Genomic DNA, 144,179 nt, shown 5'->3' with positions numbered 1-144,179 from the left:
TTCTTGTCTCAGTGAGGTTAATGGAAAGTGACTTTATGCTCTTTTACAAAAGCTTTTTCATCTGGAAGCTCTGGTTTTATATATTTTTGTTCTGTGGTATTTAAAACAGACATCTAGAACAATTTGAGGCATTGTAGATTTCACAGCCAGCAATACGTCAGCAATTCTTGCTCATGTACCTACTTCTGCATGAATGCAATCTGCTAAGCTGGAGATATTCCCCCCATCTCAACAGGCAGTGAGCAGTGGGGAGCAGAGCCTCTGGCTCTGGTTCAACCAAGAAAAGGCTGAAGTTCCACTGACGGGAAGAGCAAAAGAACAACAGGGTTGCTGCTGATTCTTTCCTTCCATGGGAAGGTATCTTCTCTGTTGAAGTAATACTGGACAGAGGTCCTGTTTCTGCAAATCTAGGACCAAGCCAAGAGAGTGGGACCTCTTCCTTCAGCTGCAGCCATGCTGATTGCAGTGTAAGCTGGAAAAGACCTAAAGGGAATCTTTGTTTATTTAAAAGAGGTTGTTACACACTTAAAAAATAGAACAGATCTTCCCATAATGAGAGAGAGAAGGGCAAAAAATTAACCCAGAAAGAGGGTTATAGCAATCGCAATAGCAGACAAAGAGTGTCTGGCAAGTTGGGTTAGTACTTGAGTTAGAAACCTGTTTGGGTTTTTTATTTTTAGAGACACACAGAGGGACTACTTTAAATGGGATTATGGCAATACTAATGATAAAATGGCGGAAATACTTAATCTCCACTTGACTTACCTCTTGTTGACATTGAACTAGCACTCTATGAAGAAGTGAATGAAATATAGTGGTCGAAGTAAGATTAAATGAACCAAAGGAAAAAATAACACTACACACTTAAAAGTGGATAGAGTATCAAGTGTGCCCTTTAAAAATGAAAGCAAAAACCCCACTCCTTTAAGAAAGAGCAAGAATACTTTGTTGTGTTTTTAATATGTGAGCCACAATAGTTTCTAAAATGATGTTTCAATTAGCTGTAATTTGTTTTCTGCTGTTACGCACTTTCCTTTTCCACGATTGTTGTGCTTTATCCTACAATTGCATTCTAATGTTATTTTAGCCTGGGTTTTGAGTCTTCAGCTCTGCTGTAGCTTCCCACCTGTAGTGAGAATGACACTGCAAGGCCATGGAGAGTGTTCTGATTGATCTCTGAGATCCTTTCTGAATGAGTTACTTTGGTCTTGAGAAGGCTATTTGTGAGATGAAGTTAAAGGGAGCAGTTCTCCATAAGATCTTTCTTGTCTTTTAAGGAAGACCTTTACAGCTGGTTTTCCCCTTGTTTCCTATCAACATTTTTTCATGGAGAAGTTAAACTGGGGTGCTGCCCACCACCTTCTCCTCTTAACTCTCATAAATGAGCAGGAACAGGCATTGCAGTTCCAGCTGGCCAGTAAATGGAGTGTGAAAAAAACTTTACCTATTTTAAAACAGAACAGAGCTTTAAACTGCTGTACATAGAGAGATTATGGGCATTGAAACAGTAAAATAGCATATATCCTGTGTAGCAGATGATGGAGGATTAATATTTCAGCCTTTAGCAATTTTTACTTCATTTTCCTCAAGTGTTTTATATAGCTCCATTGAGACACCTTAATTGCTATAGGATACCCTCTCAGCAAAGATTTCCAAGAGCATTGCCAGTTTGCAATACAGGGAAAGACAATACTTAAGCAAAAGCTACATCCTTAAAACAGCCCCTCTTTCCATTTAGGAGTCCGAGTGTACTCTGGTAGAGGAACGAAGTTAGAGTATGGTGAGACGGTTTTGAAATTATACACTTTGGGCATAAGTAACGCTGCAGACTCCTGTCAGGCATCTGTTAGTATCAACTGAAAGTACTTGTTGGTTCAAATTGCATGGAGAAGCTTCAGTTCAGCAAGTGGAAAGGTGGAGAACAGCAAGGGAAATGGGAGCAGGAATAGCTGCACTCAGTTCCGAATTTATTAGTTAGAATGTATTAGTAACTCCAGACTGATACTTCCAACCCCTGTCGACAAACCACTGGCAGGCTTGTGATAATACCACACCTGCCCCAGGTGTGACTAAATAAGCATTCGAGGATGCAAACTTGGGTTTTGGGAACCCTCAGAAGCTCCTGGAGTAGGAAAAGGGACCTCTTTCCAATGGGTGGTTGAGCAGAGTTTTTCTGCTTCTATTAAGAAGAAAGCACTGTAAAAATCTGACATGCAGATCTTTCAGTTAATGAGTATACAGAGGATATAGTTTTGGCCAAGAGCTAATTCAAATCCTGTTGTGATCACTATGAAATATTGGGCAGGCCCTGTATGAAAGTGGAACAAACTGGAGGTTTTCTGTCAGAACACAAAACAAAGCAGAAAACAAACAAACATAAAAAACCCCAACAAACCCAAGCCAAAACAAAAAAACCAACCAACCAAAAAAAACCCCAACCTAGAAATACCCCTTCAAAATCCAGCAATTCCACCATCTTGTCCTCATTTGTCTGTTTTCTCTTAATCCCTGAGAGAAACCTCTTTAATACCATCAGAAACTCAGTCCACCTCTGTGGTGAGTGACTGCTTAGTCATGGTGTGTTGAAAGGACTTAAGAGAAAGAGAGGAGGAGGTACCATGCATGTCTGTGCAAAAAGAAACTGTAATCTGGAGGCTCCTGCTAATAATTGCAGTAAAAACCTCCAATTCCAACTCCACCATCCTTTCAAAGGTGCATTAGCTGTAAAGAGGAGCTGCACATCTAACTTTCCATCTGGAGGGAGTACGCTGCTGTAAGATGCACATTGTGAGAGGAGATAGAAGCCTACAGCATGAAAGGATCAAAACCCCAGTCGAACCTTCAAAACGGGATATCATGAAACATATAGCTGATTAAATAGCGACATACAGCAGATTATCATTTCAGCTTGAAGTCTGTTAGTAGTCACACTCTTTGTCTTTTATATCCCTGACTACCCTAAAATCTGTTAGAATCACAAATCAATATTATTCATCATAACGCAGGTTCCCCAGTTGTTTTAGCCTGGGTCAGACTCATTTTTTCTGTAGGATTTTTGTTTGTTTGTTTTTTATTAGGAATACAAGTGAATTATTTGCTCATTGTTTCTTTACAATCCTCCTTAATGTGTTTCTGTTGTATTGCTTACGGTTCTGGTTTTACAGGAGATTATGTTCTCCCTTCCCCTCCCTCCCAGGTGTGTACTTGCTGAAGCTGCTGGTGTGTGAGAGCATGGCTTTTCTATCTACAGTGCTGAAGCTTGTGCAGATGTAACCTTTGCTGTAAAACCTATCCCACAGTATTCAGCACAAGTGTGCCATTTCCTCCTCTCAGGCCATGATATGAATGTCGTCTTTCATATGTTACAACTGGAAACATTTGGGAGTTTCAGTAGGATAATTTTTTTATGAAGCTACATGTCCCAGGCAGATGACACTGCTGCAGCACAGGAAACTTTCCATCCCTTCCATTTCCCCTCGTTTCTTCTAATCCACGTGTGACGGCCAGGCAAGGTTGTTTCCTGGCATAATCTTGAACATTAAGAAAGATGCCTGATCAATGCATGTGCACACGCAGCCCTCCTCAGAGATGTGCCCAGTTAACGTTAATGATGCTGTCAGTAATGAGATTTCCGGAGGGCAGGATGCTCAGCTATGCACAGAAGCACAGCACTGGCTATGCCTAGGGACATCCTTGCGGCATTCAGCCTTAAGGCAGGCATGCAAACGGAGTCTGCCTTGCTTTCTATCCTGTAATTTTTTCACGGGAGCTGAGCAAAGTATCATTCATGGGTGTGGATGTTTTGCTTGCTAGTGCACTTGTTTTGGCAGCTGGGAAGACACGTATGCCTGCTCCCATCATAGGTAGCACCCAGGGAGTGCAAGCAGATGCATGATTATGGACTACATGAGGATGCTGGAACAGAGCACATAACCTCTGCGGGGTAACTCCTGCAATGTCATGCAAGAGCCTAAATTTAGGCATCTAATGATAGCTGAGATGTCCCAGAATATCTGAGACATCTGCACAGAGCTGGTAGCAATGATACAGGGACTATAGGTGGTCCATGTCATGCTGGAGGCCAGAGGTCTCCTACACTCGAGTGTCTGAAGTCATGAGAAGCCAAGCAGCTGAGTGGCACCCTTAAGATGGGAGGCTACAATGAAAATACGATTCAGTGCTTGGCAAGTTGTTTTCTGTAGATAATCAGTGTTTGTCAACGGGAACACAATTCAGCCTGAATCAGGCATTATTTAGTATATTTGGTTGCCTTGCTGCATTCTGTTGTGGAAAGAAATATTTCTGCTATGTAGTTATGAGACCCATCAGCTATGAGGCAATATTTGAGCCCACCTCGCAGGCTATGAAGACTACCTCAATGCCTCAGTAACAAGCTAAATGTGGCAAACAAAGGCTTCCTGCAACACCCTGTTTTGAAATAATAGTAATAATAATAATAAGGGCATTTGTCTTGCTGATTTGCAGAAGGACTGTGTTCCCAGGTTGTTTAAAGGATGTGGCTCGTCTTGTTCCCTCAGGCCTTTTGGTGTTTGCTGGGGAAGATGGATGGTCCTGATTCTTCCTTGGTCACGTCGAGAGCTGAGCAAACACACAAAGTCGATAGCCTCTTTCAGGCGGTTCCTTGCCTATGGATCAACACCACTACTCGCGGTCTCTCCTGTTTTCTGCTTCTCAACCCTTTCCCCTCCCTGTGTCCATAAATATGACAAGAGGCACTGAATTATACAATTTTCTACTCTTACAGTGGAAACATCTGTAGCCTGAGTGCTCCTGCAGAAATGTCACTTGGAGGAATTGTTCTTCGTTTTATGAGAGACCTCTCTTTCAAGCCCTCTTAGGGCGCTTGACGTTAGTTCTTTGTTGTTTTTCAGGGATTTTGCAGAAGAATGTTGTGTCTGATTTTGTGGATTGTCAAAATGAAGCCAGATGGCAGTGGATTAAGTGTAATGCTGTTTTGTTGCTCTTGGATTCACAACTGTGCTTCCTCTTGAGCAAGGGAGCCCCCCTTGTGCAGCAGCCCCAGCCCCATGTTCACCATCCACCCTCCCCATGGGCTCCCAGAAATGCTGCCCTGGAGGGGAAAGAAATGAAGCTTTATTTTGGTGAGGACTGCTAATTGGAAACTGCTTACTTGACATCTTTTATGCTCAGATTATTCACCAAGAGCCTGTTTGTTGTGCTCTCCTTTTGACAAAATAAGGGTATTTTGCAATTGCAATAGTCAGTTTCCTTGCTGAAATGAAGTTGCTGGGTGAGCAGTTGAGTCAGTGAAGCCCGGTTTCTTACAGATTTATGTCTGGAATCTGGATTTCCTGATGTTTAGAAAGGCATGAGTTCATTTGAAGTGTTTCCCATGAGGCATTCAAGTATTTCAAGCCTTTTGTTGATTCTTCAGTGTCTAATAAGGGATGTATTTATGCCTCAACCTTCCTCTCAGTGTGAATGCTTATTGGGATCTCTTTCCTCTACCATTCTGCCTTATTTTCTTTATGCATATGGACACATAATATCTTTGAGATTGTTATCATTTGTCAAAGCTAGGGTACTGGAAATAGTCACTGGGCTCTGAAGAAAGTGACACAGAGGGAGACAGTCAGGCACAGACCTAGAAAGGTGTTATTGGCTCAACTTCATTTTCCTTGGAAATTGGGTTAAGGATAAATTAGAGAGAAGGTGAATTTTAAGTTGTGATGTTGAGTGTTTTCTAGTTTCTTAGTTGAAAGTACACAGGCAGACAAATTTCCTCTGAAAAGGCCTGTTCTTCTCTGTACCCTCTCTCCTTGCTGTGCACACCTTTTTCTTTCCAGGGTAGCTTTTGATAGTTTCAGATTACTGAGCACTGTCCTGTCAGTCACCCACAGTCTGGTGAGGGCTGCACAAGCTCTGGTCTTTGTGCTCAGCACCAACAGACCAGTGCAATTGCCTTCAGCTTATGAAAATGCCAGCAAAAGATGCTGTGTATTTTTCCTTCCAGACTGCAGCATCATTTCAGCTGTAAGCTTAATACTTTCCATTGAACTTATTCCTCCATGATCTTTCACTGCAATTTCAGTTTAAAACAGCAAATTTTATTTTGTTACAAATCTGCACTTCTTCATGTAGACCAGCAAAGGTCTGTTCTGAGTTTGTCATCAAGTCCTTGGGCCTGGAAAGCATTCTGACAAAAACCTGCTGCCTTGATAATAGAGGAGAAACCTCAAGCCAGCTCAGTGTTGCTGTTTTGCTGCGCTCTGTCCTGCTCTTCCTTAGGATAGCTTCTCAGCTGCTCAGCAACTGGTTTGAAGGTCAGCTGAGTTTCACAACTCTTGAGGGCTTTTTAGCCTGCTTCAACAAGTCACCATCTTTGTAGAATCAGCCTTTCCAGCACAACTTTCATGTCATACACAAAGCCCTGTACAGATCCGTGTAATGTTGAGTTATTCTGGATTTTCTTGTGCAGACCTGATCTCCTGATCTCAGCTGCTTAGCTTGGAAATTCTTTGATGTGCAGACTTTCTCTTTGGCTTGCACAGTGCAGTCTACCCTGACAGTGTTTAACAACAGAAACTGGGGGAGAAGGAAGAGCTGGAATTAGGGTAATGTCTGCTTCTATGTTATATGTTGTTACAGTGTAGAATGTAGATAGCCTTAAGCTAGTCACTGTCTCCAAAACATAATAAGTCATGACAATTTTATAGTGATCAGCTATTATCAAGATGCTCAGAAAGACTGGGGTTTCCTAATCTTCTGTTCAGTGACTTTAGAGATAAGTTTTTCCTGATTCTTGAGGAGATACCCTGGTGATGTAAAAGGAAATGTTTCAAAGAGTCTGAGTCCTTGTACTCAGCTTCTAACCTCTACTTTTCACCTTCTGCCTTGGTGGTCCAGCAGGGGTGGCCCCAACATCAATTCTTTCATCTTCCTAGTACTACACTGCACAGTCCGGAAGGTATAAATTAGATATATTCAAGTATTCCACTAATGTGCTTAATCTATTTCAAGAAGAAAATTCACGAATTTTATGTTAAGCAGCAGTAAGTTTGGATGTGCTTTTGTTTTTGTTTATTCTCAGAAGTATTTTTCATTTATAGTGTGAGCTTCTCCCCCTCAAATTCTTCTCCTGTTTTTCTTTACTGTATCCTGTTGTAATATTCCCTTTGGAAGGTCTTTTAGAGAGTATTTTTTTACAGATTCTAAAAACTTCCTTCCTGGCATTTGCATTCTCTCTTCAGATGTCAAAATCAAAGATAATGGTCCATTGCTGGTGTCTCGGGAAGGGAGGGGTAGGCAAGGGATTTTGCAGTCTCCACACACTCGGCAAGTTAACGTACTTTACGTGCGGTGTGAGGGACTTAGTGTGTACCAACAGTAGTTCACTGTTAGCCAGTACAAGGAGGAGACATTGAAATTCAAAGCGAGAGTTTTGAAAATTGTCGGTATTTTCTGACCCATTTCCCCGCATACAAAGCGGACAGATCCCCCAAGGAACTTTGTGAACATGGTGCAAATCTAAATACGAATGGCAATTTTGTCTGTGAGGCATGAATATAGACTTGTTTTGTCAGTGGCAGGGATGTGTCTCAGGGATGCTCTGAACAACTGCTTCAGCCTGAAGCCTTTGACAGATAATAGCAACCCTATTCATACATGCTTACTAAGTACCTCATATAGTGTTAAGTCTCAGCACCAGTTCCCTGGCAAAGCAACAAGAGGGAAGGTTGGTAGCATCAGCACAGGCACATCAACCTTTAACCTGTGGAGATTTGGGTTCAACTCCTGCCACCATATCATATACAGAAATAGTTCTGCTGCTTTGCTGTCCCATTCTCAGAATGTTTCAGCGTATGTGGTCCACAGGGGCCTAAAACTACAACAGCAAAATGGTGTTATGTCAGTTATCAATTGTGTGGTTGAAGTGCTTTTAAAAAAGCTTCTGCTTCATATGCTTGGGTCATACCTTTATTTTCATCTTTTTAGCAGTTAAAGATGTTCAGTAGGGATTCTGCAGATAGAGTTGCGCTAGAAAAAGCACACAAAATATTCACCGAAGACATCACCAGGCACTGAAAGCTGAGTTTATGGTTTTGTAATGTTAAGAAAGTCTTATCTTCTCTACTTTGCTAAAGAGCTCTCTGTGGTTTTGCTGCAGGCGACAGTGCACTGAAAGGGGAAGTGCACTAAGACACTGGTCTCAAAACAACAGATCTCAATAATACGAGATTTGTAAGTCAGGTAAGTGGCCTTTCTTAGTTATTTTTAAACAGTTTTGATGGAGTTGCCACTTCTGAGGCATTTTATGGTAAAATGCATAAAAAATAAAAGCTTTCTCAAAGAGTTCTTATTTGAAATGGTACTGAAGTATTCACATTGTGGACTGCAGACAAATTAATTCATAATAATAGTAATAAATGTTTCCATAACTCACTTTCATTCAGCCTTTTGTTGAATTTTACATATATGTATGCATTATGTATAATGTATTATGCTGTTATATATCCGTTTATTATTGTTTTTGAAAACATGCAAGATCTGAAATTTCCAGTGTGGAAAAAAAGTATAGTTAAACAAATAGCTCCAAAGCCAAAAAACCTGTTCTGCTTAGATTCATGAATCCTGTGAGCTCCAAGGGGAGACTTTCCTGCTGTTTGGACATTTAAGATTTCTTTCCCATGCTAGGAATGGGAGCTCTGCAGTTTAATAAGACATTCTGGGTGAGAGTTTCCTCCTGGTTGAAATGCTATCAGCCTTTCATCTCTACCTGAATGCTTACCTGCTTTCACCAAACTAGTTTAATTGCTGTTGAAAGTCTTTTTCGTCTGTCAGAAGTGGTTGAAATTATTCCTTGAGTCCAAAAGCCATTGTGGGGTCTGAGAGACTGACAGGTACACAAGCACAGTTATGTGAGCTGCTGGAAACTTAAAAACGCATTTTCTGTGTTACAGAACAAGGGCAGAAGCCCATGAAAGGCCAGGGCTTGCACTGCATGAGGAAGGTCAGCAAACCAGCTGCTCCTCTATCCACTGTTTTTAGACCTCTGGCTTTTTAAGTAGACCTCTTCAGGATAAAGTAGTACTTACTCATTTGAGTTTTAGGTTACAGCTCTGAGCTAAATGTCTTTGCTTATCTCCATCTCCCGGTTCACAATAAGCATTGATAAAGAGGTTCTCTGTGTGCGACTACAACATGTTATATGCTTCATTTGTCTATATGTAAATCCATTGTGTGTGTGTCCTTACAACTTCTGTTTCTGATGGAATCTATACTCTATGCATTGCTCTCTCATTTAGATAAATGAATTAACAATTGGCACATGTAAGAGGTTGTGCTTAGGATGATGCTCTACTCTTTAGTGAAACAAAGAGAGGTTATTTGCAAGATGTGCATAATTCCCGGTTTGCTGAGCTTGCTGAGTCAGCAATGCTGTGCCTTAATCTCCAAGCAATAACATATTCAGACTGAACTTGCTGGGCTGCTCGGGAACCTGTGTGTTGAAAATATCTCACCTTCTTCAAGGGGAACCCTTCCTGCATACTCTGTCTCACCAGCTGATATATTTTATGGTTTTCTTTGTGAATATACCAGAATTTACAGTGAGTGTGATTAAGGAACCCTTGCATATGTGAAATCACACAATTCTTCCAGATGTAGCAATTAATGTAATAAAAGATACAACCTTTCCAAGCAAGGAGAAGGTCTCTGCGATAAGAGCAGAGTGCCTATAGCATCCTTTGCAAGTTCATATGGTATGCATGGAAGTAACACACTTCATAATACAGGCCCTTGTTTTCTTTAGCTGGATTGCACAGGGTTTCAACACTTTAAGGGACAATCCAGTGTTCAGTGCAGTCAGTGGGGACTTCCCCAGAGCGTTTAGTCCTCTTCTGAAAAGGCAGGTAGCAATGCAGTAAGCAGGTACGTCTGAGATGGCCACGGGCTGTGGTACAGCCCCTGCTTGTTTCCAGAAACGCCCTGCAGAGCTTCATAGTTTGCACTGTGTGGGGAAAAAAAAAGCAGCAACGAGTGGGTAAGGGTCAGACTTGTGCAGGTATTAATGTATTTCTTTCTCTTGTGTATAACACATCTGTGCCTCTTCAGAGAGTTTCCATGACCAGGCCAGCGATGAGTGCTGTGACTGCAAGGTATTGTAAGCATTGCAGCAGACTGCAATTCCTTGATAGGTTGTGCGAGTGTGATCTAAGTGGAGTACTTGCATTGATATTAAAAATTGCATTTGCTGAATTATATTGCAAAGCCACCTGCAAAAACAGGATGCTCCGACGCAGACAGGATGGTGATGAATGCCATTATTTAAATAGTGCTGCAGATACAGTATTCCAGCCAGCCTGTGTCAGCATCCCACGAGTCAGCACAAAATATCTCTGTTGGTTTTGGACTGACTACATACCACAGAGTGAAACCATGTACTGGCTTGTAATATATGCAGTACTAAATAATGGAGAGATTGAATAGGTGTGATGGTGAACAAAAAATCTTGATTATTAGGAACTGCAGTATTTAAAGTAACAACATGCAGAAGGAGGTTAAGAAAGTAAATGTGGTTCAAGTTCACCATTACAGACACAAATTAAATCAGCATGGTAGAGGATCCAAAGAGAAATGCATTTGGAAATGCTTGTGTGCTGAAGCTGGGAGTCCGGGCAATAAGTAAGAGGAACTGGAATTTCTCATTAATCAAGATAAATTTAACCTAATTGTCTCATTAGTTTCAGTGCTAGAGAGACTGATATGACAGACTATTGTATAAGCTGTTTAAACAGACTAAGGGAGATAAAAGAAATTGTGTGAAATGGATGACTTTGTGTTTGACCCAGTGACATAACCTGCCTAATTTGCAACTAGGAAGTGAAGGAACTTAAGAAATGCAGTGCAATAGGCTGATTACTAAAGCTCTAGAGTGAGCAAGGGTTGGCAAAAGTGTTATTATAAGTTACTGAACTGAACCTGAAGACAAGACGAGCTACTGCTGCATGTGGGAAAAGAACTGTGTAATTATGGGGAACTTTACTTTGGAGACTTGCTGCAGATTTCATTTAGCTACCTGTGAAACATCACTAACATAGAATTAAATACTGGATGATAGTTCTAAGAAATAAAAGTTGTCAAACCTGGCATGGAATAATTCTGCTTTTTGGCAGCCTGGTAGTAGATAAAAATTAATTTATCCACTAGACTAGAAATCAGGGGTTCTCTCAGGAAGAAGTGATCATGACATGATTACGTTCAATATACTTGAAGAGAAAACAGTCCCAAACAATAATGTTTATACATACTATTTTGAAAAGGCCAATTTCCCAAAGTCCTTCATAAAACTGACTGGGAAGAGAAAGGTATAAATGGAAACTGCAAGTTTTTCCAAGAAGAGTTTGCTAAACGGGCAGAATATTGTGTGGTAAAAGAAGACAGAAAGTAGAAATGTGCTTACACATGTGCATACAGGTGTTTAAATAGGTATATATTTGTCCACACATATTATATATATATGGAGCTATGTATGTATACATAGCTATAGGTACATATGTGGGCATGAGTATACACAGTAGTTACATATTTAAATTGACTGTGTAGCTCTATACTAGAGAAAAAGTGCTAGAAAAAGGAAAACAGATATCCATTGATATTTGTGTGTTACGAAGTATGGAAATTACTAGCAAAAGCTAAAATGAAATCTACTCTTGGCAATAAAATGGTGTTCTGACGGATTTTTTAATTTACATGAGGAAAAAAAAGCAACAATGGTAGAGGCTGAGCAAGGGTTGAAGGTACTAAGGCTGTTAATAAGAAATGCATAGATGACTGAAATGTTCAGAAAAGACTTATGATTTGTGTTTGCAAAGAAACAAGATGATGTACGTATATCGTGAGGACGATGAATTCTTTTCCAGTCCCTCTGTAATTAAGAGAATGTTTGACAACTCCTACTTTGGGAAGACAGCTTTAAGCAGTCCCCGGTATTACCTGCGGCTATGCCCTCTATAAGTTTATTTTTAGAAACTGTCTGGCCCAATGATGTGAACTCTTAATAATTTTGGGAATATTGGAGAAATTTGACTGAAGCATGCTCATTTTTTTTGACAATGTCCTAATGGCACAAAGAGGATGATTCTGATAATGGCAGGGCAGCTAACCTGCCCTCACTTCCAGGAAAATAATAGAGAAGCTGATATGGGAATTCAAGTAATAAAGAACAGGAATATTATTAATGGCAGCCAATGTTTTCATTGAACATAGGTCTTGTCAGGTAAGCTTGGCTTGCTTTTTTAAGTAAGATACCTGCTTGGCTAATAAAGTAACTCTATAGGCATAATAGACCCTGGAAGTGTTCAGCTCAAGATCCTAACAGAATTTGGTCAAAAATGAAGCATCTTACATTCTTGTGTAAACACATGTCAAGTGGCTAAGAACTGATGTGTCAAGAGCATATGATGCAGAATGACACTAAAAAGGATATTTCTAGTGAAATTCTAGTGCTACATCAGGACTCAATCCACTTCTGCTAATGTTCAAAGGGAACATGCAGTATACCTACAGAAATGGAGAAGATAGCTTAGGAAAAAGATAGAGACTTTGGAGATCTTATTGGACAACCTCAGAATGTAGTCCTAGCCCAATGGCAGGGCAAAATGTCTAGTGTGATCCTTAAGTACACACACGGAACGGAGTCAAGTGAGAGCAAGGATATGATTTTGCCTGTCTTTATAGTACGTATGCATACGGGGAGATTTATATGGAGTAACATCAATCACACTGCAGCCAGTACTTTAAAAGATTACTGAAAATAGGAGAATGCAAAGAATAGCAAAAATCTTACTTAAGGGCTAGGTAATATACCTGCTAGTTGGAGCAGTGCTTTTTGTCTACATACATAGGTATGGTTAGCGCAAGTGTAACTCAGGTAGTGGTACAAAAGATACCAGCTTGGGAAGTTTCCTTCAGCCACCTACAAAATGTGTAATGGAATTGATGACAATAACATGAAGCAATGTCATCAAATTAACAATACAATATCCATGTGTTTTTACAAGTGTGAACAAATAATTCCCAGAACCAGCTACCAGAGAAGCCTCACCTTCTGGTTCATCAAACCAGGGTGGGATGCTTTTCTAGAAAGATTCCTGACAGGGCTAAACCCAGGCAGCAGGGTCTGTAAAGGGAGAGAGCAGGGGACATAGCAGCCTATGACATGCAAGAACTCAGGCAAGGTGACCTCCTTCTCTTGTCTAACCTTGAATTCTAGGAACTGCTCCCAGGATATAAACCTGGCTGTGAAAGTTAATTCACGGATGGGCTGCGCATGTTACGTATTTGTACATACCTTTAGTACAGACATTTTACTCCACGTAAACAATTCCCTTTATTGTGTATAACAAAGTACTGGAGAATTAGCAAGAATTAGGAGCAAGTCACTTAATTTCTGTGCCTCGGTTTGCCCACTTCTAGAGAGTGAACCCAGCTTTCCTCAGTCCCTCCCTACATGCTGGAAAGACAATGCAAACATATTGTTCCAGGAAAGTACAGGATTGACATTTCTAATAGATCAGAAAGTTTCCATCCCTCAGAAGGTATTCTTGTTATGCTGATCAGCAATCAACCCGTACTGTGAACCTTGACAAGATCAACATGATTGCTCTGGGGTTGGTTATGTAACAAGCTCGCTTTGCAATTTAACTAATGAATGCACTGGGAGCCCAGATTAATCTGTTAACTTCAAGAATTTCTCCCTAGAGAAAACATACAGACCCTGGCTATCTGTAATATTATCCTCTCCCAACAGTCAGAGTGATTTGGCCACTTGAATGTTTGCTTTGCTTCTACATGTACAGATCATGTGTTCACAGCTTTTTCTGGAGAAGGTGGAAAGACCTCAAGCTTCGCTTGAGATTGTGCAGCTGGGTCTGTGGGCTTTCCCATTTGGAGCCCTTCCTGATGGATGGCATGCAAGCTCATTGCTGGGATGATTTTCGTTGCTGATATGGCACAAGTTGCTGTTCTGTTTTTTTTTTCCCAATAGGGTCATATTTAATTCTGTGCTCTCTCAGCCTATGAAAGCTGTTCATTTCAGAAAACAGTAGCTGTAAGTCTGGCACTATCATTGGTTCATTAATCGAGAACAAGAATTTATTTTAATCCTGTGGTTTTAGTTTCTTCATTATGCTCCTGTTCTCGTTCTCAGAAATCTTCTAGAAAATGTAAAGGTGCAGAATACAGAAGATATAGTAAATTTTTATGATAAATGAAGCATGACTTCCCAGAGTAACATACACTGTGTAAGATCCTTGCCATCTGTAAATTGCACCAAGTAGGTCAACTTTGGAAATCAACATCCTATTTGAAGTGTCACACTGTGCAGAATTGCTGGTTCAACACTGGTGATTAATGACTGCAGAGTCCATAGTCTCATTTTCAAGCAGACTGTCAGTGGCACTCAGTAGTCCCCAGAGAGTTCATAGTACAAGTGCTTGGCAATCTTTCCTTTTATGTTTTATGGTCCAATTCAGATTGATGATTTTCCATGAAAAAGAAATAGGAGAGGGAACTGACATGAAAACACTGGCCTTCATTCTGCAGTTGCTCCTAAACCTGGTTTCCCCCCACCCCTGAAGTTTGTTCCTCTTCTCCAGTATGTCTCTACAAGCCAAGGTGTATATTTGGCGTGATCCCACATGACAACATTGAATCAAATGCCCATGCCAGATATGGATGTGGCCTGCCACCATGAAGGCTGGGGAAGACAGTTTCATCTCAGGGTACCCCATCTCCTCCTGGCTGGTCCGTACCTACCGCGCTGAGCCATGACCCACAGCTCTTGATGCTCCCTCCTTGGCTTCCTCATCTTGCTGCCGCTCCACCAAGGCAGAGTGCAGCCAGAGTCACCTGCCCTCCATCTCCTTCCTGGTCCCCTGCCCTCCACTTCCTGGTCCCCATCCTGCAATCCATCCATGGGGGTCAGGGACAAAGGTGTATTTTACCACCGAAGGGACATCACAGAAACACTCAACAGCACTGGAGATTCCTTATGTACTTGAAAGGAACAGCATAGCTCAGCCCCCTTCCAAATCTGTGTGGACAGGAACGTAACACACATAGGAGATAGGTCTTTCATTTCCTTTTTCACAAGCAGTCTGCTGTCTGGCCTGGACCAGGTGCTGAAAGAGAGGGGTCAGTGGCAGGCAAAGAGATGAGCTACTCCTTGTCTCATCTGCTCTGTCTTCACAAGAAGATGCAGGGGCCTCTGTGTTTGCAGTACATAGTGATCTTTTCAACCCAACACAGATGGCATCCATTACAAAATTATCACCTAACATTTGATTGTCACAATTTTCCATAATTTGACTTATCTTCCAATTTAGCTTGCACAGTGTGTACTGCCAGTGGTTGCAATATATGCTGAAATCACTTAATTGAAATAAATATATGAGTAAATCTAATACAATACAGATTATGGCATGTTGTCCTCCTGGAAATAATAATCAGCAGTAGTGTAGCACAGGATATCTGCAACCAGCAAGGTCTGTCCTTATACCCATATTTGCATAGGTTGAGACAAACTGTACAAATATGTTTTAAAATTTAACAGAGCTAAATATGTAACTTTTTTTTTTTTGCCTCCATTGTATGGTGCTCTACTAGGGAATTAGAACTTTATCAAGCCAGGTGCATTGTGCCAATCAGATCTATGAGATGCTGCTGTTCATTTTGATGCAAAAGAATGAATCATATTAGGAAAATGTTCTCACTTTTTTGTGCTGTTGTAGAAGAAAATCTGCCAGAGCCTTTAGCCAGCTGAAGGCATAGGAGAGAATCTGTAAATAATGCAGTATAAAGGCTGTGGTTCAGAGGAGATCATAGAATCATAGAATAGTTAGGGTTGGAAAGGACCTTAAGATTAAGAACCTTAGTTCCAACCCCCCTGCCATGGGTAGATCCTCCTATGCTCTCCACAGCAGATGAAAGACAGCTTCAGCACAGGATCTTCCATCAACAGGTACAGCTCGCCAGCTCTTTGGTGCAGAGCCAATAAATAACTCACCTTCTGGGGAAATAATTTGCCTGCTGTGTGTAAAGAAGTATTAATGCCATATTCCAGAGTGAAGAATTTGAACAGTAATGAGTACCCAAGAGGGCTGTTTGGGTGAGCAGGAGAGTGGAGACCTTTTCTCCTGAGCAGACACTTAGAGAGTTTGGATAGGAAGGAAAATAGGAAGACATGTCACAAGATGGGAAAGGCTACATAAGCAATCTGGTAACATTAGCATGAGAACAAATGAGTCTGAACTGGCCCTCAGTCTGGAAAGTGTCCCAGCAGTGGGAGGGGGTGAAAACTTGGCCTGTTTCTAAGATGGAAATTATGTCTGTAACAGTGTCTGATGTGGTCACCTGTGACAGCAGGGCTCTGGGCTTTCTGATCTGGGGCGATCAGCCTCAGAGAGACCTCCCATGCAAGGAAGGATTTAAACACATGCTTTGCTCTGTGGGGATGTATTTTCTAATATCAAAAAAAAAAAAAAAGCTAACATTTAAGCTTTTGCAGCTTAATCGTGTTTTTAAAAGCACATTGCATATGCATAGCTCAATTTTGAAGATGGCTGACGCATGAGGCTTGCATATTTGGCCTTGTGACTGCGGTGGACATCTGGACCTGTGTGAGCTGTGTCTCTTCGTATTACACCCATTGCGGGGGAAGAGCAGCAGTTCAGCGCTGCACAGAGCCCTAGCTCCAGCACAGCACTGCCGGCACACACCTGGATTTTGGGCAGCCGTGCACTGAGCACCGGCAGGCTGGCTTGGCACAGACCCATCCAAGGGTTTCCTCAAGCAACTTGGAGCAGAGGTGCTGTGCTGTCAGGGAAGGAAAGGCCAATGCTACTGCAAACAAGCACTCATCAGGCAAATGACGTGACTATCACATTTCCTGGTAGGACTTGACAGGTCCCACAATGATTCCTTAAAATAAATATTTGACGAAGGATTTTATAATCACAAGTAGCAAGTATGCTTTTGAAATGTTGGTGGGGGGAAACAAACTTGCATAAGAATAAATTGGAGGCCAAGACCTGGTAGCCATAGATGCTCATATCAGAGGTGGGGCTTTCTTTTTCCCTGTTCCGTCATATAGAGCAGTTGCCTGCTTCAAGTCCATCTCCTAGGCTGCCTTGCTTCCTGAATAACCTTTCCTTAGGAGCAAATGCTTATGATGTCTGAAACCAGTGCATTTATTAATGATCCATGTAGTTGGAAGATCAGGATTTCTTTTCCTCCACTGAAAATATTATTTGAAAACAAAAGTTTCTTGCTGGTGCTGCTTTTGCAATTAGCATTCACATTCAGCTGTTGCATTACTGTACAGCAGTACAATACTATCTGCAATACATCTTACCCCTTTCTTATGTACTTTTTAAACCAAAAATTACTGGATAAGAGGGCTCAAAACAATCATTCTTCTCCAATTATCAGAGAATTAGCAGAGCTTGTATTTTCAGCCAGCTGATTCCAGAGTTTACAGATTGCCTGTACATCATTCAAGTCTTCACCACCAACTTCAAGTGTGCAGGAACACAGCTTCCAAAGCATGGACTTTGGGTTAGAGCTTCTGGGCCTCATCTTCCCTTTCCAAGGGGAAAGCCAACATACTCTTCCATCTTGAAGCAATTTTTAAGACGGTCCACTTCATAAAATTTGAACCTTGTTGACTGCAAGAATGAAAGAAGAAAAGAAATACAAGGAAGAGCCAAACTGAAAATGAACTTTGGTATAAGCCAGAAAGAAAACGAAAAGCTTCATATTACACTGTTGTCTGAGCAGCCTGCACATGCTTATCTGCCTGCTGGGAGGGTGTGGTTTTCTAAACCTTAAATTGCTCAGGTTTATGCAATTCAGCTTTTCTTTGTACCTTCTGTCATGCCATAGGCTTCTCTGTCTGATCCAGCTGCCGGCTGCTCTGTGCCTACAGAGACGGGGCTGAAGGCTGAGTGCAGTGCCTGCCTAAACCCAGCGGTTCTACACCTGCAGGACCAGCAGATGAGGAAACGGTGAAGCCAGACACGTGAGTTGAAAGGCTTGTGTTGTGTTTTGTGCTGTTCCCACTTTTACCCTTCAGTTGGGCATGAGCTGTTCCAGAGGAGCAAAGGTGGAAGGAAATGCTCCAGCAAAAAAACCAGCCCCAGTTTGCAGCAGGAGGGAGTGGGTCTGAACCTCAGCCTGCACACTCAGGAGTACCATGCAGCAAGGCAGCCATAAATATTTACTGTGTCTGTCATTAGTGATTTAGTCTCTCCATAATCTAATACAGGGATTATTTTCATAATCTCATATAACCACGTATATAGGCCATATAACGTACCTATACGTTGCTGTGTTTATTGGAAGTCAGTGTTGAAATACTGCTTACGTACATACTACATGCTAGTGTGCAAAAGTGCCATGCTTAGTTCATTACCTTTTCGTTAGCTAGGTATGTTTGGTTTTCTGTCTTCCTTTTGCTAAGAAGGTCTGTTTCTTCAGTAAAGTGTGTTAAAACCCAACTGATGCCATTGTACTGCAGCTGCTTTAGCCCATCATTTTACTAATCCTCTGGAAACCCATTTCTTCCCCTCCCCCAGCCTAAAACCCACAAAGTCTCACTGCAGCTGCAGGAGGTAAATCGAGGCCACATTCACCCCTGCTGTATTTTGCAGCTTGATTTTATGCATATAACTGCTTCCTCTCCTCACTGAGGTGAGAGGAAGAGAACTTGGTTAAGTTTTTCTCTTTAGCTACTGTTCTTAACTTAAGTGCACTTACTTAAACTTACACTCGGTTCTTTAATCATCTTGTAACTCAGTACAGATATATCCAGGGATTGCAAACCTGTGAATATGCATGAATACACAGAAGTCCTTATAAGTTTCATTTCTACCAGTGAGTCTGATTGTTCATGTGAGAACATGCATAATGCAGAGATGTGCCAGCATAGAGCCCAAGACTGCCACGAGGATATGTGGACATCCTTACATATTGAAGTATGTGCTTAAGTACTCAATAGACAAGAGGTCCAAATACATATATCAATAGGACCCATTCAAATATTTAAAGCTAAGAATGTTTTGGAGTGTTTTTAATGACTAGGGATGAACTGCTTGCACCAAGCTCTTGGCCTCCTTGACAACTACCAAGGAAAAACTGTAAAAACCAGGAATAGTGTGCATATCAGACTGGTATTTCATGCTTTCCTTGGGTGCCTGATGACAAGGAGAGAGTTTTGCCAACAGCAGGAAAAACAAGAATTCCCTAGGTGACTGTACTGGGCACTACAGAAGGCACTTGTTTTCCCACAGTCCCCCATAGAAATGGAGCTCCCTGTTTTACCAACTCCAAAGCATTTTTCAGTTGTTCATTTAAGTTCACGCAGAACCATATCAAGGCAGCTCCACAGTTTTATTGAAACAGCACTGTCTATTTTCTGCCATTGTTGGAAAAGATGATCTGTAAGTAAAAGCCAGGATTCACTCTCAGGCATTTGGAAAGCTGCTGCCTTGAGAGGAGATGTATCCTCAGTACTCCCATCCAGTTTCCTGAGTCTGAAAATTCCTCTTAAGGAAGTAATCTGTTACTAATTTGCTATTTTATATTCTTCCATCCCAAACATCAGATTCTATATGTATTTTCCAAAAATATAAATTAAATCAATCTGGGGAAGCTTGTCTCCTTGTTATCTTTTTCTTGCCACCTGAAAATATTCTTTCTCCTGCTCCTAATTTCTCTTACTTGTTTGTGGTCCTGTGTAAGCATCCTCCCCTTCACGCACACAAGTTCTGCTATTTGGAAGGCTGTTCCAAGCCCATTTGTTTGAGCATTAACTGCATCAGGACTTCATTGTAGCACAGAATTGGAAAGGGGAATGTTCCTGGCTCTGGGTTGTGACCGTCTATCAGAAGAGAAAATTGAATTGTCTTTTGGAAGAAGTTTGAAGGTGCTGGCATCTTTCCCCAGCATAGCTTTTCTCCTGCAAGACGCACATAAATCTTGCACGCAGGATGAGTTGATAGATTAGCTTCATTCCACTGCAAACCAGGAAATTGAGCAACATTGTTTCCAGCAGGAAGGTAAATTAGTAAAGATTTTCCAATGCAGGAAGTCTCCTCCAGGCTGGCTGCTGAGGGAAGGAGCCCCTGTTTCTGGAGCTGCTGGAGCTGCCACCTGGCTCCTCTTAGTGCAGCGGCAGATGGAGGCCTGCAGCTGATTCTGAGGGACCCTATGGCCTTTTAGGGAGATAAAGGGACCCCCTTCCTGGTTAAAACGGGCAGACAGTGGTACCATGCAAGGCTGCTTGACTTGGCACTTGTTTGCTGTGCATGCCCAGTTCTTCCACTGGAATTTTTGCTCCTGGGATGCACAAAGATGCTGTTGATCTTTCCAAGGCTTTCCCCAAAGGCTCAGGCTGAAGCTGTAAAGAAGTTCGTTACCTGAATCATGCGATTCTAAGGAACTCAACATGAAAGCAGAAACTTTCACCTTCTAAATGTTCAGGAAATGGCTGGGTGGTCATTTAACTGCACCTGTAACTGCATCAAACTGCATACTGTTGACATCCCTCTGAGTAAACATCAATTATTCCTTTACAAGGAAATCAAGGAGCTAAACACTCTGAAACTTCCCACCTGTGTACTGGCTGCTGGCAACCCTCTCTTTGCTCCTCTATTTTAAATTTAACACACCTACGACATTCTTACTAAAGCAAAGAGCCTTGATAAAATGATGGTTTCCATGTGCTAGTAATTTCTTATTAAGAGTTGATGGCTACTTCTCTGTCTGGAATGATGCATCTTTTCAGAAAGGGCTTATCTGAAGGCAGATAAATTTTGATCTGACTTTGGATGTAATTCTAGTCTGTTGTTTGCTTGTCTTTTCCCTTGTGTTTAGCTTTCCATGCCTACAGCTATGTGACATAGATACTGTTGAGATACTGGTGTCAAAAAATACGGGTGATGCTGTTCATTTATTTACGGCTCTCCTTCAAAGCTGTTTTTTTGTTTGTAGCTCCTTGTACTATATTTAACATCAGTTTACACAGGATTTTGCAAGTGAATTTTGCAATAGAACTTAGTGCTGGAATATATCTTGTAACATAGTTTTGGGTTTTCATAATTTCAGCCTGAGTCGTCATGCTACTGCTGTTTAAGAGAATACTGTAATTTAGATCCAGTCAAAAAGAGTGTGAGGCACTGAAATAGCTGTGACTTGTGTAAGGAATTTCAAAGAATTGAAAAATCCCCTTGCCTGCCTGCATGCAGCAGATCACAACCGACTGTGTGGAAGGTTGCAGGAAGCAGGACGGTTTGAGCACATAATTCCTAATTGGTTTCTCATCAAGGGATTAAGCAGCACAATTGGTCTCCACACCCACAGAACCAGTTCTGGAAGCAGATATTAATTCAGCCACAGACATAACTATCTTTCCCAGGCTGGTGTCTCTCGTGTGTCCTGGCTGACAAAACCTTAGTAAGCCTCTTTGTTGTAAGGAGAATGTTACAAGGCTGTCACCAACACATGCATGTTAAACGTTAATTAGCAATGAACTTTACTGGGGAGTTCCCACAAAGCCCTAGTTAATGGTGAATCAAGTCCAGTGAGTAGTACCGTACTCAGGGATGTTGTTTCCCAGCACTGAGTAGACAAGGGCAGAACCAGGCTCTAGAGGATGTGTTTTGGTAGCTGAGGGCTTGGTCACTATAATAAACAAAATTTATTTGCTGAGACATTTGTTGGACAGGGATCTTAGTCATTATCTTGTTGCGAAAAGATGCCCTGGAAAGAAAACTACTGTGCAGCCCTAGCTAGAAAGCTGCTTCCTTTCCTGCTCAAATACTTTGTGTCTCCCCAGTCCTTTCCATTTGGAAGGCAGTTATAAGCTCTAGCTCATAGCTGGCTCCCAAATAAGCAATAGGGACTATTGGCAGATATAAATGGGCACTGTTAAAGTTACTTCATAAGAGAAATAACTGAGAGAAAAACAGTATACAATTTGTTCAAGACCCAAAAAGTAACCAGCATTAGCACCAGAAAACTAATAGTCAGACCATAGTAGCTGGGCTGCTGGGTTCAGCTGTTTCAGTGTACTACGTGTATCCCTCTGTGAATTTTCCTTAAATGTGAAATTCAACACTTGTCATTGCAAAACGTCTTTAAGCTCATTCAAACTTCCTCCCGTCGCCCCCTGAAATTTCTATGTCCAGCTGCATATTTTGTGTATGTTCGTTATTTAGCAGGCTGTCTCTGGGCTGTACTGCTCTCCTAAGTTGCTGAAATGTACTTGTTGACTACCCTACCTAGGTTTGTGCCCTTCTTTTTCCAGATTCCTGAATGGAACTGAGCCTCTGCAGCTGTCCCGCTGGGACAGGGTGGCACAGAATGATTTCTGGTTGTGTCATTTGAAAGAGCAGAGTGTCACTATTTCATGCAGTTCTTCAATAGGGGCGGATATTTTTTCTGGTTAGAATTCGTTTATTCAGTCATTTTTTGTGGATGCAAGTGGCAGGAGGAGGAAACTGTAAGATACAGATAATTTGTAGGCTGCAGTCCTGCAGTCAAGAGTTTGTGAGGACTTTCCCCCAGATCAGGTCTGAGAGTATCTCTGTGGCCACATTGCAGCACAAGGACTCTTATAATGGATGCTGGGCATCAGTATTATAGGAGCCCGGCCTTGCAGTGTGCGAGCAGCCTGCTGCCTGGTCCTCTGCTCACTTATCCAAGCTGCAAGCTGCTCCTAAAAAAGGTTCCCAGAGGGTGTTGTGAGAACTCATTAAGCAGTTTGTCAAGAGATTCCTGGATCAGAGGAGCAGTTGTAAAGGCACAGCATAATTAAAGCACGGCTTACTATATTATGTGTTATAGCAGGGTTATCATCACATGTTCTGCACTTTGTAGTTATTAAATATTATATCATGGTCACATGTGAGAAGATGCTTCGTGGTCTGAGAGTGGCAGGCAGTATGGCTGTGGGAGGTGTAAGGTGTAAGGCTTCAACTTCCTTTGAGGGAGAAGTCCTCCATGGTGCATTTGCCCCTGCCTTTTCATTCCCTATTCAGCAGCTCTTCCCTCCTGTGATAATGGCAAAGAGGCAGCATCATCTGCCTGCCCCGCTGACCCACTTGGGGCTCTGTGAGAGGATTGCAAAGAGAGATTAAGACCTACTGTGCAGCTTTATTAAGTCAAGATTTTCACATTCCCATGCATTTCACTCTGCCTATTGCATTATTTTCAAGTTAAGTAGGGCAGGCCCACATGGAGGACACCTGGTCTGCATGAATAGTTGTTTGTGCAGATGGTGTAGCTTTTGCAGTGGTTTTGTGTTGTATTTGTATGGAGCGAACATCTAACAGGAAATGTACAGGTGCTTTTGGGTTGTGTTTGCACTGGCAGAGCCACTCGCACATCATGAAGTTGCGAGTGAGTTGGGCAGGTTGCTCTTCACCTTTGCCAACATAAATGACATCCTGCAAAACCACAATGGAGTTTGTCCCACAAAAAAGATAAAAGCTACCTGAAAGCATTTTAGAAGGTGCTGAGGATGGGGTTTGCTTATAAATGTTCTTGGTCCACAGATCAGGAAGTCAACAACATTACTTACCTGCTGTCTGAAGACATAAAATCTTCAGTGTTGTACAAAACATTTTAACCAGGACAAGCAAGTCTTCTCTGAGACTAAATGGGCACCACTGGCAAGCCGGGTGCTACCATCCAGCTGTGCCTTCCATCTACCTAAAGCGTGGTCAACCCCTTTTCTGTGCTCCTCCATACCTCCCGGACCCTTACCCTTTCATATTGGCATCAGCTTGCATTCACACTGAGGGTCATTTTTTTCCCCTGATAGACCAGTATCACAGGGAGTTTTGCTGTGCTCTTTAAGCTAGGCCAGTTCAGAGAACAGCTAAACAATGTATAGTGGAAGAAAGGGGATGTCTAGCTTTTCTCAGAGGCTGGGTACATTTGGCCTTGGGAACATAGTAAAAAGTGTATCCACTCATTAGGAAGCCAGAAAACAAGGGGCATGCCTTGAGACTGTTTTGTTCAGGTATGTACCTCTGTTGACAGTATGGGTCTGTACTGCTGTGCATCATAGAATCATAAAATAGTTAGGGTTGGAAAGGACCTTAAGATCATCTAGTTCCAACCCCCCTGCCATGGGCAGGGGCACCCAACACTAAACCATGCCACCCAAGGCTTTGTCCAACCTGGCCTTGAACACCGCCAGGGATGGAGCATTCACAACATCCCTGGGCAGCCCAATCCAGTGCCTCACCACCCTCTCAGTAAAGAATTTCTTCCTTATATCCAATCTAAACTTCCCCTGTTTAAGTTTTAACCCGTTACTCCTTGTCCTGTCACTACAGTCCCTAGTGAAGAGTCCCTCCCCAGCATCCTTGTAGGCCCCCTTCAGATACTGGAAGGCTGCTATGAGGTCTCCATGCAGCCTTCTCTTCTCCAGGCTGAACAGCCCCAACTTTCTCAGCCTGTCTTCATACGGGAGGTGCTCCAGTCCCCTGATCATCCTCGTGGCCCTCCTCTGGACTTGTTCCAACAGTTCCATGTCCTTTTTATGTTGAGGACACCAGAACTGCACACAATACTCCAAGTGAGGTCTCACAAAGTTAGAAGTGGGGAAGGGAAGGAGAAATGGCTTTCAATGCAGTGGGCAGAAGAATTAGTGAATACTATTTCCCTGTGGCTTTGTCTAATATGATGTAGTTCCAAAATGAGTTTTTCTTGAGGTCCAGCTATGCATAGTTCCTTTTTCCTGCCTGTCTTCACTGATATCCAATATGGTTTGGGTTCACTCTGCAGCCTTGTTTTTTGTGGGAACACTAATTTTTTTCCTACCCAGTCATCTATTCTCATGGTAATTGTGATAATTTCATGAATATGGAGGCTTCTGCCTTTCTGTCAGAGTGGGCTGAAAATGAAAAATGCATCCGAAAGGTAGGAAGCAAAAGAGCAGGGATAAAGAGAATCACGGGGAGAAAGAGTAAGTGCAGAAGTGCCCTCATTCTTTAGGAAACAGGCTAGAAGCAGTGTCATGGAGTTAATATCTGGAGCCAAATTTGTGCTGAGGGTGCAGAGTTACTTTATTTCAAATTAATTTTGTTCCAAGTTTTGCACTTTATGCTGTAGCAGCAAGGCTTCTGTGTATCCTTTCACTATTGTGATGTACGCAGCGCAGGTCCACATTGCCTGGGGGTTAGGTTGTCTAGATTGATGAGCACCTGGCTGGAGCACCCCATAGTTCTGTGGTGGTCTGCAGGCCTGCATTTCCTTGCTCTAAAACACAAGAGGAGCATGGGCAGGTGTGTGTCCCCCATCACTGAATCACACAAGATGCAGCTGGAGCAAGGACCAGGGATGCACTCCCTCATGCTGTTCCCATGGCCTGTTATACCTATTCCTGGCTGTGAGCACGCAGTTTTCCAGCCACACAAACACAGTACTGTCATTTGGCCAAGTGGCTGAAACAAGCTTGTGGTATTTGTGAGGTTGCCAGTCTTGCCACAGTTGAACAGAGCAATCAGCCAAATCAGAGTGGTAATGCACCTTTTGTTACATCACTAGCCATGCAATTTTATAATTTAGCATGTGAAATGCCGATGGCATTTATTATGTCAATTAGGATGAGCACATGTTTAGGAAGCCCTTTGGGAGTCAATCATAATTGCTCACATAGCCTTGCTTTGGCCACATGATTGACTTCCTTTGAGCGTAGACCCTGTGCCTGCCCATTATGCTACAACTCGTCTTTGCATTGGGAGTCTGAGCCTGTAGTTCTGGCATAAGCTGTTGCTCCAAGCCTGGGTTTACTGGGCTTTGAAAAAAACAAGAAACAGAAATTATTACCTCCACCAACATAGTACTTGACAACTAGAGACATGCCAGCAGCGAGTCTTCTCAGAGGTACTGCCTTCTGCTAAGGTGAGTTCATTCATAGAACATGTTTCTTGTGGTGTGGGTAGGTTAACCTGTGGATACATACTGTCTTATGCAAATCTCTTCTTCACTCGAATCTGGTCCAGCTGTTCCTAATGTTCTCAAATTACTTCTGGGCTGAGTTTTTTCATTCTAGCATGCTGAGTAAAGTTTGGTATCCATGAAATTGTCAAAAAGAGCAATTCAGGTTTGTGTGGGTGTGCGAGAGGGAGACAGGCGGAGAATCAGAATATATTTCCATACATTCCTAACAGACATTTCAGATGCATAATTCCACAGCAAAAAACCTTTTCCAGCATTGTTTTTTTCAGTAAATTCCAGAGTGAGCCACAGAGAAAAATGTTGGGTTTTTTCCCAAATAATCTGGTTCTGGTTTTTGAAGTTCTTGTGCGTGCAGGCACAGTGTGACATTTCTGTTAGGTTTCACAGCTTGATTTACAACTCAAAAAGTTGGGGTTATTCACCTACTGTACTGTTAGATTTTTCTATTCTGTTGGAAATGCCTTTCATTACTAAGGCCTCTGCAAAGGGCTTTGACTGTTAGGAGCTTTCAGAAGGACTTTTTGACTAATAATAAATTTGGAAAATCCAGCTGTCTTAAAGCTGGGGCCAGGCAGAGGAGAAGTTTTGGAGCTCCTGTTTGTTGTCTCAGAGACATTCTGTACTCATGTGGTGATATTTTAAATACAATCATTTTCTTCAAAGACCTAGTTCTAATAGTCTTTCCTATAAGCTTAAAAGTCAAGCTGAATTCTTAACTGCTAAAGCGATACCTCTGGGATCCTGAACTTTTCTATAGCTTCTTACTGACTTTTTACTTGGAGGTATGCATTTCACCTCTGCCCGTAGCAAATCTCAACCGGAGATGTCAAGTGGGGTGGAACTAACGACCTTAAGGTCCTTTCCAACACAAACCATTCTGTGATTACACCTCAGGCAGAAAGAAATTGTTGTGACTTTTCTATAGGTAGAACAGATTTAAAAGCAACGGGGAAGGGAAAAAAAAAGAGAAAGATATACATAGGAGGAATGCTGGTCCTAAGGCATCATGATAAGGTTTTAGGCAGCTTAGTGTCTTATAACCTTCCTTCGAACAACATTTCAAATCTAGGCAGGTTGTCTCACCCCTTTGACCTTTAGTACATGAATGCCGAGGTTGATGTAAATTATTATATGATACTTTTAAGCCAGATCTTTGGAAAGTCTTTTTGGATGTAAAATACTGTATAATATGTAGTATTGGAGTATGGGTCACTCTATAATGTTTTCCACAACTGTTTCGTATTCTGAAACAAACAGGCTGCCCAGTGGCCTCCAAAATTAGTGCTACCTTGAACAGCAAAGTCAGCATAATCTATACAGATCTTCATCTGGAGAGAAACAAGGGTATGAAACACAGGAATGGGAAAGCTGGGAGGCCTGCTACAAGGTAAGACAGTTTGATGACAGATAATAAATTAATACAGTGTTAAAATTTCTCTGCCTAATGGCAAATAGTTTTGTATAAGCATTGAATATACCTCATTGTAAACCTCTGAATATGAAATAGGTGGGGTAATATTGCAACCTGGATTCTCACAGGAATAGCAAGAGCTATATTTTCCTGAGTATCATCTCAGCTAACCCTGCATAACCTGAGGGTTTTGTGCTTTAGCTTGAAGGTGAAGGAGGACCTTTGCTTCCTCCTGGTTTTGGCGCACTCTTCTCCCCAGAGTGGGTGAGCCACTAGATGGGGACAGTGCCCAGATCTCCTGACCTGCCGTCTAGCCACTGGCAGCTGGGCTGAGGCTTCATTAAAGAGTTAATCTTGTGACTGTGAAAGGTGCCAAGTCTTCTAGCAATTTTATGTGGATATTTACTAACGTGAACAACATGATGGCAGTCTCTGGGATCTCAGCAATACAAGCTGAGTAGCAAGAAAGATGCTGGTTGTAGCATGCTCACAGCTAATGTAGAAGGAAGATTGGGTAAAAGCATCTCTGGAAGAATAATGAGCTTCTAACTTGGCAGCTGGCAATGCTGCTGTGGTGGAGCAGTTTCCTTACCTGCCTGCAAACCAGCCCCTTTGGCCATACAGTGCAATGCTGAACTGCATGAAGAGATGGCTGTGACTCATCAAGAGATGTACTTCTGTAGGAGATAACAGCCCATGCAGAGGCTGGAGGAAGAATGCAACACGACTTTATCACAGATATAGGATTTGTTATGCACATGCTTAAAATCCCAAAATAAAACAAGAGCATTAATCAAATGCATTACTTACACGGAGACCACCAAACCAACTAATATTTGGTGGTCTTACTGTACTTGGCAAACCATGATAGGACAAGGGGTAATGGGTACAAACTGGAACACAAGAGGTTCCACTTAAACTTGAGAAGAAACTTCTTCTCAGTGAGGGTGACGGAACACTGGAACAGGCTGCCCAGGGAGGTTGTGGAGTCTCCTTCTCTGGAGACATTCAAAACCCACCTGGACACATTCCTGTGTAACCTTATCAGGTGTTCCTGCTCTGGCAGGGGGATTGGACTAGATGATCTTTTGAGGTCCCTTCCAATCTCTAGCATACTGTGATACTGTGATACTATTTAGAATCCATTTCCCTTTCACATACTGACCGCCCTTTCTCTTGACTGAGGATTTTGTTATCCCCAAACCATGCCACTTCAGAGTTACTGGAGCTAAATTCCTCTACCTGTTTTGCAGCTCGTATGTCCCACTCCTCTGTTGTCCAGTGATGCTCATTCACTGGCTTGTGTTCACCACCTGGGATGTAAGATAGTTACTGAACTTCCAGGCTTCATATCACTGTTTCTCTGGCTTTTAGGCATCTATTTTCTCCTTCCTGTGTTAGCTGCTTCCTGTCTTTCATTACTTAATTCTTTCTCTTCTAGCCTTCATTACTTATCTTTTGCTACCTGAAGTTTCTTCCATTTTGTGCTGTGCTACTTCCAAGTGCAGCCTCCTGAAGTGGGTTAATGTTTGAAAGTGTGTCTGGGTGGAGGCACTGGGGCTTTGCCACTTTGCTCAGTGAGACCTTCTCTCAACACACTACCGCCAGTGTAACTGTTACGGTAAGTCAGTATTTAAGCTTAAGGTTGGTTAAATACTTGATTGGGATGGGATGGGATGGGATGGGATAGCTGTGTAAGGAGATGAAAGGCATTTTCTCTACCTTCTCTCCATATTTCCTGCCAATGCTTTTTGTCTGGATTTGGTTTGTTGGGCTTTTAAATGCTTACGGTGGCTGCAAATTCCTAAGCAGTGAAAACCTGTGAGATGCAAAACTCCTTCGAATTGGTGCAGTCTGTTCAGTAACTTTTTTAAGAATATGGCCATGATACTGGCTTTCACTGTGTCACAGCCCTGTAGGTTATTTCATGCCCTGGTGTGACCACTTTCATTCCAGCTTTTGTGGCTGAAAGCTTGGCAATATGGATATTCAGGATGACGATGTTCTTCCTTCATTTGCAACATATTCCTGTGCTTCAGGTCTCTGCCTTGGACTAGAGCTTGATTTACTGTAGTGTTACAATTTTGAAATTCTTAAAAATCAGTGTTTATTTTTGTTTATCTAAGCCAAGCTGTGCTAGGCACTGTACAATTATGCTAAATCCGGGACCTGCGGTATCAGACTTCCTGCACAGCAGCAAAGCAGCAAAGTTGATGTCATCTTCTTGGGAATGGCACCATCACCACCTCTAAAAGCTCCTCCTACCCATCACCCATGCAGCCACCAGTCCCTGTCAGTATGAACCTCACTGTAAGCCAGCATGAGACTGCCAAGGAGACATCCTCTCCCTGCTGTGGTTGCCAGTGGTTTTGACAGTGATTGAAAATAGATGTAGGATTCCTCCCTTATCTTCCTCCTCCTAGCACAGGCCTCAAAGAAGAGAAATTCAACTTGGAAATAATTGCATTTTTTCCACTTATCTGTGGTTTACCGTCTACCTGTACAGGGTTCCTTGCTCAAAGTGCATTTTGTTATTCATAGCTAATAGAACAAGTAGAAATACATGCCAGTTATCAGCAGGTCAATTTTAAATCCCTCTTTCCCTCTCTTGTACATTGTTCAAGAGGAACTGAGGCTTTATGGTTCCTAAAAGGACATGAAATTAATTATGTAGCTGTCCTGGGTTCAGCAGCAGCAGTCAGTTTTTCTCCTTCTTAGTAGCTGGTGCAGCGCTGTGGTTTTGACTTTCGGCCTGGGAATAATACTGATAAAGCCGATGTTTTCAGTTGCTGGTCAGAATGTTTACCCTGACCAAGGACTTTGTGAGTCTCATGCTCTGCCAGGGAGGAGGAGAAGCCAGGAGGAGGGACAGGACACCTGACCCAAACTAGCCAAAGAGGTATTCCATACCACAGCACGTCATGCCCAGGATGTAGAACTGAGAGTTCCCAGAAGGGGCTAGTTCGCTGCAGGGTGGGGGTGAGGTACCAGTCGGTGAGCGGTTGTATTCTCTTACCTTGTTATTTCCTTTATCATTATTATTATTGGTGGTAGCAGTAGTGATTTGTGTTATACCTTAGTTATTAAACTGTTCTTATCTCAACCCGTGGGAGTTGCATTCTTCTGATTCTCCTTCCCATCTCTCGAGAAGCGGAGGGAAGAAAGGTGTGGGGAGGGGGAAGTAGACTGCGTGGTTCTGATTTACCGCCTGGGCTTAAACCACGACAGTAGCTTGTTGTGACAGCACATAAATGTTATAAATGCAAATTACTGCAAACATTACAAACAGTGTCTGGCTCTGACCAAATCTGTGTGACATCTCCATAGCATGCCCTCTGTGCTAACTCCTTTGGTGGTATAATCACCTCCCAAGACAGTTATTGATCATTTCCTTGCTTGATATGTCCAGCAATATAAGAAGTTTTGTTGTGGGTGAACACGGGCCATATTAACCAGAAAAGGCCGATAGATCTCCTCCCTCCCCCCATAATTTCTACTAATATATAGTATAAATTTTCTAAATAGGAGAGGTCATAGGACTTGAATTAAGGCTTCCTAAAAATTCAGTGCCTGTTACTAATTAACATGGATGGCTCTGTTTCCCAGCACTGTAGCAAGTATTTGTAATTCATGTAAACATTGTAAAATTCAGGTACAGTTCGCTGCATCTGCATTTTTCACTAGCAATATGTCATTAGCAACCCGGTTTCATTTGCACATGTGGGAGTGCAGGAGCAGTATATTCATGTTTAGAGCACGAGGCTAGGAAGTCACCATTTGGATGCTTGTGCTCCTCTTCCTGCAGGCTGCTCCTGCCTCAGAGCAGGGCTTTGGGTCCATCTTTCAGCAGGTTTTCTGATGGGAGCCATGTGTTTGGTCTCCTGCCAGCAAGAAACAAGAGTTTCTGTTCTTGGGAACAGTCATGAGGCAACAAAAGATTGGGGTTAACCGTATTCTGGTGCATGGAGACAGCACCTGTGTGGGTCTGTGTGTGCTGGTACAAGAGGATGTGGCAGGAAAGTGAAGAAACAGCATGAAAACAAGCCCACTCCCCTGGTTGTCCTGAGTGCAAGGCATTTCAAAGAATGTAGGAAAGAACAAAGTTCATAAAGCAATGCTATTTTTGTCATGCCTTATTGATTTCTAATTCATTCTATGGCTATTTTTAAAGCCACAATCCCACAAACTCCCAAGCTGCATATTGCCATTCTTGTAAGCAGCCCTGTTGACTTTGGATGGGTTCCCTCCATGAGTAAGGGATGTGGAGATCAGCTGAACGCTCTCCCTCTTATTCTGCAAAACAGAGCTGCTGGTAGATCAAACACCAGCTCACGGCCACCGTACTTCATCAAGAATTTGACTAAGACCTACCTACCAGGAGTTGCTTATGGTACTCAACAGTCCCCACCTCAGCCTCATGATCATCAACATAAAAAGGACATGGAATCATTGGAACAAGTCCAGAGGAGGGCCACGAGGATGATCAGGGGACTGGAGCACCTCCCCTATGAAGAGAGGCCGAGAAAGTTGGGGCTGTTCAGCCTGGAGAAGAGAAGGCTGCGTGGAGACCTCATAGCAGTCTTCCAGTATCTGAAGGGGGCTATTAGGGATGCTGGAGAGGGACTCTTCACTAGGGACTGTAGTGACAGGACAAGGAGTAACGGGTTAAAACTTAAACAGGGGAAGTTTAGATTGGATATAAGGAAGAAATTCTTTACTGAGAGGGTGGTGAGGCACTGGAATGGGTTGCCCAGGGATGTTGTGAATGCTCCATCCCTGGCGGTGTTCAAAGCCAGGTTGGACGAAGCCTTGGGTGGCATGGTTTAGTGTTGGGTGCCCCTGCCTATGGCAGGGGGGTTTGAACTAGATCTTAAGGTCCTTTCCAACCCTAACTGTTCTATGATTCTATGATCATCTTTTCTTTTGTTTCAATTTGCTGTTCACCTTAGTAGAACTAAATAATACAGGTTTTAACTCCTACATTAAGATAGCGGATAGAGCCGTTTTCTGCACTCTAGGAAGATGATCATGTCTTCACAAAGAGCTGTTCATAAAGCTCTGGTGACTATTTTTGCAAAAGAAAACATTTGCTGCAGTACAGAGTATTTTAAATATTTGCAAGAGTTCTAATAGGCGATGATTTTAATTCAGAAGAAGCTAGTGCTAATCAGGAGACGGACCTTATGCAGAACTTAGCCTTGCAAGCAGAAATGTTATTATACAGCCACTTAACATAATTGCCACATAAGAATAGGATCTAGCAAAGCATTAAAGTGAATGTTTGACATTTAAGCATCTGGTTAGAGTTAGTGGGGATATCATTTTACCTTTATGTCAGAAAATCCCTGCCATATTCAAGTTTAATTTCTCAAGCTTAGAGCCCATGAGCTTTGCATAAAAATAAGGGTATATTTTATATGAAAATGTGCTCTGTCATAGCCAGATTTTTTTTGCATTCTTTCCCTCCTTTGCCCTCAGATGTGGGTGTCTGAGGCTGGCACATTGTCTCAGCAAATTAAGTCAAGCTGGAAGTAAGAGTAGAGTGTTGCGGCAGAGCAGCAAATAAGATTTACATTTTCAAGCAAGAGTAGTAATTAGGCCATTGCATATTTTATATCTTCAAGTTTATTTTCAAAGTGGTATATCAAAATAAGCATTGATGTAATGAGATATAAGTGCTCCAATGAGCAGTCAGTGTTCATCAAATAAAAACTACAAATTACTCTTCAGGTTTGCTGCTACCCACAGAGTTTACATCTTTAAAATACCAGGAGGTGGGTGCTCTGGCCAGAGCTAATTAGGCCTGTAGTTAGAGACACACTGGGTTTCTACAACACAAATTATGAACAGAATAAACCCAGTTTTGAGTGATGCAGTATTTGGCATCATGCTGTGGATTTCACTTCAGCACATGGGGTATTTGGTGCTTTGGGAAGTAAAACGAAGTTTTGAACTGGTTGTGTAGGTGCAGATGGTTTTAGCTACTTGAGTCAAGCCATCCAGAGCAGTGCCATGGGGGGGATAAGGAGACAAGCTTGGAATGCAGGGTCCCAGGTGCATTGCTGCTGTGGGATGAGCATAGTCTAGAGGGTGCCAAGACTAAATCCTCATGATCCAACCTGTCCTCCCTCTGGATGAGTGTCTGTATGCTTGTGTGTGTTAGGTGAAGTTGCTGCTCTCCCTTGCTGTGCTGAGCAGGCAGTTTGTGCAGTACCCATTGTTCTTACCTATGTTTCTGTAGGCTCGTAATATTTGCCTACACATGATCCTGCTTTTCCAGCAGAAGTAATGTGACCACAAAATCAGCTGACTGGAATTGCAATTACATGCTAATTTAAGGTTTTCAGCCATTAAATGCCTGCATTATGTCTCTGTATTTTGATAGCTTTCTTTACAATGAGAGTAATTGTGTAAATTGAGCTAGATATAAGAAAAAATAAATCCCTGAAGTTGACTCCTTTTTTTCTGCCCACTTCTTTGCTCCACCCTACCATTCCAAAAAAGCAAACTTTCCTTAATACCTGCTGGAGTAATTCATGTCCAAATGTGTATTGTAAGTACAATAAGAGAAAATAACCCAGAACAACAATCCTTTGGCTTTCTTCCCACAGATCTGATGGCACACAAGCCTTGCTGTGACTCCTATGAATAGAAAACAGGTTGGGTACTTCTGTCTGCCCTCTTTTGAATTGCATCAATTCCACTTATGAGCCAGAAAGAAGAAATGGAGGATAGCTCCCCAGCACTCTGTGTCACCTGCGGCCAAGCACATTTACCGGAAGAAAACCACTTGTACAGCTACACCGAAGCAGTAGATGATGATCTGATATGCCACATTTGCTTACAACCTTTGCTTCAGCCGTTAGACACACTCTGTGGGCACACCTTCTGCACAGCCTGCCTTACAAACTTCCTTGTGGAAAAAGACTTCTGCCCCATGGACCGCAAACTTGTGGTTCTCCAGACGTGCAGGAAGGCCAGCATACTAGTGAATAACCTCCTGGACAAGCTAATGGTTAGCTGCCCTTTCACAGAACACTGCTCAGAGGTCATGCAACGCGGTCACCTTCAACAGCATTTCCAAACCCAGTAAGTTGCTGTCGATAGACATTTTTCTTTTTTCACTCTTTTTATTAGGGAGACAAAAAAATATCGTCAATTAATGCAGATTAAAATATGCAGTTAATGTAAAGAAAAATTTGTTGATTTCACTCCCAATGAATGCCTACAGTATCACTAATTTAGAGTATAATTTAGTCCATCTATATGATGACATCTCACTCTGTTTTTAGAATCAAATGCATTCAAGGTACTTCATGCTATTGTTAGCAGTTCTGGCCAGATACCTTGTGGTTAGCCACATAATGGAAGTGTGTCTTTAGTCATCTGAAAAGATCTGAGAGTTTGGGGAAGCTGAGCTATTATAAATATTTTAATAGCACATTAAGGGTTTTATAATTGCCCTTTCTTCAGTCCTTTTTTGAATCACAAATGACCTATATGAGAAGTAGAGCAGAAAATGTTCTGGTTTGGTATTGGTCTTCAGAGCTGCATGCTCCTTTATTCCAGGTGAGCACCGCACCATGGGGCTCACAGAATGATGTGGTGTGGGAGAGCGCTCTGGCTGGGCTCACCCTCCAGCCTCGCCTCTGCTGGTGGCCAGGACAACCTCTCTCCTGCCTCTGGGAGGCCTCTCCAGGGAGCATTCTGGTTCCTCAGCAAGGATAAAACTGGTGAATAATCCTCTGTTGACCGCATAAAACCATGTGCTGCTACTTTCGTCTTGCATCTTCCACCTTTTGGAAGGAAGGCAGAAGACTAAAGAGATGCATTCAGGGCTGTGATTTCTGATGACAGACAAATGCTTTGGTGTAGTCCAGTATCAGCACCTTGGGTTTGAGAGGAGGCTTGGTCTAAGAGATGCCCTTTCCTTGTGGCCTGTATCTGATGCCCAGTGAAATGACTTCCGCTGTGGTTTGCAGCTGAGTTGTGTTTCTAGGTGTGTGCTTCTGCCTGCGCATTGCAGAGGAAGCCCTTGGCAATCAGTGCAAGGCTCCAGATTGCTGTGGGAGGCACATTCCTGCACAGATGTGGTAATGCTGAGAGTCAGAGCATCCCGGGTGAGCTGGAGCACAGAAGTGTGCTCACATGGCTGCAGGCTTCATGGTTTTGAAGCCTGTAACTGGAAATGGCTCTGCAGCCTGCCAATCAAACATGTCCCCTTTTGAAATGGAGACCTCTTTTCCTGAAGCACCTGGATTCTCATGAGGAATTTATTCACTGAATATATTCACTGAAGTTGTGGTTTAACCAACCAAAAAATGTGACCATTTTACACTACTAAAACTGAAAGAAACCCCAACCAAAACCAAAACCAAACCCCAAACCTCAAAACATTATACAAGGGGTTCTTGACCCTTTGCAAAGGTCAAAAGCCCACTTTCCACATGCTAGGGGCTTTGCTTATGGATTTGGATACCCTTGGCCCTCCCAGTTCTGGACTTGGCCTTCCCTGCTGAGGGTGCTGCTGGCTCATAGCATGTAGGAGGTGGTGAAGGCAGCCTCCAGTTCAGGCCAGTGCTGCTCTGCCAGGTCAGCTATCTGCTGCTAAGGGCAAAATATAACAAAGTTACTTATAATCTTCTGCCTTTGGTGTCAGTAGTTCTCTGACAGGCTTCAAATATTAATTTTGATAGTAATGTAGGTAAAGGGACTGACAGTCTGCTGTGAGCTGTTATCACTGAGATTGTTTCTCTACAGATTCCAACCATAAAATCTTGAGCCCCTAGTGCAAATACCCTTTCCCTTTGCTGTACATATAGCTGATTTTAATGTATTTCAGATCCTCCTTTTTTTCTTAATTTTTTTTTTGAGATAATGGTGCTGTGGCCATAAAACTAGCAAGTAAAAAAAAACAAAAACAAAAACAAAACCAACAAAAAACACCAACAAAACAACCCACACAATAAATAGGCAAATTGTAATATTGTATTTTACACAGATGCCGTACAACTAACACAATTCCTGATTTCCCAGTGTCAGCTGTCCTGGGTGGACACGTGCAAGTCACTCCAGCATCTTGGTTTCCTCTCCTTAAGGTAGTAGTAAAGATACCCTTCACCCACCTACCTTGTAGAAATGCAGTGTTGTAAACCATGATTTGGTCCTGTAAACGCCTGGCAAGTTTTATTCCAGTGCTTATTACGGCATGTCTGTGCCATGGATTTTCCCCTTGGGATCTCCTATGCTTCTGGTTCAGGGGATCCTATCCCTGGCTTGTCCCACAGCCTCTTGCTGTCCCTTCTGCCCTGTGTCAGGCTCCCCCCACCAGGTCCTGGGTTTGCAAGCCCAGGGAGCAGGAAACTGGAGAAACAAAGCAGTGGTCTTCCTTCCTGTCTAGACCTAAAGCCTCTAAGGTAGTGCAGTATGAGGCAGTGCTACACAGGCTGAGTGGCTTCTCTGCCATGCATTGACATGGATTTTGCTTCTGTAGGGTGGTTTGTAGGGCTGAGTTACCTTAAGACCACAGAACAGAGGCATGGGAGTAGGAAATCATAGGAAACCTTTGCTGCTGAAGGTTTCAGCTTTCTAGGATGTGGGTAGCACAGCCTCACTGGCATTCCCACCAGAGGGAAAAATTAGGAGGAAACTTTGAGTGACCCCTAAAGGGGGACTTCTGCAACCTTGTGCATGTAGAAACTGTGCAGTACCTTTATCTTTTTTAAGCACAACAGTAATTATCACTGAAGGCATCTTATGCCTCTGCCTAATTTAATTCTCAAAAATGCAGAATCCTCTCTTTCCATCTCACCTCCAGGTCAGGGCAGGGCAGGACAGAAGAAGGACATTATGCTCTGGTATACTCACGCACATGCTACAGAGTGAGCAAACTGAGCCAACATTGTTCTCTCTAATTTTGATGAATCAATAGAGGGGAGAGAAATATATGACTTTGATAATAAAAAGAAAAAAATAATAATGAGAAAGAACCCACTGCCTGTAGTGAGAACAGCTCCGAGCCCATCTGAAATCTCAACCAAAACGTGATCTGTGTTCTCAGTGAATAAATTAGAGTTGACTCCGCTAGAATCACCAGGGCAGTCAGCCGTCCTCACATTTCTTGCATGATTCAGGCTCAGACCAATCCTGGTTCTCAGAGAGAAAATGAAAGTTTGCCCTGATCAGAGACGAGGTCACTGATGGGACAAGGTGAGTTTGCTGGTTTATGCTTTGTAATCAATGAGAGAACTTTACATTTTATAAATGACAGTTACCGTGGAGTAGTCCATTGAAAACATTCTTATTTAAAATGTTTGCCCATGCATCCTTCAAAAAAAAAAAAAAAATCAACAAAAATAACCCTCTCAGAAGAGACATGTCCTTGGATTATTACATGATTTATGTTTGCACAGAAATATCTGGCTGGATTTGGGGAATTCAGGCTGAGATGCAAACAGCCAGCAGTTGGCTGTGATCTTTCGCAGCGTTTTACTTTAAAAAGGTGTGGTCTTCTGATATCGCCTGCTTCTAAACTCCAGGGGGGCATTTTTTCCCCCCTTGTCAGACAGCTACACCCTTGCGTGATGCAGTTTAGCTCGTAACCCATCTGCTTGTGGGCAGTGATGTAAACGTACCAGCTGCCTCTGAAGAACCACTCTGAATCCTGCAGGAGGCAGGTCTCTTCCCCGAGCATCGCTCTCCTCTGCAGCATAAGTCACTGTCTCGCCAACCACGCTGTGCTGTCCCTAAACCCTCACATCTACCCATCTGAGAGTCAGATCGAGTAATCCTCTTACAGGTCAATGATTTTTGCAGTGTAGCTTCGGTTAAGGGATTTAAGCTCGATTCCTAATGTGCTACCATTGCGTTGAAATGGAAAGGCTTGCTTAGAAGGGGCTTGGCTGGCACAAAAGCTTCACGTTGTGTGTCCCACCAGCACAGAGAGACAGTGAGAAGGAGGAATCCTAGCAGCAGTGCCAGCCCTGCACTGAAAATGAAGGCTCTCCTGTTACTGGTCCTACCTTGGCTAAGTCCTGCAAACTACATAGACAATGTGGGCAACCTGCACTTCTTGTACTCTGAGCTGTGAGTACACACAGTCGCGCCGGTGTCGTGCTCTCTGTCTGTCTGTCTCACCTGAGAGGTGGGAAGGGGCTCACCACAAGCTGTCTGGGGGGTCTGTCTGTCTGCCTGTGTGTTTGTGCCTATGTGTACGTGTGAAGAAAATCCTGCAACGTCTTGCCAACAGCTTCACACCGTGCTGTGAACTAGCTGCTTCCCATCCAGAGAGCTAATAATAGCAGTACGTCCTCATTGCTTTCTGCTTTGGAAGCAACACTCAGACATACTGAGTGAAGCTGCCTTTTTCCTTACCAACTTGCTTTTCTGTGCTGACGTTTTAAGTGCTTGTTGGGTTTGTTTGTTGGTTTGGGATTTTTTTTTTTTTTTTTTTTTGCCATATCTGAATCTATGTTTTTTCTTTATTTTCTACAAATAGCTTTGCAGGGGAGCTGGGCATAGAGAAGGGCATCAGGATAGACACCCCCAGTAGAGCAGTCTCTGTGTGTACATGCATAATGTTCTCTGTGTAAAGCTGCATGCCTGTAGCAAAACGCTGAGAAGCCTTTCACCAGAAATAATTCACTTGAGTCTGGAAAGAAATTTCCTATATTTCTGTTTTTGCCTACAGCAGAATGTTATCTTCTCTGTAACGCAAATTTAAACGTAGCAAGACGTTCGTATATCTTCATGTTTAAAAAAAAAACCCACCTGGAACAGCCCCATAGCTGATCTTTCCAACCCATAAACCAAACAGTCTAGGTTACAATCTGTAAATGATAATAGTTTAATCTGTGCTTGAATGTTATTGTACTAGTTAATAGGGGGGTTATGACTAGAAATAGATGTTTGTTCCAGTGTGTTTTAACTAATTATGTTTTGTTTGTGTTTTAACAAATTGTAAACTCTTCAGATCTTCCTTGAGATTATGGGTGAAATGGCTAATACTGCTCAAAGATGAAAAATTACTGTATTGTGCCTACATGTGGGAATGTTTTAGTAACAGTTGTGATTAGTACCAATGAGACTAATTTCCAAATGATTTTGTCTCTACTGTCAGACAAAAATAGCAGTGCTTTGCAAAAGTCCCCTTTTGAAATTCTTGTGGGATATGTACGGTAACTATTAATAATTTGGTCACGCTGTGTACAAACAGCTCAGGATTTCTGTATGCCGTAGGTGTTTTTAAACATTTAACAAATCTGGTGTTGAGGGTTGAAGCAATGCTCCCATTTTAATTTACTGGCATTTTGTTTAAGAACACTAATTAAAAACCCAAACAAAAAACCCAAACAAACCCCCCACACACAGTTAAGCCAAGCAGGCTACAGGAGCAATCAAGCTCAAAACAGAGCAGATGAACATTTATAATGGAAACAATGGCATCTGGGACATCTATTTTCCAGGAAAACAAACTGATGAGATTAATCAGAGCACAGGCACAGCCTACTTGCTTTTCTTGGGGAATTCAGGTTCACTGATTCTCCCAGGGTAAAGGGCTATGATGTACGGTAGCTGTTCATCTCTTCTTTATTTAGCCTTCTAACCCACAGAGATGTTAGTCTTGCTGGATGTCGGCAGTTGTTCTTAATGGAGTAAGTGTGGGCTGGGGCTTGAACGTGCGTCTTTGGTTGTCAGCAATGGGAGGTGCCCATTCCCTGCCCGGGCCCAGCTCCAGATGCTACCTGTCGTGGGGAACTGGTGCTCAGCACCTCCGGCACTGCTCCATCTCTGTCCAGGGCAGCAGGAAGCAGGATTTGCTGGGGCTGACATAATCCAAAAGGGCATCAGGCAGTTTGAGCTCATTTCAGGAATTTCTCCTCCTTCTCTATGTGTATTTGGTGCTTCTGGCTACTGCTGGATGTCTCTCAAGGCACCGACATACTAATCTGTGGGATGGATTCAAGGTCCTTTCTAACAGCAGCAGTTGGAAAGAAAAGAGAAATACAGTTTTCAGTCCTGTTTAATCAGTTTATACAGATGTGATGACTTACAGGTTGCTACTTCGGTTGCTCAGGCACATGCACACGGGAAGTTTTTAATGCAAAGTTTTGGGTGGGACAGCATAGGCACCGGTGTCCAGGACAGCCCGGCACCTGGGGGCACAGTTTTTATGCCCCAAGCCACAAAGAGGCAGCTTCATAAATCCTTCCCTTCCCCACAGGCAGCTGAAAAGCCACCAGCATGTGTAGCGTGTCTTATGGCTTGCTCCACGGCTCAAAACTAGACTATAGTAAGCTGAAAACGTTTATTTTTTTCATTATCACACTATCTTTGGTTGCTGGCCAGTACAAATATTGGCCTCAGTCAGGACTCATTATTTTGTTGGCTGGCAGCCACCAGAGATACCAGCCAAGAAGAAGGGGGCCAGTGGGGCTGCAAGCAGCAAGGGAAGAGCTGGAGGACCATGGAGGATGTGGTTACCATTACTGCTGCTGACACAAAGGGAGGAAAAAAGGCACTGGGATTTATACTGCCCTCCCACTCATGCAGCCCATCTCTTCCCTTCTACCCCAGTCAAACACAGGTTAAGCTATTTGTCTTGCGTTGGTGGGGTTTGCTTTTGTTCAAGGGCATTTTTTTCTTCTTGAGTGTGGAACAGGAAGCTTGGGGAATAGGAATTGCTATATAGCCCAAAGCCCATCTGGAGATGCAGGCTCTGGAATCCAAGAAATAAAGAGGAGATTTTAGGAGAGTTGAAGAGGAGAAATGAAGTTGGGGCAAGGTTGTGTCAGAACTTTGCACTTCATCTGGATGTCATGAGGTAGCAAAGAGAGGTGTGTGAATGTGTTGTAGTGTCACTTGATGGGACAGGTGTTGGGTGCTGCTAGTTTTAGTTTTCTATTAGCAGTCTGAAATTACACGTATACTCAGCAAGCAAATACGTATCTCCTGACACCGTCACCTGCACTAAAACTACTTCCCTGGCCGTTGTCTATTGTCCCTCCTTTGTCCCCAACAAAGATCTCAGCACAGATGCTCTTCTTGTTTTCAGCCAAATCATAAACAGCAGCCTATGGTAAGCCTGTGGGTGCTCCCTCCTGAGGGGAAGCCCATGGAAACACCCAGCAGAAGGAAAAGTAAAATCTATGAGGTCTCCCTCAAGGAACCAGTGGAGGAGGTGCGATATAATCACACCAGGACAATGTCTCTCAGCATCAAGAAGGTTTACATGGGGTCTTGGGGGAGACCAAATTCCAGGGTCCATGCCTTCTCCTTTATATACCTGTAAAGCTGCTTTGACAGGCATTTGCTGTCCTTCTTTCTTGTCTAAAATATCTTCAGAAAGGAAATACTTGTCTAAGCATTCTTTAGGTATGTTATTCGCCTCTGGTTAAAAACAAGGTGATGGATGGTGTGGCCACTGCAGGAGGCTTTCCTGGGGGTGAGGACCTGGTGGCACTGCTTGCACCAAGGTATGTCAGTCTCCATTGCTATCCCTCTTCCTTCAAAGCAGGACCTGTGCAGTGGGGTATTTCTCAATACAAGTATTTTGTGCACTTTGATCTCAATGAGCCACTTAGAAATAAAATCATGAGGAGAAGAAGGTTTAGAGACTACGCAGTGAATAACTTCACCTTGTCCCTCAGTCACATGGAAAACGGGGGATGGTTTCCAACCTAATCCCACTTCTGCACGTGGCTGTGCTGACCGAGCAAGTGCCCAGGGCAGTGCTGGGCATCGCGTGTGCTCAGCACAGGTTGAGCAGTGGGGAGTCCATGGCAGCCACGCTTGCTGTCGCTACTTCCCTCCAAGATTAAACAGCTACTGACCCTAGTCACTGCTGGTAATCCCCCTGCTAGACCCACCCCACTGATTTGAATTCAGCCTTTTATATATATATATTGCTTGCTAGAGTGAAATGCACAACCTACTCCCTTATGCAAAAATTGCTTCTTTTTCTTACCCTTTTTCAGTCTTACCTGAAACAGTCAAAGGGATCTCACTAAACCAACTGGATCAAGTTTCCCAATGCAACAATGTATGATAACTACTCTCTTAAATTTCATAACAGCACTTTGGGCTGGAATAGGCAGTAAAATCTAGTTTCTCTGTTCATTCAATTTAACAAGAAGAGACACAAGTGCCAGCTGTCTTCTAGTGTCCTTGGGCATCTTTTTTACAATAAGAAAAATTTAGTTCAAGCTATTAGGTGCACCCTCCTGGGCCCCTTCCAGCACTGAGCTTAACTGTGTGTCCAGCTTCTCCAATTTCTGCTCAACTCAGTGGGGAACTTGGTGTCTGGCTTCAAGTCTGTCCTTGCTGCACGGAGGCTGGGGACTGCAGGGCACACATTATTTAGGACAAAACTGATAAGCCTGGAGCACCTTTTGCCCTCCTGTATTAGTCTACTGCAAAAGCCATGTGTTGGCCTCCTTACTCTGTGCAAAGCTGGGTGTATGGAAAGCTGTGTTGGGGTTAAGCTGTGAGGTTAATTAAACCTGAAAGTGTTGAAAAGTAAGGTTTGAATGGAAAGATTCCTGAATGAAAATATAAAATATAAAGGAAATTTTTTGACTACCTGCATTAAATAGCCAGGACAAAGCATGCTCAGATAAAAAGTGAAGGGTCTTTTTCAGTGTACTAGAAAGTCTCTGAGAGAAAGCAGAACTGAGGTGAATTAAAGCAGAAAGGCAAGGATGCATTAAGAGCTGCCTATTAGCTTCACCCCCATGTTACAGCTTCACAAAGGGGCCTGGATGAGAACATGGCAAACTCTGACATCTTGCAAGGAAGCAAGAAATACAGACTTCTTGATTCCTGACTTTTCTTGTCTCTCATATCCCCTTTGGGAAAGCTTCTGGTCCGGATATTAGCCCATATTGAGTCTGAACAGGTACTGTGCTGCAGGGGAGCAGTAGGCACTGGGCACTTTCAGGCCCTTTCATTGTTCCTCCCCAAGCTCTCTGCAAGGGAGCAGGTCCTCCAAGGAGCCAGTTTTCCTTCAGACTTCTGAGATCTCTCCCAAAATCTCCAGCAACTACTGCTGTCACTTCCTCAGCCTGTGCTTTCACTACCTTGGGCCGGACCCCACTCCACCAGCCCTCTTGCTTGCTCTTCCACTACTGTCCTCTGATTCATACCTTTTCTGGTCCTTAACTTAATTTACTCCCCTTGTCTTTCATGTTTGACCCTGCCTCTGTCATTCTTCTTCTTTTATATTTCCAGCCTTTTGAATTGCACAGTAGAGCTTGGAGTTTTAGTATGAGTATGGTCTGAAAGCCCCCATGCAGAAGCCCAAGGAGGTGAACTGTAAATATACTGCGTTTGCACTCAAAAATACAGGAGAGTTGTAAACTTATGCTGTTGAGGTGTCCAAATTGATTTTTCTAAATATGTTAGGTATTGTACTGAGGAGTGTCTGATACAGATTATGCTGCTAGCACAAGAGGTGCAGCATAAAGTAGTAATTTCTATTGACCATGACTGTGCTGGATCCGGTCACTCTTTGACCAAGGACTAATTGCGTTCTGTCACATATGCAGATCCTGCTTCCTTCTTCCTGTGCATGCATCGAAGTCACCTTTACTCCGTTCACACCTACCTACCACATACTTGAGATCTGAATTAGAGCTTTCACTCTGATGGAATGTTTTCTAATGGCTGGAGCTTTCTCACACCTTTGGATAAGGCTGACATTGGCCAGTGTCAATACCAACAAATACATTTATTTTGCCAAAAGCAAAACCCAAGCCAGACAAAAAAAGTGAAACCCTGCCAAGCTGGAAAGGCATTACAATAGTTATGGTTGGCAGAAGTGTTTCTTTTCATGAATGAGTTATGTCTCCATTATGTCTGATTTTTGTGTAGGCTGCTCAAAAGTAGTGTGCTGACTTGCTGCTTAACAGGAGCACAGAGGGGGTAAAACTTATCCTACTCAGAGGCTGCTTCACAATGGGCAATCCACTTTGAGATGAGGACCAGAGAGGGCAAAGCACCAGGGGGCTGGTGGGGTAAGGGGAAGGAGTGAGGTGATGGGAGCTGCAGGAGGTCAGTGGTTACTCACAAGCAACAGACTCTCATTTCTCATCAAACATTAAGCCACACAGGCTGTATGCTGCAAGTTTGGCTGACCTCCGCATCTCTCTGACAATTAACCTAGTTTAGCACTGGCACTGGCAGCATGACAAGGATATTTTTCCTTGAGCTATTTCTCTGACAAATCTGGCAGAACTGGGCTGTCCTGCAACGTGAGGATAAACACTGCTCTTGCAGAGCTCTTATGGCTGTCATAGCTTAAATCCTGCACTGAATACTGGTTCTGAGATCAGCTGCAATACAGCTCGTTTCGCTGTAGGGAAGCAGAGTAGTAGGTCTGAGGGTTGTCTTGGGGTTTTTAACAGTCTTGACCTTTTAGGGGAATCTGCCTTCAAGGTCCTGGTCTATAGAGCAGCTGGCTGTGTTTTGTGACCTTCCTTATGAGCAGAGCTGTCATTCGGGAACTAGAACTAATTTTCTGCATTTTGGCATGTGACAGGGTGCCCAAACTGCCCACCTTTGACCATGTAGTGATGACAATGCCAACACCACAGTACACAAAAACAGAGGTTTTATAGTAACATTACTGGCAATGTTGGGCTAGTAGCATAGCCTGTGTGACAGTATATATATGACTGCTTAGGACTTCCTATTTCGAAAGGAGGGACCAGGCTGGTCCCTCTATGTTGAGCTGCTACTGCAGTGGAGATATCTGTTAGTCAATGACCTGTCATATGTCATGACTAAAACCCCACTGTCACTGAAGGGTTCCTGCCTTGGAGATAAAATTTATATTGAGATTAAAAAATTGAACTTTTTGTTTTTTTAAACATCTTAAAAAGTTGAATTCACCCTAGGCCTCAGTAAAGTTGCAGCTGGTGAAAACTGAATTTAGTCAGTGAACCCATGGGTTCTCTCTAGAGCATGTTTTGGCCATCCATATAATTTATTAACTGACAACAGATTCTGAATATAGATTGAAGCAAGTTCAGCAGCAACCCAGTGAAACAGTTGGAGACTGCAACATGTGCTGCACAACTTTCACACAGAAAAAATGAACTGTGAAGCAACCGTAACTTCCACATATTGTACAGTATGTCCTCCCGGTATGATGGAAAAGAGGATGACTGTAACAGTGGGCAAATCAAGCCATGTTTCTAGGAAGTTTCTGTCTCCTTTCTGTTAAATTGCTGCTGGCAGCAGCATCAGACTTTATTAACAAAATCTTGCTCTTCTCAGCAGCGCGGGCAGACAGATTTGTAACAATCACACATATCTAACTGTATCTGTTCTGGTGTTCGTTCTTTCTTCTTTTTATCAAGACACTGACCTGAGTATGATGGATACCTGTGCAAAGAGGAAATAATCATCTCTGATGACTCTGCCCTTGCAGAGTTGTCTCAATGTGTGATGCTGCTGTCACACATGGCATGAAGTTAGATTAAGACAACATACTCGCAGTTGCTGGAGCCATTCTCATTTTTTATTTGCTCTTCTACTATTTCACTGCATAAAAATATTACCTAATAATAATGCCTATTATTATTACCCAAATAATAAATATTATTTAATAAATGTTATTTAATAAATACCATAAAATTAATAATAAATATAATGCTTAAATTAATTAATGATAAATATTATACCTAGATAATGTAAAATAAGTTATTAAAATGCCTTTAATGGTATACATTTCAGCTCTAAAATGAATTCATTAGTGTATTACTTGGGAATTTATTTTCCCTCCTCAACTCTCTTGAACTCACATTGGCAGGGAGCAAGTGGCTTAGGTCAGCAAGTCATTTCATGTGAGCTTATACTTCTTTCTATACTGTACACTGCAGTCCCATCATTCACTAGACAGTGTGTAATATATTCTTCATGTTGAATTTCAATAATTTAGTAGCCTCTTAAATAGAGGATGAGAGGAATTTGACATGCTTTAAGGGCTGTATTTTCCTCTCTCCTCTGTAAAACTTAGTGAACAGATAAGATTAGTAGATCGATGGCCTCGATGGTTTGTGTTTTATTAAGAACAGGCAGTACTGCTTTTGAAAGCATAATTCAGGTATTTCTTTCTCTTCTCCCATATGTGATAAGCATTAATGTTATTTTTAACATTCTGTTAACATTGGTGATGTCCCACTGTTTTTAACCTTACTTTCCATGTAAAATGAGTAATGGAATTCTTTCATAGGAGAGCATCAAGCAGAGGCCCCTTTGCTTGTGGATTTTATAGTTTAACAGTATGAGAGGCCAAAAAACACCCCTTGTGAAGCAGGCTTTTATGGAGAGGAGATAGGCATGATTAACCAAATCTGTCCTCTGAGCCACAGGAGACCACTGGAAGCAGAGATTATGCTGTGCTGCTGCTGTTATATGAGGATGTGTAGGTTGGTATGGATGAGCGAGGCTGTTTCACTTGATATGTATGATCATCTCCTGCCAAGAAGCTATATTAGAGTCAGAAATAAGCACTCTATGCGAAGAGCACATGTTGCAACACAGCTGTTTGCCAAGCAGGTTTTGCAGTGGGAGCGGGAATCCTGGGAGGTTGTTGTGACTTGCCCTTGTCAGCTCCCACAGGAACCTCACCGCTGGTTCTGGTTTAAGCATTCGGCACATCTCCCTTTTGAGCTTTACTACCTGGTTTGTAACTACAGCAGGAAGGTGTCACTGCTGCAGAAAGGATGAATACAATTCTTTCCCAAACGTAGTGCATATGCTGGTGTTTCTTGTTTGCTGTTGGTACTGCTGCTGTTACAGTTGTCATTGGGGATGAGCATAGTTTAAAGTGCAGTTGCTGCTACTTTGCCCCAACCCAGACTGTAATGGAAATACCGGTGATAGTACTATTGGTAGATCAGTCTAGAAATGTTGAGCAGATCCCACCATGGGCACTCAGTGGTGGCTGCTGCCGCTGATACCGTCCTCATGTTCCTCTGCTGCAGCCTGGGCCCTGGCATAGGACTGACAGAATCCTGCATGACCCACACAGCCTCCAGTGTTGGGAATGTGCTGTGTTCTCCACACCTGCTTCCCACTGTGCTGTCATGGGTGAAAGGTATTGTCACACAGATGTACTTTATGGAATCATAGAATAGTTAGGGTTGGAAAGGACCTTAAGATCATCTACTTCCAACCCCCCTGCCATGGGCAGGGACACCTCACACTAAACCATGTCACCCAAGGCCTCATCCAACCTGGCCTTGAACACAGCCAGGGATGGAGCATTCACAACTTCCCTGGGCAACCCATTCCAGTGCCTCACCACCCTTACAATAAAGAGTTTCTTCCTTATATCCAATCTAAACTTCCCCTGTTTAAGTTTGAACCCATTGCTCCTTGTCCTATCACTACAGTCCCTAATGAAGAGTCCATCCCCAGCATCCCTATAGCCCCCCTTCAGATACTGGAAGGCTGCTATGAGGTCTCCATGCAGCCTTCTCTTCTCCAGGCTGAACAGCCCCAACTTTCTCAGCCTGTCTTCATACAGGAGGTGCTCCAGTCCCCTGATCATCCTTGTGGCCCTCCTCTGGACTTGCTCCAACAGCTCCATGTCCTTTTTATGTTGAGGACACCAGAACTGTACACAATACTCCGAGTGAGGTTTCCTTGGCACTATGTCTGTAAATTTTCCCAGTGTCCATTTTTAAATTACATTTAAATTTTATATGTGTTGATAATTTTCAGTGGATTGAGTGTATGCCATTTCTAGCAAATGTGCTGTTTCCAGTTTCTTCCCTCAGAGGAGATTAAATTCCAGTGCATTCTTGTTTTATCCTTCCAAAGCATGAATGTAATGAAGTTGGACAGTAATGGTTGCCACATTTCACTTGTTTTCTGCTCTTTCTCCTGTGGTCTAAGCATCTGTAGGTTGGAAGGGTCTTACAGTTATGGTCTTTGAGTTCAGAATAAATCAGAAGAGAATAGACCAAAACAGGACACATCGTTTAATAAGATATACAGTGTATGTATAAAGTTGCACTTAATATGTTGGGCTGACAAAGCAAATAAATGCGAAGTCCTGCAGATCTGCCTTGTTTTTTTCTTATAATCTAGGCTTGAATAATAGTAACATGGCCCAAGTCAACAAAAGAAATTTCTAAAGGGAGGCCTGGACCAAGTAACTCTCTTCTAAAGCTGATGGACTGTAATACATACCAGATATTTCCAAAATGCATTTGCTCCTGTTCTACCTACCTCACAACACAATATATCTTCCCTTTCTCCTTCTCCTTCTTCTTCAGCAGATATTAGTTACCTCCCTCATATTTCTGCTAAGTCAGTATTGCAGAGGGGTTAACAGTCTCTTAGAGGGAAAATGCATTTCACAGATTTGTGATGGTCTCCTTGCTTTTTGTTGAGATCTGCTAATTGTTGTTCATCTCTTCCTGTGCTTCTTGTCTCCTCTGTTTTTCAAATCCCCAGCAAATAGAGGTTGACAACCAACACAAAATATTCCACAGTGATTTTGTGCCCTGCAGTGATTTACAACACCAAAAGAACTCACAGCTGACAGTAGGAAGTCTTTTTGTCTGTCAGAAGAGAGCTTGATTTGCTTGCGCATTGGGTAAAAATAACAATTAGCTCTTAAATAGGTGCTTATCTTTTTGCAGTGTTACATAAACTCTCTTGACTCTACCTGCAAATCAGCTGCTTCTACCCTATAGATGTTTTGAGAGAAGATGTGGGTTTGAAACTCTTTAAATATGAATCTTTCTGTTGGCTACCTTGACATGACTTGTAATGCTTATTCAGTCTCTGTTATCACCAGTATCAGGCTGTGTTTTGGTTTCTTTGGCCATTTTCCACATGGCTGATCCTTACCACCTTAAATCTTCGTCTTTCCCTTACTTCCTCTGAGTTCCTGTTTTCTTTACACCTTTGTTCTTGCCTCTTCCCCACTCAGTACAGCAGTACCAAGGTTATTGGGGAAGCATGGTCTTGAACACCTCACAGCATGGTGGCAGCATGTTTATTCTGTCTGGTGAAGGAGAATTGAGATGGTTTAAAAATATAAGGTGCTCTCTGACACAAACTCCATTATAACCACTGTAGTGGTTGTAAGTTGATTGCACAGAGTCAAGATCAAATAAGGGCAGAGTAAAGGTCCAGGGTTTAACTGTTGTAGATTAATGGAAATTGCCTATCTATAAGCTGCTAAATTCAATCAGTCCATGGAGAGACATTTCTGCCAGGGCTGCACCAGCCTTGTCCTTGTAGTGGTGGTGAGACCTTGTCTGCTCCCTTCTCTTGTCTGAAGTACCTCAGTGGTCTGTGAAATAGTCTGTAAAAGGGCTTGAGTGTCTTGTGTCTTGTCTTGTTCAAGGAGAGTTAGAAGGAAATGGAGAGAAGGTTGACTTGATCTGTCAAGCACCCTTATGGTTAACTCCAATGGTGCTGAGCACGCCAAGCCATATGTCTTCAATCGCCTTGCACTATTGCAGCACTGCAAAACTCTGAGCTGGTTATTCTTCATGTTTTAAACTTATGGATTGAGTAAATTGTGAATTTAAGCTGCAGAGCTTAACTTCAGCAAAACATGTGGAGTTGAAGGTTGAAAACAAAGAAAGCTTTATGGATTGACCAGGTTTGGTGTGACTTTCTTTATATTCACTTCAGCAGTCTTGGTGAACTCTAAACATTTATCTGTTAGACTAAACATAGGTTAAGCCAGGCTGTGAAACAGCTCAGATGTCAGAACTGACATCTAATCAGAGTTTTATCAAGTGATTCTTTGCTTAGTTAAATTACCAGCTGGGCTGAAATCCTTAAGAGTTGCAAACTGTCCTGCAAAACACACTACAAACAGAGAAAATAGAATAAGCCAAGAAAATAGGAATCATAATCATTCAATTCCTCTTACTTAGTTGATTTGTTTGGTTCAAGGACCTTGCCTCTAGTTGTTAATCTATCTGCTATTCTGATAGAGGAATCTGTGGAAGATGGTAGAACTAATGAAAATGGTAATGTCAATGTGCTTGATTATTTCCTCACTGAGATTAGTTCTATACAGGTATTATTCCATTGACTTCAACAAATCACTCTCTTGAATTTTATTGGGATGAATTAGGAAGAAAATTAGATTTTGCGTACATGGGCAACCTTCTATTTTTTGCACCTATAGCAGAGAGAATGGTGGAGATCCAAAAAAAAACGTTTTTGGGGAAAAGAGCGTCTGACCACACTAATTCACACCATGCGGTTTTTAGCAGAAACAGCAATTTTCAGAAACAGAACTTCCCTTGAGGGCATGGGGGTGAACGAGTTGAAACAATACAAATAAAATGTCGCGGACTCCAGCTTCTGCAATCTCTGTGACAACCTCCAAAAAACCCACCCCTGTGTGGGAGCTTTGTAAAACCTCAGGCCCTCAGGCTCCTATTTTCCGGTCCCTTCTGACAAAGCATGAGAGCAGATCTTACAAAACTGTGACTTTTCTCCTGTTTTTTTGTTGTAATTTATCTCCCTGCATTGGCAGACAGAAGCTCTGTGACTTCAGCGCTGACCAGAAAGTCCCTTAGGAGCAGGGTGTTCCCAGGACAGTAGCAGGATTGGTAATAAAGCAGCGACCCATAGCTGAATGGTCAGATCTGCAATTAAAGGGCAAGGATGCAGAAAGGTTCATCTCCAGTGGTGAAGATAGTCCTTGTAAGGGTCATCCATACCACCACAAAAGGCTTCAAGGTGTTTAGGGGTGAACAGACTCACTTCCTGTCTCATAAGGTACTGAAGAAGCTGAATGGTATAGCTGTAGGCTAGGGATGAATCCCAGTCCCCTCTCATCACATCTCTGGTTGACCACAGTCATGGGGATGAAGTAGGAATCATTTTGATGTCTCCATTTCACCTCAGTGTCCAAGGGACAAGGAAGCAGAGGGCTCAGGTTTGGGGTTTTTCTGTTGACTGCAGGGAAATTCAGGACTTACTGGTTGGGTCTTCTTCATTCAGAAAGATTCTGCGTGATTTTATTTTCCCCATGTCCTGCCAGCGCTCAAAAGTGGGATAGGTCTGGCACTATTTGACACTCCTCCTTCTCTCTGTCCACATTCTCTCACTTAGGGAGGCCCTGGGCACCGAGCAGGACAGAAGGGAGTCCGTGTCCACCTGAAAGCTGCTGTGGCTTGCTGTATGGGTGTACATCAGCAGAATTTCAAAACAACCTTCAGATCCTGGTTTGCCTGTAAAGGTGCAGCACTTCCTGCAGAGCCTAGGAACAGCATTTTGCTATTTTCTGTGGGAGCTGATGGGATGACTGGCCCTGCATGAGCCTGGCCTGCAGCATTCAGCTTACAAAGGGGTCAGATGAAGGGAGAGAGGTGGAGCCGTGGGCCTGGCCTGAAATCCTCCTGTTGACATTGCCTGGAGGTGGTTCTCCAGGCAGGAGGGGGCTATCTTTTTTTTTCTTTGCTGCATCATTTGTGCTGAGACACATCTGTGCTTTCCTTCACCAGAGAGAAACAGGGAAACTGGATCCTACGTGATTTTATAATTTACACACCTGTTTTTCAAGCAGTGTTTGCTATGTGCAAAGTTAGTCAGACCAGGGCTCCCCGAGCAATGCCTTCAAGAAAAGATTATGACCATGTGAAGTACTTTTCTGGCATCTCCTATTGTGCCGTCCACTGATGACAACTCCCTCAGCACTTTTTTCCCTTTCTGACATTTCCAAAAAGAACATCTGTGCTGCCTGTGGTCCCCTGTGCCAGGGACGCAGTTGCTGCTTTATCCTCCCCTCCCTTCTGCTGCTTTGCAAAGAGTGTTTCTTCCAGGTCTTCTGAATTAGTCACGTTGAAGAGAAATGCTCCTTGCCCTTGCAAGCTAATGATGAGCTGTCAGGCTTAGGGCTGAGCACAGAGATTCAGATGAACCATGATTCTGCATCTTTAGCAACACTTGGATACAGTGCCCAAGCTCTTTTAGAAGTCCAAATGTCTTTTGTGCTTTTAGAAGGTAGATGGGAATCTTATTTTCATTCCCTTCTCTCCTTTTTGCTAGAGATGCTGAGGTATCTGACAGGGACTAAAAGTATTATTCCTATAGTTAGGGCTCTATGGGACTGCTTTTATTCTTATTGCTTTTTGTGGTAAGGTAGTTTAAAGAACCCACAAATGAGCCAAATCTGTGTTGTGGGAGAATTTAAACAAAAATAGTAAGCCCTAAGGACTTTTATTTACACATGAAATAAAGCAACCTGTACCTTGATTTCAAGATTTGACATGTTGAGGAGTAGTCTCTGGCTCTCACGGAGCTCCAGAGCTTAACTATCATACAGTATCACTTCTTCAGTGATCCTGAACACAGCTGACGAGATGAACAGTGTTTTATGGGTGTAGGTTGTTTTATACAGGGTTCTGCCAAAAAGTCTGCCTACTAAACTGGGAGAGCTTTTTTTACCCCCAAATTTTATTAAGGCAACAGTGTTTTGATAATACTTTTGATAAGTTGATAAGTTGATACGTTGATACTTTTAACATGTTAACTAACCGAAAACAAATTATCAAAGGAACAAAAATAAATATCTCCTTTTCCCCTGGTAGCAAAAGGTCTCTTTATTCACTTCCCTGTATTACTGATGTCTATTGGCATGAGTATCTGTGCTTCATTATGCCTGCTTCTCTGTGGGCTAAAGGAAGATGCAACTACCTTTGTAGACTTAGCTGTAATTTTACTGATACCTTGATTATACATGGCCACTACCTACTGTTGAAAAAATGATCTTGGGATGCAGAGTCTGGAATTAAAGTGCAATGAGATTGGGAAACTGGCACCTAAAATTGTCACTGAGAGCTCCCATAGTTTCCATTTGGTGCCCAGAAGAAAGGGCAGGGAAGAAAGGGCAGAAAGTATTCCCAAAAGATGGTTCGAGCACATGGAAAAGTTAATCCATAATAAAGTGATAATACTGTTCTTACTCTAGGTTAGCTTCTCTGGTGAAGGCTTTTACTCTGGAACAGGGATGTCTCCAGAGAAGTTATCCTTGGATGTGTTTCTACACATATAATATACATACTGTATCACTCCAGAACCACTACAGTAATCATGTACTTCGCTGTTACAGGCAACCCCACAGGAAGCAATGCCATCTCTGGAGGCAGATGTGGTTAGCCTTTGCAGAACAGTTTGTGCTCAATTTTGGAAGGTCTCCTTAATGACAGTATCCAAATACTCAGCAAACCCTCCTACATGATGCTGTAGCATCTTCAATTAGTTTTTAAAGAAATAAGAAAATAATTTATCGTGAGGCTGTTCTGTTTACAGTCACTAAACTGTTAGGTATTTATTTCCCTTTCTTCCTCCTCCTCCTTTTCCCTCTGCATTGCACCCTTATAAACACAGTGCTGAGTGTTGCCCTTCAGGAAGCGAACCTGTTTCAAGGCATTTAAGGAAGTTCTTCAGAAGGTACAATCAGCTGAAGATAGGTAAACCACCAACCACTGGTCCAAGGCATTGCAAAGATGCTAAAACAGAGACCCACATTTCAAAGTATAAATATTTAAATGCACTACCAGTTTTGTTTAGTCTCTCTACTCGTTTATTTTTAATCCTCAATGTCCATGTCAGACGGGGGTGGATATTTTGGAATCAGAGAAAATTTTCTCATTGTAGCTGTAAGATTATTCTATGTTGTAAAGCTGGTCAGTTCGGCTCAATGAGCCATCTGCATTGACAGGCTGTTGGGTTAATATTATATAAAACATGTAGGATTTGTTTTATGTATGTCTGAATGTGGGCTGCCAACATGTCCAATAGCCCAGCATGCTGCTGTCCACTGGACACTAGTGTAAATGTCCGGTCTGATCCTATCTGTTGGTGATGGCTTGGGTCACCTTGAGTCAAGACGTGTGCCTTTGCTGTGAAAATCAGCAGGTGATAAGGCATGATCACACTGCTGGAGGTTAGATTGCCAGATTCCATCTGGAGGACCAGGGTCGTCTCAGTTTGAAGAAGATAGATGTAATTATTCCTCTTCCAAAGCTGATAATGAACTGACATCATTTCCTATGCCACTTTGGTTTTCTTTCAGGGGGACCATAATCACTGCTAATGAGACCCAAGTCTACTGAAATTGTGATGTTAACACAATTGCAGCTTGGGCTAGAACAGCCTCAGGCATGTAGGCTGGCTGAGTCACCCAGATGCCACAACCTGTCATAAGGAATTCGTGGTTTGGATTCATTTCAAGGCAGCCTCTCACACAGCAGCCCCGATTCATTCTGTGTTGGAGCAGCAAGGTCAGGCAGGATGTGCCCTCTCCTAGGATGGCGGGGGCAAGGCCACTATCTTGGATTACCCAGGAGAATATAATTGCAGCTCATGCCCACGGTTCAGTTCTCCAGACCTGCTGCCCAGGTTTGCCCATGGGGTCCTACGTGCTCAGCTGCTCACATGATGTTTGCATTTTAATTTCCAAAGCAAAGATAGTTATTAGAGCTTGAATATCAGAATTCCCAATGCTGCGGTGGCATAAAAAGGGAATGAAAGAGCAGCTTCCTAAAGAACATTTTGGGAATTTTTTTTTCTATTCCTCTATTTTAGTAAGATATGTAAGTTAATGATAGCATGAGACAGTATGAGGTGACTGCCTGTTATTATGAATGGGTTTTTTTAATAAATTGAATAATTAAAGAAAAAATAAAATATTTTTTTTTATTTATACTATGTAAAAGTAACATGAAAACTGAGACAATAGAAGAGACTAAGAAAACCTAAAGAAACCTGTAGTATCTGCAAGCTAATGCGTATGAAGAAGTTAAAGTAAGATATAGTGCAAAAGCTGGTTTCACCTACTTTTTTCTCATTGGGAGAACCTCCTCAGGGATATTGTGGAGTTCTCATCACTTACGGTTTTCAAAATGCAATTGCAGAGGGTCACTGTCAACCTAGGCTCTTCTATGATTCTATGATACTTGCCTTTGTCAGGGAAATCCATTTTGTGTTGTTAGTGATACAGTACCCACTTCCGAAGGCATCTTTTCTAATTAAGTGGTTTCACAACTGGATTCCTGCTTCCACACTACTTTATGCATTATATCACTTGATTAATCAGTTATAACCTGCTGGTCTAAGAAAATAAGACAATTTTGCACAGAGGTTTCATCCTATATCTGAAGCCTCTAAGGTCTGCAGCTTCAGGCTGCAGAAGGCCCTGTGTGCCTAGATGGTGTTGCATGCTTTTCCCAAGACACTGTCTGGAGTAACAGAGGACAGTGCCTTTTCTTATGAACCTCTTCCAACTTCAACTGAAAATCCACAGCAAGCAGGACTCATTCTTCCTCCCCAGGCACCAGTTTTTCTTTTGGCAGTTGCATCCGGCTCCCTCTTTCTTAATCCACCTCCTTGATTAAGCTTCAGCAGGAAGAACAGCGTTGTCCCAACCTGACCGGAGCTTTATTGGTTAGTGCACTGTGAAAACTGAGGTGTGAGGGTGTGAGCTCTGTCAGCCTCTGCTGCAAGTGAGAGCTTACAGTGGTCCGCACATGACAGGGAAACCATACTGCTGCGTTTTTGGATGCTTTCAGTGATACTGAGCACTGTCTGTAGTGGGGAGAAGGGTGAGTAAATTGGGCTTAATGAATTTCAGATTTCTATAAATGAATTTAGGTTAAAAGTATTTCTGATAATTCTGTTAAGAAATGGTGATTCAAAAAAACCCTGGGTTTTGCAATTTTTACAGCATAAGTGAGCATTTCCTACCATGTGAGCTTTCAGAAGATTGTAAACAACATTCCAATCATACTCATGCTGTGGCTGAATATGGAGTTTCTGCAGCCTTTAAATGCTTTTACAATGTGTGTTTATTTTAATGGGAGGTTGAAATATCTTGCTGAAGTATCTTATATTTAGCTGGGTGGAATCCATAAAACCATAAGCAGTAAAGAGTTTTGCATGCCCAATGGGTTTGTGGAGCACTGTTCTGAAAATTGGCTTCTAACATCCCTCTGATACATCCATACTCTTCCAGCCTGACATGCAAAAGAGATACTGTGGAGCCAGGAGGAGTAGAAGCCAGAACTTTTTCTACTAAAATGTACTGTTGGCTATGTTTATCTTCCCAAAAAATACAGAGTAATGAGATACCTAGTCAACAGTGTGACTTACGTACTTCTTATGCCAGTGTCAATACTCATGTAGGTTGAAATCGTGGAAATTGAATCTGAGATACACCAGGAAATGTTGTACTCTTCCTTTCCCACCCCTACTAGAAACCCATGCTGTTTAAGGGTTTTAAGACACAGTGATTCATGAGTTCAGTTCACTTACCATAGGATTTATAAAGGATCCTCATTGAATATCAATCATTGGATTTGATAAGACAAGAGAAATACTTTTTAAAAGGAGAAACATTTGTGACATCTTAAGATACTGCTTAGACATGGTGGTGGAGATGTTTGCCCAGCACTCAGAGGGGCATCTGACAGGTATCTCTGTGGTTTTTCAGCTTCTGAGAAGCCATGCTGAGATCTTTTTCTGATCATCCCCATGAGGAAGCAAGTATGTGTTCAGAGCTTGAAGTGTAGAAAGATGTGTTAGCAATGTAATTTAGATACCCATGCTGACCTAAAAGGGGTCTTAGGTGACTTTTCAGTCACCGAGGCCAGAGACGAGTGCCGCTAGAGCTAGAGTTGTGAGTGGCTGTCCATAGCATATTCTTTCAACAAGAGAGTATAAAGACAGTATTTGTTATTTACTGGCTGGAAACCCATTATTTCCTGTAATTTCAAATTCCAATGGAGACAGTATTAGTAAACTCAGGCCTTGGGTTGAAAACATCTTGAAATGGAACATGGTGTTCCCTTTCTACTATTTTACATCTTAGAGAATGATATGCGTGTGTCGCTGCTTTGTGTCACATCAGACAAACCGATGCCTCTAACCTATTCTCGGTAGTGCTGACTTGTTGAGTCTGTGACATAGGAGATACTGTCATTCATTTTATTTTATAAAGAATTGTGTGCTAAGTAGGTGTATATACAAAATTTCTGTCTGGCAGGCTCTTCTGTCTGTGGCTGCAAGAATCAGGTTACGCTAACACTGTCACTCTTGTTAGAAAAACAAACCCGTTTGTCTCATTACAAACCTATTTTGCTCACTGCATCATGGAGTTTTTACGGTATAGGTGGGGATAGTAGGAGGGGAAGACAAAGCTGAGATGCTAAGTTCCAGCAGACTAGTTATACCTGTTGAATATAATCCGGTGATCAAAGCACTGAACAGTAAACATGAAAAACACATGAATCAACAGACTGAATACTTATTCTCAACATTAATTATATATATATATCCACATAAGTTGAAAAATTCAGTGCAATGATTGTGTGGCATTATGAGATATAGAATTGCAATGCCTTAAGAATTTCTTTGTCCTTGCACTTGCTATTTTTGTCACAGGTAACTTAATTTTAGCAGTATTAACATTTTTTGAGACTTTGTATATATATGCTCTGATCTTCCTTAGGCTCATTTTGCAGTTAAGGTTCTAATTAGGAATATTTTCAGTGTTTCTGCTGCAGTCTTATTACATAGGATCTCAATTTCTGCTGTAAAATGTTATATTATTTTGTTAGTATAAGGCAAAATTAATAGTCAAGATTGCCTGCGGAATACCAATGCTGTTCTTTGAGTGGTCTTGGACTCAGAACCAGATATGAAGCTGACAGTTGCTGGTGGCAGGTCTTATGTTGCTTTCCAAATACCCAGCTGACACACACTACCTGCAATTGCTCCTGCATGCTGGCTGTCTGTAGATAAAAGAATATACTATTAATAAGTACCCGAGTTTTCCATGAAGAAACCTCTTGAAGGCTTTAAAATTTGTGTTTTCTCTCTTTTGTTTGAAACAACGTTCCAGTTCACTCTTCAAGAATAGGGAAGGCTGAAGCTTTAAAGTGTGTTGTTTAGAAAATGATGCAATTCTGGAAAGCGAAGAAAGAACCTGGTGAAGTTTTCATCAAGTTCCACCTTTGCTGAAGTCAAGAGGAGTTTTCAGTACTTTAGGACTAGCATAATTGAGCAGGATTAGTGGGTTTAAATGATGTATATATGTTGAATGCTGAAAGCACTAGAAGCCATCAGCAAGGTTTACAGGTTCCCACCAGCTAAAAAACGCTAGTCCTCTACCTCTTATTTTTCCCTTTTATTTTGCTCTAAATCTGCCACCAAGGCATTCCTGGTGTGTCAGTGCCTAGGCACCTACCAAAAGTCAGAGATAGTGTGGGGCTCCTCTGTTTTCCTTGTTTGTGTCAGCTGGTGTGAGTAGATTGCATGAGATATGTAGATTATTCTTTGGAAGCTTCAGTGTTTAATTAAGTTCAGTATAAATAAATACTGCTGTTGTTTTACATCACACAAGATCACTCTTGTTCTGTACTTCTAGCCAGTAACTTTCCTGTGATGACAAATGTTTGTTATAGTAATCCAGGAGTAAATACTGATTAATAAACTGACTGCAGTCTTTCACCCTGGTCAATTCCTCATGTTTGTTGCTTGAAGTCTACTTCTGCTCCACAAGCCTTACATTTAAAAGCAGCATTGGAAGAGGGAGAAGCTGTAGCAGCAATCCAAGGCCATGCCTTATGCGAGCAGTGGCAACAGCCTGCTGGTACCCTTGTGAGTCCTCAGAGCATCTGTGTCTTGAGCACAGGTGAGGAAAAGAGCAACAGAAGATGAAGCCAACAAAGTTAATTGTGAATATCAGCTTCTCTAAAGTAGCAGTTGTGTTATGCACGATGCAGAAGCAGTGTTAATCCGTAAAAGAAATTGGTATTCCCATCTCGTATGCTGACTCTCCCGTCTAAGCTGTCTCTAGCAATTTACAGCTCCATTCTCCTATACGTAAGACAGCTGTAATTTGTTAGAATGGTTTAAGATTGGAACTCGAAACCATGCTTGAGCCTTGAAAAGAAAAAAGTTGTAGTTTCAAAATCATCAGTGATAGAGTAATGGCCTGGAAAAAGTGTCAGGGGAGAGAGAGAACATGATCTGGACCAACAATTTGTGCACAATCCCAGCATCAACTGGGATCATTGCACAATAATCCCAGTCATGATTTTTGCCCACAATTGCAGGAGACTAGTGTTGTTTACCAATTTCTTCCAATTCCCTGTTCCCATGATAGATGTTAATGGGCCTTTAAAAGATTTCATAATAGAAGCTGATGATGGTGGTTGAAATACAACTTTTTGCTTTTTCAAGAGAAGAGAAAATACACTTAAACATGATCATGTGTTACATGATCTTTTGGTAACATGTACATGAAATTTAAACTCTGCAAACTAGTTAAGAGTAAAAATGTGTTCCAAGTTCTTTCAACTCTCCTGAAAACTAGTAGGAAATCTGAAGATAGGAAATCTGAAGATTCCTCCCTTCCCTCAGAATAAGCAGTCAAATTTCGAATGGGAATGCATTCATTGAATGCTTGTTCAGTTTGTGTCTGGCACAGTCTGTCTGTCTGTCAGTAGTTTTGGGAACTGTGGGGTCTGAACTCTGAACTGTAATTCCAGTTTTACACCAATGCAAATTGCCTTCAAGGGCCTGTACCAAAATCACTAGCAATGCTTGAGTCTCCTTCTCAGCAATCAAATCACAGAAATGGGTTAGCTGATGACTAACACAGTCATTATAAAGAATGCTCAATATATAGTTTCCTTTTATGCTTAGAAAACCTTTTCTTTTAAACTGTGGGAACTATAAGTCTTTTTTCTGGTGGTGCACCCAAATTCATACGGAATAGCTGACGTGGAAGTGTAAGTATACAGATACCCCTGCACATGTTCTTTATATAATATACAAATATATTTTGTTTGACAGCATCATAGTGCAAAAGCATTTTGAAAATGGCAGCCCTTCCCTGAGGTCAGATCTTTACAGATAAGATACAGCACAATATTAGGCTTTGCTAGTAAGATAGTTTCAGAGTTTGTTAAATTACGATGGCTTCATTAAAACAAAAAGCATGACAAAAACATAGGAAACCATAACAGGGATATACAGAAATTAAACTGAAAAAAATTGATATTTGATAGTTCCTGTCTTGTGGGAAAGTATTTAAGCTAAGTAACCTTGGCTTAAAGAAATAAATGTTGAAGACCATTATAAATATTTGCAGAGTAGTAACACAGAAATACAGAACCACTAAAAATGTGTTCATACTGCAGCAAAGTCTTCTGGTTGACAATAGAGAGTAAATGACATGTGAAAATCTCTCCGACAGCTAGACAGAGAACCCACTTGCCTCATCTAAACTGTCGTAGCTATGTCCATGTTGACATGGAGAACAGCAGTGACTGTGGAAGAATAGGGTGGAGTTGCTCATCCTCAACACTCCAGAGGCAGCTGGGATTAAGCTTCTCTGCCAGCCCTGATGCTCCAGATGTCAGGAAGCTGTCTCTAAAAGGCTTTTGTTTATAGGGTTATTGAAGTGAAAGAGTAATAATAACAGTGACAGTTTCCCACTTAGGTGAAAAATGAGCACTTTTTTTCCCCAAAAAAAAGATGTTAAGCCTCTGACACGGAGATCATCATGGAGAGGATACCCAAGTGCATCAGTGCCAAGGTACGGAACAGCAGTGGTGAGCATCTAGAAATATTGCTTACACTATGAAATTCAAGTGCAGGTGCAGACAACAGCCTGTTTCTAGTTGCATGTCTAGACAAGGTTTTTGCAGCCTGACTCAGCAAATGTTGGTTGGAAAATGTAATTACGAGTTTAAACTTTGCTTTTTAGATGCTTCATCTCTTTCTTTATGAATATTGAGGAAGGCTTAATGTAGGTAGGACCTTCCTAGCCATAGCTGGTGGTTACAAGTCTGGAGGAATGCTCTTGATATAACACAGTTCTTCATAAAAAGCAGAAAAGGCAAATGCATTAAAAAAGAAACAAAAAAGGAAAGAAAAATCATGTTCTTATTTATGAGGTTTATTTTGTAAGCAGCATTTATGCTGCGGTTAATCTTTACAAGAACTCAGAATTACCAAGGAAAAAGCACAGCTGTTTCAGGATTGTTTTTCATGTATAGCAAAACCAAGGCATTTTGTACATAGGGCCAGGATTTACAGAAGCCAGATTTCTGAGCAAAGATGATACAGCATCACTGGGTGTAAAGAGCAGCAAGGTATTGGCCACCTTCACTGCTGAAGACATTGATGTCTCTGGCCTCTCAAACACTGATATGGTTGGTCTGGAAGAGATATTGCACATTTGCTGCATTTTAGCTTAGATCTGTAACGTGGAACTTGATTGGAGTTTAGGTTCCTCACTCTTTTTTTAGTTTTGGCTTTAGTTAAAAGTAAGATCAGAAGAGCTGGTGGCATCTGTGCCTGAGAACTGACCAAGTAAGTTCACTCCCTTGTGACTTTCAGAAAGCTTGAGAGTTTAGGCATTTGGCCTGAATGGTTGGTATTTGGGTTATGTTTGGGCTATAGTCACAGCTGATGTCACACACACTGTGAATGGCTCATGCGGGGCAGAAGTTGCCAACACCTTCCTGTGAGTCAAGCCTTCCCTTGCCAGATGCGGTAGGAGCCTCTCACCAGGGTCTCACAAGTGAGGTTACCAGCACCAGGTTATCCAGGACACTCCTTGTTGGTTGCCTTCTCCATCAGCCTTTCCAATGGATCAATTCAGGGACACCAGAGCAATTGGGAAAGTTTATGTGATGGGGTCAGGGTGTGATACACACTGTTAGTATCCTGATCCCGGCTAGTGACAAGCCCAACTTACACAGGGATGAAACTGTTTGCAGTGATGGCATAGCTGAAACATACTCGTCTACCCCAATCTCAGTTTAGCTTTGGATCAGTGATGACAGCCCATTATGCAGTATTTTCTTCTGCTGGGCAATCCTGAGTGCTTTGTATACATTATTCTTAATTGCACTCAGACATAGCCTGTGAAGTGACATAGATAGAAAGCAGGGAGGTTTTCAAAGTGCAAATGCATTTAAAGTATACACACCCGATTTCTGCCTGTGATATTGTTTCATCTAGATGGCAAAAAAATCCACGCAGTTGTCCTTGTTTGTGTTTTGCATTTAAATTTTTCCCCTGTGTCAGCCTGGGTAATGGAAATCCTTGAGGTCAACCTCACTTTCAGGCCTTCCCTTGCTGTGTAAGTAAGGAATGCTGCAAGGAAAATGCACCTCTGTTTTCAAACCACTGTTTTTGTTTGAATTTGATGTGGAAGTGATCTGTTGGCCTTGGGTTTTACTGAAGTTTGTTTTTACAAATGGTAGCACCAAGTTAAGGCAACCATGGGGTTTTAGATCTCCTGGCTCCATCACTTCAGATGTGCTGCTCCTGAAGCTTGCAGTGGAAAGCCTCCCCTGCATGCAGAGCAGGGCATAGAGCAAGGTTTGCCCTGCAGCTGATGATGTTAGTGCCAGCCATAATTGCAGCCCTGGGTAAGGTTTCAGCAGCCACCACTGCCCTCTCACTGCCCGGTGGTTAGCTCGTATAGCCAAGATTTTGAACAGCATGTTTCTGCCTCATAAAAGAGGCCACGCAAAGAGAAGATACTATTTTCTGAGTTTCCTGTACACACCTAGTGACGCTGCTTTAATGGCGTGAACTGTACAACACATGTTATTCGTGTCTGTTTGTCTTTTTTGGTTTCGGCCTTCAAATTGTTTCAGAATTGTATGGCTGCACATATGTACTCACTGTCCAGTGTGACTGAGAAGAAACATTAATCTATAGGTCACCTTAGCCACCAACCAGTGATAGGTTCACTTTCTGACTGGCCTACGTTAATCAGGTATCCCACTCTTCCAGCTGTAAATCAGGCAGCTGATTAATAATCACAGTGAGAGAGACAATTAGTACTGGCGTGTAGCTGTTTTATGGATCTCTCTTTTCTGGGAGCCAAATCCAACCATATGGAAAAATGTAGCTGAGACACTATAAATATGATTCCACTTACACAGTCAACTCTTCTGTTTTCTGTTATCACAGCAGTGGCAGCACAAGGAAAACAATGAAAGTGAAGAGATGCTGTTGCAGATTTTATTACAAGTTTGAGGGCTTGAGGCTTTTTTTTCTTCTTCAAGGACACCGTGTTAATCTGAAGAAAGAGGGCCTGAGTTGTGTTCATTTATGCCTGCCACAGTTATTTAAGAAATAACTTCAGTGCTCATACTTGAAGTGCTCTTGGTCCCCTTTTAACTATTTCTGGCAGAGTTAGAAAGATGTGCCTTGTGCTTTGCATCATGATGACTTGTCTTCTCCAGTAAGCCACATCTTAAACTGTGTCAGCCCTCTCTACATTCAAAGTAATCGTCTGCTGTTCATTGCTGTTGGATTGATGCTGTTAACTGGGCCTCTGCAGTGCAGCCAGCAGCAGCGAGTGAGAATTTCCAAGAAAGTGAAGGCTTTAGTAGTGAAATGCAGATGGGCACCAGGCAATGGATGAACCCATGCAGCTGGGAATCTTTAGGGCAAGCCACTTCTGATCTTCAGGCTGATCCTCATGCAACCCACCAGAAATAAAAAAGAAAGATGTGTGTTTGAGGACCCATTCACAAGGCTGGTGCTCTGATATCAGCTGCTGAAACTTTACTGGCACAGTGAAAACAGAGGCAAACAAAATAAAATGTGGAGTAGGAATATCTCTTACATTCTGAGTCTTTGCAGGATACCTGTAAGGCAGAGACTGCCTTTTGAGAACAGCAAACCATTCACTTCAAAGCCATTTCTTTGTGTTCATTTCATTGCATTAAATTTTTAAACCATTTTAAAAACTGTTTTGTTGACATTCATAGGCTGGATTGGTAAATGTGACCTTACTGCAAGTGGGAGATGTCAAGGGCAAGTTCCCAAAATGCTGCATTGGAGAAGTTTAGGTAGGCTGCAAGAGGGAAAGGCCTTTGTGGTTCTGCTTCCTGTGAAATATAAAGGAGAGCATCCCACCGCAGTGTGGGATGCTCAGGGGGTGAGGAAGTCACACCTCTTTTTTGGGAAGGAATAGGAAAATGGCTGCTGCAGCGGAGGCAGGAGAGCTCTTCCTTTCTGTTTTACACAATTATTGTTGCACTCTTGTCTTGGAATAGGTGCTCCAAATAGCTTTTTGTTGGTCTTTTGAAATAGTTGATCAACCTTCTCTTCCATGAGACTATTTTCTTTTGAGACACCTCAATTTGCTTGTGAAAGGTTTCAGAAATAACTTCTGCCACAACCATTCCCATCCATACTTTAAGGCATACACAAAACCTTTACACAGTTGCATCAGTACGATACAGTTTGGGCTTCAGTATTTTTTTCCATCTTTAAGAGAAAAGTTGTCAGAAGTAGTAGCAGTTAAATGATGGTAAATCATAATTTAGTGCTAAAAACCATTTTTGATTCAATTTTCTCTCATAAAAAGCCAATACCATAAGAGAAATTAAACTGTTGCTCTGAAGCTAATACAGAGATATCTGTGACACGTTTTCATCTCATCTTTCTGTCCCAGGAATTGCTTCCATAAATCATTTATCTTCCAAGGCCTCTGTTCAGTGCACTTCTTTTTCTGACACTTAACCCACTAGCGTTGTGTACTATATGTATTATGCATTGCGTTTTGTGCATGCCATATATTATGAAGAGCTTTCTATCCCTAAGGGTTTCCGCAGCTATTTCTGTTAGTTCGTCTTGCAGGGCACTTTCATGAAAGTCATCAACTAGCCTTTGCTACGAAGGAAGAGGTAATAGTAACTGCAAGTAGGGCAAGCTCATTAGATTATGATTGAAAGGCAGATTTTTCTTTATTTTAATGCAGTGAATGAGGTTATAGAGGGTGGGCACTGGGCAGAAGTGGTGCTGGAGAGAAGTCGCAGAGAGATGCTGTGTCCTTCTGCCACTGTGTCTTCAGTTATTTTATTATATTTAATTAAATATTGACTCATGAAGAGCACACACTGACCTTTAATTTCATTCAAGTGACATTCTTTAGCAAATCTTAAGAAACAAAAGCCATGCGTGGTCCTGCCTTTGTTGTCTAGGATGAATATAGAGCAGGTAGTTGGGACTACAAGTAAGCTGTTTCAAAGTAGGCTTGTAATTTGCCTCTTGCAATTCTGAATCTTCAGCTTTTCTGGGAACATGCACCAGAAACAGAAGGTTTTGTCACTGCAGAGGCTGAGTCAGGATTTAGGATTTGGATTTTTTGTTCAGAACCTGTTTTATGTGTTCTTCCTTCATGTGTTGCATTGAAGGGCAGACCCTGCCTGCTACATGGAAGACCACAGCAGTGTGCTCCCAGCGTGACTGCCTTGGTGACCAAAAGTTTTTTCATGGCACAGGGCTTGGTGAGGCACCTTTTATTTCACCAGCAGACCTGGAGAAGCTGTCAGGCCTCACCCTGCTCTCCTTCATTGGTGAGAAACAAGGGAGAAATTACAGACTGTAACCTCTGGCTTAATTAGCCATCTGTTATTCTTGTCCTCTTGTATTCGTAGTAACTATTTATACATGACACTACACACAAGGCTGTGGCTCTGTATTTTCTCTTGACCAGCAGTAGTCTTTCCACATAAGGTGGTAGCTTAGCTACTTCGAAGGACAGTTTTCTTTCTTCTTGATTCTGTGTAACCTGATAAGATAGGCATCTTCCCCTCTTGTTAATAAGCATCTGTATTTCATCGGCCCCTGTGATCATCAAGTTTTTCTCCAAGGGGCAAATTATCTTGGCACCATATAATTCCAATAAGTATACAACATTCAAATACAACTTGTTATCATGTCTTCTTTTCCTTCCCTTCTCCTTAGATGTAAAGGAGCATCCCACTATGGCCTTACCAAGGAACGGAAGAGGCGTTCCCAAGACTGCTCTCCAGACCATGGCTCCAGCTTGGCAGTAGCTGCCCTGGGCCCCGAGCTCTCAGCAGCTGCAGCCATTGCCTTAATGACAGATGAGCCAGGGTTGGTGAATCCAGCCTTCAGCCCCACCTCAGAGGACAGCCAGTCGGGTAGCAGCCCCGGAGACCTGCATCGTAGCAACCGAAACAGAAGTAAGAACTGAAAGTGATGGTTTCAGAGCCTGGTGGCCTCTTTCAGCATTTGTCTTCTGTGAAACATATGTTGTTGGAGGCTTTAAAACTAAAAGGGAGTGTGAAAGCTTTAATTTTACATGGATTATCAAATTGCACAGACAGTGGCCCAATAGTTTTGAGATGAAAACCAAATTTGCTTGACCGCAGACAGCAGCAAGCTGAAGATGGACTAGCTGCACACATGCAAACCGCAGGGCTTAAGAAAGATTATTTAGGCAAGTCAGACCAGTTGGAAGAGTAAATGGCATGTGTGATGTGCTGAGGAGACGGTGTAGCTGTGTAATGACTTCACCAAAATATGGTGGCCCAAGTAATCCCCATAGACTGTGCCATGGGCACCTACCCTAAAGCCTGCAGTGAACTGTGCTTGGCAGTTGCCAAGAATTTTCAGGAAAACAAACCTTAGGAAGTGCCTTGGCAGTTTAGGGGGTATTTGCTGGCTTCCCCGGGAGGTGCAGCTTGGAGGAGCTGGTCCTGCTGAAACAACCACAGTCGAGGATAAATTGCACCAAGAAACCTTGCCTTGATCCTTCTTCACCCTATGACACTGCACCCAGCTCTGATGAGTATCATATTCAAAAAACATGACCTGGCCAAAGGCAGACTTGGAAGCATTAGCAGTGAGTTCAGAGCTTATATTTGAGGCCTCTGAAGCCAAAATGAGCAGCCAAAATGAGTAGTTCAAATTAATAGCCCAAGATGAATTTTGCATTGCACCAGTTGCATCTGGGACAATGGATGAAGCGCTGAAGAAAGACTAGAAAATGAGCAGCGCCATCATCTTGTGTGCATGGGGTTAGGGAGACAAGGAAAAGGAGGGGGCAAGAAGAGAACACCAGAATGAAATTAAATCCCACTAGTTTTGTTGAGTTTAGAGGCCGCAGTCTGTTTTGAGGGCATGTTTTATTATTAGATTACAATGTTTGGCTAGCAAGCAGAGCTTGAAGAGGCGGAACAGCCATGAAGATATCCTCAGCAGGATGGAAAAAAGAGTAACATTCTTTGAAAGTATTATGACCTTTTTTTGTATTGCCTGACACAGGTTAAGATGTGACATAGTTGGTCTATTCCACCTGATAATCCCTGAATCTCTGACATGAAATTTTTAGCTATTGCTGGCAATATCGTTGACTCCCCCTTGAAGGCATTGCAGGGGTTTGAGGCAGTAGTGTGGGGTTTGGGTGGTTTAGTTGGAGTTTTTTTCCAAGAAGAATTTTAACAACTTCCAGCTTTTTGGTTTTGTTTTTCTTTTTTCCTTTCTGAGCTTATGGAGTTTGGAAAGAGCTTCTCCCATCTACATGCATTTTTCACAGGTTTGTTGCTGATTTTGCCTCTACTGAGGATTATTCTCTCCCAGGCTACCACACTCACAGGAGATTTTTGTGTCTGGCCGGTAAAAAACTGACAGGGAAGGTGGCAGCGCCAGGGTGTGGGACAGAGGTAGGGTAACTGTACCCAGATTCAAGTGGGTGCAACCTTGGAGTATCAGCTGGAGTCAAGGTGCAAAGGTGATGTGTCGACAGTTGTATGGCGGTGGCTGCAGGAATGAAGTGGTTCTAGCCCAGAACTGCTGAGCTGTGTTGATCTGATTTTCCTGCCGTTGCAGCTCGACACTTTGAACGCTCCACTATCAGAAGCAGATCTTTTAAAAAAATAAACAAGGCATTCAGTGTTCTTCGGAGGACAAAAAGCGGAAGCGCTGTTTCCAACCAGGCTGACCAGGAAAGAGAGGCTGTTGGAAACTCTGCTGCTGGAGAGGAAGGTAATGCTTTGTTCTCCTTGTGTTATCACTTAAAATAGGCAGGTAGGGGACCCTAGCCACGTGGGAACTGAATGTCTGTGACTGACATGCCTTTCATGTGGTGGGCTGTGCACGATTAAATAAAAAAGTCAATCTTTCCTTATATTATTGTTAAAAAAGCTGTTACTGACTGGCAGGCAAGAATACTACTGGGGTGTGTGAGACCTCACGTAGGTCTGTTCGGGAAACAACCTGTGTGCTGCAGTCAGCCCAGTATCTATCATGTGGGATGTGGGATCTGGGCATCTGGGATCTATTACTGGAGCTGTCATTGATTCACTTTGTCATTTTGTTCAAGAGGCTCCATCAGCATCTGTTTGTCCTCCTAAAGTAAATGGATCACAGCAATCATACATTATAGGAAATTCATGAGGTTTTGGTTAATGTTTATGAAACACTGGAAATTCCCAGTGAGTGGCTGGTATGAAAGTGCAAAGGACTGTAATTATTCCAGCACTTCTGTGGGATCCTGGGTGACAGACTTGTATTACCTCAGCCAGGCAGGTGATGATGTAAGAATGGTCTGCTCTTAAACAGGGGGGAGAGACAGGTTTGTTTGACATATGTCAGGATGAGGGGTCTGGCAAGCAATAACACTCCATTTGGCATTCTCAAAGCAATAAGCAAATGTTACTAATTGCTTTGGACAGTAATTATGAAGCCAACATTAGCATTCATTCATCAAGAGGAAGTGATGATAGAGTGAGAATCATTGTCTTAATCAAGGTCTTCACTGAGATTATAATTCCATTGCGTGAAGTGCTCGGCACCTCACGTCTCTTCCCAGATCAAATGCCCAGAATGAGTACTTTAAGAAAACAAAATAACCAGCTTCCTTTTGCTCTGTATTTCAAGCTTCATTGAAACCTATGCAAAATAAGGAAAGACAGAAGGCTGCCAAATGTTGTGTTTAGGCATCATTATTCTTGAAGTGGTGAATCAGAGAACAGTGTTCAATATTTCTTCTGTTTTGTTTGCTTCTTTCTTCAGGAGAGGTTTACTACATTGTTGTGCTCTTGGTACTCGCTCTCCTAGCCCACACGCTTGTTGATGTAGCCATAATAAAACCTGATAATTCAAAATTTTGAACTTTTTCCGTAAAAAATGATGTGAATATGCTCCTTGGCCTGGAAACACCATTGTTTTAAAGAATTAATTAATAACTTTACTGTCCCAAATATTTTATCATTTTTCCTCAAGTAAAAATTTGCAAGTAAGTTGTCTACAGCTCTCTTTGAGCAGACAAATATGTTTCTCATTCAGTTACTTATAATGCCAATTCATTGTAAGCAAATGCTTGCCCTTCCTCAGCTGGAGTGAAATTCTGCATGCCTCAGGTTCATACTTTACAAAAGACACCACTTCAGGATACAAAAGGACCTCTTAAGGGGAATAGACATTTTCATGAGCACTTTTTATCTAGGCTTATAGATGACATGAGTTCCACTGAAAGCTTGGTTTCATGTCCAGAGTGCATGGATGATCTGGATGCCAACACTAGCTACCCAGTAATCCAGTGCAATCCAGATGTTAACAGAAGGAGGAGTGAATATGGCACTGACCTTTACATTTCCAGTAGAATGAAAAACTCTGTTGTCTCATTTTTAAGGGACATATAATAGGGCCCTGAAGTGGCAATCACTCCAGGGCCCCAGTGACAGCGTCAAGATTCTCATTCTCTCCTTGACTCTGCTTGTGGTTTTATTCCTCTGCATCAAGAATGCCTGTACACTTCCAAATATATTCTACTGCACTGGAAAAACCAGATAGGCATGTAATTACTTAATGAGCAGTTACTCTTACATATGAGACCACAGAAGCTGTGTTCCTGAATTACTGTATTAATTACATTAGCAAAGAACATATTTCGATTACACAGTTTTGGAATTTGGTCTTTAAAAAATGCATGCAAGTAACTCATAACAATACAAGTACTTTAACAAAGATCTCTATTCAGTTTTTTGCAACAGGTGCTTTGTGTAATGGCATCTCAAAGGCTCTCTGTTTCTTTGTGTTGGAGAAGGAAATGAATATATTTCTTTCTGTAGCAGTTATCAGCATCCTGCCACCTAGCAGCTTGTTTCCTTCTTCAGTTCTGTCTGTTTTCTTTTCTATATATTTTTAAATTCTCAGCTGTTCTGAGCAGTCTGCAGTTGGACTCTTGGTCCAACCGAGAAGCTGATCAGACTCTAGAGATAACTGCAGTGTGCTCTGTCCTGTGCTCACTAAAGGTCCAGTCCAAACCTACTGTAGAAAGGCAGACTCAAGTGTCTGTCTCTCCACTGCCACTCTGCTCTCCTGAGAATGGCAGTGCTCCTGTGGGTGATGGTTCCTGGCCTTGGAGATCCCCTCAGAAAGCTGCTGCAGCCTTGCACCAAGTATCACAAGTTCATGTCTGAGACCACCTGAGAGCACATCTCAGCCATACCTCATTGCTCCAGATCAGATGGCACCTCTTTTGTGGCTCCTTTCCTCCTCAGGCTCAGTCAGTGCATGTGCAGAATAAAGCTGAGACTGTGTCAGCTTCATAATGGGCACCTAGTGAAATGACCCCTTCTTGCTGATAACCTCTTCTTGATATAGGAGCTGTCAGTTTATTTTGCAAAGCTCAATGTATGATAGCCCATCTGTCCCCAGTTTTGCGAATCCCCTCATCTTAGCTCGAATGTCACTGTTTAATCTGTTTTGACTATATTTTGGTCAAAGGAGCTCTGAGAACAAAACCATACTGTATACCTGTGTATTGGCTGTCAGCATCAGCAGTACTGATGTCAAATTAGCTATTTGCCCACTGAAGAGTATGCAGGTGCACTTAATCTGAGGCACCTTTAATCTGAAGTTGTTGAAATGTCTGTTGGGCCAATTCTCGGCTGCAGTGTGACTGTGAGGGTCCATGACAAAATAACCATTCCTGATGTGGGATTAAAAAATTATTCAAATACTCCTGATTCTGCTTAACTTGAAGTTGAATGCAGTACTGGTTCTGTAAAGCTGAAAAATATGATGTATAATGGCAAATGTACTTCTGTTATCATTACAGTGGAGAAATTGTTACAGTCTAATGCTATTGTATGCCTGGAGTTGGTAGCAGTCCTGCACTGTGAAGAGTACTTCATGATTTCCATTTAGACCCTATGTTTTGATTGTTTAAACAATGTCATATGCACTCATTTTGAATTTAAATGATTCAGGCTTTCTTTGTTCCTCTGTTTAAAAATTTTGGTGACATTTTCAGCAGAGAACTGGACAATGTCCAAAATGAAGAAAATGTTAGAAGAGAACGAAAAGTGCAAACACTGATGAGAAAGTGTTTTGGTGAAGGAGGTGCTAAGATTTTCTCATTTTAATAATTTGGTAATTTTTGTAAATAACCCATGCAAAGTATTTGCCTATAGTGCAGCACCCAAGCTGGAGCTATCTACCTGAGCGTTATCTCTGTAATAACACTTAGAACTAGAAATAGCATTCCACATCTGAAGTAGAAGTTAGGAGAGTTTAAAAGAGATGGTTTCATTCTGAGACGTGAGGGAAGGTGACAGAGACATCCTTCCGGCAGTGATGCATTTAAGATGTAATATCTTCTGACTGGTTCTACTAGTGTAAATGACCTTGACAATCTACTTAAATGATAGAATATCTTCGAGCAAAGACTGCTCCAGCATTGCTATGCTTGTTTATATCACAGTGGTCTTAGTTTGGCATCACGCTCTAAATTTGCTTCCAAGAAAGACTAGAGAGATACATACTCTTTGCCCAAACCAATCTACAAATACAAGTTATAAACTAGCTGAAGCTCGAGGAGGAAAGAATTTGAGAATGCAATTGCAAAACTCTCTGTTTTACAGTAAAAGGGAGCTGTGCTACTGGTTTTCAATAGCGTTCATCAGTTCCATTCTGCAGTCAGGCCATTGTAAAAGAAATTGAATTTGTGATTGCTTGAGGATGTCAGATATTGTTCAAAGTCGAATTCATGGTGGGTGCAGTTCTACCATCTGTTACTGCTTTGCAGCAGTCAAGGCCAAGGCAGCCCTGGCAGGCACTGGCAGGACCATAGAACAGACTCTTCTGTTGTATGGGTGTATCTCACTCCTACTGTTCAGTCTTGTTGTATTTCCATATATTTGTATGTATATATGTATAACAGATAAATACTTCAATGTCTGGGAAAGGTACATAAAGGAAAAGAAAGTAAGTGACATACAGATGGCTCTAGGTATCAACCATTTCATGGCCTTAAGGTTCTCTGTATGCAGGAAAGAAAGTGGCTTATCAAGCCCCAGGACAAGACAGCAGAGCCCAACCAAATTGTGCCTCAGGAAGCTGCACCCTGCAGATCCTGTGCAGTTCCTGTTTTCCTCAGATTTAATTCAGTTGCAGTTCCAATTTCCCAAAACAGCTGTTGGAAATCTTTCAGGACTGGTTCAAAGCACTCTGCTCCAGGATGATGAGCCAGGCAATTTCCAGAAGAGAAAAGATTCGCTCTGTAGCATTTCCTCCATGGCAGACTGATAAACTTTGTCTGCTGTAGATAAGATAGCCACAACTTTTTTGAGACACATTCAACTTTTTAGTTGTTCTGGGACTCCTTTGGTGAGATGAATGTCCAGAACCCAGAAGAGACATTAGAGCTGGCATTGTCCCCTGCATCGGGCAGCATCCCTGCAGAATTAATGGAAGGCATTAAATCAAAATGATGGCAAACCACTGGGAGAAGGAAATGCTAAATGAAAATCAGTGGGGAAGGAAGACTTGCAGAACAAAGTCACAAACACAAAACTTTTCCAAGAATAGGTTACACAAGGTCCATTTAAATTCTGGTGACCAGGTGCTGGGAAGCATGAGTATGTCCCTGCAGATGGCTTTATTTGGGTCTGGCACCTCACATCAGTCAGACCGTCTGATCTAAATAAGGACCTGCAATATGAGACGCCAAGTTTTGTTTATAGTGACCTTTGATTAATCTGGACTCAAGAGTCATAGCAAACATTACACAGTGCTTTGTCACATTGGATACTGGGAATGAAGGCAGAAGTTATCCTGATGGCAGCAATGTCAGAAAAAGCATGGTGCACAGAGAAATCAGCTGAAACCTGAGCACTGAAGGAACACTAAGTGTTATAAACTGTGGGAATAAAATATTAAGCATACTTAACATTTTGTATTACAATCTCATGGACACTATACTAATGAGAGATCAGTGTCCTACATCATACCAGACATGCAGAGTTTACTGTGTAAAGCTGATCTCTCCAATGTTACTTGTTACTGTAATGGGATGTGTGAAAATAGCAATAAAATTGCACACTAATATAAAGAAAATATTGCTTGAGGAAAAAGCACACACAATCTTTCTGAATGCAGATGACATTTTATTATATTGACAGATTCAGAATGCTCCATACAACCCCCGGTGACAAAACCACAACACTCTGTGGAAATACCTGCAAGAATCACCAAAAACAAGACAGAAAGTTTACTTCTTTCTAGATTCAGCAGCTCTTCGATATTTAAGGACTGGAAATATAAAATGGTAAAGAAAGGTATGCAATACTCCTGGGTTTTCCTGCTCTGGAAAACCTGATCAAAGAGAATGGAGAATTCTAATTAAAAATATAAGGGAAATGGGTCTGTGCAAACTGATGCTCCAGCCTCACAACAGGCTGTGTATATGGGAATGGTTACAGGTCTTCAACCCAGTTGGAGTCCCTTAAATTCGGCTGCTGTACGCAACCATTCACTGTATGCAACCAGGTGCCAAAACAGGGTCTTCCTTTTCTGGGTATGGTATATACCTCAGAAAAATTCAAGTTAAAAACACTGATTTCCAGACATGGCTTCATCTTGAAATAGGTGTGGTAGGTTTTGATTAATCCACACAATATATGCAGACTGGTGAAAAAGTGATTGTGAATTTTCTTACTAAAAAATATATGTATTTATGTATTTTATACCTTTAGTTTGTCAAACTTACTATTAGTTTATCAAAATAGACATTGGCCTTTCACTTATGACAGTTTAGATTGTTGGTAATAGAAATGTCCATGCATGTTTCTGAGATGAAACAAGAGGCAAGTCTTTGATGAAGAGAACAGAAATTAAGGGATCAAGGAGTTGTTTTTGGTTGCTTCGCCCATCTGAGGAGAAAATGGTATAATTTATTAATTATATTTACTGTTAGGGTGGTGAGGCACTGGATTGGGCTGCCCAGGGAAGTTGCGAATGCCCCATCCCTGGCGGTGTTCAGGACCAGGTTTGACAGAGCCTTGGGTGGCATGGTTTAGCGTGAGGTGTCCCTGTCCATGGCAGGGAGGTTGGAACTTGGTGATCCTAAGGTTCTTTCCAAACCTAACTATTCTATGTTTCTATGAGCCTATATTTGATAAAGAAATCAAATGAAGACAAGAGGTGAAGCAGTACATCTGCTAACTATGCAGAGAAAACTTAGTGACTTCCAGGCTGGCAAGAAATATATCTTGGGAAGATTTGTTTTGTTGTAGACTGCACACTTTCAGAAGAAATTAAGGATTAAAAAATCTTCTAAATGAATCTGCATATAGTCATATTGAAAGTCATCCAAGTGCCACTGCAAGACTTAATGAACCAGTTAAAGCATTGTTCAAGATGCAAGGAAACTTCTGTAAAGATCTTGTTCACTGGCACATTGCTCTGATTTTGCCCTGGGATAATTACAGACTAACGTAACACGAGCGTGTTCAGTCCGCAGTTCTCCATGGTGAAGAAATATGACTGGGTAATTCCTTTAGAAAATTTTTCAGAATGAGATATGGGAGAATGGGTGTTTGAGTCAAAAAGCACAGTTTGTTATAACATGAGGTGAATCATGCAATGGGAAATTGAATTATTTCTGCTATAGGACTGCTTTGGTAGTACTTAAAATATAAAAATATACAGAGATATTTACTTATGTTATTTCTGTGCAGATTAGATCTAGGGATCCAGGTTATCATTTGCAATTTTACATAGAAATATCCTTATAGCCACATTGAGAGTGTAAAACATACATACTTACTCTGCTGTAAAGATCAGGCCTCTGGTGATATCTGAGGAGTACTTGTATCGTCTGACTTTAAGCACCCCACTGAGATGCCAGAGTTAATTGCCTCTTTCTTCTAATGTAGTGAAGAGAGTTCAGCATGTCCAGGGGTAATTTAGCGGTGAAGTGGGTATCGCTCCCTTTGGGTGCCCATGTGCTATAAAGGAAGAGAGAAAAAGTAGATCTTAAAATAACGCATTTAGCTTAAAGGCCTGGATCTAGATGGAGTGAATCCACACTTCAGGCTAGAGAGAACTGCGCAAGTTACAAGTTGGGCAAATAGTGTTCAGATAATAGGGAAGTACGGGGAAAATAGAGGACCTTCCATTCCTGAGACACTGAAGTTGTGTGCAAAACTGAAGTAAACTCATATTAGCATAGAAACTGCTACTAGGAGTATAAACTACACGCATACTTGGATATTAGGTTGATGAAGGCTGTATAGATAACCAGATAGACTTTTATTGCCTGTCCACTCTGTGTAAAACCACAAAGTCGAAGTCTGTGCTACCGGTAGGTGCTTTTTACAGACATGGAGGAAGACAGCTCCCCGCCCCGAGGAACATATAATCAAAGAAGTGGTAAGGAATGCAACACAGTGTTTCTTAATACCTTTTTCCTGTTCTTTCTTTCTTCTTTCTCTCTTCCCAGAGGTTTTGGTGTCTTGCTGGTTTGTTGTCCACTAAATCTGTAGTAGAAAATATTTCTTTTCTCTAGGATACTGCTCTGTTAATTTTCATGTAACACTTCACCACTATTCAGTAACAGTCACTGTGCTTTCATTTCTAAAATAGGTACTGAAAAAATATTAGCACTTAATATTTTTGACTTGCAGGTTTTTCATATGAGTGCTGGATTGGACCCTCACACTAAAAATTCAAAAGCTTTTTTTCACTTAGGGGGAAACTGCCGTGTGCTTTGGTTTACCTGAGAAACTTCAATCTTTCTATTAGCTGAAGGTAAAAAAAATGCTTCCGTGGATGTCACGAGTCAATCTCCCAGTCCTCAGCACCAAAAATGGTCTCTGGTGACTAAAAATGTATTTTGTTCTCTTAAAATATTAGCACACGTAACTCTTTTTAAGTACATTTCATTTGCCTGGAGTACATCAAAGATTTAAGGCTGTGTTTGGAGGAGGTAAGAGGGGGAGAAGGAAGTTTGAATGTGTTAATTAAAAGAAGATCCCTTCAAGTCCACTCAGCAAGTACATGTATCTTTTCCTCCTCACTTAGTATAAGCCACATCCATGCATACAACCTAGTTTGGATAACTGGCAGGTGCCTGAAGTTGTGCAGTGCATGTTTTAACAAACCAAAGCTGTGATGGCAAATAAATACCTTGCTATGTGCATTTCCAGGTTTTCCCAGGTTGTATCACCTGATTCCAGACGGGGAAATTACCTGCATTAAGATCAACCGTACCAATCCCCATGAAAACCTGGCCATTAGGATTGTGGGAGGCAGTGAGACTCCTTTGGTTCACATTATTATACAGCATATTTATCGAGATGGGGTAATTGCCAGAGATGGAAGATTGCTGCCTGGAGACATGATACTAAAGGTACAGTACTGTGGAAGTACAAGAATAAGATGGTGTAAATCAATCCTGAGATGAGATTTGCAATGTTGCTTGTTTGTGTAGGTAGAATAATGCATGTAGAAAGATGTTCAGCACCTCTGCATGCTGTGATGATTTCATTCATTTCAACAGGTTTTGAGGCTCATAGATTTGTTTGGTTTTCCCATTCACTGCCAGGTCTCTCAGATTTCTAACCAAACATGGTAGCTCCAAAGTGCAATGTAGCACAATAGACTGCTGGCATTTCTGACCCACTGGTGCAAAAGATCTTTTCTGAAAGCAGAAGCTGGGCTTTTTGCCCAGTTTGTTTCTACTGAACTGTGGGCTTAACTCATAGTTAGTGAGGTTTCCATTGCCTTACATCCCACTTACACCAGGATAGGTGACAGGGGCCTGATCAGAGTTAAGTTATTTCAGCCTCCTCTGTATGATGTGTTGAGCACTGCAGTGTGAAACACTGCCAGCTCTATTTTGAGGGTGTAGCTCCACCAGCAGCCACAGGTGAAATCTCTAAGATGAAACTTGAGCAGCATTCAGGCATTAGCTGTTGGATGCTACTTCTGCTCCTCTTTCTGTAGAAATGCATAGCAGGTGAACAAAGAATTAGGCTAGATGGTTAAAGATCTTGTATCTTATGAGTGACTGCTTCAGCAGTAGCTTCTGAATGGGAGCTGCACTCTCAGCTGCCCCAGTGACTTGAAGCTCTGCAAGGATGCAAAATTATATTAACTTCAGTCCTTAGAAGAAAAGATTGATAACAGAAAATACTAGTTCCTTTTCTTGCTTTGATCATGTGTAGTTGGAATGCACAGGTATATTACATTGCAAACCAGAGGTACAGCTGCAGCTCATTTAGATATACCCCAAGCAGCTTAAATCAGCTAGCTCAAATTTTGGTGACAGTGTGGCCAGAGACTGCAAAGAGCTCAGCATCGGTTTTCCAAATTACAGGTGAACACTTGGGCATGGCTCATGAATAGACTGGTGCTGGTACCAAGGCTAACCTATGTGGCATTAGCTGGGGTAAGGCTGCAGGAGCTGGAAGTGGGGTGGACTGCAAGGTCTGGCGTCCATATCTCAGGGTCATCTTCCAGGTGGGACTCTGGATGCCCGTCTTTCTGCCTGCTCTGGCATGCCTGGCTGGTAGGGTTAATGAGTAGTTCTCCCAGCCCTACTGACTTCTACAACATATTCCATGTATGTAATTATTGAGGATACCATCCTTTGAAGTTCAGAGCACCACCTGTAAGCCACCATGCTTTCCTAGCTTTTGCTGACCGCAGTGGCAGCTGAGGGCAGCTGGGGGACATCAGGGTTGTGACATGCATTCTGTTTTATGTCTGACAGGCCATGGCCAAAGGGATTTTTGAGGATCATGATGTGGGCATACTTTGCTCTGGCACTGTTTAAACATACCTCAGAATAGTGTTCCGGGGGTAGCCGGATGGATGAGTGTCACCCAGTCATGTGTTCTGGGGAGGCTTTTTGTCCTGGCGTCAGCACAGAGCGGCACAGTTAATGGCATCACTCAGCCAAAACTGTTCCCGCAGGGCACATCCAAACTGCAGTGGGAAGCTGTGGTTGCAGCATGGAGGGGCTTGGCAAAGCTCTCCCTGGCTGTGACTGGCTGCCCAGAGATTTACGAAGGATTCCTAGCAATTCCAGTCCCATGCAGCTGCAGGTCATGCTATTTGCAGTACCCAAGCTGGTAACTTAAAGGTGGTTGAGCTGTGTCTCTAGGGCTGCAGTCTCCCCATCAGACTGCAGCAGGGACAGCCCCGTCATGCCCACACGAGCAGTCTGCAAAAGCAAACACCAGCTGAATGCTTTTGTCCATGCTGGGGAACATTTCTGTTGCACTTTGGAGAGGTTTGTTAATATTTAAGTGGTTCAACCTGTGCAATGTAAAACTACATGGAAATAACTTGTCTGATTAGGGTTTTCCAGCCAGCAATGAATGACAACCTTGCAAATGGTTTTCATTTAGCAGTGATAAAGCGCAATGCCTAGTCGCTCTTACGCACATGGGCATGACAGGATTGACTGGAAGCTCTTTCTTTAAATCTTTCTTTTCCCCACCCAAATTAAAGAAGTTGCAGTTATGCAGTTTTACTGCCATGAGAGATAAATCTTATTAGAAAACAATAAGAAACATAAAAAACCCAATTCTCTGGTGTGGTAAATCAGCATAATTGCTAGTAAATATGCAGGGCATTTAAACTTCTTCTTGAGGATCTTTTAATAATTTTAATTAGAGATTCGTTAGCTGAGAACATTTTTTACTGTACCTAGAGCAGCTGGGAGATAATGAGGAAGAGAAACAGCAGGAAAGTGGTGGGAGTGAAAGGAAAGGCTGGCGAGGCTATTTGAAATCAGAAGCTAGTGGAATAAAACTAAGATATATGGAAGGATATTGGAGCTTGGGAAGGAGCAATAATAAAGCTGAAAAATAACATGTATGTCTGGAGACTATCAGGAAGAAACGGGAAAAAAACAGGCAGAAAGCGTCTGTACAGCGCGTCCTTTCCTTGGGGGGAAGAGTGTTCTGCACCACAAACTTGGCCTCCTGCGTGACACAGTTTGAAATAGCACACGTCACTTTGTATGAAGACATCTGTGTAAATAGAGCTGCCTTCTCCAGTGCCAATTCAAATTAGACGGTCTTTCTGCTGATGATTTACGCTTCTGTCTTCCAGGTGAATGGCATGGACATCAAAAATGTGCCTCACAACTATGCCCTGTCAATCCTGAAGCAACCCTGCCATGTGCTTCGACTGACGGTGCTCCGAGAGCAGAGGTACCGGTGCCGAAACAGTGGACTTTCCCTTGATGCTCACTGCAATAGGGATGACAGTTTCCATGTTGTGCTAAACAAAAGCAGTCCGGATGAGCAGCTGGGAATAAAGCTGGTCCGCAGGGCCGATGAGCCAGGGGTATTTATTTTCAACTTGCTGGAAGGCGGCGTGGCTGCCCGTGATGGACACCTTCAGGAGAATGACAGGGTGCTGGCCATCAATGGGCACGACCTCCGGTACGGCAGTCCAGAGAGCGCAGCCCAGCTGATACAGGTTTGTCACCACCGCCTTGACCCCAGTTTCTGAACTTTGCAGGAACCCAGCAATGTGATTTGTTCTGTCCACTGCAGAGGAGGGGCCAAACTTGATATGTGTGTATTTGCGGGAGGAAAGGAGATGTGTCAAGCTCAGATGGGAATTTAAACCTCTAAAAGCTCCTTGGTTTCACTTGTAGGTACTAGGGTGAATATGGGCATGGAGTCTTTCAGTGATGCCTGTTACCATCAGGCTTTGTAATGCACAGATCAAACTTCCATGCATTCTGTGCATTACCAAAGAGTGATTGCATCTGCCAAAAGACAGGCCAGCCTGCACCTTGGAAGCTCTGGGTCAAGCTGGGTCCTCGCTCCTCCAGCTCAGAAGGAGCCACAGTGATTCCTGGTGCAACCCTGGAGCAAACCAGAGCGGCCTAAGGCTATGGACAGCATGTTTCAGGATAAACATCCTCCCAGGCTCCCAGGCTCGGTGATTTGTCATGAGTGTGTTTCATGACTGAAGGTACTCCATATCTTGTAGATATTCCTTACCGAAATGCAGCATATGGAAATCCAGATGTTTTGGAAAAAATGGATCTGTAGCTTTCATATATGTTTATTTAGACTCGCATGGAGAACTAAAGCGGTTCCTCTGCAATGCACTAAACAGTTTTACCACGAAACTGTCAGAAAAAAAGCCCTGGGCCTTTCTCAGCTACAAAATCAGTCAGCTTCTGCCTAATTTCCCCTCCAGAAACATGGCCATTTTTCTTCCTTTACATCCTACGTTTTTAGAAAACTTCAACATAAAAACCAAAGCCAAGAATCTTTTGTTGCTTTTGTCTTATATTTATAGCAGTTATTATACTTGTGCAGTTTTACGTTGCATTTGGAAGCATGCAGAATGTTCACGTATTGGAGAATTTCGTACGTCTCCATAACAAGATGTCAAAAAAACAGGCTGGCTGCTTCCCTGTTTTGACAGGTATAATCAGGGTAACATGAGTCAGACTGAAAGAAGCATTAGAATTCATGCATTTGTGGAAAGGATTCTTCCTTTAGCATAGGTTCATAGTTGGCTGTAGCCAGCTTTTATTGGGAAGTTTATAGCTTAGGTAAAGAGAACGGCGTCCCTTTGCGTAATGCCAGTTGTTGAAATTCGGATCCAGCATCTTTCTGGATTACTTTTGTGTCTCACTAACTGGGAGCAGAAGGCAGCAGGGCAGGGAGGTTTAAATTCTCCAGGGGGAATAAGTCTGGAATGAAAACCTTTTTAAAAAGTTTGTATTCTTGGAACAGTTCTTTATGGCTACAAAACAAGGCAACAATGCTTCATAAGCAAAAAACACATGCAAGCTAGAGATAAAATGGAAAAAATTACTAACGAGACCATTCACACACAAGGGTTCAAAAGCACAACTAAAGCTCTTATTGGGTTCCAAGGAGTGGATGTTATTTATAATTATGCTTGAAATGCACACCAGTCCCTAGGAATTTAAACAACATGCCCATCAAAGGAGAGACTTAAGTTTCTAAACAGCCCGGATTACATTGCATTGATGTGAGCTCCATGAATCACATTTGTCTAATGCAAAATTCCTGGAACCTGTGTCTTTTTTGTCATGTTTTTTCATCAATTATCATTTGCCTTTCCTGTTTCCATGTTATGCCATTATGCTGAAGCCACAAGTGGTTTGCATTTGCTTCTTACACGAAGGGATGTTTTACTGTGTTCTCTGATTTCTCAACAGTATTCTGTCTGCTGTCAGTCACAGCACACTAAGGTCTTCAAATTAGTTGTCGTGGAAGTTTCAAATACACTATTGGCTTCTTTGAAAATGGAACTAAGATTCAGTGAAAGGTTGTGGTGGCAGCTTGTTAGGACAAGCACGGACGGGAGAACATCAGATTTCTGTACAATCTGATTACTTTTGACTTCTAAATAATGAATAATTGAGATGAGCCTGATTCTCCAGGCCGTTAGCAATTATATATTAACATATGCGAAGCAGTTGTTAATCAGTGGATTAGGTGTCTGACTGTTTATAAGCTTAGTCACAAGAACTGGAATGAAGAAAACGTGTAAGTCCTAATTAGGAACGTGCACACATTGTAACACTTGGGAGTTTGTTGCTTCCCATTTGTCGCATCATCTTTAGTCATGGCCTTCTGTCAGATGTGGCACTTTTAATCTAAATAACGTGACATTCCACATCTGTTTTCCATGAGAGTGACAAGAAGAGGAACAAGGTAACAGATCAGTGGGCGCTCATGTGAGCACATCAAGCTGAGCTGCAAGGGTTGAGACAGACTTTACTGCCCCCAGATGTTCGCCCTCCTCCCTCCCTCTTTTCCTCACCACAGTTCAGAGCAGCTGTGACAGACACACGTCTCCATCATGACAACCACTGCCAGCAGAAAGCAGGTTGTGATGCTGAGCACATCCATGCTCCATCATCCCCGCAAGAGATAGGGCAGCTTCTGCTGACAGCAGCACTGCTGCCTTTCTTTAGGATGCAGTTGCTTGCCTACAAATGATCAGAAGTTGCCACCATGTCTCTGTCTCCCTGCTTGGTTTGCTTTGGCTGTAACACAAATTTTGCTGCTGGTAGATTGTTTCAGTTATTGGTTGTATTCAGTCTCAAAGCTAACCTCATTTCTTTAATTCTTGCTGCAGCATAATATCCAGAGAAGGAATTGTGGGAAAAACAAATACTATGAGGGAGGGGGGGAGGGAGGGAGGGAGGGAGGGAGGGAGGGAGGGAGGGAGGGATCAGAATGAAGCAGTCATTAATATTCTGATCAGTAGATGTGTTAATGGGGTTTATCTGGAAGTACGTAAATACTAAAGCTGATCTTGTTGTTTGGGTAACTTCTTAAAGCACTCTGGACTTCTGAGAAATTACTCAACCTGACTGACCTGGAGACAAATGCGACATTGCAGTGGAGACTCTTGTTGAACTTTTGCTAGTCATTCTAAGGGAATTAATCACATTTACAACCTTTCTCTAAATAACCAACTTTGAGTGTAACCATGTGGCAGCAGATGAGTTTTAAACAGAAGTTGCGTAAGCTGAAGTTGTTTGTTTTAGAGAAAACTGGATTTTTTTGTGAGGCCATGTGCCCTTAGGAGGTTTAGTCTTGTATTGTCCAGTTCCATCTCAATCATATTACACACTAGGGACCAGGGCAGTTTCCTTTATTCCAAGACACAGCATTCTGCTTTTGGGTACCAGTTGAGCCTGTAGTCCAGCAATTAATATTCCATAAAAACAGACATGGTAAAAATACCTAGAAAGTTATTTTGAAATACGTGTGTATGCACCAAATGATGTATAATGGATCTGTGGAGATTCAAGTTCCTGGTGAAAAAACTGGGATTCCCCAAGATACTGGGCAAGTAACAAAGAAGTGCACATTTTTCACTGAGATACCACCTTCCTTGGGGATAGCACAGCCTGAACATGCAGATTTCAAGCTTGAAGATGGAGGTTTAGGAGGGGTAGGTTGCTTTTTGTTTTTAACTACAGTGACATTTTTCAAACGCACTTTTTAACTGCCAGCCGCCACTGCTGAACCCAGGTCCAGAAAAGACAAACCAAACTATAAAAACCAAACCCCAGGGGCCTCCTCTGGCTTCTGTTAACTGTCTGCGGGAGATTTGATTTCAATAGCGCAACTGGATCTGGGTATGGTTTCCAGCTGCTTGTTCAACTCCAGCTTTCTTTGGAGCTTCTCCCCTGCACACCAACAACTGGCTCTGGAGGTCTGATGCCCTGGGGAGTGTGGTACCAACAAGCATCACTGCTGCAGCTCCAGGGCTGCTCACAGGGGCTCCACATCAGATACAGAGCAGCTCATCAGTAGTAACCTGTGAGCAGGCAGGCAGGAGATCCCCTCCTGCCTGCCAGAGCATCAGGGTCTTTAGCCTGGACAGGAGATCGAAGGATTAATATTTTATCTTCTGAGAATGCTTCTATAGCATTGAGGTTATTTCTGCACTTCAGTTCAGTATGTTGCTTTAAATTAATTGTTTAAAAATTCACCTGTCACAGAGTTAATAACACAAATATCAGGAACACACAGAAAACCTTAAAAATATCAAAAAACCATAACTCAGTAGAAGCTTTGTAGCATCCCTCAGGCACATAAGTATTATGACTGTACTGTGCAAAAAGGCCCAGAACCATTTTGAGCTTATTTTGGGTTAAGTGTTTTTGCAACTTCTGTTCCTAGAGTGAGAGTTTGGGCTAATTTGCCATCCTAAACTCCACTACACTGTGTGCTTGCTTGTGTCCTCCCTCTTTCTCTGTGCTCTCGTACAGTAGGATTTTACTTCTCAAAATGGTTGCATAAACCTTTCTTTAAGCTGCCTTACATTGATCAGGCTTGTTGCATGCAGGTGTACCCAGTTACATATTTTATTCCCTATTTCCACCAGCCAAGGCTTGAACACCTCCCTCATTACAGGGTTAATGTAATGAGAGGGCTTTTTCAGAGCTCTGGTTGTCCATCTCTCGTCTGTGGCAGGCACGTTGCTGTTCTGCAGTGGTGTACAAAGGTGGGTGTAAGTTGATTAACACTCACTGTGGTGGATCACTGCTTCCAGCCAAATTTGGGATGGATAAGAAGGGTTTTTCAGAGTTAACACCGAGTTTTCAATAGAACTAGTAAGTAGCTGGCAGTAAATTTTGATGGTCTTTATTGACCTGAACTGATGCTTTATGTCATTGCAACCACATCAGTGGGAAATCCAAACTATGCTTAAACAGGACCTGTGTCTTGTGAGCCCTCTGGGGTTGACGTGCAGGGGTTTATTGCACTGGGGTGGTGGGATTCATGCTGTACCTTTTCCTGCAGGCCAGCGAGAAGCAGGTTCACTTCATCGTGTCGCGGCAGACCAGGCAGCAGCCCCCTGACATCCTGCAGGAGACAGGCTGGAGTTACAGCAGTAGCAGCCCGCAGCCCTGTCCCACCAAGAGAAACAACCCCAGCAAGGTGAGGACATGAGCACATGTGTGGTTGCTCTGACATCCATGGGACAGGGGACTGGGAGGACAGGGAGAGTTCTGGTGTCTTGGGTGTTACCTCTGGTTTCTGTCACTGGAAGAAGCATGTCTTATTTTGCAATGGAAACATAAAAGCTGTGCTACTCATTATTCATACACTGCTTCTGCCCTGACCCTTCCTGGAATAGGGAAGGAAAGAGAAGGTGAATGGCAGTGAAGAGGACCAATGTGCACACAGCATCTTGGCCATGGTCATGGATCTGGCCAGCAGTGTGAGCCACCACAGGGCAATGCGCTCCAATGAAAAAAAAAAGGCTTATCTGAAGTTTGTCTGAAGCAAAGTCTTCAGACAAAATTTTTTATACACTGGCCTGAGGGATTCCCATAAGCTGCTTGAAAATTAAGGTAACTAGTAGTCATTGCCCATTTCTTCAGGTACCTGTACTCTGTCTGACCTGGCTGGCAGTTCAGTGGCAGACAGTGGCTGTGGTTTCCGTGGCTGCTGCTAGCACTCTGTGTTTCTGTGACCTGCGTAAACCAGAGAGCCAACATGTTTTGGGTCCAAGCTCCACAGAAAGACTTGCATAAGTCAGAGAGACTGTGGTGGTCAAACACATGAGGTTTTAAAGCAGAAACCAATGCAGCAAGAGCTTTGAAAATACCTTTTCTGAGTTTACTCAATGTTATAATTTGAACTAGAGACAGAACAACGTATGTCCTTGCAGAAGCTGAATTTATTTCACTGGAGTCATGTGCCTGGCTAGTTTACAGTAATCACTCTGAGTGTCACCACTTATGCAAACTCTTGCAAGCTGGTTCCCTTGGCCACCTGGGGCAGGGGTGCATCAGGGAGATGATAGGTAGGATTGGTTTAAATCCATCCTGTCTCATGGGCAGCCAGATGAGTCCTCAAAGAAACCTTTGGGTTGACCCAGCTGTCAGATCGGGCTCACATCTGTCAGCCAGGAGACAAGCCTAGCTCTGCATTTTACAAATGATAAAGATACCCAGTATTTGCCATTTTTCTTTCAAAAAAAACCCCAAAACAAACCCAACTACATTATTCAGTAGTTTTATATGTTAAAGATATACTAGTGTTTATTTATCTATTTTTAGTTTTCCTTTTCCATGAAGTCACGATCACAGTCCTTGTTAGGTGAGACTAGGTCAGCAAGAGTTAAACCAGAGAGCAGAGTCAATGCTCAGTAGCTACTACTCAATAGCAAACAGTGACCAGCTAATCATGCATCTGCAAGGCATTACTTGCTAATGAAGTAATGATTTCCTTAGGGAGATATGTGTAGGACAGCAATTAGTTTGTGTGGCTACTGTATGATTTCTAGTGAAGCTCTGAGCACCTCCTAGCTCTACGATGTAGATCTGATTGATAACACGTGTCATTGTCTCCCATAAACTGCCCTAAATACTCATTTTCTCTTCCTATACAGAGAGGTGTAAGATGGGAATCCTTGTTAAATCCAACATGATTTTGGTCAGTGGTGAGATTGAAGGGCCAATGTCGACCTTGCAATAATCCTTTACAGACTAATGAATCATCTTTTATTGGATAGGTCATGGCTTTTAGAAGGATTTCTAGTTTGCCACAGGAGATGGGTGCTACATAAGCATATGATTGAGTGTGCTGCTGTGAGCTTCTGCCCAATGCTACCATTTGGGTACTTTCCAGGGAAGATCACAGCCATAAAAAGAAAACTGAGCTGTTTCTAGCTCCCTTTAGCTTAGTGTGTGTGCAGCAGAGGTCTTATATCAAAAAAAATACTCTGGCGGTAGATCAGGAGATAAAACAGACAGTGGACATGATGGGCTTCAGGCACTGTGGGCTTTTGGTTTGATGCAGCTATTACTGGACTATTATCTGCCCTTTTCTAGGGTATGAGTGTGTCAAGTTTAATTTCTCATGCTTTTTTTGCTGAGGGTTTAACTGGAGATGGTTTGCAATTCAACATCTTCAAACTCTAGGCTTTGACAGACTTAAAATGTTATTTGTTTTCAAATAGACGTTAGTGCAGGAGCAGCGCTTGCAAGCCTAGAATACAGTGTCCTGTACAGCATCTTCCTCCTCTGAGCCAAGGCAATGTCTGTTGGAGGGACTTTATTGTCAAAGGAGTTTCCAATGTATGTGGTTTGATGAGTCTGCTATCTGCTGCTGTCAGTGGTATTGCTTTATTATGTGTGATTGATAGAGCGATTGCTAACTGACTTGAATTCTGATTAATTTTAAGGCGTGTTTTGCCCCACGAGCTTACTGTAGGAGATGATAATAGCAGGTTGGGAATGGCCTCTTTGAGGGAAGCAGTTCTTGCTGTAGAGCATGCATGGGCTAAAATCTGCTCTCAAGCCTTGGCTGTATTCAGCACCAAGAATAAACTCTAGCTTCCAGCAGCTGTCTTGCTCACATGAGGGCTCAGGAACCACTTTTGGCCGAGTCATTGCCCTCATGACAGCGTGCTTCCATCTGGAAACCATGAGGAGGCAGCTCTCTTTCAGGCCAATGGCAATCAGCCATGAAGCCAACAAGGTGCTGGAGGAAGAGGAGGGCACTCTGTAGTGACCATGTCTTTCCCTGGTGGCAGTGATGCCAGGCACATGGTGTGCTGGGAGACTTGTCTGGCACAGGCTCTCATTGGGCTGTTGTCCTGTGTACGGAGATAGGGCAGGCATAGCCCAATCTGTTCTGGCTGCTGCCTGGATTCAGAAAAGAAAAGATGTCAGAAACACTTTCTTGTGGAGCTGAGGTTGTTAAGCCAGGCTGTCATGTAGAAACAGGCCAGATTCGATTTCTTTGAAGTCAGTGGGAACTTTGCCATTAATTAAATAGCACTTGTTTTTAATTGGAACTGTTTTCTTACTCCTTTCCAACAAATTGTCTAGTACTTAAAGCAAATCTGTCACCCTGTTGCTGGAGCACACAATGGTCTCTGACCATCTAAGCAGGTTAATCTTCAGGTGAAGTACATTTTCCATACACACACAGCTCTGTCTTTTGCCTACAAGACGCGTGTCATGGCTTTGATGTTGTGATAATCTGCTGTAAATATTTATTTTCCAGTAAATATACAGAAAAGGGAAAAAAAATTGAAAAGAGGATGAGATGAACTGTTATGGGTTTTTAATCCTGACCTCTGAGGTCACTTCAAAATGAGGGAGAAGGACAGTTGTTTAGAAGAGAATGCATTGAAATGCAGTCACTGATAAACATTGTCTTTAACTGGTTTACTCATTATCAGCTGTACCTCAAAGAAAGCTCTATGTGTGTATACTGGGAAAGGCTTTACTTCCCTTTCATCACTGCCATAGACTCAGCCGAGTAACTCCAATTCCTTTCTATCTGCAATCACGTAAAAACTGACATGTGGAAGAGGAGCTTCAAAGGAAAACTGGTCCTACATGGTTGAGCATACAAGTACCAGTACTTTTATGATTCTTCATTGAAGTGTAACAGGAAGATTTGTTACCAAGCACTGCTTTGAAATCTGTTTTTCCCTTCCATGATTCCTCAGGACTAGAACATTAGCCAGCTTATCAGCTAATGGTTTTGTTGTCTGAGTTATGGTGGACATGGCATAAGTAACGGGATTGCTCTGAACTCTCAGAGCTGCAAGTCTAATTCCAATTGCATATTTTGCTGCAAAATTTCAGATTGCATTCTTGTGAAAATTACCCCTGCCCCTATCCCACAAGCTTCAGGAAGTGGCCTTTTCCTGATGAAAAGCCATTCCTTTCTAAGGAAAAATAACATTTTTGCACATATACGGATAAAACATTAAGTATAGTTTACATAAAGCTAGAACTGCTGTTTAAACACACCTTAAAGACAAAGGTGAAAGGTTAAAATTATCTTGACTAGAACATTAATATTTTTGAAAAGGGCATGTTGTAAAACTGTCAGAAATTTTCAGGTTCTTTGCTCTGACGCAGTGCCTGTGTTTTGCATGGACTAGATGTGATATGTCCAAAAAGCTGTATCTGTCTGGATTTTGTCTTGGTGACTAAAAGAAGACCTTTTCCACTGAGCTCTTTGCCTTTTTGTTCCTGGAGCTCTGTGGCAGCCGCTGTTGTTCTGCTAGTGCATCTGGAGATCCTTTGCTAAGCTATTAGAAGGTTCTGGGTTTTGATGTCAATGTTGCATCATGGAAATCCTGATGTAGAGCAAGTTCCACCAAATACACCTTTAAAAAACCCACAAACCGAAGATATAGCCTGCCCTACTCCCATATAAACTTATTGCCGCTGTCTTCCTTTGCTCACCATCATCGCTGCGGGAGCAGCTGTGGACTCACCTGCTCCACTTTCTGGTGCTGCTGGCCAAGGAATTAAGGTGGAACATCTTTGTGCGATCTCAGATTTCTAAGAGATTAATATGGCTTTAAAAGAGTTTTATAGATTAATTTTGCTAATTATTAATGTGAGGTCACACTTGTGAATGAGAAGGTTGGGGTTTTTTTTAATATTCATTTGAAATATATTTAGCAGCCTGCTATTATATCTACAAGTGAGCTTGGAACGTATGGTGCTGCCCCTGCAACAGGAGCTGGGATCTTCAGGAGTTGATACCAGGCAATCAAAGTTGATACTTAAGGCAATCAAAGCAATTAACATTAAATTCCAGATTTTCTGGAGAAGCTTCCTTGTTTCTCAAACTCCTTTGTAAGAGCTGGGTGTGTTGTAAACTTGACATTCAGTTTATTGCTGTTTCGGAAGCTTGTGTTGCCTCTCCATCTTGAGTTTCTTTCCTGCGAGTTTCTTTCACCCTTGCTCATACACTAGTTATTGCATGACCAGCAGTGTGTATGTTCAGGGGGAGGAATAAGGGGATGTCTGTCCTCAGACAGCTGAGGTAGCTGTCCCAAAGAGACCTTTAAAGCACAAGAGCCAGGAAGAACACCCTGGAAGTTGCTGGCTCTTCACTCTATAAATGTCCTTCTCTTTTCCTGAACAGAAACACACATTCTTCGAGTGTATTCCTACCAGTAACTTACACAGAAACACAGAATCTGGGAAAGCAAATGAAGTGTTTATCTTATGGTCTGTACCCAAGAGTTTTATTCCTTTACCCCAGGTGGACCATTTCTCATTAGCTAGGCAGATGATGTTCAGGCTACAAGCAGCAAGATAAGAACTGTGACCTGGTAGTCGAAGATGTGAAGATGTGAAGAACACTTTCTATTTTTTTAGTCAGATTCCTTATTTACATTTCAAAGACCTTCTTCTATTAGTCTCAGTGCTAAAATACTGCTGATTTTGGTGGGAGCAGTGCCTGATTTTAACTATTAAAGCAAGGATTATCTTGGTGGTAGCTCTGACTCTGCAGACGCCTGAGCCCTGGAGAGAGTCATGCCTGCTGTCTGGCCTGCTGTCTGCAGCTGAGAAATGCTTTGGTATTCCCTCAAGGAACACTCACTTCAGTGGAATACGTGTCAGCTGTCAGGGAGGTCCCCATGCCCACTGTGTTTGTGGTTGCTGTTTTCTCCACTGCAGAGCACCCTTCATGCCGTCACGTGTCATGAGAAGGTGGTGGCTGTCCGGAAAGATCACACAGAATCGCTGGGAATGACTGTAGCAGGCGGAGCATCTAACCGGGAATGGGATTTGCCTATCTATGTGATAAGCGTCGAACCTGGAGGAGTTATCAGCAGAGACAGCAGGATAAAAACAGGTAAAAAGAGGGGACTTTGAAAGCCTGCTTTAATTCAAAGGCTTCCTTTGAAACACAGAGGGATAGTGAAAGAGCACCACACCCTGACATCTTCAGCTATCCCATAGATTTTGGGGTACATCAGCTTAGAGAGTGTCAAGTCAGCTAGCAGAAAAGGTATAATATGCAGTAGACACCATATCTGTGAAGTAGGATGTAGGCATATTCTGATAGGGGAGAAAAAGAGTTTTTCCCAGGAAAATGACCTTGCACCACCATCTCCCAACTACTGAAATCATTGTGAACCTTCCTGGGTTTTAAGTGTAAATTTTTGTGCTTGTTGGTCATATCATTCATGCCTTTGAAAGAAATTTAGAAGAGAGGAATTCCCATCATATATGAAGCAATGTTAGTGCCTTGTGGCTAAATATCATATCTGGAAATATTGGCTTCATAACTCCATTTGGCTCTTGATGTAACAGAGTGATGAAATTAATAGCTTCTCCTCCTCTGCATGAATAAGCCTTTCGAGTAAGATGAGGAGCATATTTTATCAGTGTGGCTTTTGGGAATGGGCAGGCGCTAGAGGAATGATGAAATTCCGTTTTCAGGATGTTACATCTCCAACAGCCAAGTACCTTGGTACCCTGCATCCATCAACTACACAGCTCCCTGTTCCATTGTCCTTCATCCCCTATGCTCAGCTTCACCCTAGTCACTGCCCAGAAGCTGGGGGGAAATCCTGAGTGAGAAGGAAGTGAAGACACCCAATAGTAGGGCAGAATAGTTCCATCCCAGCCAAGCCCCACGAGCCCCGGTTGCAGCACCCAGCACTGGCACACACGGGAACCTCCCATTTGCAGGAGCTGTAGCTGCTCATCAAAACCTACGTAAGAACATGACAACAGGAGCACACCAGCAGGTTTCCTCTTCCCTCCTGCTGGGAAAAGACTGCCTCTCAGTGGGATATATTTTCCAAAATATATTCATGATGAGGCAGCATGGAAAATTCAGCCTAGACAATTGGATAAAATTAGAAACAAATGAATATGTGATGTTATAACAGCGCCATAAGTATCCACGGTTTTGAGCAGCCTCTAGGCTGTTGTCCCTCCCTTTGGGGCAGGCCACAAGAAGAGGTTAATGTTTATGTTGTACTGCCAGTGAACGCAGCCCCTGCCTGGAGTGCAGAGGGCACTCAGGGAAGCCCTGGCATTGGAGTGTGCCACAAAGGGTAGCGGAGCACTTGGCACTCTGGCCTCTTGCATGGCATTAATGATGTCTTTATTATTCTCCCTGTAGTAATTGAGGTCATCTTTGCATTTTCTCTGAAGCTGCCATGCCTACATTATAAAATGGCATACAGAAAGATGTTTTGGCTTGTGGACATTCAAACAGGGGTTAACATTAAAATAATGATATGTTATTCCACAAAGCAAACCTTACAAAGAGCCAGCTGAAGCATCAGTCTGCAGCTTAGGGGGCACTGGGAGAAAACCACCTTTGAGTTTTCAGGTTTCAAGGTCAGGCTAAGTACAAAAGTTGTTAACTGGAAGTGGACTTTGGAGACCTAGATTAGCATCAGGTGCCAGTACCAAAGCTTGTTGGTACAGTAGGACCCCAGCTATGCTGTTTGGCTTTGGGTGCAGGACATGACGTGACAAGAAACTAGGACAAAAGCCTCCGTCCAGCCCAGCAATGGTCCGTGTTTGGGAACCTAGTGTCTTCGTTCATGCCTGTGGCATGTTCACTAGCATATGCTTCACATCCACATTAACCGATAGAATTACCAAACAGCCTCATCAGGCAGCAACTTCTTGGCCATGGCTTTGACTCGCTTGTTCATGGGGGTCAGGAAACACTGGTAGAGTTTATGATCTCTTTCCTCGGTCTCAGGTGACATCCTTCTGAACGTGAATGGGATTGAGCTGACAGGGGTCAGCCGGAGCGAGGCTGTCGCCCTGCTGAAGAGCACCAACTCGTCGGTGGTGCTCAAAGCCCTAGAGATGAGGGCGTGCGAAGCCCAGGAAGAGTGGGGCCACCCGCCAGCCCCTGAGGCCATGCAGGCGAGCTCCGAGAGCAGCGAGTGGTCACCTTCCTGGGTGATGTGGCTGGGGCTGCCACGGTAAGTCCACAGATTGCATCCTCGTGCTGAAGGGGAGTGGGAGGCAAGATCTGTGTCTTCTGGCAGCTCTCTTTTGGCTTGATTCATTGCACTGACATCTTAATTAAATCCAGGCTCTGTTACACGCTTGATTCTAAATACCTCCCCTTTGTAAATGGGTATGTGTGTACGGCAAAATAGACATGCAGATCCCCTGCAAGAGAGGAAAAGGTCCCAAATTGTTCCAGTCTTTAAAACATGTCTGGCGCTTAGGGAGTGAAAGGAAAAGCTTGCAGGGATACAGGAGCTTGCTGAACTGGGGTTTAGGCTCGACCACCCTGCAGAAGGCAGAGCTACGCTTCCTTCAGCTCTCAAGCTGCATAGCCCTTCTCCTTAGCCAAATCCAGCTGAACTGTTTGACTTTACGCAGATGTTGCAGAGTGCGTGCAGCTCGCTGGGGCTCTGAGTCACCTCTTTTAACCCCACCCCCAACTGAAAGAAGTATGTTTGTCATACACAGGAAGCAGCTGTGTTGTCATTTCAGTAAGGATAATAAAGCCACATCGCATGTCGTTAAGTTCTCTCAAACACACTCGGTGTGCAGGGTGTATACCTGCAGCTTCAGTGGCATTCTGTAAAGTATTCAATGAGGTCATGTTGTGAATCTGTGCACATGCGAAGCTAGAGTCACACAGTCAGAACTGGTATTTAAGGCATGAAGAAGTTAGCTTACAAGTTACTTTTGCCCATACTTCTAACCCTGGCAGCAGTTCAGAGATTCTGGCTCTCTTATGGGATGGCATGAAAAGATGGTCTGCAGGACAGGTGGGCTTTTGCTCTAGGCACAGTTTCAGGACTCCTCTTCATTTCCCTGTCTTGCATGCCAGGTTACATGCTTTCCCTCCTGGCTCTTGACCTCATTCACCTTGCAGCAAAGTCTGCTGTGAGAGCCAGGTGTGTTTTGATGCTTGGTATGAGGCTAATGACTGCATCACACGTGCTGGAGCATTGCCAGGGCAGAAAGCAGGCTGTGTGTTGCCCCCCCAGATGAAAGGTTCTTCCTGCAGTGGAGAGGACTACATCCTTATTCCTCTGAGAGAAAAACAGTAAATAGATGGACTCTAACTTGCTACCCCAGGCAGTGGTAAACCTTTCTCACTCAGTTTTGCTGCAGACAGGCAGGCCCAAGGAGGTCCTCATTCCTGCTCACTTCTGCACCCCTAAGCTTGACCAGCAGCACTGAGAAGGCACTGGGGCATGGGTAATGCTTCCAGCAGAGAAACAGCAAGCAGACTAGAGGTCTTATAGATGCTGCAGTTGTGATGCTGAGTTGCCTTCAATCACCATCCATTGCTAGATGGACTGAAACAATTGTACCCTGCCTACCCTAAACCCACCTTTGTCGGGCTGTATAGAAAATCCGAGCCTCATGGCCATCATCGCCTACCCACAGCTGCCTCAAGTCCCCGTGTCCTCAGCAAGGGGACGGAAACGGAGGACAGAGCTCCACAGTACTGCAGGCTTGCACCCAGGGTTCACATCAGGCAGTTCCACTTTGCAGTTTGGGAAGAAAAGGTGTTTTTCCCATTTCAAAAACGGTCTCTAAGCTCACTCTGTCCCCCTTCCTCCAAAGGCTGCTTGTGTGAAGGCATTCCCACCCCTTCAGTCTGAAGGAAAATCAGTCCCAGTGTCAGCAAGACTGAAGACTGGAGTTCATTGTAACTCTATTCCCAGCTGCGATGCTGTGCACAGAGCACAGCGCAGCCCTTCTCTGTCAAAGAAAAGTAGCGGGATTGGTATGCTGAGCTGGTACACTGCTCTGAACATCGGACTAAGACAGGGACCAGCAAAGATGAGACTTGACAGTAATACAGGGGCACTGCATCCTTATTAGTAGCTGGTTGGTTGAGTAGAGGTGCACGAGGATCAGGTTTGGGTTTGCTTGTTAGGAATTATCAGAGCCCTCAGTCTTCCTCAGCACGAGTACACTTACTCTCTCACTCTTGTACTGATTCTCCAGGGCCCACACCAAATATCTGGAATTCCTTCAACAAGTTCTCTCACTAGGACAGTGTACCACATTAACTCATTTTGCTCCAGGTCGAGCATTTAACCTTTCCTTATCTGGCTTTCAGTTTGCTTTTGGCAGGCATCACATCCCACTAGATCTCAAGGTATTGCCAGCAGTCTCAACGTTTTCCAGGCTGCTAGAGAAAATTATTCTCTGTCCAAATAGATGTCCGACAGGTTCATCCTGGCAAAGGTTGCTCAGGTTCAGGGAACTGGGGCAACAAGAGAGTCTTCCCTTTTCTGTTCCAAACACGCAGAGTTTTGATGAAAATCCTGTGAAGGATGGTCCCATAAAATGCGCTGAGTTGAGCTAAACGCTAGAGGATGTGTACAGACCTCTATCCATGACTGATGAAGTAGAAAACAGGCTAACATTAATAATAGTTACATGATTAAAAGTGCCTTCTTCACTTTCGAGGCTGGTGTACTGTAAATGCCTCACTCTCCATGCTAGCACAGAACTTGCCCGTTTCTCAGGCACTGCATACCTGTTACAGAGATGGGCAGAGCCAAGAGACACAAACATTGAGAGTCAGGGAATTATGCAATTTTTCTGGCTCAAGTTGGTAGCAGCAGAATCCAAGAGGTTATCCGACTCCTGACATCAAAGCTCAAAGCCCTGGAAAAGCCATCTGGCATAATTTAACATTTGTAGATCTCACTTAAATTTTGTCCCTTTCTTCGTGAGATCTTAAAATTGGCTTTGGACACTTTTCTATGGCTTGATAACACATAAGCAGCTCCTCTGTCCTTTGTGTAGCACAACCCAATGTGTGGTGGTTATAAAATAGACTCACATGTGCATCTGACATCTGTCAAAACTTGGCCTGCGTGCGAGCGGAGGGGCTGCGGCCTGACTGTTGGGAGGAAACAGTGATGCAGTGATGCAGGACCTTAAGCATTCCCGCCCAAAGGCTTTCAGGGTAGCTAATTTAATTGCTTGCTGTTGAGGAAGACAGGTCACCTTTATTGTTGGAGGGAAATGTTGTTGTGAAGCATGCACAAAGGCAATAATGCAGAGCAGCTGGTGAAAAGTGTTTCCCCAGCCCCATGATGTTTCTTCTACTCTTGCTTGTTTTCCTGCTCTCCTTTCTTTGCTCTCCTCACGTTTCCTTCCCCCAGCTAGCACTTAACTTATAGATCATCCTGTCATAACATTTACAAACATTGGTACTTCACAAGAGTGCTTTTCTTCATCTGCAGAATGAGATGAGAAAGACAAGAGGTGGCCAAAGTCATTCTGCAAATCAGGGGTAGAACTGGGCATAAAACATGGAATTAGGACAGAAACTCCCCCAAATTAAGTCCATTCAGGTTGTAGGGCTCTGATGGGAGCAATTTGCAAATATTACTGAATTACACTGCCACTTGTCTACTGTAATGGGGTGGGGGAGTGGGAGGGGGCCATTGCTGAAGCCCTCTTGAAGTCAGGCTGGTTTTCATTCCCAGAGCATAAGGCTCTTTCTTTGCAAAAAGCAGCAGGAATTGTACATTTAACTACTTGAAAACAGGCATTTTTAAATTCCTTCTGCATGAGTAACTGATGCTCAGTTATATTATTTCTTACGATAGGACCCTGTGTCTAGACACTGTTTATCCTCAAATCTTGAATCTGAGGCAAGTTCACACACAAATTACTCCTTGTCCTCAGCTTTTGGAGTATTTACAGACAGAGGCAGAATACTGTGAGCTGCTCTCTTCCAAGGCAGAAGACGGCTCTCCTTGGACCAGTTGCAGTTTAGTGAGTTATAGCAGTTTAAGTGGATCAAAACACACAGACTGGGGCTTTTGTTTCCACACCACCTATCCACTCCTCAGGCTATGGCCTGTGTGAGCAGTTGGATCCCGGCTGCACCAAGTACCCACACAACCCAACACCCTCAGCAAGACAAGAGGATATAGGAAGAAGAAGAGTGACAAAACTGACCTGTCAAAGTAAAGACAGGGAAATCACTCACCGTTTACATTTTGTTGTGGGCAAAACAGTCCTGGTTGGAGAATTTAACTCAAAACATTTAATTTCCAGCATGAGTATTGGGAATCAAAAATAAGAAACACATAAGCACTTGGGGAAAACCCCTTTCCTCTCATTTTCCCATACCCAGCACCTCTCCTCTTGCCTACTTCACTGTTTTGCCACCACAGCTGGTTACACCCTATCCCTTCGGTAAGGCAAAAGGCAGCACAGGGCGTTAGAGTCAGGGCAGCAGCAGCTCTCTGCTGCTCCTAGCTTTCCATGTGTTTCCTCTGCTTCGGCAGAGAGAACAGTCCTGATGCTGATATGCTGTGTCTATTTTAATTAGATTCAGCACACACTTTAATAACAATTGATGCTTTCTGTACTGACAAACACCATGTAACCAGTAACCTTACAGACTGCATGTACAGAACACATGTAAGCCTTGTTTGTCTTCACTCTGTTCTCTTCTCCTGTCTTTACCTGCTCAGCTATTTCTTTTCTATAGTGTTAGGCTTTAGCTGAATGTCCTCCTGAAGGCATTGAGCACCAGGCCCCTGCTCCCCAAAATCAACACTAGGTAAGAGCACTAATAGCTGAATCCCGGCATCACTTGGTCATGACCTTGATAAGTACCATCAAACATAGAGGGTTTAAGTGATTTTGCAGATTAAAGAAGTCCACAGATGGTAAAGTAATAATGCCTGGCTGCTGAGGGAAGAAGCAAACGTCACCTGTTTCTTACATTAGCAGCCAGTGAATTCTTGTGCAAATATTATATACCTACCACCCTGGCAGCAGGTGAATAGTTGTAGGTCCCAGGGGACTAATCTAGTATTACTGTAAGACCCTACTGTGAAATACTGCAAAAGCATTATTTGACAAATAACATTTTTAAAAAGCTAGACATATTGGTCTTTAAGATATTTATCCCTCTACAGAAGAAGTGTCAGCTGTTTCTTAGAAAGCTTGAGTCTCTGAATAGAGCTTATAACAGTTGCTTGCCATAGACTAGGCTATAACTTCAGATTTGGAATAGCAAAAGGATTTTCAGGCTCTTCAATCATTCCTGGGTACCACTAACAATGAGTAGGTTAAGTGCTAAGGACAAAAATTTCTGTTGCTTTGTAGCTAATGAAATTAATTCTTCTTTTCCTGCTTGGTTAAGAAAAAGGAAACACAGCAGGTATTGAAATTAAGTGCAATAGGTGAAGTGTAAGACTCTAACAACCTTGTTACTCTTGCTTTCCTCTGTTCCTTGTTTCAGCTAACTTTGACTCAGCATAACTTACAGTATCATAACATACATTCAAAAGACAAATGGAGGGAGAAGCAGACTTCAGCTCTCCTACCATAATAATCTTGTGTTAATCATTACAGTGAGGACAAGCAGCCTCAGTACTCCAAAGCTCTGACTGGCATCGGTAGGCTTCTCTCATCTTCTATGCTGTGTCATCACTGATTTTTGTAATTCTGGCCCATTTCACTGGCCTTGAAATTACTTAGCTTCAACGTGGGCCACAATAATAAATGCCTGCCCACTTTTGACACAGTTAATCACACGCGGATTCTTATCTGGAAGATAAAACAAGTCATAGGACGTAACGATGAAGCACAAGGTAAATGAAATACAGGTTTTGGCATAATAGTTTATGAATATTAAATGCAGTCTCAGTTGAATTTCTGTGTCTAACATATATATATAGCTGCTTATTTATATATATGCATATATATATATATCTATATACACATATAGATATATGCATATATTCATACGAGTAAGTATAAAGATAAAAGTCAGTTTGATCTCTGGGGCAGTACGAAGCATGCCAGCACAGAGCAGCTTTCCCACCCCCTGCCTCAAAAAACCCCACTAACCACTGTCTCTGCAAACACAAATACATTTTATGAGAGTGAATGCAGGATTACGGATCAAGCTTAAATCAACTGAGAAGTCTCAAACACCATAGTTTGTTCAGAACATGGATCACTCCCATCTAAGAACTATATCCTATTTTCTTTCAAACCTAATTAAGTTCTAAGGATGGGGAAAAACAAACCAACACCCAACTATTTTCACCAGCTTTATTCCTTTATTCATGAACAGGTTTTCTCCATCACTTTCAATTGCAACTAGATTATTTGCATAAATTCTTACCCTCTGAAACAACTTATTTGCTATTTTAACCTCAAGATTACAAGTAATTTTACTTTCAGGATAACTGGTTGTGGTTGTGGCAAGCAGCAGTACAAAAAACAGAAGGAAGCATCGGTGTCTAATACTGTGGAACTTCGTTGCTATTTTGTACCTTGAAGACATTCCGTGGGTGTATAAAAAGGCAGATTCATCATTAATGGTTTATCAGAATCTGAAGTTAAGACATTTAACTAGTCTGGTTTGTTTCAGGTATTTGTACAGCTGCAAAGAAATCGTATTACGAAGAAATACATCTGGAAGTCTTGGCTTCAGCATCGTAGGAGGTTATGAAGAACACACTGGAAACAAACCATTCTTCATCAAATCCATCGTTGGGGGAACACCGGCGTATAATGATGGCAGAATTAGGTAATGATAACTAATGAAATGTAGCATTTAACTCTTTCACCTAGTTCATTGGTGGGTGGTGGGGGGTGGGTGTTAAAACCAATTTCCACGAAGACTCTGTGTGTAGGGGGGGAAAAAACTCATTGATACAGAACTAACTCTGCCAGGTATGGAAATAAGATACAAGTGTCCTAAACTTAAATAGATTTGCCTTCATAGTAGCATGTGTTCAGCTGTCTTGCAATCACTAGTATATGAGTAAGTATAAGGATAAAGTCACTTTGATCTCCGGGGTAGTACAAAGCATGCCAGCTCAGAGCAGCTTTCCCACCCCCCAGCTACAAAAAACCCAACCAACCACTTTTTCTGCAAACACAAATACATTTTAAGAGAGTGAATGCAGAATTATGGAGCAAACTTACGCCAATTGAGAAGTCTTAAAAAACATAGGTTGTTCAGAACATGGATCATGGAAAGAACTGTATCTTATTTTCTTTCAAACCTGTCTAATTAAATTCTAAGCAGAAAAAAACCCAAACAATCCAACACTCAAGTATTTTCATCTGCTTTATTCCCTTATTCATGAACAATATTTAGCTAGAGAAGGAATAAAAATACTCATTTCTACCCCTTCCTCCCACCTCAAGCACATGCTTTAGCATTTGCAAACATTTAAGAGAAGAAGTCACCTCATTCAATTTGTTCTCGTATTTGCCTTTGGTTTTTCAGATGTGGAGACATCCTCCTTGCTGTCAATGGCAGGAACACATCAGGAATGCTGCACGCCTGCTTGGCAAGGATGCTCAAAGAACTGAAGGGGAAAATTACTCTCACAATTGTGTCCTGGCCTGGCACTTTTTTATAAAACAACTCTTTGTAGTGAGGAACATCAGGTTTTGCTTTTGGGGGAGGTCAAGTATGTATTTATAAAGAAAAGGTTTGTGAAATTTCAATTTGCATGTCAAGAAAAGTCAAATTTAGGCAAAGCAGGGACATCTGTCAGAAAATCACTTCAGAGTGATTTAAGCTACAGACTTAAGCCTTTCCTTCCCCATATTCTTAAGGGTTTTTTTGTTGTATTTCTTTTTTATATATACATGTATATTTAATGCATTACAATAATACTGAAATGTCAGGAGCAGCAGCTCCTGCTCACTCACTTTATTTTGATTTACAAAAAGAAATCCTTGAATAACTTATGGAAAAATTTCTTGCCATTTTTTCTATTTGCAAAAATGAGGTGAAGGTTTTTATCCAACACAGTAATAGCACTTTGATTATGTGTACCTTTTCATGGTCAGCATGAAGCTGGTATTTTCAAGACTTTCAAGTACTGTTAGTCTGTAAAACTGTGAATTAAATTTCTAAAATAATTAAAAAATAACTGTAACTGTGTACTTGTACAGATATTCTTTTAATCCAAAACCAAGTAACTCAGTTTCCCTGGTTTGATTAATACTATTAAATATAGGCTTTTTATATAGAATTATTGTTTTTGAGGACGCACTTTGCACTCTGTTAATATCATAAAGTAAGTCTTCTAAACAGCACCATGCCAATCACACTTGATGCTGTTCTGGATGGAGTAATTCTGATAGTGATGATGATCTTGTATTTTTTCTAAAAATAGTTCTTTGACTTTCTCTGCAAATTAACCACGTTCCAAAGTGTTAACTTTTCCTCACAAGCTAGCAATGGGAAGAGGACATATTTCTAACTCTTTACCATGTCAAGGACAGCTGTTCCCCTAGAAGAAAGACTAACATGAACTTTCTCTTAAGCCACTGAAAAGCAGCAGGGATGATTATCCAGATTAATTCACTCTTATGCACTCACACAAACCAGACATAAGTACCAAGTGTACCAGAGTGTTCCATCAGACTAAGAACAATCAGCACCTTTCCCAGTTTCCCTATTTTTTTTCATTTCACCTTATTACAAGATTATTGAAGACAAGAGTCTGCAATTCCTGCCTGTCCCTGTAGTCAAAGATGGACCTTTTCAAATACAAATTCAAAAAGTTAAACTTAAACCCACACTGTTCCAGACGTTGGTATGTAACAACGTGAATGTACACTGTTTCTAAATTCAGTAAAACAATCACCTTCCCAGTGGCTTATAAAAAAAGGAGACACTTTTAACACAAATAACTTACTTAAGCCCTACATATACTGTAAGAGCATAAGGCTCTAGCTGACTAAGATGTTTTCTCACTTAAAAGACAAAGTCAGTCCAGGAATCTTAACATGAAAAATTCATTCTTTTATTTTCAAAAAAAAAAAAAAAAAAAAAAAGAGAAGAAAACCAAACAACAAAGTAAACTTCGATTTCAAACTAACAGAACAAGATTAAGAGCAAATTATTTTAATACCCAGAAAAATAACAAGATTTATAGTAATCTATTTCTGGCACTAATATATATGCAAGTAGACAAAAATCACACAAGCCTATTCTGCAGGGGCAGCTTCAGTGTTTTCCTGTTCAGGAGCAGGTTCACCGCTGGCTTCTTTTCCTTCTTTGCTTCTTTTGGATTTTTTGTGTTTGTGCCTTCTATGGCTATCCCCTTCTTCACTGTCATGACGACGTCTGCTGTTACTAAATAGAGAGAAAAAATAACTCAAACAATTGCATGACAGGCATAATTTCATTACAGAGTACCATAAAAACAGCCTTTGCATTCATATTTGAAAACTGGCACCTGCTCCAACTCATACAGTATTTGGATGTCAGCACCAAAATGAATTTTTCATGGAATGGTGCATACATCCACCCATCCTATACTTTTTGCTGGGAAATTGGAATGATTTTTCACATTTGTAACCCATATTCTAATAGCAATACTTTTAATAAGTCATGTTCCTACTGGCATCTCTTAATGATTTAACATTCTTATTGACCATGTTCACTATACTCAACCTTTATTTCTAACTTCAAAAGTATCAAGTTGAACAATTTCTAGCAAGTGACATGAGGGTTATTTCACTTACTAAGAATCATAGTTCAGTTCCTATGTTAATACTGCTGAATGTCAGCTTCACTCCACCTCTTTCTGACCCACTTTTTTAGCCATCTTTCCCCAAATTCATAATTTCTGCTCACTAGCTAAGACTGTCACATACATCATTCAGTATGAAGTTACCCGGGGCCAACATTGCTTTTTGTCTGTCCACATTTTACATGGCGGACTTGTTCCAATTAGTACATCAAAGTATCTACAGTCTTTCCACAAACTCCAGTTTGTTTGGAGTTCTTTTAAAAGTTTATTTTTTTAAGCTGGTCAAGTCTTTCATATCCTATTAAAAACCTCAAAAATCAAACCTTCGAGATGACTTGTGTCTAGTATCTTCTTTTTCTCTGTGTCTCCTGTCTCTGTGTCTGTCTTCTTTCTCTCTACTTGTTCTATGGCGGTCATAGCCTCTTTCCCCATAGTCTCTGTATCTGTATCGTTCTTCATCACTGATTAAAAAAGAAGATATTTTCAGGACAGTAATACCAAGCAGTATATATGCTAAAAAACAAATTCTTACACACTCTCAAGATAGATAATAGAAAAATATTAATGTTGCTGTCAAGTTTTTAGATGAGATCCACCACATATGCTAAAAGGCCATTAAAACTCTTCACCTTCCACATTAAGACTTCTGTGGTTAATGCAATTTTGAAAGGGGATTGTTCAACAAAATGGAAGGTACAACAGGGTCACATGAAGTTTATATAGGAATTACCAAGCAGTTAGCTTAAACCTGTATCTAGCTGCAAATAAAGTACAATCCTACATAAACTTTAGTTATGTAGATCAGTGTGTGTAAAGCTCAAAACTTATCAGAACACTTTTTGACTATTACACCAATTGGGTAAATTAAATTAAATTTCGGTACAGTTGATTTACTTCCTTACATCAGCTTCAAAAAAGAAAAAGCTGGGTGCAAAGGGACCAACACTAACATATACTCAGTGTTTTGGGTTGCTTTTAAAATTCATTTCTCTCCAGTGCCAATGCTGCCTCTACTTCCACTCCTCTCTTGAATTACTGTAAGTGCAGCCCTGCCACAATGCTGGTAAACCCCCTAAACATTACAGCCTACACAAGAATTTAAAGGCTTTATTTAAGAACATATTTTCATATTTTGACAGATCAAGAGATTTCTCATGTCCTGGAGCAGTGAGAACTTGGGTCAAAACAATTTTATTTGCCATAACTTGGGCACTAGTCTTTCTATGGAACTCTGTAGGATTGTATCACAAAGCAAATTTCAAAAATTAGCTATTTGAGACACTGTAGGGAAGCATCAAATGCCCTGCAGAAAACTCCTGGTTTTCTAAGGGGCATTAAGAACACTCACACATCAAAATCAGAAAAACTACAGCTAGTACTAAGGAACTCAGAGTTATGGTATGTCAATGTGTAAAATGATTGCATTAACTGGTGCCTGTATTGTTACAAAATTGTATAACATTTATAAGATTTTATGAGGCACTTAAAACTACAGATCCAAGAATAAGCTGATCAAATCCTGCAAAGTACATTTGGAACAGATCACATTATCACAGAATGGTTGAGGTTGGAAGGCATGACTGGAGGTCATCTGGTCCAAACCCCTACTCAGGCAGGGCCACTAGGACCACCAGTTGCCCAGGACCGTGTCCAGATTGGCCCTTGGGTATCTGCAAGGATGGAGACTCCACCACCTCTCCGGCCAGCCTGTGCCACTGCTCAGTATCCCTCACAGGCATCATGCCACTATCACTTCTCTGATCTATTGTCCCCCTGTTAAGACAAAACCAAAATTCAACGGCATTAAACACGTTTTAAAAAGGCTATGTTAAATCTAATGTCACTCCCACACGAAAACCCCACAACAGACACACATCAATCTGTAAAAAAATGAAGGCAGAACAGCCACAGAACATGAATTCTGACCATACTACTCCACAGCCAGCTTAAGGCACACTAGGTTATAGTCCAGAATGTGGAAAGAAATGCAACTGCTCCACTGAGATGTCCAAAACCCAGACAGGTAAACTAAAGCAGCTGGGGGTGAGGGCAAGGGAGAAAACAAACGCCCAATCTTAAGAGTGCTGAAATCTCCAGTCCTATGCCTTTAACCTGTTTCTATCTGTATCAATCATTTACCATTGCTTTACTCTTAAGTTTCTATTCTACTATTGGAAAGGAGGGAAGTGTAGGGGAGACATTTACAATCCAAGTCCCACTCTACTGAGCATTTCTTTTCATAAGAACCTAACTAACTCTAGGCTTCAGGAAAAGGGCAAAACCAGCACTTAAGAAATGAAATGTCACAGAAAGATGAAGGTTGATATCAACTGCTAGTTTCTAGGACAAGCCATATGGAAGAGAAGACTAACCTAGCTTGCACAGCAGTTAGTTAAGTTCAGAATGACAGCCTTCATTTCATCTACGTTTGAAGCGTGTCTTAATTTGGTGTGTAAGAAAGCAGCACCATAAAGATAGCAGGTGCCTGGTGAAGTCCAGTTATAAAGCTCAGGTTTAAGGGTAGAAAAAAAAAAAAAGGTATAATGATAAAAATTAAATTAAAATTGGGTTCTGAAATCTACCAAAAGTTATAACCAAAGGTAAGGCCTGATTTGACTTGGAACGACAACTGAAAAATTTTCTCAGATGTGGGACTCCTATACTAAAACACCTTCGAAGTGCTACTGGTCATCACAGTTTTAGGAACCTTTCATTTCTGCAGGCTTGCAGGGATAGAGAAAGGTAGAATCAATTCTACTGAAGTTTACTCCCAACATCTGATATTATTTCCTAGAATTAACATTTTGATGATCACTGTCTAATTAAAAAGTGAAAATTTTAATGTCTAACATTGCCTTCTGATGAGCTTGCTGTAAGAACTTAAGATGGCTACTTGTTGACTTCCAGCTTGGTTTCAAAGCTGAGAGCCAAAGCCTTCAACATTAACTCACAGTCGGCATTTGCTTTGTTACACAACTATTTTAAAACACTCTAGAAAAGGTTAAAATATTATTGATACTCCTTTATAAACCTTATTTTGGAAAACTACTAAGGAAACATGACAGCTTGTGTGTCTGAAAATAAGCAACCTTTCTATAAGTAAAGCAAAATATCAGTTTGCCAAGTCCAGTATGTTGGAGCTTTAAGGAACAGGAATAAATGTCATGTACCCAATGTTACAGCAGTGATCTCCTCCCCACTTTGTATCTGGGCTTACATTACAGTTATCAAAGCCTTCCAGGGACAACACTGAGAGCACTACAGCCTTTGACCTGTGGAAGAGGATCTACAGTTATCTGTGCCCCTCCTGGCAAAGAAGCCCCAAACCAGTCCAACCCATAGTATCTTTGTTCTCTACATCTTTGGTTACTTTTTCAAAAGAGACCCCAACTTCAACAAGCCATTAACTTCACAAATGAGGAGATCTCACTTTGGTAGAGATACCAATCTTTTTATATCTGTATTCAAAAAGCTTTACCATATATTTAAAAAACCCTTCAACAAAGAATCACAGAAGGATTTAGGCTGGAAGGGACTTTGTGGACGTCACTTGGGCTAACCCCTCCTCAATACAGGGCTAACTCAGAAGTCTGGTCAGGCAGCTCAGGGCTTGTTTAGTCATGTTTTGAGCATCAAAAAGGAAAGAGATTCCATGATCTCTCTCTACAACCTGTCTTAGCACCTGATCACTCCTTTTGTGATTATTTCCTCACAGTTGGAATTTCCCTTGCTATGACTTTTAACTACTATGTCCTGTTCCTTCTCTGTGCACCTTGAAAAAGAGCCTAGCTTTATCTTCTCTATGACCATCCATTAGGTGTTGAAAACAGCCTTAAGAACCCTTCTCATACTTCTCCTTTCAAGCTAAATAAACTCCATCCCCTTAGCCCTGCTAATTACCTTGTCAGACCTCCACTGGATTCTCCAGTCTGTCAATGTCTTCCATATCAAGGGACCCAAAACTGGGCACATAACTTTGCACGTGTTATCAAGTGCCAAATAAAAGGGGAATAATGGCATTCGCCATCTGTGGGCTACACTTTAACACGGCTCAATGCATTTTGACCTTTATTACACACTAGGTGCTGAGTCTCATTCCATTTGCTCTCCACCAGGACACCAAGTCCTTTCCTGTAAAGCTGCTTTCTAGCCACACAGACCCTCATCTGCTCTGCTGCATGGGATTGCTGCATTCTAGGACCTTAGAAATACAGTTGTTGGGTTTTGGTTTTGTTTTTCAAATTGGTGAGGAAGAACAACAAAATGGTAAGGTATCAATCAAATTCCAAACTGTCTGTTTTTAGTGGTAACAAATTGACTTGAAACTAGCAAAACACAAAAAAGAAAACAGTCTTTGCAGAAGGGACAACAGTCCAAAAACAACAGCATCTTCTCAAGGGGGCAGTGAGATACAGTGTAAAACCACATAATTTCATCTGACATAGCAGGGTAAAGGTAGAGCAGAATATAAAGACAGCTGAAGATTCATTTTTTAACCACATTTTGGTTATACTGATAGAATAAAAATAATTCCATTTTCTTACAGTTCTAAGAAATACTATAGCACAAATATAGGTTGCTTATCTGGAAAAGAACTGCTAAAAATAATGAAAGCAGTAATTTCTGAGCAGTAAAAAGCTGAAGATGATGCTTACTCCAAATCCTACCGCAGCGCCACTTGAACAAAGTTTAAACAAAAGGAATTTAAAAGTAATGAATCTGTATAGTCTCTAAAAGAGTTCACATTCTCTTCCTCATAGCTCTTTTAATTTTATTTTCTTAAGTGCACAGAACTGAAAAGAAACCTTCTTAAAAAACGTTATGTCTGCATGTTCTCGCTTAAGCCCCTCCCAACTTCTCTGTGACTCCCAAACCAACTTACACTAGTTAAGGGCCTCCCGTTTTCTTACACAGCCATGTGGCAACAGCTTTGCTACAGATGGTGGATAATTTAGCCATATAAAAAAGTTGAGGCCTGCTCTTCCCCCTCCTTTACAGATAACTCTGGCAGCAGCACAGAGATTTCTTGAGGCCTGGAAGCTATTAAGGTTCATTTCAAGCACCCTTGAATGACCAGGCTTCTTTCTGGCCTTCAATCAAGCTGTCTGAGAAACAGATGTTTAGATTGGTCTTGAGTTCTCAGAAACTGACCCTGGAACATAGCACATGCACATGGGAGAGGACATCACCACATCAGCATACATGGAAAATCCCCTATCTTGTACCTACTTTGGGTCTTCAGCTAGCAATCATCATGCAAAAAATGTCATCTTTCAACTGAAGTAATGTTGACTCCACGCGATCTCATGCTCCATAGTGTAAAACCACTGGCAAAAAACATCTACGCTATAGCTAATGCATATATTCTGCAAAAATTGAAACTTAACAAAATAACCCCAAACAACTCAGAAATTTGCTAAAACACTTAGCAAATAATGAGCAAAGTAAATTTAGATAAACCTAGCAAGCCAAAAGACCTCTACTCTATGGAGTCAAAGCAAGCTCAACGTTAAATGTAAAACTGCTTCATACTTGTGCACGTGAACCACAGAACAGTTGCAGCTTTTTAACTCTTAAAGCAAGTAGAGAGTTGAAAGCTGAATGAAGTTATCTGTCATTATTGTCATCATCTGCCTGGAAATGCATAAAAGTTTTTTTGACCTTGAAACAATAGTTTTAAAAAAGATAGGACAGAATATTATCTAGCCAGTGCTAATGACCAAACTAACAATTTTAACAGCTAATAACACCATTAATTAGGGTCAAATGTTGCCCCACATTACTCTTAGCACTGAACTGGCAACTAAGATTCACTGAGCACTTCCACAGGTTTTTCTAGAACTCCTGATGTCAAATAGAGCTGTGTATATCACACACGGCTTAAATCACACCTTTAACATGTAAGGCACTATGACCAGTTTGGATGTATACTGTCTTTTTTACATTTCTGTTTTACATTCTAAAATTTAGTTATAGTTTCCAAGACAAAAGGGGGAAGAGGAGAAAACTGCCCCCTCTGGCTCTTCAGAATACACAACTGAACACTAAATTGTAATGCTGAAGTACACTATTTAACACAGACACAGGGTTATAGCATGCTTACGACATTTCAGTTACCTGTTGAACACACTCGGAGTTGGACTGTGATCTCGGTCCCTTTCTCTGTCTCTGGTACGCTCTCGGTCTCTGTCTCTGTCTCGGTCCCGGTCCCGATCCCGATCTCGGGATCGCTCTCTCTCACGTTCCCTATCCTTGTCTCTTCGTGAATAGTAATCCCACTGCTTGCTGGTGTCCAGAAGACTAGACCATGAAGGAGCAGAACCTGCAAGGTGCGGAAAGGTGACTAAAGAAAAAGATGTGGGTATTAGAAAGAACAAAATCAGATACCATATGAAAACTGCAATAGTGCTTATGCATGAACACACAGGTGTTTGTCAGCCTCCTTCAATGACATTTTTCAGTCTTCCCCTTCCATGTAAAAGTTAATTTTGAGCAAACTCCGCATTTTTTCCATGATGCTAATAAAGGCCTCTGGCACTCATTTAAATACTTGTTATGAAGATATCTAGAACCAGGATACACCCCACAGCCTGTCTAAATCCCTTTGGGAAAAAAAAAAAAAAAAGGGAGAAAAAGAAACAAGCCCCCACAAAACCCCCATATTGTGCAAAGATTTGCTGAAAGAATCTGATTTTATGTGGTCAAATGACTGTGTTTTGGGGGAACAACAGAACGAAAACAACCAGAAAACAAAACTGCCTCTGAAACTCAGTAGCTCTCCAAGTGCAGTTCAGAAAAAAAAAGGAGAAAGAATACTTCCAACTTTATATTTAGATGCTACTATTTTTGTTTTGTCCTTTAAAATCATTGTATTTAAAATATGTTAGTTACAAAGCTCTCATTCACTGATTTATATTCTATACTGTGCTTTGACATACTTTTCTGATTACAGCTGTAACAGCAGCTTTAGAAATAAATTTCAGAAGTTCATTCTGGGGAGAAGAAATTAATGCTCCTAACTTATACTTTGTAAGATACCATTTCTAGTGAATACTCAGCACAATCACTACTGCTGCTAAATTATAATAGATTCAGAAAATTAACCGTATTATCTTAAGGACGATATGCTTAAGAAGTTTAAGAAGTCACAACCATGTCTTACAATCTTTTTAGGTAACAGCAATAGGAAGAGAGAAGGGACATGCTTCTCCATTGCTTTCTCCCAACTCCAATGTAATAAATAACTACTAGTCTTAATGCCCCAATTGTTCTGTTCTGCCCTCCCTCTCCAGAAGTCCTGTGAATATATCCTGTCAATGAAAAAAAAGGGCTGTGGATTTAACTGGAAACAGCACTCTCTAGTGGACTTACAGTACAGAGGACTTCTCACTTTCTGCTTATCTGCTTTGCTAGCCAATGATAACATAGCCTTCAATAAATCGTTTGTTTTGAGTTCCACTCCATTATCTATAATATGAGAACAATATTCACTTGACTCCATGGTGTCACAAAGAGACATTAATAGCATAATTAACATAAATATTTCACTGAACAATGTAAAGTGCATTTACTGATGCTGTATTTAATACTCTCGAGTTATAAAATCAGTGGCTTCTCCTGACAGCTACGTTCAGACTGCCTTGCCTACATCTGGGGTATGCCTGCCCCAGAAAGCTTTGGCAGAAGCTTAAGACAGCAGTTTGCCAAACATCCAAAGGAGGAATACAAAAGACCCTTTGAGCAGGCAGTGGAGCAGGAAAAAACACTTCATTGTTAAACTACATTTGCAGCAAAAAGCATTATAAGTCTTTAAAAAAGCATTTATATGAGGTTTTGCCTCTAACAAATGCTTGACACTGTTTCATTTCAGAGCTACAGACAGAATGAGGAGTTAACAGAAAAAAATATCCTAATACAATAGTATGCTGTTCATTATACTGCCAAAACCTGAAATTCTTCTAAGGAAAGCAGCCAGAAATAGCGAAAAACCAGCTGGACTTTAAAGACTGTTAATTTCCTTGACTTGCCACTATGTCAACAACATACGTATGGTCCACTGGCTGCCAGAATATTCTGATCTAAAGTGTAAACTTCACTTTAAATGTATACTATAAAACAATTATGAATGGTAGCATAAACTCTTATGATAAATTTTGGTTACTCCCCCACATCTGCAGTAATTCTCATCTGACAGAAGTATGTCATTTTCACCCCAATAACATGAGATAAACCAGTTATTTGATACTCTGCACATTTTTATATCTAGGTTTTCACCAGTTATTATTCACAACACACAAGAAGCTTACTTTCCAATATGAACTGGTGTTCAGCATTTAATGCTTAGAACGAAGTAATTTGTCACTTTTAGTATTCCCACATGGATTGTTCTAATAATTTCTACAAAAAGAAGGACAATTCTAAAGTTTAATTTGATTTTTAAAACAGGAAGAACAGATTTGAACAATCAATAGTTTTAGAGGCTTAAGTCCTGTTTTGGAGGTGGTCTGAAAATTTAAAGCTGCATGGTATCACAGTATAAGGCAAGCTATTTCGTACAACTTCTTTGTGCCTCAAAAAATACTGACTTTTAAACTGTTTCTGTAACGCTAAATTTCTTGCATGTGCATAAGATATAATGAACATTTAGAGCACAGAACAGAGAAAAGCTTGAGGAAAAAGCAGACAAGCATACAGGTCACTTCACTGGTAGACCAAATGCAGTGCCATTATTTTGACAGCTCAATAAAATCTGAAGGTCTGATGGCAAAGCAGATTTGTGAAAAAGTACGAATTGTGAGAGGATTTGAGATCAAACTGAAGAAACCTCACTGATGCAGTGGAAGAGCACAAAGACAAAATAGATATTCTTGAAGCTACAAGTTAAAAACATTATTTTACTAGGCAACCTATCTAATGGACTTGCAGTGGGCAACATGCCTGACACAAGGAAGATCGGTAGTTTTTGTAACATGTTCCATATCCCCCACAATTTTGACAAAGCCATGAAATATAACCAGACTGGTAAAGAAGACAACGGGTTGGAGATTCAGTGCTATCATCCAAAGCAACTATTAAATAAATATACTTAGTGATTCTTAATTAAAATTATTATCTGTACCCTAGTGTGCCACTAAGCCCTCACTTTACCTAAGTTCTGATACACACACAGCACAGGTAAAATACTGGCCAGCAATCACATTGTGAGACAGGCATAGTGAGAGTAAGATGCTGGCCAGGAAAACACGTTTTGCTCAGAGATGAACAGCAGCAATAATATACCACTGAGCCTCTATAGATCCAAAAACCCCAATCACAAGCACAGCTTAGAGACAGACGATTTGCTGCAAATATGAAAGCTTTTGCAACAGTAGGGATGCCAGATATAGCGGAAAGATGGGAGCAGTCTGTGTTCCTTGGTCTCCATAATCATAAAAAGGCAAATATAACTTTTTAACTCTGATGAAGGAGTTCATATTCCGTGTCGGCATTATCAGGATGACAGTCATCTTTCTAATATTGGTACTGCAACAACATACACATGCCAACACCTCTGAAGGTCAACATAAAATACGGAAATCTTCTTGTGTCCCTGACAGTACTTGACAGAATAGCAAATTCTAACAAGGGAGGTGCCAAAATGAAAAACATTCCAAATTGGAGACTGTATATTAGATGCAATGTACATACTAATGACTGTTAAGAATGCATTCCATACAATACTCTGGGTGACTAGATGTTGAAGCTTCAGCAAAATAGTCACTTGGGTATTTCAACTTGCCAACTAAAGCCTTGGCTTTACCTTTTTGCTAAAACTTCAGCAAACACAGTTCAATTATTGCTAAAAAGGTAGTTAGCATAAATGAGCTGTTTGCCGTTGTCGAGAATTCTTGAAAACATAACAAGCTCCCATGCATGCAAGCAAGCACTTGATAACTGATGAGGATCCTTTCAATGTCAACAAAGTATCACTTCTTACTCCAGAAACAGCTCCAACTTCAAGAAATTACAAGCCATTCAAAAACGTCATTTTGTGTATCTTCTCTAAAGACTTATGCAGAGATACATTATCTGAATGTTTGATCTGTGCCGAACATTATGGATCCTTAGAACTAGACAGAATTTTCCCTACCATTTCTTCTCCCAGCAGCTACGGTCCAATGGAACAAAGAGCAAGAAGACAGAAAAAGTCAGCTGGAAGAAAAGGCAATAGGCATGGGGCTGGACGGCAAGAGGCAGTGACTGGCAACATGTCAGGTGCCGCACTGGGTTGGGACAATCCTCAGTATGAGTACAGACTGACTGATGAATTGATTGAGAGCAGCCCTGAAGAGAAGGACCTGGGGGTAGAGGTGGATGAAAAATTAAGTATGAACCAGCAGTATGAGTTTGCAGTCCCGAAAGCCAATCACATCCTGGGCTCCATCAAAGAAGCATGGCTAGCAGGTCAAGGGATGTAATTTTCCCTCTCTGCCCACTTGTGAGACCCCACCTGGAGTCCTGTACACAGTTCTGGGGCCCCCAATACAAGAAAGACACGTTAGAGCAGGTCCAAAGGAAGGCCATGAAAAATCATCAGGAATTTGGCACATCTCTCCTAGGTTGTTCCAGTTGTTCAGCCTGAAGAAGAGAAGGCTCTGGGGAGACCTTACTGTGGCCTCTCAATACATAAAAGGGGCTTACAAGAAAGATGGAGAGAGACTTTTTCCAAGGGCCTGTAGTGACAGGACAAGAGGCAGTGGTTTTAAACAGAAAAAGGGTAGGTTTAGACTGGACTTAGAGAAGAAATTCTTTGCCATGAGGGTCCACAGTACGGTGTATTATTTTTTAAAATCAGAGTTCTGCAAAAGCAGTGTGGAAAGATAACCAGCATATGAGTAAGTAAGCAAAATAACAGTATTTACCAACAGCTGTTAAATTTGCAACAGCACATATTTGTTTATAATGGTAGGCAATGAGCTTTCAAAATGAATTACTGTAAGGACCTGTTTAGTCGCTTAGCAAAAATCCTCATGAGTGTATCAAGCAATTTAATCTAGCACTAGTCAAAATTTTCAAAACCAGCACGCTTACTCACCACTGCCATAGGAAAATGCACGAACAGAACGACCATCATAGCCAGAAGAATGTCCACTGTTGAAAAGAAAATACATGTAAAAATGCCATTTACCAAAGCTACCTCCATGAATAAACATGTACTTCTAATATTATTCCCCTGAATTCTAACCACCATACGGAATAAAACAAAATGTTTGTTATAAATGGATTTAAGTCCTCCATTTTGAGCATTACTCATTAAGGAAACTGTCTATCAACACAAATACGTATTACAGGAGTTGAAAGTCACACTCTCTCTCCTTAAAATTTTAAACAGAAATTATCCATGCCAAAGCTGCTCTTTTGTATTTTCAATGAATTTTCTATTTCAAATGTTTCTTGTATCAAAAAATGTTTCTGCAGAGATACTAAACTTAATGTGCAATTGCTTCAATGTGCTTCATTCATGAGTGAAGCCAATCTCATTCTTTCTGTTAAAAAGTAGGCATGTGAGTGTATCTAGGAACAGGTGGACTTCAAATGTGTAGTTCTATAAATAAACTATTAAATTAGCTACACATTTTCTAGGCTGACTTCTTTCAGTGGCAGCCAACTCAAGTAGGCAAAACCCAGAAAGGTTAAAAAGGATGCTACGTGCACAGGACGTAATTCATAAATATATAATTCTTTCATGACCTTATAGTACTTCCCACATATCTTGAGTGAATTATCTTTGCAGGATTCAACCTAAGTGTTATTCTATTCTTGAAGGCACTTGAACATTATGAAGTAAGTTTGGGATTACCTTAGTTTAAAAACAAAACAACACCAATGATAATGAAAGGCCAATTCAACATCTTAATATTTAAAAGTATGAGATCTAGTTCCTAGGTTCCACAATAAGCTTGATACTTTCACATCATATTTCAGAAGCTATATTCACAAGTAAATGATGCAATAACCTTTGCTTAAGAGTCAGAAGCAGCAGTTACAGCAACTGTCAGTATGAAGTAACAAATTTACTTTCATGCACATCAAATACATCCAGCTAGATGTTTTTCTGAATTACATAAGATGAGGATTTTCTGAGATTTACCATCCTCATCCTGTAGTGTATATGTTAATAGAATTTTTCAATTTCAAAGGAACAGTCATGTGCACCTTTCTGCAGTGAAATCCAAAGTAGTTGCAAGAGGCTTGCACCATCTTCTTAAGACAGCTTTGTGTATGATCTGATTTTGGCCTCTAGCAAAACATAAATACTTTTAAAGGACTGTGCTGGCCAACTTTTTTTTTTCCTTTTATATATATATGTGTGTATATATATATAAAAAATAAAGATATGTGCATACATATATATAAAATATACATATTTTGTATATACATATTTTGTATATCCATATAAGAAAAGTATTAAGGAAGAACCTGTTAGGCCTATTAAAGCTGAGCACTTAGATCAAACACAGTAGGAATACAAGTTTGTATTCTGTGGAACTCTGGCATCTCCTATAGCTTATGAGGGCTTGAATTGGTGGTCAAGTCGATTATTTGCATCTATAGAAAAGGATATGGTTCACTTAAATAAGCCTTAAGACTCCTAAAGAAAACTTTAATCATTACCCTGACCTTGTTCTTAAGTCTTGGCATTGATATAACATCATAATGCAACTAAACTAATACGTAACCAAGTAACCAAGTCGAAAGAATATCAAGTGTCAGACAGGTGAGACTAGTAAAATTTCTGTAAAAATCTGAACCTGTCTCCCTGCTCCCAGATAAAACCCATAAAACACAGAGTACCGTAAGAGTCCTTATTAACATATTTCAGTTACAGAATATTGATATATTGCTTTGTAAGATTTCAGATAATTACCTTTCTATTGTGGGTATGAGGGAAGGAGGAGGACCGCCAGGTGGTGGTGGAAAGCCTGTAATAATAAATGGGAGGGGGAAACAAACATAAACATATAAAAGATCTAGGTTAAGCATATAATAGCAAACAGATTCCAGAGAGTAAAACACAAAAATTTGTTTCTCGCTGTGTAAATAGGATTTATTTAGTAAGATGAGAACTTCTTTCCAGCTTAACTAAGACTGGCTTTTAAATATATATTATCAGTGCTTCAAATCAAATACCTTATCATTCTTAAAAATACAGTGATTCAGAAGCATAGGAAAATTCCTGAGTATCTAACGATACTTAGGAAACAACAATTACAACTATCTTCTGCACAGCTGAAAAAAAAAAAAGAATGGAAAGAAAAGGAGGAAGCACACATCTAAGAAAAAGGCTGATCAGGTCCACTAGTCAACAACCTGGCATCAAAGTAACTGAGCCTACCTCTGTACATATGGTTTTGTATTTATGAACTTTTATCTAGAAAATTAAAAGGAAGCTGGAAAGTTGCACATCACTTAAGATTTCACTTCTTTATCAAATGTGGAAGAAAATTTAAACAAGTTTACCTGGTGGTGGCACTGTTATTGGTATACCTAAGACAACAACAAATAATATATCAGTTATAGTAAGTTTATTATCTGTAGATCTAAAATCGGATTGAGCTATCACCACATACATAATCAAGAAAAATGGTAGCTTACTTTCTGTGTTCTTAGATCAAGATCTCACATTAATATCAATTGTTAAGATTTCATGCAAGCCTTGCGAAATCTGGCTTTTTATTTAAGCTCCTATTCTCTAGGATCTTATTTAATTAGGGACAAAAATAATGAAAAATGACTCTGTGTCTCAAGATTAGAATTAAATCCATAACCCTAAAAGGTTTAGTATCCAGAAGGAAAGTAACATCCCTTAGAGTATATTTGCTTTATTTTATATTCCATGGCTGGATGAAAGGAAACGCAATTGGCATCCGAACTTTCATAGCTTAGCATTGGAAATAGTGAGGTCCACATGGACAAAATATTCTAACAACAGTAAGCATTACAGACTTTTCAGTCAATGCTATGCCACACTGCAATTAATCATTCAGTTGCTACACAAAGGAAAAAAAATTCTTTGGTATTCTATTTTCTTGTAAATATCTGAAAAAAGAACATCCTTTAATAGAAGTGCATTCAAAAACTGTTCTAACTTCTCTGGTTTTCAGAACTACCTTAGCCGTTATGAATCTAACTAAAAGCTATTGCTGTTAAGAATGCTGGAAATCACAGCATAAAAACTTTGACAGAGGAACATTTGAAAGACTAAACACTCCTAATGAAAATTTCTGAAAGGAAAGGAAGACTGGGAACTCAAAGTGATGCATAACTGAAGTATTTTCTATTAGTCCTTATTGGTTAATTGTCCACCTTAATAGATTCTTCATGAGTCTACAACATAGAAAATATACAAATACCTCATCAGAAATGTTAAGAATGTAAGCTAGAAAAATATCAGTTCTCTCTGATTCATTAGCTCTACCTTATGCTTAAAAAAACCCCAAGCCCAAACCCAATCAATTGCTGCACTAAACCCAGTATATTCTTAGCACTGAACATGGCTCTCGGCCCTATGCACAGAATTGCCTGGATAGCCATCAGTTAATACTCTTTACAAAAAGGAAGAAATTCAGACATTAATATATTCATCAGAATTTTGTCTTGTGCAGAAATACAAACTGAAATCTCATCACAAGCTTAAAAGCCAAATGAAAAAATTCACTTGAGAGCCATTCATACAAAATTGTAATAGAATAATACAATTTAATATACAGAGACCAAATGTCCAAATAATTTCAATGGTTAATACAGGGTATTACACTAAAAAACTTCCAACCAAATCACAGGCATTTTCTCCTCAAAAACCTTTAAGAACATTTAAAAAATCATGATTAATGATTACGTAAGACAGCAGCTAATTTGCTTAACAGTATCATAATGGAAGACACATTCTTCTACATTCCAAGTTAGCAAGTATCACTAAAACTATCTAAAGTAAAAGACCTGAAAACTAAAGCTTTTTCCTCACCTTCTTCACTAACAAATGTGACACAAAACAAGAAACAAAAAGAATTTGTAAACTTCTGTTAACAGAAAATTGAGAATCTCTTAACTCTTCACTCCTTTGCCTTTTACTAACAGCGTAAAAAAATATACTTGAAATGTCATCATGTCATCAGTCAATTACTTCTAAGAACAAGAGCTCTGAAATACTGAATAATTTCTTCCATGTAGGGATTTAACCTAAGTGCCATTGCAAGAAGATGAATTAGTGCAGATCATGTCACATCCCTACAACACATACTGCCACAAAGATGCACCTGGCCTCAACCTTAAATATTCAGACTCATGTGTCAAAAGCAAAACAAATAGCATGCATGCAGCATTTTACCTAACGTGCTCAAACTTGCATTCATGACACTGTATAGCACCCTAGTATCTCAAGGCTGGTTATTTACAGAAAACCAAGCAGGTTTTACTAAAGGAAAGCAATGCTACATGTCCCTTGCTGAGTAAGGAATCAAACATGATAATGCTGCCACATCTTAACAACATACTGCAAATCAGCTGAACTGTGGTAGCAGTTCACAGCATTGTAGCTTAACTTGGTGTAAAAACTTCTTTTGCCGCAGGCTCAACTAAGTCAAATTCCCTCTCTTTTATCACAGGGTAAAAACTACACACTTAAGACTGCTGGGCCTGAACAGATGCATGGCTACTTGCTAAGCCCTGGTATCTGTCTAGGCACTCAGAATTCCCAAAGTTATGCAACGGAAGTTCAATATTTCAGAGTAATTTTTTTTTTAAGTATCACAAATACATGTCACATTTTAACTACACCCTTAAACCAAAACACATAAAACACCTTTTAAAGCCTGTTTTTAAAGCATCCACGTTATTCTTCAGATTTAAATTACTCCAACATAGCAATAAACCAAGCAAACAAAAAACAACACATTTTTTTGCCACAGCCAGTGTTCTCCTAGGAGTATTTGAGAGTTTTCTGCACTTGGCCCTTTGAATCATTCTAGCACTTGTTCCTCAAAAAAGATCTGAATCGCAAGAGTGAATGAACTTAGAACAGGAGATCTAACTTCAAAGCAAGATCCTTTTTCAAAGGCACTTTTGGAGGATGTTTTATATTTGGAATACTTAAATTTTCTGGCAAGTAGTCCCACTTTAATATTGGGTAAGAGCAGCTTTTTTCCTCCTCCTCCACTGAACCTAGGAGGGATGGCAGATTCTATTTTAGCAACAGCTTTGAAGATAAAGAGCTGGTAACAGCACAATTAAAACACAGGCCTGAAGAAACCAAATCCACAGCTCTTGATCGTTATTTTCAAATTTACTCAAAGCACAGAAGGATGTTGAAGGAGACCTTCTGAACAAGTGTATGTCATAAACCTGTCTGTAAACCACAAGACTAAAGCCAAACCTGCTTGGTAAATTTATAACACATGTGAATTTCTTTCACCTTTAAAAGCTCAACAGGTGAGGGGTTTCAGAACAGTCTAGTACACCTATATGACATCCCTGCAGCAAGTGAGTCTGGGGTGTCTGTGCTCATGCTTTTACTAATATACAACTTAGATCACCTTTTCTGTATCACGATTAAAATAATTACTTTCTAAAAACTAAAAATGCAGTTCCTATATTATTCCATCAGAAAGATTTTAATGCAGCTTAAAACCCACAGTTTGCATTAGCATCACATTTCTCTCCACCTTTCCTGCAGTAAGGAAACATCACAAAATTGCCAGAGCAGCAGCATATTCTGTCTTCAGCACTCCATTGTTTGTATTCATGCACAAAAACTTGGAAAACGGCACAGATTTATTTAATCTTTAAATCTCGTCTTGTTTTCTAGGTTGCACTGTTTTGTGTATGGCAATCACTGATGAAATCCAGAGCTTGCCAGGCAGCAGGAGTTAATGGTTTTAAAATCAGCAGCAGCAACTGAAGAAAGCAACCTCTTCAATGAAGATTTAAGCCCTGTAAAGCCCTGCGCAAAGTTGCTGCACAGAAATCATAATGTTACTTCCTTGCTTATATGTAAAAGAATTAACAGAAACTTTTAAAAGTTTCCCTATGTGGACAGAATAGCAAAGAAACTGCTCAATGTGATTTTGGAACAAGTCAAGCAAAAGAATGCAAGGAACAAATGGAGAAAATCAGAAACAGGGCTTTACCTTAAATCAGTCTCTTCTATAAACAAATTCTTCACTATCATACTCAAATACTCCCCCAAGTTTCTTCACCTATTTTCATTTCTCAGAGACCACTCTTCTTAGCCCCCTGCGAAGTCCTTTGAACTTAAGTCCTTAAAATGACACAGCTCAGGTAGCTGCACTATTTGTGTAAATGCCCATGACACTCCTCCCAGTAAATTTCCATAAACACCAAGTTTCAGTGAATATTCAATATCAGTAAATCTCAAACCAGATTTAACAATGAAAAGAGTTCTCAGAGCTTTGATTCCTCTAAAATTCACAGACACAGGGTGCTGGATAAAACATCAGGTGCTAATAAAACCTCTGACTGAAAGAAATGATAGGACACAAATGCAATTCTTATCAGACTTTCAGGAATTCATACATACCAAGAGGGGAAAGGGGCATTAAAGTTTCTGTTGCTGCTTTGACCTCAGACACCAGACAACCCAACTTACAACACAAATTCACAGTATGCCATACTTCCAGTTCAAAAGTTTGTAGAATGATTTAACATGCACCTCTCAACAGCATTAACAGTGGTTGAATTACAGACAACAGCTTCTCACTTCAAATGTTTTCAAGGACAGAAGGTCTAACATTTAGTCTTTAAGTAATTATTTACTACTTGGGACTATGCTTACTGGGAAAGTAAAGACAAAAGTTTCTATTTCTGCCTGGCAGATATATTTAAGAAAAGAGAAAAAATCCCACAACATTCTGAAATTTTGCACATACAGCCAGCCATATGTGCATGGAAGGCACTGTCTTTAATTCATTATCTATCATCAGGCATGTGATGTTAATGCATCTCATTTTTCACATCCGATGTAGTACAGGATATTTACCTGGTGGGGGAATCAGAGGTGGAGCAGTACTGACAGTTGGAGGGGGTGGGAGGAAAGGGGGTGGTGGAAGGTGGGTAGGTGGAGCTCCTGGAGGGAAAAATGGAGGTGGCTTGGTAAAATTGTCTACTTCAGGATTAGATCGTTCTGAAAGAACCTGTAAAATATCAAACTATAGTTACAATTGCTATGTCAAAAGGGTAGAAGATAGGTTTCCTCTCTTTCCAGTTACTACAACAGGGAAGTGTTACTTATGCACTTAAAGAGCCATATTTGGGTGGTTTAAGTTCTATTTGCATCTATACGTTCGGTGTCCCATACTCGCCAAGTACCTCTCAGGGCCTAAGAGCAGCCAATAGGGAACAAAAAATGCAAGATTTGAGAAGGAATATAAGCCATCTGAATATGGCCCAATACTCCATCTTAAATTCATATAGAAAGAAATATTTTTAAAATCAGAATGAAAAGAATGAGAAAATACCCTCAAGACTTTAAATTACTTAAAACACTGTGAGATCAGCTGAAAAACACACAGCAATGTTTTCAACATAAGCACTACTATCTGTTATTATTTTCATTGTTTAACCTTAACCTAACTTGGCATGGAAATGCAGCTAGGGCACCAAGCAGCCTTGATTCTTATCCACAGCTAAGTCAGGACTGAAAAAGTGTATTCCATCTTAATGCATTTAGTTGTTTTCTTTAGATGATCCAAGCCAATAAAGACTAAAATTATGAAGACAATCTTAAAATTTATGGTAAAATAATATATATTTTTTTTTAAGTACTATCTGCTATTTATTCCTTTGCAACTTATTTTTAGAAGACTGCATTTCTCAAAATGCATATGAAAAGGCTTCCACTTTCAGCTTTGTGTCTGTCAGGAAGAGGAGAAATGGACAGTCAGTTTAGATATTTATCTTTGTTACTTAGTCAACAAAACTCTATCCATGCAGAACTAGCAGAGCCAATGCTGTCTCCTAGATTGTAAGTCTGCAATACTGCTCATTTTCTTTCAGTAAGACGCATATTTCGTATTAATAGATTTTAATTGGCTGCCACAACTTTGTTCCTGAACTTAAAGCTACTTCTGTATTACTCATTCATATACACCAAAATGTTTTAATCGGGAGCTATGGGGAAAGCAAAAGTATCTCTTGGTCAAAGATTGTGTGCAAATCTGCAGCATAAAACCTGTATGTTGCTGTTTTCATTAGCACGCCGTCGTCCTTCTACCCTGCTGATAGTGATGGTCTGTCCGATCACATCTATTGTTCCAGGTAATCGCCTGCAACACAGGACAAACCAGAATCAACAGGCAGAATTAGAAAAGGAAAATAAAAGAGAAAGACATGAAAGTCTTAATTAAGGACTTTTCTCATTCTAAATGCCAAAAGTTCCTTCTCCTGTATAAAAGAGAAAGGATTGTTTTCAAAGAACATTAAATAAACATAAGCCAACCCTACCATACATACTAACTGTATTGCAGCACGTATTGAACAAAATCAGCCACCATCTCTCTTATCTTGGAATACAGCGTTAATATCAAACAGAAAGTAGTATATAAAACTAGAAACATTGACTCATAAACCTTGCATGAAACTCAAAGGAATCTTAGACCAGCCATTTATAGTTCTGTTCCTCAGTTTTCCAAATGCAAAATGTCTCTCTCAAGCATCTCTAAAACATTTGCATAGCTAAGCACTATGTTCACCTTCCTTGAAGAAACCAGCACAAGACCCACTTCAGTCTCCCTTACAACCCAATCAAGCAACAGCAGAACATAATGTAAATTAAGAACATGCACCTTAGAAATGTTAGTTACGGATTTTTAGAGGAAGATGACAACAGTGACATGCATATACACTTTCTTTCCATCCTAGTTTCTGCCAATCATTTAAGGACTTTTCATGCAACTGAGTTTAATTGCTAAACTTTAACAGATTAACTTCCATTTACACAATCTCATTTGAACACACTTCTACTTTTGATCTCCAGTGATGTGATCTGTGTAAGATATTTTTTTACACGACAATTGTATTTGGTGCCCTACAGTCCTGTTAAAAAGCCCCACAAACCACAACTCCTTATCCTCTGGCAGTGTAGCCAGAAAACGTAACACCTCTGCTGTATCTCTTTCCAGTTGTCTCTTTCCCAAGCTGAACTAGTCCACATCTCTCCTCATATAAAAGAATTCTATAACTGTCACTATTTATTTAATCTTTTTATGGACACTTCCTACCTCTGCTATATCTTTTCTTGTCTGAGATAAACGGAACCACAGATAATACTCAGTTCTCAATGCATAACAGCTTTATGAACTACCATAATGACCTTTCCCAGTTTGTTCCCACTGCTAATGATAACAACAATTCCATTTTCTTATTTTGTCTAACACTGGAAATTGAACTAACATGTTTGGAAGAAGCAACAATAATTCCAAGATCTATTTCTCAATGGGTATGATTTTCAATGATTAATTTGAAGTGCATCTTATTTAGCAAAATGCCATCTAGGATTTAAATTTTCAGTGATTTTCAGTGAGTTCAGTTCATTATGAACAACTTATTCCAATCCACATTGGAGTCAACTTGTGAATTTTAAGTGCAGATTTATCTCAATTCAGTTTCCCAAACAGTCAATTTATTAAGCTTATGCCTGTTGGATTAAGTTTTTCCTACTTTTTCTTAAATCCCATGCATATATTCACACAGTCTGTTAAGAGAGGTATCTTTAAACCCCCCAAACTATCTGATATTGTGTCCACACAGGTGTCAACTGCAACTTTTTAATTTTTCAAAGTAGATTAAAAACGCAAGCTGAGGGTAAAGACACGATGGCATTCCACTGGATACAAACACTAACATTTAAAGGATGATCAGTTTCTTAAAATCTTCAATAAATCAACCACATGGGAATACACTGACTGTAAAGGAGGACACCTAGCGCCACACCAGAAAATAATATGACAAAGACGTTAATGTCATCTACTAAAACTAAAACCCAGTACCTGACAATGGGGAACCACTATTTTGAAGAAAGGAAGAATCTAAAGTATAGTGAACTTTCCTGCCTGCAGCCTCAAAACAAATAACACCCAGAAATCAAGCTTTATTGAGAATTTATAATTCTATTATTTTTATGCAGATAGAACAAAACCCGCTTTGCAGCCCATAGGTTGATTTCTAAAAGAGGTTAACCAGCAAGATTCACTTAGGTCAACTCCATTAGAAAATGATATACAAAATTACACTGCTAACAAATGAGAGAAACAAAGGTACATCTGTGTCACACCTATAATGGAGACCAGAGATAATCTAAAGTTCCTTGGCAGACTGCATACTGATGATATGTCAAATGCGTGTTCTCTGAGCTACAGCTTCCTCCTGGATTTTAAAGCAAGTTCATTAAGCACAAGTTTGGAGGAAAAAAAAGTCCAATGATGCAACACATCTGCAAACTACTACTATAGGGCAGTCTTTGATCTTCTAACATCTCCTAAAAGCCTGGTTGTTTAGTCTAAATCCTGAAAGAATCAATACCTGCTTTCCTAATCCTCTCCAATGGTCTTGCATAGTATTCCAGCACTGCAGGGCTTTGGATTATTACTAATTTGCTTTCAGCAACTAAACTGGAAACACAGGTATTGTAAGTTGCTAAACCAATCATTTCCCTACCAAAAAAAAAAAAAAAAAAAAAAAAAGACAAGTGAATTTTTCCAAAACAACAAAACTTTATCTCAGTCTTCACTTTGAGAGCTCATTTGGTTTCAGAGCTCTAAGACACTAGCTCTCCTCCATCACTGGTATCTTAATTATCTAAAACCATACTACAGAAGACTCATTTTACATAGCTTTAGTCCTTGCTTATGATAGATTACTTTCTTCTACAGCAAGAAGTCCCTCCTCAGGTGACCCACTGCTTGGCTCGCTCCACTGTTTTTCAGGGCTTCCACCTGGAGGTGATATACTTCAAATTAAAAGTCTTCCTCTCTTGCACTGTTTGCATACTGCCAGCAACTCTTGGAATCAGCACTGAAAACTCAAGCAGTGCAAGAGTACGCAACGTAAAAGTAAAATGGGCATCAATCAAACTACAGTGAGACCAATTTTGGCTTGGGAAGCAGCCCAAATACAACACTGCATTACCAAAGGAAGCAAATCTAGACTACCAGTTGGTTCCTCGACATCAAGTTTGCTGAAACGAACAGAGCTTTCACTTCAGTTTTCTGGAGTCTGAAGAGTACACCTACACTCACTCATTCTCACTGAGCTGGTGCTTTACGATTATTTTTTAATAATGTTTTACAGTGGCATGTCCTTTGTTCTTCCCAACAGCTGCCAAGAGATTTAATTTTTGTAAAGATGGATGCATTCAGGAATTTGCCTTCATACTGTGAACTTGACAAATTCTCTATTTCCAAGACTGCAGTAATGATTTCATTAAGTACTCCACTAAAAGAGCTTGAAATTGAACAAGAAAAAGCTTATGTTCAGTTGCAGATGGAGTAGCAGGCGACGCCACTGTCAAAACCAAACTTCACAAAGGCAAGAGGGGCATGTGAAGTGTCCAGAGTTTAACAGTTCAGCAATTTTGTAAAAGGGGCAAATCTGAAGCCTTGGATCTTGATTAAGTCATACCAAGTTGGCACATGGGAAATTTCAAAGAGTCCCCAGCCATTATCGAGCTTAGTGATATTAAGCAGGCATTACTAGGTTTCTGCCTCAGTGCTGTATGCAAAGAAAAGAACGGGCTTGGTTTCTCCTTTACACGACCAGGGCACCTGGGATACATATGCATTCCCAATGGATACAAACAAACATAAAAAAGCAATCCACACGTGTGGGATGCACATGAACCCACAGCACAGTTCATACAAAGTGTAGCTTGAAAGGAACATTCCAGCAGCTCAGTGAGTGATTTCACTCCAATTAGAGAACGGTTATTTACGAGCCATTTGCACTATGAGTACCACCCTCCCTGGAGATTTAACTCATATCTCAATCTCATCTGGTAAACTGAGTTAACTTAGGTTCTACAGAGCAAAGAGAAAAAGGGGAAAAAGGAAGGAAAAAAAACCAAACCAGATGAACCCAATTATTTTCCAAATTCATAGCTTCAGAAGTCACTGATCCACACAAGTAATAGAAATAATTAACTGCTTTTTGGAAAGCCACCCCCCTCCAACACTTTTCAGAATTCAGAAACAGCCTAACTACTGGATGCCACATTTATTCACTAGATTTATAGTCTAGTCTACAATTTACAGTATTATAGTATACTTTAAAACCTGTATTTAATATGTTACTGTGTTCCTTCTTATTTAATGTGTTTCATGCTTTACTTTCCTCCTCTTGAGGACAGCCTCAACTTTGCTGAACTCACCACACTGGCTGGTATAGTTAAGAAAGCAACAAATTTAATACAGAAATCATTGATACAGGAAACAGATATTTTGCAAAATACGTTTTCATCATTTAGTCTCACAAGGCTACCTCATGAAACAAGAGGAATTTATCTTTTTTTTCACAGTACGGACATATCACACATCCATTTTCTATAAAAATTCTGTTTACAGAAAGGCCCAAGCACAGAGAAAGCAGATAAATAGCTCATCACATTGACAGACTTGTTTCTCTGAAAGCAAAATTCATTTAAATTTAACGTACTCTTTAGTAGTAACAGAAAAACCATAAATGGAGGTTAAAAATCTAGGAGCTTCTGACTGCACAAAGCTGGTTTCTTCTTAGCTATTCTAGATATTACTGGAATAAGAAAAAATCAGGTTTTGCATCCAGCTCGTAAAAGAAACTTCTGCTTATTTCTCTGCTATATAAGAAATACTATCTTTCAGTGCTTGAAAAATTACATAAGGAAAAGCACTGGTCTAAAAAAAAGCAGTAAGGTATCACCATGACCTGCCTCAGTAGGCCAGGTTTGAAGTATGTCAAATCCTCTTCACGTTCTAGAAAGCACTATACCCAAAAGAAATTCCTTCAGGTTTTTACCTTAACTATGCCTACGCACATGAGTCTTAACTACCTCTAGAGAGAAAACATTCTATTATATACCATATTGTTTGCATATGATCTGCATTTACTAAACTATTTCCACTAGATTCTAACCCTTCTTTCAGGATTATACTACACTTCATGCTATTCAACAGCCCTAAGACATTCAGGTGTCATTTCTAAACAGCTAATAGCTCAGCAATGATTAAAATAGTCATTGTTTACAAATTTAGGCAACATTTCTCACACAGACATTGTATGCTATATGAACAAGTACTGAATTTTTTCTTTGAACTTAGCATTTAGGATGCAACTGTAGTGAGCATAACTTTCATTTGCTGGTGAGCAATAATTCTGTTTCTATTATGTAAACTATAACTTCCCTATTGGCAATGAGTAATATTCTGGCTAGATCTCAGTAACTTCTTTTTTTTTTCTTTGCTAATTTCAACTGCAATCATATGCAAACACCTGCTGTATTCAAACTAAAAAAGGTAAGACCAGTAGGCACAAAAGTATTTTAATGTTTGTTTGCAAACAAATGGAAAAAAGCAAACCCTACTTTCAGTCCTCAGACCTCCCATTAAAGAGAAGTATGTGCTGTGATATCTATGTGTAAAATCATCCATGAAGCAATGTTATAGCCCTGACTACTAAATGGCGAATTAAAATGTCAAATGAGGACCATGCCCTGATTTCCCCTGCCCCAGTGTCCAGTCTACCTGACACTACACATACCCCCCCCTCAAACCACCCCTGCCCTTAATTTCAGATATTCATCCCTCCTATATTGTTTCTGACACTTTCGGATTCCCGAACTGGCTTTTCTGGAGGCAGTACTTGCCTGGGACTGAGAAGACATACTGCTTCTGATGAGATAAACTGCCTAGGTCTTTCTTTTCTCCTGTCTCTATCTTTTCTGCTCTTTGAGTTTTATTTCTCCTCATGCCGAGCTCCTTACCAACCCCCACACCAATGTTCCAAAACTCAGTTGCATCAGTTCTCCTGCCCTTTCACCAAATATATCAGCTACTGATAGAAGCTGACAGAAGTTTTACTGATACATGAGAAATGCTTCCAGCAATTTCACAACAAAGCTATTGCACATGCCTCATGGCATAAAGGCAATTATTTTTCATTAGCAAATAGCTGGTTTTCCAGAAAAAAAAAAAAAAAAAAAAAATCTATCTAGGATTAAATTAAATCTTTAATTAAAGTCCAATCCCATAAAACACTTCCTAGTTATAAATAAATCGGCAATACAGGGTTTTATATACAGAAAATAGTAGTTGCATTCTGAAGAAGCCATTCAGGTATACATAACCCATACAGTTAAAGCATATTCATTCACTAAGCTACTCTCACTTTTGAGCATACAATTTTCTTTCAAAATCTATTCTCACCACTCGGTAGAAACACCTTTCTCTTTACACAAGAACTTTATTTTAAGCAACCGTATCCAAAGGAGCAGATATTAAACAGGGAAAGAAGTCAGTTTTATCATTGTAACAACTTACAGTATTCACACTAAATGTATACAAACCAACCTATTCTAACCACTGGAATGCAAAAGTGATACAACTGGAAATGTAGTATTTTGTTTCCTCTTTACCTACCCAACAGACCAACTTCACTTACTGGCCTCTCATTCTTAAAGATATAAGGTTTCCCAACCTTTGCTAAGGTAAAAGTAGTTCCTGGAAAAAAAATGTCTTAAGTTTCTCAGGAAAGCTCTGAATGAAAACAACCAATATACTAACATTAAATCTTTAAAAATCAAAGTTGGGTACTTAAACCTGGGATTGCATATTTCAGGAAGAAAAAAAAAAATCACATAAAATTATGGCATAAAGACATCTATGGTAAAGTAAGATTATCCCATCTAGAGCATACAATAAAGACTTCACTTATGAAGCCTAAAATACGCACATGTATGACTGTATTTTATTAAGTTTTCTCACAACAAATGCAAATTTCACAGAATCAAAGAATTTATGCAATGCATTTTTTTCTACAACAACTACATTTTAATATCCTGGTCATTAACTACTTTCTAAAGTACGTCTGAGATTCTCTATCCACCAATGAGATGTATAGTTGAAATCCTGTAACAAAACCTGTACTAGATACAGATTTACAATCATTACTCCGTGAATACTACGTTCCATTTTTAGACCTCTGTTATGAGAGCATCACACAACAGAAACAATTCAGAAAAGAAACATAAAAAAATAATTACAGGGTTGTTATTTGTTTGGAAGGCTTTTGCTGCTTCTTAGACAAAGAAAAACAGGAAAAAAGCACTAAAATCTACTAAAACCAGAGCAGTATAACTTGATAGTTCAGAGAGGAATTTAGGCTACCAGAAAGAATATACTAGAAGTGAAAGAAAAATACAGGCAAGAGTATCAAGCAAGATTTTTTTTCTACTCAAAAAAAATATATTTGGGTGTCAAACTGACTCAAAGAATGGAATGACTGAACTTGAGTGCCTCTGAATTAGTCAATGTCCTTATGGATGCAGCACTAAAGACAAGTCACAGATGCTAATCTTTAACTGTTTATGATGACAGCATACAATCTGCTCTGCTTCTCTTGCCATTACTTATACTACCATGGCTTTTAATTTGCACAAAACCAAAACTCCTAAACAGAATCACCTGATAATTAAAGACAAGCAGAAGCATGGATTCATCCTAAGCCAAGCGCCAGGTAGCAAACAGCAGCAGCTTAGATATAAAGGACAGAACTTACTAAAGCCTGGGGCTGGAAGAATGAGGGGAAGAAACTTTAGTAAGGAGTAATTCCTCTAATTTTAAAGAAAGTACAAAAAATATTCAAGTAAGGAGAGCTAAAGCTACCTTGAAGTAAAGAGACTGGGTTCCAGGAATCCTTCTTTCGCTGAAGTCATAGCTATATGATTCCATCTTGACTGAAAAGGTGTGTTAGGTAATACCCAGAAAGACACAAGCTAGAAACATTTTGTTGGCCAATCTAATTCTACACAAAATACACCTGGATTTTTATAGCTGCCTTGTTATTTGATCCTGCTGGTTTTTCTCCCCTTTTCTTCTGTTTCCCAAATAGCCAAGAATAGCACAGCATTCATGTGTAATGGTGACTAAAGGCTAGAAGTGTTTAGGACCACTCTTCCCCTCAGTTCTACCTGCCACAGAAACATATTTTCCTTTCTTTTGACAAAAATCATGAACTTCAAATACATATATATGAAAAGTTTTCTGGTCTAGAGTTATAACTAACTGACCTGTTTGTTGGAATTCCTGATTTGAATAAGGCAGGAGGAGATGTGAAATCGGGTTTGGTCGACTGCACTGCCAACTCTTTCTCCAAATTTCCAGTTCTGCCCTGCTGTACCTTCAAAATAATGTTTTGCCATTAGTTTAGCCTCAGCAGTGCAGCAGCCCCAACACTCAACATAGCACACAGCCAACACAGAAAGTCCTTTAATGAAGACTGTCACCTTTGTATAGCTAGCAAGTATATCCTTATAAAATGCAAAACTTAACTACTGTGTTTAGTATCTATGAAGCAGCAATACTGCAGAGAAGAAATTATTACATAAGATTAGCCAGTTTAAATATTTATTTTCCAAGTGTTTGATTTGGACATGAACTGACCACACTGATTTTCTTGTAGAATTTCCTGTATGAACAACATAGCATCTTAATTTTTAAAAGAAGCAAACTTATTTAAAAAGCTCAAAATTTCATAATCTTAACAACAGAGGTTAATAAGCGCCACGCAACAACAAACCATAAGCCAAAAAACTGAGTGGATTCTCCACCTGCCTTATTGACCATGAGATCTAGAAACCACTTAACTTCTGAGTCATAGCAGGAAGTCACTTCATACTCCTGGTTACGCAAACCTTAAAAGATTTTTCATTAGTTCAGACTGAATACTTCAAAAAAATGCTGCTATTTCTGAAGTACTGCAAAATTCCAGAGACATGTTATTGAAACTATGTAAGACCTTTGGTGCAAGTACTTCAAGTATTACATGAAAGAAAAACCCTACCTGGGTTAGGATTAAAGAAAAACCTGTCCTGATTCAGTTTTTAAAGACACTCCCACTGTAACAACCACATAGCTACATCACTCTACATAGCTAATTCACTCATGGTATAATACAACATACACTGTGATCTCACAGCTTCTTGTAGGCAAGTGAACTACTAAGCTTTGCAGAATCTCACTTCCAAACACAGGCACCTCTTTCCCTAACCCACAAAAATGCATATATATAGTTACGACTTGTTAAAAAATGAATTAAATTTTAGTATCCAGAACTACATTAAAAAAAAACCAAACACACACACACACACCAAAACTGACTATGTTTGGTTAAGCAGTTATCTGAAATATCTGTCAGATTTCTATTATTTAGTAAGTAACTGGAAAATGTAAGAGACAGTCTTGCCAGATACAGAAGATTAATCCAAATATACCATGTGAATTTCATGAGACATAGTATTTTGGAAGAGTGAAAAAAAGTTAACAAAATTATTTAACAGTTATATATAAACTTCTTGTAAAACACACAACAAACTCTTACTTCAGACTCTTACAACACAATTCCTATCTGTACATTTTGATCACCGGACCCCCAGAGAGTCAGTACTGAGCTAGAAATAGGGGAAGCTTTTGTTTGGAATACTTATCCTTCCTTCAGGACAACAGTTCAGCAATGTTTGAGTGTAGTGAGCTGCAAATCGTAACTTCTACTGCCCACCATTCCATAACACTATTATCATGATAACTGAGAAAAGCAAAAGCCCCAGGGAGCTTCTTACCTGTTCCTTCTAAGATAAAGTCAAAATGATTGGATACCCTCAAGTAGCACATGAGGGGAAACAAAAATACCTGTCTGCAATAGACACTTCTGTCACAGGAGTATACAGAAGAAAGCAACAAACAGTTTCAAGTCAGTTTAATGACTGTTCAAGAACTGACCTACTGAAAAATAGGTTAAAAAAATAACCTTTGTATTTTAACTTTAGCATCAAACGAAACAGTAATTAGAAAATGAGAAGTTGAAAAAAAATATTAAATTCTTAAGATAAATCCCATCATACAAATCTGTTCTCTGTAAGTCAGCATTTTTGAATGTAAAAAATGTTATATATAATTTGATTTATTTCTGTCTGATCCCAAAAGGACAACAGAAAAATACGGAAGATTGATTTTCATATCTGAGAGTTGCCAAGGGTAAGTTTTACAAAACACAGCAAGAGCTACAAGGCCACAGGAAAAATAAACATGCCATAATCTACAAAAGCTTCCCCAGCACATCTGCACAAATTCTCTAATCTGCACAGACAAAAGCATTACATTAAAAATAAACCATCACATAAAGAAAGATCAGTTTCTCTGGGAAATTCGTTAATTCACCAGGTTACTAACTCACATACTTGCAGAACGGTGACAAACAAAGAACACTTTTTAATCAGCATTTTATGACATATGCAGAAAGTCACTGGTCTAAGACGAGAGCCTGAAATAATGGCTATGTTCATTTCAGTTGTTCTTCTACCGGTCTGTGGTGGCATGGGAAGCAATACTCAACGAAAATGAGAGGAACCAACAAAAGTTTACTAAAATTCACCTTAAAAAGATGGTATCTGCCATCGAGAATCTCTGCACTTGGTCTTACTTCCATAGCATTGTCTTCAGCCTAAGTTAAATAACACATTGCCCATTAACAGACCATACAACTCTAAAGTGATGGGCCACAATCTGAATAATGGTACAGACGCAATCTAGCTGTAGCTAGTCTGTCACATTATCCACACAAATTGCCAGTGAAGCAACACAGGGACACACAGGAACACTCTAGGCTCAAGATGGGGAGTCAGGTGCAAACTCTAACACACACACTGAACTGCGCTGAACAAGCTTTTAACACACAAGCAGCTTTACAGGGAGAAAAGGATCTAGAACATGGCAAAAGTTGTACTAATTACCATAATTTTATTTGTGGATGAGGTAACTGGTAAAATTTCAAGACCCATTCGTATTCTTTTTTGTTTTTCACAGTAAGCTTTCCAAGTATCTTCATTGAATCCATAGTTGAAATAATCAGAGAGATCAGCTCCTTTAAATAGAAAAGCATAGGTTTTATAGGACATCACAAAGTTCATCTTTTTCTTCATTGATCATACATACACCTTTATTTGTAACATCAAAACAGATTAGGTATTAAGCTAAAAAAATACCACTGAAACATACAATATAGTCTTGCATCAGTAAACATACAGAGTTCATGCCTGAGACTATAAAACCATCAAAATTTAGTCAGGAGTAATGGGCTTAGCATCATGTCTCAGGAATCAAAAGCAGATTCTTGCAGAATATCATAGGATATTATGATTCCTGTATCTTTACAACATGATACCTTTAAGATCTAAAGGTTTACTGTATGTTCAGTGAAGAAACCACTCGCTTTTGCTTGTTCTCTATTCAACTCCTCATGTCATTTTGTCTCCAAGTTTCATATGACGCCACAAAGTATTTAAAAGAGTATGTAAAAGAGAGACCAGACATAACTCAAAGGCACAGAATGTATTTCAAATAGCTAACAGACCAAATACCAGAACATAATCACAGGCTTTATTTTCCATTTTGTAGACATTACTTGCATGGCCAAAGCAATATACAAATACTAGAGAAACCTATGTACAACAGCAAGAGGCACTGCCACTAAAAAAGCAGGTATTAGACAAGTCTGGCTAAACCACTTGAGCCAGACAATAAACACGAGAGACTTACGGAAAGCCCATCTGGTACCTGCTGCTTCTTTAAAGCCTAGGGATGTCACTCTATGACAAGCAGCTACGTTTCATCATTCTTCATGCTCAAACCTGCTAGAACTATTTTCCATTCTGCTTTATATTCTGCCCTATGACACAGGCCAATGGCAGTCATTTCCAGAGAAATACAGATTTCCAGGGAGAGTTCAGGATATACATGGATTACAAATACATACATAAATAAACAAATAAGTAAAGGTCATGTTCTACAGTCTATTTGTGCTGACATATGTGCAGGACGTATACTAAGAAACATGGCACGCCCACACCCTCTGTGGCATAGCACAAAGGTAACAAGTAACTTAAATGCTTTTTCCAAATAATATTGTACAGTATCTTCTAGCTATAGGGTACATAACATCTACATGCAGTAAACGGGAACTATTCTTAAAATAACCTACTGAATACCTACTATCAGTTAATGTAAACAAGGGCATTACCTGGCTTTCTCCAAGGTTTATCCTCAAAAGAATCTAAATCTACTTCCAGAAGTGGCACACCATTTATACTCCCTGGTGCATCCAGATCTACCCCTTTAACTTTTGCACCTGTGAAGAAAAGTTAGAGAGTTAGAGCTTTTTGTCTCTACCAAATAGAGTTTTAACAGCTGTAATACACTTAAAATAGTAATAAAAAGTCAGATTTAAGTTTATCAACAAGTTTTGGAAGTGAAAACTATTTCCTTAACCTAAAACAATCAAACTTTTTTTTTCATTTTTACTAATATTACTGTGTCAATATTTTCTTACCAGAAGATCCGAAAGTTCGTCCTCCTCCTGTCTTAATATTGAGATTCACAGGTGCTGCTCCATAACTTGAAAGAAATCAACAAAAAGCTGAGTTAGACAGATAAAACTCTTAAAATAGAAGAAAACACAAAACAAGAGTTAGCTAGATCCAGAAACAAACTGGACTCAGGCTCAATTGCCATCCTGAACCTCTAGCTTTCCAAGCTGGTAACACTGTAAAAGTAAAGAGATCAGCCTAGGAGGAAGAGAGTGTACCTTTCTATGCTCAGTAGCAACTTCTCCAACTAATAAACAGTTGTGAAGCAAGTCCCAGTCACTCTTCCTGAGTTGAAAGGATAAAGACCTTCACAGAAACAAGAATGGACAGAACCAGAAGAAAGAAAGCAAAAATGCAGTTCATTTAGGGATACAGATGACACTCTGGGGATTACAGTAAAAACAAAATAAATAAAAAAGGAAAGGGTTTAGACAGATCCTTTTCTCTTTTCATAACTCTTCCATTTAATCCATACAGAAGTGTAAAATGCAAGCATTTCTCTACAACGATTGAAAGGCTTTCAATGTACTTCTAGCAAATCACCCATTCTTCTGACCAACAGAAAAGTATGTAACATTTTGCTTTCTTAAACACTTGAGAGCTTTATTCATAAGAATGTACTCAGAAATCTTGGTACTGGACTGATGTAACTACCTTAGGAATTACAGTATAGTTCATTTGGAAAACTGAGACCTTGCTTTCACTACCATTTGTGTATAATGTAGTTCATCCTTACAGGTGGTACAAACCCATAAACATAATGAGATTAGCATGTAATTAGAAGGCAGTATATAGTTTACAGTACCACTTCCATGCAGTTTTAGTTTACATTCAAGTACAATCAGTATAAAGCTAACACAAAACATTTAACCTTCTTGATCTGCTATGCTGTATTTGTGCATGACTTTGTCAAACAAATCTCATGAGTGTTTTTTCAAACAGCAGTTGACTACTATATGAAAAATCATTTAATCCTATAAAAGGAACTTGTTATCCTGAAGTTAAAACGAACAGCGATGTTGAGTTTGTTTTAGATTACTGCCTTTCCATGAACTTTCTGTCCAATTGGCAGAGAAAAAAAGGTTTTTCAGAAAACAACCATTTCTACATAAAACTTTTTACTCTAACTGCATTTAGCATCATCTGCTCATTGTTTTCTGTATTCTGGAAAGAGCACCAGCAAATACACAAAGAATATAAATCTAGTTTTGCTTTACTCCCACAAAATTTGAGGTTGCTGCCTACATCACAAGCATACTGCAAGTTGTTGAAAGCAGACATATAAAACTGAAAGAACTGCTATTTTTTATATTACATTTGCATAGTTAGTTTAGGATATGAAATACTAAAAGTTTAAAAATACTATGTTTCAAAAATGAGTAAATCACCTGCATTCTAAAGTTAAGAACACAATAATATACATGAGTCAGACCTACCTGCAGACCTGACATAATTCTATTAAGAATGATCCCCTTTTAATGCTGGTTTTAATAAGCATAAAAACATTAGGATTGCCAAGACAAACAAGCAAACCACTTCCCTCAGCAAGCTTCCATGTAATGAAAAATAGTATATCATAATTTGGGGTAAAAATTAACACTGTTTGAAAGAGTTCAGTGAAAAACAAGTCCTTTTTCAAGAGAAAGAATATGAAGCAACAGCGGTAGCAAAAATATTCTTATGCAGTACAAATGCCAAAACCATGATGTTGAGAAATTATCTCCAGAGACTGGCAGCTCCATCCTGAAGTATGCCAAATTCTTATTTGAGAACTTCAGTAAGACTTGAAACCATCGAGGTCTAATTAGAACTGTCTCCACTACAAATAGGACTAAAGAGAAATGCTTCCAATGCTCTCCATGGTTACCGCTCTACCATTTGCACAGAAATATCACCGTCACACTAACGACCCTAAAAATGTCATGTAACACAGCTATTCCATAATTAATAACAACACTCAACTTTACAAACTTAATACTATTATTTCTCAAAATCTGAAAATAATTTAACTCATGTAACAGCTCTTGACTCATATAACAGCTCTTCCATTATGATATTTAATTGATTTTGTTTCACTTTCTTGTTTTCAAATCCCTATATCCTTAAAAACACTGTTAAAACCCTGAAAAAAAAACCAAATCCAAACTAAATTGACACTAACTATGCATACAATTTGCCATTGACTAGTATTAAAGAGCCTGAATTAATAATTAAATGCAGTCATGGAAGTTCCCCCAGTTAATATTTGCAAATAACTTACCCATACTGTGAAGCTCCCGTTTTAATATCCCCTATGGTGACTTGAACATCATCTTCATCATCATCACTATCACTATCACTGTCATCCTCAGCCTCTGCCACCTTCTACAAAAGAAAAAGTCATTGCTTAGACAAAAAGCAGTCACTTACCTTTATAGTGGAAAAATAATCCAGTCAAAACTATCTGTTCTAGAAATCTCTGAGAGGAAGAACTCCTTTTTCTAGACCTCAAAACTGAGTATCATTAAGAGTATACTTAGGAGGCTCATTTGATGAAATGCTACAAGTATCTGAGACATCTGCATCAAAAAAGGGAACTATCTTTAATACTAAGGTCTGTTTCTGAAGCATGACATTTCCTAAATAAGCATAAAATAGCTTCCACTAACATCCTTCTTCCCTCCATCTAGCTCACACGTACTGGTTTTACTCTTATCTTGTCAGTCAGGAAAGAAACTAAACATATGCAAGACCTCACCTGCCATCCTCAATTACATGTCCTGAGTAACAGAAATGCTTTTCCAGTTGTAGACACTGCTTCAGAAAAGCTTATTCAGTTCCTAGCATTAGTAAACTATGTAAAATACTTGAGATTTTCAGTGAACAGGATAAAAATACAGATACAAAAGCACACAGCATGATATTCTGGCCCACAACATTCAAGCTTGCTGATAAATAAAACTGCCTTGCCAGCCTATACCAAGAGTTCATCTAGTCCAGCATTTTTGATTTGTTTGGTGTTTTTAGTTTTCCCCTCCCAGAGACCACAGAGGAGAGAAAAAAAACCAGGGCAAACACATACGATGTTCCACCCTAACACTCTTTCAGCTGCTGATTATTACTAGGTCAGGGAATTCCCTAAGTCAGTTATGGTTTGTCTTTTTAGTAACCCCTAATGAGTCCTTCTGTCAAGTGCTTGCCCAGACTTCCCTTGGACTCATATAAACTCCCAGCAGTGACACTCTCTTTGGCAAGGAGCTCCATAGCACTGCCTACTGCATGAAGATCCAAGCTCTTTTCTTTCTTTCCATCCTGGCTCCTACGACTTTGACTTAAAAGTTACAGTTCTCATGGTAAGGGACTGTGAGGAGTCAATCCTTATTTATAAGGTCCATACATGATTTTGTTAGCCTCCATCATATGCTATATATGCTTGTCTTCCTGGTTGGGAAGTCCTTATGTACTCAGCCATTCCTTGTATGGAAGCTACCTCAACCAGTCTTCCTCTCTCAACTTTTTTCAGTTGAAGTCTTTACAATAGCACACAAAATTCAGGGTGCAACTGAACCATGAATTTATGGTATAAAGATATCTTTAATTTTGTTCTCTGTTTATTTTCTGCAACATCCTAAAGTTTAACTGCTTTTTAGACTCCATATAAGCATGTAACCATCAATTTTGTGGATGTTTCTATGTACCTTAGTGAGTCCCTCCTAAGTGGCAATGATGACCTCAGAGATCACCATTTTATTTGTAAGCCTCTTTTCCTCCCATGAACATCACTCTTCTTTTTCTACATAGAATTTCAGTGATCATTTATTAACCAGTCAGTTCTTCAGAGATAGTCCTTGAATAACTTCCTAGTATCAGAAAACTTGTAATCCCACAATTTGCCCCTTTTTCTAAGTAATTTATAAACACACTAAACAGCACAGGTTATGCACAACATTCCAGTGAATCCCCACTGGAGGTGATCCTCCTTCACCGCCTAAACTGAACTTAGACTTTAACCCTATGTTTTCTATCTTTTACATGTCAATTATCATGAGGGACTCCTCCTATAGTTGCTTACTTTTCTTAAAATCCTTTGGTGAGGAACTTAGAAAAAATCTTTGTGGAATCCAAGTGAACTTTATCAACCAGATCACCCTTATTCACACACTTGTTGAATCCTCCAGCAAGAGTCTGAACATATCAAAGTCAAGTTGATTCTGTCAGGTAGTCTGAAGTTTTCCAAGCACAGCTGAGCTCTAACCCTTACCTACTGTACCATCTCTAAACTTGCTTGGTACATAAATCAGACAAAAATAAGCAGTTGTGCAGAAGATAAGATACTGGAGTACAGTTCATCCTTGCTATACAACATTTATAGTCTTTTTGTTATGTAAATTATATTATCTAGGGGGAGGTAGTCTACATCAGTATAGATATCCTGTAAATGACAGCTGAACACAGAGACAGCCTTCAATGCTGCACAGCTGAAGAGTAAGAGTTCACCAACCTCCCACACCCACTCAGGCAACCCACTCAGCAGAGAGCCATTACAAATACATTGAACAGAAAATAAAATTTTGTCTGGAGCAACAAAAGCCAATTTCACTTACAAACAATACTTTCTTAGTTCCTTCCTCACAGAAATAGTCTTCTTTTCTTATTCAACCACCTTGAACACCATCCATTTTTCTAGGTTGCTGCTGACCCTCCATATGCACCTTTTAACACAAAGTTCTCAATTCTGTGGAGATACTCTGATGATACCCTAACAATGCTAGGCTTTATATAGGTGAAAAATACAAAGAGAGGCAAGTACAAGGGAACTGCACCAATGAGGATTTTCAGAAGTATTTTGAAACTAGCAAGTCTTCTCCCTGTACCTAACATATTAAACCTACTGCCCACTTACAGGATTAGCATCAGCACAAAGTCTTTGGTGCACTTAAAATTCAGCTTTTCAGTTTTAAACAACTAAAATAGGGTTTTAAAGTTTTGCCCCAACTTTAAATAGTTATAATATCTTTCATAAATAAAGCATTAGACTTTGCAAATTTTTGAAAGGCCAGTCCTTAAAATTTTCACAAATATGAGAGTTGTTACTGCATTACTTAAGAGAATTCTTGCAAGATATAACTTAAATATCCCAGTTAAGTAACACTACTATTTTTCATAGAAGAGATTTAAACCATTTCTATTCACAATAAACTGAAGCTTTTTATCAACACTGCAACTGTAAATTTCATTTCCTGCTCCCTTCCTTCACCCCACTAACACTGAAGTTATGACATACTGCACATAGAAGACTACTACTGAGCAAGTCTGTTTTGTTGCCTCTGAAAGGCATGCATAATTCAGCTCTCAACCCATATTTTCACACAGTTCGGCAAATGCTGATTGCTTATCACATGCAGAACGACGGAAAATGATCAAAGGATTTTATTTTCCTATCAGTGAGGAAAATTACAGAGTATCATTTTGAAAACACGTTTTTGAGAAAAGGCAGCTATCTTGAAGTGATTCAGAGCAGCCCTGCAGCGAAGGACTTGGGGGTGTTGGTTGATGAGAAAATGTACATGAGCCGGCTTCAGTGTCCGCTCACAACCCAGAAAGCCAAATGTATCCTGGGCTGCATCAAAAGGAGCGTGACCAGCAGGTCGAAGGAGGTGATCCTGCCCCTCTACTCTGCTTTCGTGAGACCTCACTTGGAGTATTGTGTACAGTTCTGGTGTCCTCAACATAAAAAGGACATGGAACTGTTGGAACAAGTCCAGAGGAGGGCCACGAGGATGATCAGGGGACTGGAGCACCTCCTGTATGAAGACAGGCTGAGAAAGTTGGGGCTGTTCAGCCTGGAGAAGAGAAGGCTGCATGGAGACCTCATAGCAGCCTTCCAGTATCTGAAGGGGGCCTACAAGGATGCTGGGGATGGACTCTTCATTAGGGACTGTAGTGATACAACAAGGGGTAACTGGTTAAAACTTATACAACGGAAGTTTAGATTGGATATAAGGAAGAAATTCTTTACTGTTAGGGTGGTGAGGCACTGGAATGGGTTGCCCAGGGAGGTTGTGAATGCTCCATCCCTGGCGGTGTTCAAGGCCAGGTTGGACAAAGCCTTGGGTGACATGGTTTAGTGTGAGATGTCCCTGCCCATGGCAGGGGGGTTGGAACTAGATGATCTTAAGGTTCTTTCCAACCATAACTATTCTATGATTCTAAGCACCGCCTTTCCCTGCAAAATAAGGGAAGCGTTATTCATCTATTTTCTGTAAGTTGGATTTAAAAAGCAGACTGCAGCTGAAAACTGGATTTCTTAATTTAGTAATTTCTACACAGTTTCTGCAGATAGTGTCAAACACCTTTCAGAAAAGAAAAAAAAAAGCAGCATAAATTTATGCATTAAATTTAATGATGTCCTAGGCAAATTATGAATACCCCATAAATCAAACCAAATTAAAGCAGTATTCCAAAACACATTTAAAACTACCGTTTTCACAACGCCATTTTCTGCAGCTTCCTCTTCATTTCCAGGTGGGGGTGGAGCACTTAAACAAGAACAAACAGAGAAAGATTGAAAGTAGGTATCTATGCACATATTAACCCACATGATGAAAAAAGCCTTACTGCCTCATTCTGGAGAAGACTCAAAGTTCCAGCTATCTTCTGCATTAACTAAAATAATTTATTAAATGAATTTCTAGATGAATGTAGCTTCATATTATCAGGATAATATTTAGCTATCAGAAATCATACTAACCAGATGTTCACAAAATAGAATAGTTGCAAGTGAAAAGGCACTACACCTAGATTCCCTTTTGAAATCAAAGTGGAATGTTTCATAATATATGAAGAATAACAGTTTTCTTGTTTTTTGCCCCTGCAGACTTTTCCAAGACATAATGGCAATTAAATAAATACCCATAGGTAATCTTGCACTGAATTAAAATTCCCACGTCTGCATTGTGAAATTTTCTTCCACCATATGGAATAGCTACAATTCAATGATGAATTCAATTACATCTTAACTGTAGACTGAAAACTGTAAAAGTTTTAAAACTACTGGTCCATCTAAAGTGAACAACACTGTCAAACCCATGCAAACGAGCTGTGTCACTGAGTTTACCTACTGCTGCTTATTTCCCAGCAATGTCTCCATTTCCACAGTTCCATTAACTGTTAGGATGTTGCACCACAAACAGCAAAGTAAGGAGCCATTTAGAAACAATATTTTTTCACTGAAATAATATCTCTAAAATGGACTGAGCAACTGCCAATTTTTATTGAACAGAATGATTTTGATCCCATCTTCTGTTGGCAAAATACCCACTCATAAGCATTGCACCAGAGCACAGGAATGACCCCAAGATTTAAACTTGACCAATCCACTTCATCACCCATTAAAATGACAGGCTAGCTACAGAACCTTAATAAAACCTCACAATTCTTAAATATACCTGAAAAAGGCCAAAACTAACAGGCCAGACACCAAAACGTTGAACAAGTAAAATGTCCCCAAACTTCCAGAGTTCCAAACACAGCTCATGAGATGCATATACTACTATTTGTTTTGCTTTTTAGTCCATACTATGTATTGAAGCAGACAAATGTCAAGCCAGACTCTGCTGACCACTGTTTCTAAAGATCATTTTGGTTGCCATGCAAATAATTTTCTTAAAACAACAGTAATACTGACAAAAGCGCCAGGTCAAGAAAAGGTACCTGGACACAAGGAATCAATTGATATGGAATAGCTTCCAAATAAAGAGCAAATAAATAATTGGAATTCTCTGTGCTGCAAGAGATGATTCAAGATAAATGCAACAGAGGTCCAGAAAACTGTTAAGTGACATGGAAAAGGTGACAGGAAACAACTCTGTTTCTTATACAAGAATTAACGGGAAGTGATCATATCAGTAGCTGCTTCAAAACGAGATTCTACGCAGTCAAGTGGTGGAGGTCATTACTGCTGTATCACACTTTGACTGTCAAAATCTGACATGAGTTAAAAAAAAAGCAATTGAGAGAGCTTATGGACAAGAAGTCCACCAAAGGTAACTCAATTCAAGAGTTCTTGAAAAAAATCGCTGCTGATTAGAAGCATTTATAGAAAATAATAATTCATGCTTTCTTGCATTGGCTTCCCTTTTATTAAACTTATCTTGCCAATCAATAATTTCCATAGTTTATCAACGATTTTCAAAGGAACATATTTGTGCTTTCCCTCATGTAGCTCCTTATAGCTCAAGCAGGATGCTCCAAATATTTCCAAAGTTTTTCCAAATTTCCTTCAAAAACTCCCTTACTAAAAAATACACAGCCCCCAAACCCTCAGCTAATGTGTTATGTAACATGCACATCAAACTAACTGATAATCTTCTACTGCTTCTTTGTATTCTTCTTTTTGTAACGACATTGTAAACTCTCTGGGAGAGAGACCGTCCTTTAATTTCTGATTTAACTCTAACAAATGAAGTCCTGATCCATTACCAAGACTACAAAGCACCATGATTATAGAAATACAAGACCTCTTGGCATTTTGTGAGGAACTACTGCTGTCCATACAATTAAAACTTCAAATAACTGTTATACTCAAGCATCCCAATTTCCCAGGTAAAACCATTTCACAGAAAAGCCAAGTCATTCTAGCAGACCAAACATGCTATGTTAAGGAGGTTTTCAAAGACACCATAAGGTGTTCAGGTGCTATGGACTTTCAAGCAGTTGGGAAAAAGAATGTAATTAATAACTTTTTTGTGCAGCCGTGCTACAGGGCTCCCAGTTGTCAAGATACTCACCTAGGTTTTTCTTCCTCTGGTCTCTCTGCTTCATTTTCATCTACCACAAGAGAAAAGAAACACAGTAGTTAAGAATAAAATCCCCTTAATACCAACCATTACAGATATTTTGCCATGCAGAGGATTAGGTAACTGTTCAGTTTATTATTGAGACATTTTCATAACATTTCAATTGTGAAATCAGTACAGCAGACCCCTGAGCCCTCACAGCACTCAATGCTCACAGGTCTACTACATTGGCAGGGTTTATTTACAAGTTTCGTTATGATTTCAACTTAAAGTCCCTGAAGTTGTGAACAAAGTTTATGCCCTAAAGTTTAAGGCTGCTTCAGTATTTCAACGCCGGGAGGTCAGGCAGGGGGTACTGGGAAGAGGCTCGGCCGCCCCAGAGGTGTGTGTGGGGCAGGAGCGCCATGCGGGAGGCCCAGCGTGCCTCGACCTGCGCAGCCAGAGCAGAGGGGCCGGCAGCCAAGCGCCCGTGAAGGAGGGGGCAGGGAGTCGGCACCGCCGGGGCGACAAGGGGGTCGCTCACAAGCCCGGGAGAGCACCACCGGAGGGCCGGCCAAGAGGAGGGGACTGAGCAGCCGCGGGGGTGGCGGGACGGGACGCCTTTAAACGGCCGCTGGCTACCCCGGCTCGGTGGGCAGGTGTGGGCCGCGCTCAGACACAGGCCGGCCTGGCGAGGTGGCGCACGCCGCGGCCTACACACCCCCTCTCCCTCCGCTACGGCTGCCGGGGAAGCAAGCCGGGCCGGCGTACGGGGGAGGTGGGCTGGGAGCGGGGGTCTGGAAAGGTCCGTACCGCCATAGAGCCACTCCTCCTCCTCGTCCCCGGCGCCCCCACCGAGATCTGCCGACAGCCGCTCCACCTCGCCGGTAGACATGGCCGCCTCCCGCGGGAGGCGAAGGCCCAGGCCCGACGGCGCCTGGGCCTCTCGCCGCTGGGCAACACCACCGCGCTGTCCCGGGCCTCCGCCGGGGTCTCAGGCCGCAGCCGGGCGGCAGCAGGGGGTTTGCGACCGTGCGGCCGGCCCAACGGCACCGCTCGCGGAGAAACCGCCGCCGCCTGCTCGCGGCTTCCCCTCCCCCGCGGAGTGAGTGACACGCACAGGAAGCGGGCCCGGCCCGGCCCCGCGGCGCCCCGGGCACGGGCACGCGGGGGGCGGCCCCGGCGGAGCCGGCCGCGCTGCCCGGGACGCTCTGGCACGGGCGGTACCCTTTCCTGCGCGCTGCCAGGCGCTGGGACTCACCTCGGCTGTGCCTTTCCTAGCTGCGGTGTGCCTGCCAGAGCCGCGTTCAGTTCCCCTCGCTGCCCTTTGCGTCCGCTGCTCTCGGCGGTCCTTGCGCTCTTCAGCAGCCCCAACCGCCCGTTCGTCGTCCCTTCGGCAGGACTCACTGGCAGCGTGGCGATCTCCGCTAGGACATTCTCGCCCGTCTCCAGAAGCAGG

At 41.0% G+C, this 144,179-nt stretch overlaps 2 protein-coding genes across 9 annotated transcripts; one reads left to right on the top strand and one right to left on the bottom strand.

Moving 5' to 3' along the window:
- Nucleotides 1–34,130: 34,130 nt before the first annotated feature.
- On the top strand, nucleotides 34,131–100,183 carry LNX1 (ligand of numb-protein X 1; the record flags this gene model as incomplete). Of its 2 annotated transcripts, none has more annotated exons than XM_080615187.1 (10): nucleotides 34,131–34,513; nucleotides 66,206–66,447; nucleotides 68,096–68,251; nucleotides 76,702–76,904; nucleotides 79,619–79,990; nucleotides 84,832–84,969; nucleotides 90,480–90,657; nucleotides 92,533–92,761; nucleotides 99,175–99,333; nucleotides 100,042–100,183. In XM_080615187.1, 10 exons carry the CDS (start codon nucleotides 34,131–34,133, stop codon nucleotides 100,175–100,177), a joined length of 2,196 nt encoding a protein of 731 aa, XP_080471313.1. In that variant the 3' UTR covers nucleotides 100,178–100,183. The 2 variants fall into 2 exon arrangements, with proteins under 2 accessions (XP_080471313.1, XP_080471314.1); XM_080615188.1 differs by lacking the exon at nucleotides 34,131–34,513 and adding an exon at nucleotides 38,418–38,509.
- Nucleotides 100,184–101,281: 1,098 nt separating this feature from the next.
- Nucleotides 101,282–143,975, bottom strand: FIP1L1 (factor interacting with PAPOLA and CPSF1). 7 transcript variants are annotated; one of them, XM_080615203.1, is made up of 17 exons: nucleotides 143,534–143,975; nucleotides 142,733–142,772; nucleotides 140,425–140,482; nucleotides 136,225–136,325; nucleotides 133,928–133,992; nucleotides 133,619–133,726; nucleotides 132,333–132,463; nucleotides 131,975–132,043; nucleotides 129,615–129,724; nucleotides 121,533–121,626; nucleotides 120,342–120,495; nucleotides 115,808–115,834; nucleotides 115,215–115,269; nucleotides 113,382–113,437; nucleotides 108,425–108,650; nucleotides 102,631–102,768; nucleotides 101,282–101,907 (listed from the first exon to the last, which is right to left on the bottom strand). In XM_080615203.1, exons 1-17 carry the CDS (start codon nucleotides 143,613–143,615, stop codon nucleotides 101,760–101,762), a joined length of 1,662 nt encoding a protein of 553 aa, XP_080471329.1. In that variant the 5' UTR covers nucleotides 143,616–143,975; the 3' UTR covers nucleotides 101,282–101,759. The 7 variants fall into 7 exon arrangements, with proteins under 7 accessions (XP_080471329.1, XP_080471328.1, XP_080471330.1 ...); XM_080615202.1 differs by having other exon boundaries at nucleotides 101,286–101,907; nucleotides 136,225–136,328; XM_080615204.1 differs by having other exon boundaries at nucleotides 101,286–101,907; nucleotides 108,425–108,629; nucleotides 136,225–136,328.
- Between the last annotated feature and the right edge of the window lie 204 nt (nucleotides 143,976–144,179).

The sequence above is a fragment of the Psittacula echo genome (assembly GCF_963264785.1).
Source record: "Psittacula echo genome assembly, chromosome: 1".
Lineage (NCBI taxonomy): Eukaryota > Metazoa > Chordata > Aves > Psittaciformes > Psittacidae > Psittacula > Psittacula echo.
Note: the sequence above shows the minus strand (reverse complement) of the source record. Positions and strands in the feature narration are given on the sequence as shown.

Bases quoted from the DNA above. Each gene is read 5' to 3' on its own strand.
- FIP1L1 (XM_080615202.1), bottom strand. From the start codon at position 143,615: ATGTCTACCGGCGAGGTGGAGCGGCTGTCGGCAGATCTCGGTGGGGGC. The intron at 108,651-113,381 runs GTGAGTAAGCGT...CTTTTTCTTTAG, and splicing joins TGCATTTTCCTATGGCAGTG to TCACCTTTCCGCACCTTGCA. The intron at 102,769-108,424 runs GTAACTGAAATG...TTTTTTAATCAG, and splicing joins ACTCCGAGTGTGTTCAACAG to TGATGAAGAACGATACAGAT.